The sequence below is a fragment of the Salvelinus namaycush genome, chromosome 40 (assembly GCF_016432855.1).
Source record: "Salvelinus namaycush isolate Seneca chromosome 40, SaNama_1.0, whole genome shotgun sequence".
Classification (NCBI taxonomy): Eukaryota; Metazoa; Chordata; class Actinopteri; order Salmoniformes; family Salmonidae; genus Salvelinus; species Salvelinus namaycush.
Window position 1 is genome coordinate 14,260,422 of NC_052346.1, and position 110,000 is coordinate 14,370,421.

The following is a 110,000-nucleotide window of genomic DNA, read 5'->3' on the forward strand; positions in this document are numbered from 1 at the left end:
CATGATGCTGCCACCCCCGTGCTTCAGGGTTGGGATGGTGTTCTTCGGCTTGCAAGCATCCCCCTTTTTCCTCCAAACATAACGATGGTCATTATGGCCAAACAGTTCTATTTTTGTTTCATCAGACCAGAGGACATTTCTCCAAAAAGTACGATCTTTGTCCCCATGTGCAGTTGCAAACCGTAGTCTGGATTTTTAATGGCGGTTTTGGAGCAGTGGCTTCTTTCTTGCTGAGCGGCCTTTCGGGTTATGTCGATATAGGACTCGTTTTACTGTGGATATAGATTATTTTGTACCTGTTTCCTTCAGCATCTTGACAATGTCCTTTGCTGTTGTTCTGGGATTGATTTGCACTTTTCGCACCAAAGTACGTTCAGCTCTAGGAGATAGAACGCATCTCCATCCTGAGCGGAATGACGGCTGCGTGGTCCCATGGTGTTTGTACTTCCGTACTATTGTTTGTACAGATGAACGTGGTACCTTCAGGCGTTTGGAAATTGCTCCCAAGGATGAACCAGACTTGTGGAGGTCTACAAAAAAAATTCTGAGGTCTTGGCTGATTTCTTTTGATTTTCCCATGATGTCAAGCAAAGAGGCGCTGAGTTTGAAGGTAGGCCTTAATATACATCGACAGGTACACCTCCAGTTGACTCAAATGATGTCAATTAGCCTATCAGAAGCTTCTAAAGCCATGACATCATTTTCTGGAATTTTCCAAGCTGTTAAAAGGTACAGTCAACTTAGTGTATGTAAACTTCTGACCCACTGGAATTGTGATACAGTGAATTATAAGTGAAATAATCTGTCTGTAAACAATTATTGGAAAAATTACTTGTGTCATGCACAAAGTAGATGTCCTAACCAACTTGCCAAAACAATAGTTTGTTAAAAATTTGTAGAGTGGTTGAAAAACAAGTTTTTATGACTCCAACCTATGTGTATGTAAACTTCTGACTTGAACTGTATGTTAACATTGCCAAAGCAAGTGAAATAGATAATAAACAAAAGTGAAATAAAGAATAACAAATGTACAGTAAACATTACACTCACAAAAGTTCCAAAAGAATAAAGACATTTCAAATGTCATATTAAGTCTATGTACAGTGTTGTAACGATGTGCAAATAGTTAAAGTACACAAGGGAAAATATATCAACATAAATATAGGTTGTATTTACAATGGTGTTTGTTCTTCACTGGTTGCCCTTTTCTTGTGTCACAAGGTCACAAATCTTGCTGCTGTGATGGCACACCGTGGTATTTCACCCAGTAGATATGGGAGTTTATCAAAATTGGATTTGTTTTCGAATTCTTTGTGGATCTGTGTACTCTGAGGGAAATATGTGTCTCTAATATGGTCATACATTTGGCAGGAGGTTACAAAGTGCAGCTCAGTTTCCACCTCATTTTGTGGGCAGTGTGCAGATAGCCTGTCTTCTCTTGAGAGACAGGTCTGCCTACGGCGGCCTTTCTCAATAGCAAGGCTATGCTCACTGAGTCTGTACATAGTCAAAGCTTTCCTTAAGTTTGGGTCAGTCACAGTGGTCAGGTATTCTCTCTCTGCACATCTTCTGCCACTGCTGGATGAATGCCTGATGAAGGATAGTGTGGCAGTGTGTGTGTGTGTGTGTGTGTGTGTGTGTGTGTGTGTGTGTGTGTGTGTGTGTGTGTGTGTGTGTGTGTGTGTGTGTGTGTGTGTGTGTGTGTGTGTGTGTGTGTGTGTGTGTGTGTGTGTGTGTGTGTGTGTGTGTACTGGACAGACGGACAAAGAGAGCCAGTGTATGTGAGAAAATTGGCCACTGAGGACAGCTATTAACTCAACACACACACACACACACACACACACACACACACACACACACACACACACACACACACACACACACACACACACACACACACACACACACACACACACACACACACACACACACACACACACACACACACACACACACATTCCAGAGACCACAGATCCCAGTGCTGTCACAGCGACAATGAGGCCAGTCAATGAGCAGCTGAAGTATTATGGGAGATCTGTGAATCAAAGTTACCAACTCTTAACCCACCCCAAACTATCTCTCTCTCTCTCTCAATTCAATTCAATTCAATTCAATTGACTTTATTGACATGGTAAGTTCATTATTACTTACATTGTCAAAGTATACATATCGAAAAATGTAAATAAAATATATATGTATATATATACACAATATATATATATATTTATATATAAATAAATGGTGGGACTAACAGCAATAATAATAGTAGTAGTGGACATGGGATTACCATTAATAACAGCTACAACAACAATATTAATCAGAACAACAATACATTAAAGCAACAGTAGTAGACCAGTCTCAACATGACTGAGAAGACACATGATCTGGTACGAAAGACAAAACAAAACTAAGCTAAATGGGAAATATTATCAACATTATTTTGCATTTTTCACTGGCTGTCCCTCAGGTTGTGGCAGGAGGACACATATTTGGCTGCCAAAACTGCACATTTTGGCTTTTCACCCAATAAATATTTGATTTTTTCTTCATCTTTTATAGTTTCAAATTCTTTGTATTGAATTATAATTTTGGGAAAGAAATATGCTCTTAGGTCTGAGTATTTGTCACAGTGTAGTAGGAAATGCACTTCTGTCTCTACCTCTCCCCTGGAGCAGAGTGAGCACAGCCTGTCCTCTCTGGGCAGCCAGGTTTGTCTGTGACGACCGGTCTCTATAGCCAGACTGTGCTCACTGAGTCTGTACCTAGTCAATGTTTTCCTCAGTTTTCTATCAGTCACAGTGGTCAGATAGTCTGCCACCATGTACTGTCTGTTTAGAGCGAAATAGCATTGAAGTTTACATTGATTTTTTGTGGTGTCTTTCCAATAGGTGATATATTTTTGTTTTTGTTTTGTGATGATTTGGTTGGGCCAGATTTTCTGAGTGCTGTCCCGAGGCTCTATGGGGTTGGTTTGGGTTGGTGAACTGAGCCTCAGAACCAGCTGGCTGAGGGGACTCTTCTCTGGTTTCATCTCTTGACATTGTAGAGCTGTGTGATGGAATGTTTTAGGGTCACTTGTTTTTAGATGGTTGTAAAATTTGATGGCTCTTTTTTCTATTCGAATGAGGAGGGGGTATTGGCCCAATTCTGCCCTACATGCGTTATTTGGAGTTTTTCTTTGTACTTGCAATACAGTCTTGCAAAACTCTGCATGCAATATTTCAATTGGATGTTTGTCCCATTTAGTAAATTCATTATTAGAGAGTGGACCCCATACTTCACTGCCATATAGAGCAATTGGTTCTATAACTGATTGAAAAATTTTGAGCCAGATTCTAATTGGAATTTCAATTTTGATGTTCCTTTTAATGGCATAGAATGCTCTTCTTGCTTTGTCTCTCAGTTCATTCACAGCCATGTGAAAGCTACCTGTGTTGCTGATATTTATTCCTAGATATGTGTAGTTTTTGGTGTGTTCTAATAGAACTGTGTCCAAATAGAATTCATATTTGTCATCCTTATTTCCAGACCTTTTTTGGAATATCATAATATTAGTTTTTTTTAGGTTAACGGTCAGAGCCCAGGTCTGACAGAACCTGTGAAGACGATCTAGGTGTTGCTGTAACCCCTCTTTAGTGGGAGACAGCAGCACCAGGTCATCTGCGTACAGCAGACACTTGATTTCAGTGTTGTGTAGGGTGATACCAGGTGCTGCCGATTCTTCTAATGTTTTTGCCAATTCATTAATGTAGATGTTAAATAATGTTGGACTTATTGGGCAGCCCTGTTTCACTCCCCGCCCCTGAGAGAAGAAGTCTGTTTGCTTGTTGCCAATTTTAACCGCACATTTGTTTTTAGTGTACATTGATTTAATAAAATCATATGTTTTCCCTCCAATACCACTTTCTATTAGTTTATAAAAAAGACCTTCGTGCCAAATTGAATCAAATGCTTTCTTGAAATCTACAAAACACGAGTAGATTTTGCCTTTGTTTTGGTTAACTTGTTTATCAATTAGAGTGTGGAGGGTGTAAATGTGGTCTGTTGTATGATCATTTTTTAGAAATCCAATCTGGCTTCTGCTCAGGACGTTGTGTTCGTCAAGGAAATTATGTAGTCTGCTATTTATAATACTGCAGAGAATTTTCCCCAAGTTGCTGTTAACGCAAATTCCTCTGTAATTATTTGGGTCAAATTTGTCTCCATTTTTATAGATTGGTGTGATCAATCCCTGGTTCCAAATATCGGGGAAAATACCTGCAGTGAGGATAATGTTGAAGAGTTTGAGTATAGCCAATTTGAATTTGTGGTCTGTATATTTGATCATTTCATTTAAAATCCCATCAGCACCACAGGCCTTTTTGGGTTGGAGAGTGCATATTTTTTCCAATAATTCTTCTTCTGTAATTGGGGTATCCACAGGATTCTGATAGTCTTTGACTGCTAATTCAAGGATTTGTAATTTTTCTTGTATATCTTTTTGTTCTGGGCTCTTTGTTATATTGCTGTAGAGGTTTGCAAAGTGATTTCTCCACATATCCCCATTTTGGATAGCCAACTCCTCATGATGAGGTTTGTTTAATTTATTCCAATTCTCCCAGAAGTGGTTTGATTCTATGGATTCCTCAATTCCAACCAGCTGATTTCTAATGTGCTGTTCCTTTTTTGTTCTTAGGGTGCGTTTGTATTGCTTCAGTGTTTCCCCATATTGAAGGCGTATATTTTTGTTGTCTGGTTCTCTGTGTTTTTGATTAGATATATTTCTCAATGACTTTCTTAGATTTTTGCAATCATTATCAAACCATTTTTCATTATCTGTTATTTTTGGTTTGCTCTTATGCTTCTTTAGATTAGCCAAGGAGGCTAATTTGTCAAATATAAAGTTTATGTTCCTAACGGCCAAATTTACACCTTCATTGCTGAAGGAGAATGTTAAGGCTAAAAAGTTGTCCAGGAGAGATTGTATTTTTTGGCTACTAATTGCTTTTTGGTAGATGTCTGTACTGGTTGCAGTTTAGTACCATGTAATTTATTGGGCCATGATGCTTCATGGTTGGGTTCTGCTCTTCTCAGATACACTGTGATTTTACTGTGGTCTGAGAGAGGTGTTAGTGGGCTGACTGTGAAGGCTCTGAGAGACTCTGGGTTTAGGTCGGTGAGGAAGTAGTCTACAGCGCTGCTGCCAAGGGATGAGCTGTAGGTGTACCTACCAAAAGAGTCTCCTCTCAGCCTCCCATTTACGTGTCGTTGTCTGGTTGCTGTTTGCTCACGCTCTCCCTGAGCAGGACCACCTCCCCCTCCAGTTTGGTGAACTCATCCCTCATGGCAGCCATGGGGGTGAGGAGGGCCTGAGCCTGCTCTGCACTGAGGGGGTCGCTCTCCTCCTGGGGCGTGTCCTCCACTATGGTGGGAAGAGAGGTGCTAGATGTGCCTTGTTGGGTGGGGATAGTAGGGGTGAGGGTGGTGCTGGTGGAGCTTGTCTTGTGGGAGGGCATGTCACTGGTGGTGTCCTTCTCTCTCTCCGCTCTCTCCTTAATGGTCTGAAAGTCTGTTTCAAACAGCCTGATGTTACCTTGCACCATGACAGTCCCAGTCTTGTAGAGGTTGATTGTTATCATGGTGCTGTCAGGGTCGTCTGTCTCTTTGATTTTCAGCTTCCACCCATTACAGATTCCCTCTTTCCTCTTTCTTTATGGATGGGTAGTGAGAGCAGACTGCTGAGCGCCAAGCATTTGGCTGGTCAGTGAGGAAGATGAGGTTACTCACGTCACCGTTTTTGTAGAGGTCTGCAAAAAGGGTTTCTGGCCTCTCCTCTAGTAGTTTCTGTTTAAAAGCTTTCCTCCTTGTGTCATTTTTGGCCTTTTTGGGGTAGAGAATGGATTCTGCGCTGAGGGGGAGTGGGGACATGGTGTCTGTGCGCTCTGCTACTACCGCTGCTGCTGCGCTGTTCTGCTGCCCCGTTGCCATGGCAACCGATTTGTTCGTCTGCTGTTCGCGCTACTTTAGTTCAAAAAACAGGAAAAAGAGTGAAAAATCCTCACACAAAAAACTGAAGATATGTTTACAGTTAGTCCGTGCTCCTTTTTGGTTTACTCACTCAGTTTGGTCGTTTGATGTAGTTGTATTAACTGACCTTGCTAGGTTTGTTCTAGCTCGTTTCTTCTGGCTAGCTTGTTAGTCTGCTGGCTAGGTTTTTGTTGTGTAGCTAGCTAGCTAGAGTCAAAACTTCTTAACTTGAGGCGCAAAGTTACTTTTCTATTCTGAATGAATAGAGTTGTTGTTCATCACTTCTTGTCTGGATTTCTTCTTCTATTAGAGTGTTTATCTCATTCTAAAAACAAAAAAAATAAAATATATCAGGAGCATGACTGAGCATGACTCTCTCTCTCTCTCTCTCTCTCTCTCACAGCCTTTCCACTTGGTGTGTGGTCATTGTAACCCATATCAAGGTACGTACACCACAACACTCAGGTCATGTGAGTGTGTTCAGGGTCATAGGCCAGTGTGTATGTGAGTGTGTTCAGGGGCGTAGGCCAGAGTGTGTGTGAGTGTGTTCATGGGCGTAGGCCAGTGTGAGTGTGTTCAGGGTCATAGGCCAGTGTGTATGTGAGTGTGTTCAGGGTCATAGGCCAGAGTGTGTGTGAGTGTTCAGGGTCATAGGCCAGTGTGTATGTGAGTGTGTTCAGGGGCGTAGGCCAGAGTGTGTGTGAGTGTTCAGGGTCATAGGCCAGTGTGTATGTGAGTGTGTTCAGGGTCATAGGCCAGAGTGTGTGTGAGTGTTCAGGGTCATAGGCCAGAGTGTATGTGAGTGTGTTCAGGGGCGTAGGCCAGAGTGTGTGTGAGTGTGTTCAGGGTCATAGGCCAGAGTGTGAGTGTGTTCAGGGGCGTAGACCAGAGTGTGTGTGAGTGTGTTCAGGGGCGTAGGCCAGAGTGTGTGTGAGTGTGTTCAGGGGCGTAGGCCGGTGTGTATATGAGTGTGTTCAGGGGCGTAGGCCAGAGTGTGTGTGAGTGTGTTCAGGGGCGTAGGCCAGAGTGTGTGTGTGAGTGTGTTCAGGGGCGTAGGCCAGAGTGTGTGTGAGTGTGTTCAGGGGCGTAGGCCGGTGTGTATATGAGTGTGTTCAGGGGCATAGGCCAGAGTGTGTGTGAGTGTGTTCAGGGGCGTAGGCCAGAGTGTGTGTGAGTGTGTTCAGGGGCGTAGGCCAGTCCAGAACCACAGGTTGATTGCAGGGGAATGTCCAGACAGGAGTACTCTTATCACAGGTAGTCTCTCTCTCTCTCACACACACACCCCGACACACACACACACACACCCTGACACACACACACACACACCCCGACACACACACACCCCGACACACACACACACACACACACACACACACACACACACACACACACACACACACACACACACACACACACACACACACACACACACACACACACACAGAGAAGGACTGAACTCCTCAGAGCTGCCCTGACTTGAACTGAAGGGTGTGTGTCCACGTTCCCTTGTTCTCTCACCATTTACATCTCACACACACCCTAACACAACGTTTGACCTGCTCAATCTATGAATCACGCATGAGTGTGTGTGTTTGTGTCTCAGCAATATGGAAACAGTCTGGCTATCCTCCTTCACCTACGGCTGAAATGGACACTCTCCAACTCAAACACACACACAGACACACACACAGACACACAATACACACAGACACACCCACAGACACACAATGCACACAGACACACAGACAAACACAGACACACACAGACACACACAAACACACACACAGACACACACAAACACACAACGCACACAGTCACACACACAGACACACACACAGACACACATAGACACACATAGACACACACAGACACACATAGACACACATAGACACACACAGACACACATAGACACACACACAGACACACAGACACACATAGACACACACAGACACACACACACAGACACACATAGACACACACAGACACACACAGACACACATAGACACACACAGACACACACAGACACACATAGACACACACAGACACACACACAGACACACATAGACACACATAGACACACACAGACACACATAGACACACACAGACACACATAGACACACACACAGACACACAGACACACATAGACACACACAGACACACACACAGACACACACACAGACACACATAGACACACATAGACACACATAGATACACATAGACACACATAGATACACATAGATACACATAGATACACATAGATACACACTGCCCAGAGCAACAACTGTCTGTGAAAAGACACACGTATATAAAGGACTGTGAGAAATCTGGACCCTAACAAGTACATTTCCAAAACACACACACACTCTCTCACCAACAGAACACACTCTCTCACCAACAGAACACACTCTCTCACCAACAGAACACACTCTCTCACCAACAGAACACACTCTCTCACCAACATAACACACTCTCTCACCAACAGAACACACTCTCTCACCAACATAACACACTCTCTCACCAACAGAACACACTCTCTCACCAACATAACACACTCTCTCACCAACAGAACACACTCTCTCACCAACAGAACACACTCTCTCACCAACATAACACACTCTCTCACCAACAGAACACACTCTCTCACCAACAGAACACACTCTCTCACCAACAGAACACACTCTCTCACCAACAGCACACACTCTCTCACCAACAGAACACACTCTCTCACCAACAGAACACACTCTCTCACCAACATAACACACTCTCTCACCAACAGAACACACTCTCTCACCAACAGAACACACTCTCTCACCAACATAACACACTCTCTCACCAACAGAACACACTCTCTCACCAACATAACACACTCTCTCACCAACAGAACACACTCTCTCACCAACAGCACACACTCTCTAATACACCATAAGGCCATAGTGGGATAAGGGTGGACAATATAGTCTGAATGTTACATCACATCATAACTCTTATAGTACTGGTATAAAACAGGATTTTTATTTCAGATTATCTGAATAGCCATTCCCCCACAGCAATACATCCCCAGTCTCCTCCCCTGCCTCTGTGGTCTGCCTGACTGCGTGTGTGTGTGTGTTTGAGTTGCACACACACCACAGCCCTGCCAGAGTGGTCTCTGTGGCTGTCCAAGCGTCAGTCTGTCCAGCCAGGGTCGAGTTACGGCTTTACCAGATCTCTGCTTCACACACACACACACACACACACACACACACACACACACACAAACACACACACACACACACACACACACACACACACACACACACACACACACACACACACACACACACACACGTACACACACACACACACACACACACAAACACCCCAAAGCCACGTCCATTCACCGAACTATACAGCAAAATCTAGATAGCACAAAATTAGCATTATGGGAGTGTGTGTGTGTTCAAGGTCTATTCTGGGAGAATTCCAAAGGGGAGACCCTGTGACTGACTCCACCCCCTAGGAACTAACAGGATATATCACAGGGTGACAGAGCAGCACCTCCATTACATAAGGCATGATGTCAGATCTATTCATTACATTTCTATCTGGTACATTCTGTCTAAGTAGGAAGCCTTGTCCGAGCCGGAACAGCATCTCCTATTCTGTAGGCAGGCAGCTTGATCTACACCCCCTGGACAGGACGCCACTTTATCGCTTGTCTACCCCTAAACCACAGAAAGAGGCTTCTAACTAGACAGGGTTTTGGAAGGCTGGCCACGCGAGACTAGTTCAACCCCCAATCCATCTCCTTGGTTCATCCTGACTGCCAAGCAAAGAGGCATTGGGTCCCATTTTTTGAGTCTTTGGTATGACTCGACAGGGAATCGAACCCCCAACCCTCCAATCTCAGGGCGGACACTTGGGAGTCCACTCACCTGGTGTCCAAGGTCTGAATCCCTGATTATGAGCGCGGGATGAAACCCCCCAGGTCTGTGTTGAGAAAGGGCCTCTAGGGAAAGATGGGAGGAATATTCTCTGTCTGTCGCACATTATTTGAAGGCTACCTACAAATACATAACACATGTATAACCCATAACACATTCATAAGCAGTGTCAATGTCAACAAACTTGTTATTAAATTATTATGCAGTGCTTATGTATGGTTATCCAGGTGTTATGGAATCCTTATGTAGGTGGCTAGGTGTCCTACCAACTGTGTTACAAAATAGTCTAACATGGCAAAATACAAGCAACAGCTCAGATATTCAACTTCTCCCTGTATTTTCAGGATATTCAACTTCTGCCTGGATATTCAGGATATTCAACTTCTGCCTGTATATTCAGGATATTCAATGTATGCCATTATATTCAGGATATTCAACTTCTGCCTGTATATTCAGGGGCATCAAATGGGCACTTTGCTACGTTCAGTAGAGCACTAGATATAGTCTAGTGTCATGCAGATCGGAATAGAAACTAACGTGCGTGTCATTATTGGACAAGTTCAGGTAGAAATCCGTTTCAAAACGTTTTAGTTTAGTAGAGGTTATCCCTCCGCCAATCCCAACGCAAACCAACGACCCAGCACTATCAAGGTACTCTCACACCAACTCCAGTGGCTTTTCATGAGTAGCCTCTATAGCCAATGGAAGTAGCCTAGCCTACAACCAACACAGCGACTCGACTATCAACAAAAACTTCCAAAACACACACATTGGAATAGCCTCTCGCGGTTCTCACACATTTCGATCAGTAAAACTCGGCTCGTACCGAAAAGATCGCAAATCAGATATAACGCACACGTATCCTACCTTTTCTTTTCTCCCTTTCGCTCTTTTTTTGTATTTCCCCTCGCGTCCTCCGTCACGACCGGTCGTTCAGCTCCAGATATCACAGGCGAGAGATAGAATCCTAAAGGGTTTTCGCTCTCCGGTTCTGCCAGAGAAGAACAGACCGTGACTTGGTGTTGTCGGTGGAGCGAGAGAAGAACAGAACGTGACTCGGTGTTGTTGGTGGAGCGAGAGAAGAACAGAACGTGACTCGGTGTTGTCGGTGGAGCGAGCAGAGCGTCAGCAGCGTCTCCACTGGGGCTCGAGCTACTTGGTGTGTGTGTGTGTGTGTGTGTGTGTGTGTGTGGTATTGTGTGTCAGTTTGAGAGAGAGAGACAGGGTGACAGCTCCTGGAGAGAATGAGCAGCGTGCGGGGGTTCCCGTGAGCAAACTAGGGTGGGAATTTATTACAATATTTATTTTTTATTTAAAAAATAGTTCACCTTTATATAACCAGGTAGGCCAATTCAGAACAAGTTCTCATCTACAACTGACCAAGATAAAGCAAATCAGTGCACAAAAACAACAACAGAGTTACACATGGGATAAACAAACGTACAGTCAATAACACAATAGAAAGTCTATATATAGTGTGTCCAAATGTCGTAAGGTTAGGGAGGTGAGGCAATAAATAGGCCATAGTGGCGAAATAATTACAATTTAGCATTAACACTGGAGTGATAGATGTGCAGATGATGATGTGCAAGTAGAGATACTGGGGTGCAAAAGAGCAAAAAAAATTATAAATAACAATATGGGGATGAGGTAGTTGGTGTGCTATTTACAGATGGGATATGTACAGGTACAGTGATCGGTAAGCTGCTCTGACAACTGATGCTTAAAGTTAGTGAGGGAGATATAAGTCTCCAGCTTCAGTGATTTTTGCAATTCGTTCCAGTCATTGGCAGCAGAGAACTGGAAGGAAAGGCAGCCAAGGGAGGTGTTGGCTTTTGGGATGACCAGTGAAATATACCTGCTGGAACACGTGCTACGGGTGGGTGTTGCATTGGTGACCAGTGAGCAGAGATAAGGCGAGGCTTTACCTAGCAAAGACTTATAGATGACCTGGAGCGGGTGGGTTTGGCGACGAATATGTAGCGAGGGCCAGCCAACGAGAGCATACAGGTCGCGGTGGTGGGTAGTATATGGGTCTTTGGTGACAAAACAGATGGCACTGTGATAGACTACATCCAATCTGCTGAGTAGAGTGTTGGAGGCTATTTTGTAAATGACATGGCTAAAGTCAAGGATCGTTAGGATAGTCAGTTTTACAAGGGTATGTTTGGCAGCATGAGTGAAGGAGGCCTTGTTGCGAAATAGGAAGCCGATTCTCGATTTAAACACTCGAAGGAGAGTTTACAGTCTAACCAGACACCTAGGTATTTGTAGTTGTCCACATATTCTAAGTCAGAACCGTCCAGAGTAGTGATGCTAGGCGGGCGGGTGTGGGCAGCAATTGGTTGAAGAGCATGCATTTAGTTTTACAAGCATTTAAGAGCAGTTGGAGGCCACGGAAGGAGTGTTGTATGGCATTGAAGCTATATAACATATGGAGTGACATGCACGCACGCATGCACATATACACACACATTAGCACATGTATTATACATATCAGTGAGTACCACTGAGTCAACGCTCAGAGAATAGGGCAGACTATATTACACACATACACACACATTAGCGCATGTATTATACATATCAGTGAGTACCACTGAGTCAACGCTCAGATATTAGGGCAGACTATATTCTTGTCGCAGTAGGCCAGCCTAAATGTGTTTTTGTGTGTAAATGCTTACTTCTAGGCTGTGTGTGATGTGCTTTTGTGTTGTGTTATTGTATTATTGAACTGTGTGTGGGTGGGGCTATACATGAGCTATCATACAGCAGCATTCTCTTTCTATTTAAATCTCCTTATCACCTCAAACCTATATTGGAATCTTATTATCCGCCTGAAGTTAACACTTTTAACACATGACAGGCTCACAATGTCTGTTGCTATGGGAACCAGTGAGGTATACACCTCTGTTACTATAGAAACCAGGGACCTCAAAGTTATATTCATATATAAGCCAACAACTATATATCAACACACATCTCTGATACACACGCACACATCTAATACACACACACACACACACACACACACTCACACACACACACATACACCTTAGATCCTTCTCCAAATCCCTACTGGAATGTGGCTCCTATAACCACATCAGTGGTCACAAGGCGCATCACATCACATAAAGGGTGTGTGTATGTCAGCATGTGTGTGTGTGTGATGTTAATGCGTGTGTATGGACAGTAACATGGTCTTCCCACGCTGCAGTAAAAATAAACATGTGTGTGTGTGATGTTACTGTCCATACACACACATGTTTATTTTTACTGCAGCGTGGGAAGACCATGTTACTGTCCATACACACGTATTAACATCACACACACACACATGTTTATTTTTACTGCAGCGTGGGAAGACCATGTTACTGTCCATACACACGCATTAACATCACACACACACACACACTGACATACACACACCCTTTATGTGATGTGATGCGCCTTGTGACCACTGATGTGGTTATAGGAGCCACATTCCAGTAGGGATTTGGAGAAGGATCTAAGGTGTGTGTGTGTGTGTGTGTGTGTGTGTGTGTGTGTGTGTGTGTGTGTGTGTGTGTGTGTGTGTGTGTGTGTGTGTGTGTGTGTGTGTGTGTGTGTGTGTGTGTGTGTGTGTGTGTGTGTGGGTGTGTGGACAGTAACATGGTCTTCACACTGCAGTACAAATAAACATGTGGGTGTGTGGACAGTAACATGGTCTTCACACTGCAGTACAAATAAACATGTGGGTGTGTGGACAGTAACATGGTCTTCACACTGCAGTACAAATAAACTTTGACGCTCAATTGGGGAAGCCAGTCTGACTTCAGAAGACTAGAGGAGATTTCAACACAAGTAACAGAAGTGGTTCAGTGAGCGATGGTTGCGTGATAACCTTGCCTGACACCTGAGGACTTGTGTAAGCTCCTGCTGAAAGCAACAGATGCCAGAAATACAGCGTCACTCACACAAACATGCAGATGGGCAAGGACATCCAGGTCACACACACACACATCTCGTTCTCTCTCTCCATCCTTTTTCTCTCACTCTATCTATCTATCTGTCTCCCTAATTAGTTTGTTAGTTAATTTGTGATTTAGTTTGTTACATTAGTTCACTGCTTATCCTTATTGACTGACTTAGGTAACATTGCTGTACCTGAACATTTATACCAATAAAGTTGAGTTGAATTGAACTGAGGATATTTCTGCTTCCTTAGCCCCAACAACAGCTGCCTCTCACCAGCTAACAGCTGGGGGGGAGGGGAATGAGCGTGAGGGAGAGGGAGAGAGAGAGAGAGAGAGAGGGTGTGAAACTAGATATAACAGCCTACCTGTGGGCTTTGGTTTGTGGGGTGCTTAACTGCAGGGGTATCGTTTGTATTTGTTTACAAAAGTAGTGCACTGGGCCTTTAATAGTACTAGTGGACGAATATAGACATCTGTAGCTTGGGCCACAACAAAAAAAATCAGCATCTCTGCTTTAGCAAAAAAGGTAGTTGTATAATTAAGAACAGTATCTTATAGGTTTTAATAGTTGGAATTGTAAGAGTTGTTGCCCTGTCCCTGTCCCTGTCCCTGTCCCTGTCCCTGTCCCTTACTCTGTGATTGTTATTCTAATGGGATCCAGAAAGAACCAACATTTACATCAAAAGGTGCAAAGTTATGGGCAAAGACACAAAACATCCACATCAAATTAAATATTTTTCTTGATCAAATAACACAACCACTTTTTGCGCTTAAAAATGTACCATCCTTACAAAGCACTTAAAGTAAACGTACTTTACATCTAGGTTTTATACTTGTACCTTCAAATTTAACAAGGCAAGTCAGTTAAGATCAAATTCTTATTTACAACAACAGCCTACTGGGAAACAATGGGTTAACTGCCTTGTTCACGAGCAGAAAAACTGATTTTAACTTTGTCAGCTCAGGGATTTGATCCAGCAACCTTTTGGTTACAGGCCCAGTGCTCTAACCACTAGGCTACCTGCCACCCCAAAGAAAGACTATGAAGAAGTTTGTCCCGTGTGGCTCAGTTGGTAGAGCATGGCGCTTGCAACGCCAGGGTTGTGGGTTCGTTTCCCACGGGGGGCCAGTACAAAAAAGTATGAATGTATGTACTTGTAAGTCGCTCTGGATAAGAGCGTCTGCTAAATGACTTAAATGTAAATGTAAGAAAAACACTGCAGAATACAGTAATTGAGTACATTGAGACATCAAGTGGTTTGTGACGATGTGATTATGTGGCTCAGTTGGTAGTGCGTGGTGCTTGCCAATGCTAGGGTTATGGGTTTGATTCCCATGGGGGACCAGTATGAAAATATATGCACTCCCTACTGGAAATTGCTCTGGATAAGAGCGTCTACTGGAAAGTCATTAATAGCTAGACCATTTCAGTTTTCATAAATAAATTGCATTTGCAAAGTATACTGAACAAAAATATCGACGCCACATGTAAAGTGTTGGTTTCATGAGAAGAAATAGAAGATCCCAGAAATGTTCCATCTGCACTATAAGCCTGTTTTGCTCAAATTCCGTCCACAAATTTGTTTACATCCCTGTTAGTTATCATTTCTCTTTTGCCAAGATAATCCATCCCCCTGACAGGTGTGGCATATCAATAAGCTGGGGACAATAAAAGGCAACACTAAAGTGTCCGGTTTTGTCACACAACGCAATGCCACAGATATCTGAAGTTTTGAGGGAGCGTGCAATTGGCATGCTGACTGCAGGAATGTCCACCAGAGCTGTTGCCAGAGAATGTAATGTAAATATCTCTACCATAAGCCGCCTCACACGTCATTTTAGAGAATTTGACAGTACGTCCAACCGGCCTCACCACAGCAGACCACATGTAACCACACCAGCCCAGGACCTCCACATCCGGCTTCTTCACATGCGGGATCGTCTGAGACCATTTCTGTCTGTATTAAAGCCCTTTTGTGGGGAAAAACACATTTTGATTTGCCTGGGCCAGGTCCACCCATGGCTACACCCCTGCCCAGTCATGTGAAATCCATAGATTAGGGGCTAATTTATTTATTTCAATTGACTGATTCCTTTATATGAACTGTAACTCAGTAAAATCGTTGAAATTGTTGCATGTTGCATTTATATATATTTTCTGTATATTTCAAGAAACATACTGTACCAGTCAAATGTTTGGCCACACCTACTGTGGCTGCTTTGCGTGATGTATTGTTGTCTCTACCTTCTTGCCCTTTTTGCTGTTGTCTGTGCCCAATAATGTTTGTACAATGTTTTGTGCTGCTACCATGTTGTTGTCATGTTGTGTTGCTACCATGCTGTGTTGTCATGTGTTGCTGCCTTGCTATGTTGTTGTCTTTGGTCTCTCTTCATGTAGTGTTGTGTTGTCTCTCTTGTCGTGATGTGTGTTTTGTCCTATATTTATTTGTTATTTTATTTTCATTTTTATTTTTTAATCCCAGCCCCTGTCCCCGCAGGAGGTCTTTTGCCTTTTGGTAGGCCGTCATTGTAAATAAGAATTTGTTCTTAACTGACTTGCCTAGTTAAATAAAAATTTAAATAAATACTAATTCCAGGTTTTTTCTTTCTTTATACTATTTTCTACATTGTAGAATAACAGTGAAGACATCAAAACCATGAAATAACACATATGGAATAATGTAGTAACCAAAAAAGTGTTAAACAAATCAAAATGTATTTATATTTGAGATTTTTCAAAGTAGCCACCCTTTGCCTTGATGACAGCTTTGCACGCTCTTGGCATTCTCTCAACCAGCTTCATGAGGTAGTCACCTGGAATGCATTTCAATTAACAGGTGTGCCTTGTTAAAAGTTCATTTGTGGAATTTCTTTCCTTCTTAATGCGTTTGAGCCAATCAGTTGTGTTGTGACAAGGTAGGGTTGGTATACAGAAGATTGCCCTATTTGGTAAAAGACCAAGTCCATATTATGGCAAGAACATCTCAAATAAGCAAAGAGAAATGACAGTCCATCATTACTTTAAGACATGAAGGTCAGTCAAAACGGAAAATGTCAAGAAACGTTTCTTCAAGTGTAGTCGCAAAAACCATCAAGCGCTATGATGCAACTGTCTCTCATGAGGACCATCACAGGAAAGGAAGACCCAGAGTTACCTCTGCTGCAGAGGATACGTTCATTAGAGTTACCAGCGTCAGAAATTGCAGCCCAAATAAATACTTCACAGAGTTCAAGTAACAGACACATCTCAACATCAACTGTCCCAGAGGAGACTGCGTGAATCAGGCCTTCATAGTCGAATTGCTGCAAAGAAACCACGACTAAAAGACACCAATAATAAGAAGAGACTTGCTTGGGCCAAGAAACACGAGCAATGGACATTAGACCGGTGGAAATCTGTCCTTTGGTCTGATGAGTCCATATTTGAGATATTTGGTGCCAACCGCCGTGTCTTTGTGAGACGCAGAGTATGTGAATGGATGAGCTCCGCATCTGTGGTTCTCACCGTGAAGCATGAAGGAGGAGGTGTGATGGTGTGGGGGTGCTTTACTGGTGATGCTGTCAGTGATTTATTTAGAATTCAAGGCACACTTAACCAGCATGGCTACCACATAATTCTGCAGCGATACGCCATCCCATCTGGTTTGCGCTTAGTGGGACATATCATTTGTTTTTCAAAAGGTCAATGACCACCTCCGGGTTGTATAAGGGCTATTTGACCAAGAAGGAGAGAGATGGAGTGCTGCATCAGATGACCTGGCCTCCACAATCACCTGACCTCAACCCAATTGAGATGGTTTGGGATGAGTTGGACATCAGAGTGAAGGAAAAGCAGCCAACAAGTGCTCAGCATGTGTGGGAACTTCTTCAAGACTGTTGTAAAAGCATTCCAGGTGAAGCTGGTTAGGAGAATGCCAAGAGTGTGCAAATCTGTCATCAAGGCAAAGGGTGGCTACTTTGAAGAATCTCAAATATATAATATATTTTGATTTGTTTAACACTTTATTGGTTACTACATGATTCCATGTGTGTTATGTCATAGTTTTGATGTCTTCACTATTAATCTACAATGTAGAAAATAGTATAAATAAAGAAAAACCCTTGAATGAGTAGGTTTGTCCAAACTTTTGACTAGTACTGTATATCAAGAGTTATTAGATTAACTGTTTTGTACAGATAATTATCAGACTCAAGTTAGAAATGCTGGTAAACACTCAAATACATAATTTTTTTTTGATTCCACAAAAGTAGTGCTCTGGCCCTTTACTAGTCCTGTATTAGCAGACCGATTCAGCACGGGCAGAAAATAAAATCGCAGCACCCCCACCCCCAAACGACTTCCCACAGCTATGGGGGGAACGAGGGAACAGAACATAAGGATCACATCAATGAGCAGAGAGGCTCATGGGAGAAAAATGGGGCGTCGGCTATGGTGAGAAGAAGTGAGAAGTCAAGACAGACAAAAGAAGATGTGTGTGTGTGTGTGAGTTTGTGTGTGTGTGTGTGTGTGTGTGTGTGTGTGTGTGTGTGTGTGTGTGTGTGTGTGTGTGTGTGTGTGTGTGTGTGTGTGTGTGTGTGTGTGTGTGTGTGTTTGTGTGACCACCAATAGAACAGTAGAAGACAGCCCTCTTTGTGTTCCAAAGTTCAGGGCTAAGATTCTGACTCATAGAAAGCAGTTCTCTGACCTCTGACCCTTGACGGCTAACCCAAACCTCTCTCTTCCAGCCTGATTTCTATCCTAATAGCCTGCCCTATTCCCTCCCTACCCCTTCCCTCTGGCCCTAACCCTCTTATGTTTGAAAGTCTGTAAATGTGGAAGAAATATAATGGAAGCCTTACATTATCACTACACTGTTTGGAAGTTTGAGTAGATTTTTTTTCAATGTTTGAATGTTGACTCAGATTTGCCAACAGGTGTGTGGATGAGCGTGGCTTTCTCCTTCTGCCCCAAGCACATTATTACACGATCATTACAGAGTTATACTGTAGTAATCAGTGTGTGTGTGTGTGTGTGTGTGTGTGTGTGTGTGTGTGTGTGTGTGTGTGTGTGTGTGTGTGTGTGTGTGTGTGTGTGTGTGTGTGTGTGTGTGTGTGTGTGTGTGTGTAGACGGTGATGTCACCCATGTCTTCCAGATGGCTGTCGAGACTCGAGACACACACATTTTCTCCCCTGGACAAATTTAGCAAATCCACTCAATTCCCTCTCCCCATTTTCCCTTCCTCCCCTTCTTTCATTCCCTCCTCCCTCTCTTGTTCTGTCGTGTCTTGGTATTGGGTGGGTGTGTGTGAGGCACTGGGGGCATACTGACTGCCTCTGGCTGACTGGAATTACAGTAAATAAGTTAACATGAGTAAATTACACGTTTTTCCATTTTAGCATTTCTCTCTGTCACACACACACACTGAGGTGGTGGATACAGTAATCTAGCAGGAATAAATGCATGAGACAGAAATGCGTTTCCATTCCAGTCAGCCTCTGGCTCACAACTCAACACTTTGGTCCGCCACAGAAGACAGAGAAGCTAGCCTCCGGGTTGGGAACAAGACACACACACACACACACACACACACACACACACACACACACACACACACACACACACACACACACACACACACACACACACACACACACACACACACACACACACACACACACACACACACACACACACACACACACACACAGAATACTGAGAAGCTAGTTTCCAGTGGTTGAGGAAGAGACACATACATAAACACACACGAGGGGGAGTGAGCAAGTTCACACTCCTGGGAGAGAAAGAAAACACACCCATCTTCCATAATCTGACACGGTCTAGTGCTGCTGGTCTACACACACACACACACACACACACACACACACACACACACACACACACACACACACACACACACACACACACACACACACACACACACACACACACACACACACACACACAGTTGTGTTTTGGATAATGAGGGGGAGAGTTCTGATCTAAAATTCTAATTTTGCTGTTTGTTTACGTTTCCAGGAGAGTGTCCAGGGGATGAGATACAGCGTGGGAAGAGAGAGAGAGAGAGAGAGAGAGAGAGAGAGAGAGAGAGAGAGAGAAAGAAAGGAGGGAGGGAGGGATAGAATTGCGGGACAGAGACCATTAAAATACTACTAGGGAGGGTATAGTTCTGGTCGAATGAAATCAAAGTTTATTGGTCGCATACACAGATTTGCAGGTGTTATAGCAGGTGCAGTGAAATCCTTATGTTTCTATCTCCAACAGGGCAGTAGAAAGTTTCACAAATACAATACAAATATACAAATAATAAATACATTGAAACAAGAAATCAAGAAATGACAGAATGGGTCCAATCAGCAACCCAGAATAGATATATTACAGTGAGCATGTGTGAGAATCCATAATATAAATATGTGGTGTGTATAGACAGTATATCATTTGTAAAGACAATGGTATGTACGGTAGGAGGTATATTAGGCTAGGTATATTACAGTAGATACATACACGGTGAGTAAACAACAGTATATAAACAGAATATGAGGGGGACAGCGTTCAATGACTCTATCTATATACATGAGGCATTAGTCTCAAGGTGCAGGGCAGAGCACCAGGCAGGTAGCCGGCTAGAGACAGTGTCTAAGGTGCAGGCCAGGGTACCTGCTAGTGATGTCTGTTCAGCAGTCTGATGACCTGGAGATATAAGCTTTTTTTCATCTGGTCAGGACTCAGGACTCATGGTCAGGAAAACCCCAAGCTGTAGCTGTCTTGTGGTTCAGTGGCTGAACATTCTTCTGGCCACTGACGACCCTTGCTGTCCTAATATGAAACCTAAATGTGTCAGTACAGACCACACCATGTTTTAATTCTGAGACCAATAGCGCCACCTACTGGTCATGCTAGTCAACTGCAGTCGCGACCGAAAAACTAAGTTTCCCATCCTTTAATTCGCTGTAGGCTCTCACACACTGGGGTAGTTAATTAAGGGATTTGGGAGTGAGGTGTTGTTAGCTTTATGATTCAGACTTTTCCAGCATTACAGTACCAGTCAAAAATTTGGACACACCTACTCATTCAAGGGGTTTTCTTTATTTGTACTATTTTATACATTGTAGAATAATAGTGAAGACATCAAAACTATGAAATAACACATGTGGAATCATGTAGTAACCAAAAAAGTGTTAAACAAATCAAAATGTATTTTATATTTGAGATTCTTCAATGTAGCCACCCTTTGCCTTGATGACAGCTTTGCACACTCTTGGCATTCTCTCAACCAGCTTCATGAGGAAGTCAACCTGGAATAAATTTAAATTAACAGGTGTGCCTTGTTAAGAGTTTATTTGTGGAATTTCTTTCCTTCTTTGAGACAAGCAGTTGTGTTGTGAAAAGGTAGGGTTTGTATACAGAAGATAGCCCTATTTGGTAAAAGACCAAGTCCATACTATGGTAAGAACAGCTCAAATAAGCAAAGAGAAATGGCAGTCCATCATTACTTTAAGACATGAATGTCAGTCAAAACGGAAAATTTCAAGAAACGTTTCTTCAAGTGTAGTCTCAAAAACCATCAAGCGCTATGATGAAACTGGCTCTCATGAGGACCGCCACAGGAAAGGAAGACCCAGAGTTACCTCTGCTGCAGAGAGGTAGTTCATCAGAGTTAACTGCACCTCAGATTGCAGCCCAAATAAATGCTTCACAGAGTTCAAGTAACAGACACATCTCAACATCAACTGTTCAGAGAAGACTGCATGAATCAGGCCTTCATGGTTGAATTGCTGCAAAGAAACCACCACTAAAGGACACCAATAAGAAGAAGACACTTGCTTGGGCCAAGAATCATGAGCAATGGACATTAGACTGTTGAAAATCTGTCCTTTGGTCTGATGAGTCCATATTTGCGATTTTTGGTTCCAACCACCGTGTCTTTGTGATACACTGAGTAGGTGAACGGATGATCTATGCATGTGTGGTTCTCACTATGAAGCACGGAGGAGGAGGTGTGATGGCGTGGGGGTGCTTTGCTGGTGACTGTCTGTGATTTACTTAGAATTCACAGGCACACTTAACCAGCATGGCTACCACAGAATTCTGCAGCGATACGCCATCCCATCTGGTTTGCGCTTAGTGGGACATCATTTGTTTTTCAACAGGACAATGACCCAAAACACACATCCAGGCTGTGTAACGGCTATTTGACCAAGAAGGACAGAGATGGTGCTGCAACAGATGACCTGGCCTCCACAATCACCCGACCTTAACCTAATTGAGATGGTTTGGGATGAGTTGTACCGCAGAGTGAAGGAAAAGCAGCCAACAAGTGCTCAGCATATGTGGGAACTCCTTCAAGACTGTTGGAAAAGCATTCCTCATGAAGCTGGTTGAGAGAATGCCAAGAGTGTGCAAAGCTGTCATCAAGGGAAAGGGTGGCTACTTTGAAGAATCTAAAATGTAAAATATGTTTTGGTTTGTTCATCCCTTTTTTGGTACATGATTCCATAAGTGTTTTTTCATAGTTTATACAAATAAATACAAATAAAAGTAACAAATAATTAAAGAGCAGCAGTAAAATAACAATAGCAAGACTATAAACAGGGGGTACCGGTTCAGAGTCAATGTGCGGGGGCACCGGTTAGTCAAGGTAAATGAGGTAGTATGTACATGTAGGTAGAGTTATTAAAATTACTATGCATAGATAATAAACAGAGAGTAGCGGCAGCGTAAAAGAGAGACGGGGGGGGGGGGCAATGCAAATAATCTGGGTAGCCAATTGATTAGATGTTCAGGAGTATTGTGGCTTGGGGGTAGAAGCTGTTTAGAAGCCTCTTGTACCTAAACTTGGCGCTCTGGTACCACCCGCCTTGCAGTAGTGTAGAGAACAGTCTATGACTAGGGTGGCTGGAGTCTTTGACCATTTTTAGGGCCTTCTTCTGACACCGCCTGGTATAGAGGTCCTGGATGGCAGGAAGCTTGGCCCCAGTGATGTACTGGGCCATACGCACTACCCTCTGTAGTGCCTTGTGGTGGAGGCCGAGCAGTTGCCATAGCGGGCAGTGATACAACCAGTCAGGATGCTCTTGATGGTGCAGCTGTAGAACCTTTTGAGGATCTGAGGACCCATGCCAAATCTTTTCAGTCTCTCTTCACGACTGTCTTGGTGTGCTTGGACCATGTTAGTTCGTTGGTGATGTGGACACCAAAGAACTTGAAGCTCTCAACCCGCTCCGCTACAGCCCCGTCAATGACAATGGAGGCGTGCTCGGTCCACCTTTTCCTGTAGTCCACAATCATCTCCTTTGTCTTGATCACGTTGAGGGAGAGATTGTTGTCCTTGTACCACACAGTCAGGTCTCTGACCTTCTCCCTATAGGCTGTCTCATCGTTGTCGGTGAACAGGCCTACCACTGTTGTGTCATCAGCAAACTTAATAATGGTGTTGGAGTCGTGCCTCGCCGTGCAGTCATGAGTGAACAGGGAGTACAGGAGGGAACTGAGCACGCACCCCTGAGGGGCCCCTGTGATGAGGATCAGCATGGCAGATGTGTTGTTACCTACCCTTACCACCTGGGGGCGGCCCATCAGGAAGTCCAGGATCCAGTTGCAGAGGGAGGTGTTTAGCCCCAGGGTCCTTAGCTTAGTGATGAGCTTTGAGGGCACTATGGTGTTGAACACTGAGCTGTAGTCAATGAATAGCATTTTCACATAGTAGTTCCTTTTGTCCAGGTGTGAAAGGGCAGTGTGGAGTGCAATAGAGATTGCATCATCTGTGAATCTGTTGGTGCGGTATGCAAATTGGAGTGGGACTAGGCTTTCTGGGATAATGGTGTTGATGTGAGCCATGACCAGCCTTTCAAAGCATTTAGTGTTCTTGGGCACAGGGACTATGGTGGTCTGCTTGAAACATGTTGGTATTACAGACTCAGACAGGGAGAGGTTGAAAATGTCAGTGAAGGCACTTGCCAGTTGGTCAGCGCATGCTCAGAGTACACGTTCTGGTAATCCGTCTGGCTTTGTGGCCTTGTGGATGTCGACCTGTTTAAAGGTCTTACTCACATAGGCTGCTCCAGAGAGCATGATCACACAGTCGTCCAGAACAGCTGATGCTCTCGTGCATGTTTCAGTGTTACTTGCCTCGAAGTGAGCATAGCACTTATTTAGCTTGTCTGGTAGGCTCGTGTCACTGGGCAGGTCTCCGCTGTGCTTCCCTTTGTATTCTGTAATCGTTTGCAAACCCTGCCACATCGACGAGCGTCTGGGGGGAGTGTAGTACGATTCAACGCTTTGCCTGTTTGATGGTTCTTCGGCGGGTATAGCGAGATTTCCCTGAACTAATAACAGTTGGTTTTATTTATGAAAGTCCTTAGCGGTGGAAACTATTTACCTTTTAATCAAGTCATTTTTTCACACATAATAATATGAAATCATAGAAAATAGCCCAAGTTCAAAAACAGAAAAGGAATGAGGTCCCTGAACCAATCAAAGTTGGTTGAATTCATGCAAGTGATTTGGTGTGGAAGCTACTGAAGTTTTAAACAAGTATAGTCATAGATTGGACGGGCGATGTCCCTGAACCAGTTGTTTTTCTTCATCCTATTTATTCAGTCCTATGGGGTGGAAGTATTTACGTTTTTTGGAAGTATTTACCTGTAAAGTGAATGAAAATGAATTGATAAAGTAAAAAAAAAGCTCAGGAAATTGCAGTGGATTCGAGAGCGATGTCAGGTTATTTGGAAACTATTGACACGTTTCATTACCATGCAAAAGTAGGCGTAGCAGTTTTAAGACGTTACCGCTAAGCGGAGGGGAGTAACGTTTTAGCTTAGAAAATACGACACCGAATATGCAAAAATAAGGGGTGTAACTTTTTCGATATCGTCAACTGGTTCAGAATATGTAATTTATATAATTCTTACACGTTCCGTTTAAGAGGTATTAACGAGAGAAGTCGGAATCTTTAATATAAAGCTAACTACGTCTCATGTTAGGGAGATAGCTAACATTAGTAATACTGGTGTTTAAAGATGAAGTTGTCTTCTGTTGTCGTAACATTGATATTAACGGTGGGTGTTTCTTATTACATCTATACACCGTTACCTGCTGCCATCGAGGAGCCTTTGAAACTGATGCTGCTGGACACCTTATTCCGTGCTATGGTGCAAGTGGTAAGAAACAAGAAGAATAGCTATAAGCGAAACCATACTTTACATTGCATTAGCTTGACAGTTCTTTATATTAACGAGTAGTAGGCAATGCTTTCTCTATCCCTCGACCTATGTATCGCATTCAGGTGTAGCAGGTTTAGGCCTATTGGTTTAAGACACTGAGTTTGGAGGCTATACTAGCTAGATAGCTTATAATGCAGCTAACAAGTAGAACATGTGAACTGATTTGGTGATCTAAGTAAAACAATGCTTTACTGTGCTTTCTCCAGCCCTTGTGTGAAATCATATGTGGATAATTGATTTGAACCAGCTAAATACAGCACAAGCTCTTTTACAGTGTTTGTGTGTGTGTGTGTGTGTGTGTGTGTGTGTGTGTGTGTGTGTGTGTGTGTGTGGCCCTTCACCTAGATTTCACACAGTCGTGGTGTAAGTAGATTGCTAAAAGTGTCCTCTGGGAGCCCTATCCTGGTCAAGGATCTGTGCTGTCTTGCCAACTCTTATGGTGGTCATTGCCAAGGGTGTGACATTGACCATAGGAGTTGGTAGGACAGAACAAACACTCACTCTCAAGTCAAAGCCCTAGCCCCTAGAACAGGGTTAGCATACTAAACTACCAGGGATACTCCAGCTCTCTGACCTCATTCAAATGCCTCTCTCTCACTCTCTCTCTCTCTTGCCCTCTCTATTTCTCCCCCTATCTCTCTGTCCTTCTCTCCCCCTCTCCCCCAGGGTGACCTGTGCCAGTGTCTGGGTCTCAGTCACCACATCACAGTGATTCGGGGGGCCATATCGGGGCTGGAGTCCTTGGGGGAGATGGCGGGAGGGCAGGGAGGCGGGGTGAGGGTAAGTGACGTGGACTTTGACAGAGTCCCGGTGCGCGTGTACGAGCCCCCTGCCGCGGGGGGAGGAGAGGGGGGTCTGAGGAGGGCTGTGATGTTCTACCATGGAGGAGGATGGGCCCTGGGGGCCACCAGTAAGTGTGTGTGTTTACCAGCATAAACATATCTAGTTCATGATGTAACACTAATGTAACAACCTTCTCACTGTCTTCCTTCTCTCCTTCTCTACTCCCCCCACCTCTCTCCTTCTCTACTCCCCCCACCTCTCTCCTTCTCTACTCCCCCCACCTCTCTCCTTCTCTACTCCCCCCACCTCTCTCCTTCTCTACTCCCCCCACCTCTCTCCTTCTCTACTCCCCCCACCTCTCTCCTTCTCTCCTCCCCCACCTCTCTCCTTCTCTACTCCCCCCACCTCTCTCCTTCTCTACTCCCCCCACCTCTCTCCTTCTCTACTCCCCCCACCTCTCTCTCTTTCTTTCCTTCTCTACTCCCCCCACCTCTCTCCTTCTCTACTCCCCCCACCTCTCTCCTTCTCTACTCCCCCCACCTCTCTCCTTCTCTACTCCCCCCACCTCTCTCTCTTTCTTTCCTTCTCTACTCCCCCCACCTCTCTCCTTCTCTCCTCCCCCCACCTCTCTCCTTTTCTACTCCCCCCACCTCTCTCTTTCTCTCCTTCTCTACTCCCCCCACCTCTCTCCTTTTCTACTCCCCCCACCTCTCTCTTTCTCTCCTTCTCTACTCACCCCACCTCTCTCTCTTTCTCTCCTTCTCTACTCCCCCCACCTCTCTCTCTTTCTCTCCTTCTCTACTCACCCCACCTCTCTCTCTTTCTCTCCTTCTCTACTCCCCCCACCTCTCTCTCTTTCTCTCCTTCTCTGCTCCCCCACCTCTCTCTTCCCCCTCTCCCTGTCTTCCTCTCAGAGATGGGGAGCTATGATGTCTTGTGTAGGCAGATGTCTGATGAGCTGAATGCAGTGGTTGTGTCTGTTGAGTAAGTGTGTCTCCTCTTTTCACACTGTATTAGCTTCAGTTCCACACACACACAGACACACACACACAGACACACACACACACACACACACACACACACACACACACACACACACACACACACACACACACACACACACACACACACACACACACACACACACACACACTCAATATGAAAGTCTTGGGTTATTATAACGCCATAGTAACAAGTTAAGGTTTGGACAAAATTGTTATAAGGATAAAAAAGTGGTTTTCGTAACTTTTACCGTGTGTGTAGGTATCGTCTGGCTCCAGAAGTGCATTTCCCTGTGCAGTATGAGGACTGTCTGGCTGCGGCCAAGCACTTCCTGGAGCCGGGCATTCTGGGAAAGTTGTCTGTGGATCCACAGCGTGTTGCCGTGTCAGGCGACAGCGCTGGAGGAAACCTGGCTGCAGCCGTCGCACAGCAGGTACACACAAACACACACACACACACACACACGTCTACACAGACACACTAACACACTCTCCCTGTCTTCACAGATCTCGGTAGATGACAGTGTGAGTGTGAAGTTCAGTGTTCAGGCATTAATCTACCCAGTCCTCCAGGGTCTAGACCTCAACACTCCATCCCACCAACAGAACCACAACATACCCATCCTACACCGCTTTATAATGGCCAGGTACACACACGTACATGTTCACACACACTGGTGCACATCTGCATACACACACACACACAGTCACACACACACCTGTGTTAGTAACCCTCCTCTCTCTTTGTCTGTAGATTCTGGCTGCTCTACCTGGGGGTTGATACCTCTCTCTATCCCCTCCTCTTGTCCCCCTCCTTCCTCCATCATCCCTCCATCCCTCCCTCCGTCCGCTCCCATCTCAACTGGACCACCCTTCTGCCGGCCAAACACATTAAGCATTACAAGCCTGTTGGCATGGAGATGGGGTCACAGGAGGTCACGGGGCAGGAGGGCAATCTTCTCCCGGGGTTGCTGGATGTCCGAGCGGCGCCGCTGCTGGCGGAGCAGGGGGTTCTGGGTAGAACGCCGCGAGCTTACATTCTAACGTGTGAGTACGATGTGCTCAGAGACGATGGGTTGATGTACACCAGGAAGCTACAGGACGCAGGCGTCACGGTTTCCAGCCATCACTATGACGACGGTTTCCACGGCGCCTTGAGTTTTGCACACTGGCCATTTTTCTTTGATGTGGGGAAAAGAATGATCAGAGGATACATGGACTGGCTGCAGGAAAACCTCTAGTGTGTGTGTGTGTGTGTGTGTGTGTGTGTGTGTGTGTGTGTGTGTGTGTGTGTGTGTGTGTGTGTGTGTGTGTGTGTGTGTGTGTGTGTGTCTATGAAACTGCAAACCCAAAGCCATCTGTCAGTCAGAATTTCAGACCAATGTTCAGGATAGACAAGCAGATGTTTTAAGGCTTTTAAACTGGGTTCAACCTGATTGTTGACCTGGGATAGAATGTCTCTCTTACTGGGTTAAACTGGAACAAACTGGGTTGGACTGGTGTTTGAAACTGTTTTAGAATGTAAGAATATAACAGAGACACCGTTCCCTGATTTGTAGCTGTTTGCACTCTGGGGTGTGTGTGTGTGTGTGTGTGTAGCAATATGTTTGGTTCCGTTAAACACACACACGTCATCCTATCCCAGCTCTGCTCACCTGACCTGAACAATAGACATGCTATGTTTTAAACGTGCAGTCTGTTATCTCTGTCATAGAGATCACTAATACACTAAAATAAACATCCCATCTAAGCCAATCAATGCGCAGTGTTAGAATGTAGTAATCTGGGTAATCTGATAACAGTCCTAGTTTTAGACTAGATTAGGTTAAATTATGTTATGTGCACAACTGGTTTATACATCAATGCAATCTATAAAGAATTGTGCCTCGATGGAAAAACAATGAAGACTCAAAAGGTAGGGTCATACAACAGGATCCCCTGGTGCTGTAAAAAGCAATAACAAAACTTGATAAATAAGTATGTTCTTTAGACAAGGTATTGAGTGAGGACTTCATCTACAACCTGAATGTATTTACACACTTTTCATCTGACAACGCTGTGAGAGCTTGATTTTTTCCCACTGAACAGAATGATCTCTGTTGTCCCCAGTAACTGCTGCTGGGTGTCAGTACTTTATGTACAATTATGATTGTAATGGTTGATTGATGTTTAACCCTCCAATAAATATGAATCAGTTTGAGTGTTTCTCTTGTTTTATACTGTAGGCCTACAGTGTTACACACACACACAGCCATATTGATCAGTTTGAGTGTTTCTCTTGTTTTATACTGTAGGCCTACAGTGTTACACACACACACAGCCATATTGATCAGTTTGAGTGTTTCTCTTGTTTTATACTGTAGGCCTACAGTGTTACACACACACACAGCCAGGACAATATAGACTCTGAGTTTCAAAACGATTTCAACATATAGATGAGTGCTGCATGTATAATGCATGATACATTTAGTATGTTGCTTTTTCTACCAATCCAATGATGTTAGCTCTACAACAGTGCTTAGGAAAGGAGCTGTGGCTAGGAGGGAAGGGGCAAAGGGCGTCTGTCACACCGACCAATCACAGAGATGCCAAACCAATTTTCTGGGGAGTGTAGTTTGTATTTCCATGACATTCGGACCAAACATGAAGCTACAACCCCTCAAGGTTGACCTATCATACACGGTTCTAAATATGTTGACAAGTCAAGTCAATCCCCCTCCAGATCTACCTCGTTTTTGACTGGCCATTCAAAAAAAGAACGTCTGGTGATTGGCTCAATCGCGCGTCACTTTCCTACAGTGCCCACCCACCCTGGCACGTCACTCAGACAGCAATGGCGGCCTTCGCTGTAGCACGGAGCAGCTGTGGGCTGCTTTCCAGACTAAAAGCTTATTTTAAAACATTCGGGCAGGTAAAACATGGCGTGGCTTCGGCAGCGGTTGTACAGTCCCAGCTGCAGCAGCAGGCGCGGCGGTGGTATTCGGTTAGTCATCTCTCTGTTCAGGAGAGGATAGACAGAAAGAGGAATGCTGCTCTGATCGGAGGAGGTCAGAAGAGAATTGACGCGCAACACAAAAGGGTAAATAATCTGTGCATGCGCAAATATCTGTCAGTTTGGTGTATTTAATCTGTTTGCCTGTCTGTCGGTCCGTTTAACGTTTTGTCTGTGTAATGATCTTCTCCTCGGGGGAAGCTGACAGCCAGAGAGAGAGTTGAGCTCCTGTTGGATAAAGACTCGTTTGTAGAGTATGACATGTTTGTGGAACATCGCTGCTCTGACTTCGGCATGGAAGAGGACCACAACAAGGTAACACGTCACAACAGAGGTTCCTACATTTTATCCAGCCTATGGACAAAATGGAATAAACTGATTCATTTTTAAAATGTTGATCCAGTCATCAATATGGTTTCAGTTTCCCTCTCCCTCTAGTTCGCAGGGGACAGTGTGGTGACTGGACAGGGGAGGATCAACGGAAGGCTGGTGTATGTCTTCAGTCAGGTACACACACACACACACACACACACACACACACACACACACACACACACACACACACACACACACACACACACACACACACACACACATCAAAGTAGTTACCATTTATTTTCACAATAAATGTCTCTTGCTCTCTCTTAGGACTTCACAGTATTTGGAGGCAGTCTGTCTGGGGCTCACGCACAGAAGATCTGTAAAGGTAGGAGGACGGGCTCACTCTCCAGGGCCTGGTGGCTTCTCATTCATTACTTCTAGTCACATCCCTGTATGTCTGTAGATCATGGACCAGGCTATGATGGTGGGTGCTCCAGTCATTGGTCCGAACGACTCTGGCGAAGCCAGGATCCAGGAGGGGGTGGAGTCACTGGCTGGATATGCCGACATCTTCCTGGTAAGGGGGCGGGGCTTGATTAGACTGGTTACTGGGATGAGGATGACAACCAAGAAATGACATCGCTTCTAAAATGTACTCTCTCTCCCGGTCTCTTTGTCTCTGTAGAGGAATGTGATGGCGTCAGGTGTGGTTCCTCAGATCTCTCTGATCATGGGTCCCTGTGCTGGAGGAGCTGTCTACTCTCCTGCCCTGACCGACTTCACCTTTATGGTCAAGGTAAGACACACACGGTATAGGAGAACCACAGGACCCTTCCTGCATAGATGCACTGTACAATTAATACAACTAACATGGGTTACATCCAGATATTTGTGTGTGTGTGTGTGTGTGTGTGTGTGTGTGTGTGTGTGTGTGTGTGTGTGTGTGTGTGTGTGTGTGTGGGACACCTCATACCTGTTCATCACAGGTCCTGACGTAGTGAAGTCTGTCACCAATGAAGACGTCACTCAGGAGGAACTGGGAGGAGCTAAAACACACACGCTCACCGTGTGTTTGACAACGACATCGATGCTCTGCTCAACCTCCGAAACTTCAACTTCCTTCCCCTTAGCAACCAGGACCCCGCCCCCGTTACCGAGTGCCACGACCCCAGGTACCCAACCACAGAACTCGTCTGACGGACTAGCCAATCACAGAACTGAACATGACATTTGGGATTTTCCTGAAATGTAATCCATAGGATGGGCCTTTGGAGGATGTTTGATCTCATCCCTCTCCTCCTACAGTGATAGACTGGTTCCTGGTCTGGACACCATCGTTCCCTTTGAGACCACTAAAGCCTACGACATGCTGGACATCATCCAGGGGGTACGACACACACACACACAGCCTGCTGTCTATTGATCTGTGGTTTTAACTTCAGATTGTGGACGAGAGGGAGTTCTTTGAGATCATGCCTAACTACGCTAAAAACATCGTAGTGGGATTTGCTCGCATGAACGGACGAACTGTTGGAATTGTAGGGAATCAACCTAAAGTAGCGTCTGGTGAGTAGAAGAGTCGGAGGGATTAGTGATGATGATGATGGTTATGACGATGATGACGGTAGTGATGATGCTTCTCCTGTGTGTGTGCAGGTTGTCTGGACATTAACTCATCAGTGGAGGGAGCTCGCTTCGTTCGTTTCTGCGACGCTTTCAACATCCCCATCCTCACCTTCGTGGACGTGCCCGGCTTCCTGCCAGGTAGTACGCAAGTCTGACTTTCCTCATGAGCAATTGGCACGTCAACAAGTAAATGTCTCACTTGACAGCTTTCACATAAATTGTGAAACCGTCTTACTGCGATCAACTGTCATTTTTTTAATCAAAACAAGTTAAGATTTTTTCAAACCAGAGAATTCCACCTTCCTCGCCGTTTCTCTCAGGTACGTCTCAGGAGTATGGCGGTATCATCCGACACGGGGCCAAGCTACTGTTTGCCTTTGCTGAGGCCACCGTCCCCAAGATCACCATCATCACTTGGAAGGCCTACGGAGGAGCGTATGACGTCATGAGTTCCAAGCACCTGAGAGGAGATGTGAACTACGCCTGGCCGTCTGCAGAGGTGGCCGTGATGGGAGCCAAGGTAACACAACACACACACCTTCTACACAAGACCAAGGTAACGCACACACATCCTTATAGCCATGGCAACATTCACAATGTCAAAATGAAAAAGTCAGTGCTCACTTTAAAACATTCCCAACATGTCTGCCTCTCTAACATGTGTTCCCAGGGTCCTGTACAGATCATCTTCAGAGGGAAATCCAACCAGGCAGAGCAGGAGGCTGAATACGTAGAGAAGTTCGCCAACCCTTTCCCTGCTGCTGTCAGAGGTACACACACACACCATCCATTCCAACAAACCTTACACCCACTCCCCCATCGTAACCGTGTGTGTTTCAGGGTTCGTGAATGACATCATCGTGCCGTCGACCACCCGGAAGAGGATCTGTAGGGATCTGTAGGTTCTGGCCTCCAAGAAACAGACCAACCCCTGGAAGAAACACGCCAACATCCCACTCTAACACACAAACACCTTCGACCACGCGACCTGTCTGTCTCCAAGCCCATCACTCCAACCCTGTTCCTGGAGAGATACCGTCCTGTAGGTTAACTCCAACCCTGTTCCTGGAGAGATACCGTCCTGTAGGGTAACTCCAACCCTGTTCCTGGAGAGATACCATCCTGTAGGTTAACTCCAACCCTGTTCCTGGAGAGATACCGTCCTGTAGGGTAACTCCAACCCTGTTCCTGGAGAGATACCGTCCTGTAGGTTAACTCCAACCCTGTTCCTGGAGAGATACCGTCCTGTAGGTTAACTCCAACCCTGTTCCTGGAGAGATACCATCCTGTAGGTTAACTCCAACCCTGTTCCTGGAGAGATACCGCCCTGTAGGTTTTCGCTCAAACCCCAATCTAGCCACCTGATTCTAGTAATTAGCTGGTTGATAAACAATCAGGTTAGTTACAACTGGGGTTGGATCAAAAACCTACAGGACGGTATCTCTCCAGGAACAGGGTTGGAGAGCCCTGGATTAGATCCACTTATCTGTCCCTAACCCTGTGGGACTTGTTAGGAAGAATCAGCTGTTTTATATCTCCTTAAATTAACACACCTGCCGTGAATCTATAGACTAGTTTGTTAAATAAAATGGTAAAGACAAATGTCTTTGTCCGTGTGTGAGACAGAACTTTATATCCTAATGACAGTTTGAACATGTGTGTGTGATAAAGGGTTTGTGTAATAATCAGCCAAGCACCCTCACTCATCCTAGTCACCAATGCTGGAAAAAGTACCCAAATGTCATACTTGACTAAAAGTAAAGATGCCTCAATAGAAAATGACTCAAGTAAAAGTGAAATTCACCCAGTAAATGTCTAAAAGTATGTAATTGCTAAAATATACTTAAGTATCAAAAGTAAAAGTCTAACTTGCAAACTAGATGTTACCATTTTGTTTTTTCATATACGGGTATCCAGGGGCACACCAACTCTGACATTTACAAACGAAGCATGTGTTTAGTGAGTCTTCCAGATCAGAGGCAGTAGGGATGACCAGGGATGTTCTCTTGACAAGTTTGAGAATTGGACAATTTTCCTGTCTTGCTAAGCATCGGAAATGTAATGAGTACTTTGGGTGTCAGGGAAAAGTACATTATTTTCTTTAGGAATGTAGAAAGTGATATATAAAAGAGTAAAGTACAGATACTCTGTTGCTCGGTCTTCCCCCTCTGGAGTCAAATAGAATGGAGTCTTTTATATAATACACACAGTGCGTTTGGAAAGTGTTCAGACCCCTTGACTTCCACATTGTTAAGTTACTGTCTTGGAGCTCTACGGATAAGTCCTTTGAACTCACGGCTTGATTTTTGCTCTGACATACTGTGGGACCTTATATAGACAGGTGTGTGCCTTTCCAAATCATGTCCAATCAATTGAATTTAGCACAGGTGGACTCCAAGTTGTGGAAAAATCTCAAGGATGATCAATGGAAACAGGATGCACCGGAGCTCAATTTGAGAGTATCATAGCAAAGAGTCTGAATACTTATGTAAATTATATGTATTTTTATATAAGTGCAAAAATGTCAACCTGTTTTCACTTTGTCATTATGGGGTATTGAGAGAAACATTTAATGAAGTTTAGAATAAGGCTGTAAAGTAACAAAATGTGGGAAAAGTCAAGGGGTCTGAATACTTTCCGTAGGCACTGTATGGAGTCTATTCTTAGAACCGGTCCAATCCAGCAAAACACACAATCCAGAATTAGATTACAGATTTTATTTATTTAAAAAAAGATAAGATCAACAAGTTCACAGGAAGAAAAAAAACAGTAATTTAGAAGGTTAAAGGGCAGGTGATGCCATCGCTACAGAAAGAACCAATCATCTCTGATATTTACAGAAGGGCAGCTTAACCAGCCAGCAAAACAATAGGGGTGGGTCAAAGTGATAAGTCAACCAATCAACTGTTATGTGTAACTACAGCCACATCATAAGACTAGAGGGGTATTCTCTGCTGGTCTCCACCTTCATATGCACTGATCTGAAAAGAGGACAGCTGAAATGAATATGGTAGAAGGCTACTGGATATTAGAGGTTACCTGTCCAGGTCTTCCTCATCAGTGCAGATGGAGAGGAAGTCACTTTAGACTATTGAGCCTGCACAACATCTACGGTCGCACTGGACACACCCTTATATGGCGCTTAACAGGCTGGGTATCCATGGCAACAGCCTGAGCAGTAGGGACTAATCAGATATAAGCATTTAGGCAACCGTTTGGCAACAAACAAGATACTTTTTCAGAAAGATAACTGTACAAATATCGGACCAAAAAACTTAAAACTCACTTGATTTAAAACTTTGTACTAAAGCTACTGAAATTCAAAATATATTTATTTTTAAAACGTTTTTAAAAAGCCGTGATTCCACCGTGGGTGTGTGTCTGGAGCTGAGGGGGAGGGGCTTGGGATTTGGCTATGACGTCACAGCCTCGTATGGCCAATGAGAACTCTTCTAGTTCTGTCCCATTGGTTGCTGTTTGGTGCATTTGCCAATAAAACTAAATACAGGATATTCTCAACACTATCAAAGGGGAAGAGAGAATAAAGAGGAACGAGACAGGAGTGAGAGAGTAAAGATAAGAAATAAAAGATTAAAGAATTATCACATTTAATATCAAGTTCCATCTGGGGGGGTGGGAGGACTATACATGATGTCGGAAGTGGAACAAAACAACCATACAACTGTGTGGCATGGGGGACTGTATAGCCGGGCGCACAGGGCCATGAGTACCACAGAGCTAGCGGAGAGATTAGCCAGAACGCTAACAATAACAGGAAGTTAAAACAAGTCAGTGGGAACAAACAAGGGCCGAAAGTTTACAATATTTTTAAAGAAATGTTGAACAATGTTTTGTCCGATATTCTGTCCGGTTTGTAGCCAACACACCCACACGTCCACTGAACAATATAAGATCTTCTCTATGTACGATAGATACTCTGTACGATATTTTGTCCTCAGGGTTGAGCGGGATCCTTCGGCCGGCCAGTGAGTGGTTCTCTGGAAGCGAGCCACATCCTCCACTGGGATCCACACACACACAAAGCCGTCAACTGGCTGATCAGAGTTCGTCTGGGTGTTCGAGTGTGTGTGATAAAAGTTCTGACAGACAGTCTGATGTTTGATTGACAGCTCATCCTGTAGAAGGCCCCTCCCCCTTCCAGGAAGGACTGGGAACACTGGATCAGAACATGGGTATGGTGAAACCCTGGGATAATGGACAAAAGAGACGTATTTAAATGACAGATATCATCATGGATCATGTTTTAGATGTCTTTGGGTCACACTGGTTTACCACTGCAAGGCTGTGTGTGTGTTCTGCTTACCGACTCGTCCTCGATCATGGCTGCTGAGTCGAAGAAGTCTGGTCTGAGCTCCGCCCTCTCACGCCTGTTCCTGGAGGGAGGCTGGAACGATAGAACGCGAGAATCAACGAATGAAGCGATACACACTGGACGAATTACACAACAGAATCAAACATGACAGACAGGAAGTGATGTCACAGCGACAGGAAGTGACGTCACTGACCAGGTCGATGACCATGGTGTCTTCGAACTCCTCGTTCATGTCCTCCAGTTGACCTCGCGATGACATCATGACGTCTTCAAAGATTGGCTCTGCGTCATCCTCCATCAGACCACGACTAGAGAGAGAGGGGTTGGGGGGGTCAGTACATACACACACACTAGACACACACACTAGACACACACACAAACACGTACACAGTTTGTCTGACAGTCTGGTTGCGGGCCTTCATGTAGTTCATGGCTGTTCTATCCTTCCTGCTGTCCTCCATCTTCTGTTGGCCTAGCCAAGACATCTGCATCTGGGGACTGCAGAGGAGAGGGTTACACACACTTACACACACACACACACAAAATGCACATGCGTACACACACACTTACTTGTGTACATAGTCGTTCTCTGAGCCAGGTTCAGAGTCGTGGTCAGGTAGGTGTGTGTCCGCCGCCTGCCGTGGGTTTTCTCTGAGGACGGTGGAGGTGAGCTGAGGGGTGGTTAGCGCCCCCGGTGTCTGGAGGCTGTCATTACCACGCAGCCAGGAGGCCTCCACACTACTCTCCTCTAGTGGGCCGACAGAGAGAGAGAGACAGATAAAAACACACATTTTAGCAACATCTGTAAGTACTTGTATTTATACAGTGAGTGTACAAAACATTAGGAACACCTGCTCTTTCCATGACAGACTGACCTGGTGAATCCAGGTGAAAGCTATGATCCCTTATTGATGTCACTTGTTAAATGGACTTCAATCAGTGTAGATGAAGGGGAGGAGACAGGTTAACTTCACTAAGGTAGGGGGCAGCATTCGGAATTTTGGATGAAAAGCGTGCCCAAATTAAACTGCCTGCTACTCAGGCCCAGAAGCTAGGATATGTATATTTGGATAGAAAACACTAAAGTTTCCAAAACTGTTAAAATAATGTCTGTGAATATAACAGACCTGATATGGCAGGCGAAAACCTGAGGAAAATCCATCCAGTAAGTGGGAAATCTGAGGTTTGTAGTTTTTCAAGTGATTGCCTATCCAATATACTCTGTCTATGGGGTCAGATTGCACTTCCTAAGGCCTCCACTATATGTCAACAGTCTTTAGAACGTTGTTTTAGGCTTCTACTGTGAAGGGGGAGCGAATAAGAGCTGTTTGAACCAGTGGTCTGGCTGAAAGCCTTTAGTTTAGTCACGTGCATGGCCGTGAGCACGAGCTCCGTTCCCTTTCATTTCTAAAGACAAAGGAATTGTCCGGTTGGAATATTATTGAAGATGTATGATAAAAACATCCTAAAGATTGATTCTAAACATCGTTTGACATGTTTCTACAAACTGTAATGGAACTTTTTTGAGTTTTCGTCTGGACCTAGTGCCTGTGCATTTGGATTACTGGACTAAACGCGCAAACAAAAAGGAGGTATTTGGACATAAAGATGAACTTTATCGAACAAAACAAACATTTGTTGTCTAACATGGAGACCTGGGAGTGCCATCAGATGAAGATCATCAAAGTTAAGTGATTAATTAACGCTATTTCTGACTTTTGTGACACCTAAAGCCTTTTTGAAAAATGAAAACTGTGGTTGGATTTACAAGACGTTTATCTTTAAAATGGTGTATAATACTTGTATGTTTGAGGAATTTTAATTATGGGATTTCTGATGTTTTGAATTTGGCGCCGTGCAATTTCACTGGCTGTTGTCGAGGTGGGACGCTACCGTCCCACTTGTACCAGAGAGGTTAAAGAAGGACATGGATTGTGTACATGTGCCATTCAGAGGGTGAATGGGCAAGACAAAATATTTAAGTGCCTTTGAACAGGGTATGGTAGTAGGTGCCAGGCGCACCGGTTTGTGTCAAGAACTGCAACGCTGCTGGGTTTTTCACGCTCAACAGTTTCCCGTGTGGATCAAGAATGGTTCACCACCCAGAGGACATCCAGCCAACTTGACACAACTGTGGGAAGCAACATGAAGGCCAAAATGGGCCAGCATCCCTGTGGAATGCTTTCCACACCTTGTAGAGTCCATGCCCCAACGAATTGAGGCTGTTGAAAGGGAAAAAGGGAGTGCAACTGAATATTAGGAAGGTGTTCCTAATGTTTTGTACCCTCAGTGTATGTCTGTGTTTGTGAGAAATAGACCCACCCTCGATGCGTTTACTCTTGTGTATTGGCGTCCGTCCCTTCTTGCTGCGGATGGAGCTGGTCTTGCTGCTGGCGCCTGATGTTACCGACATCCGATCCCCATCCTCTCCTCCTGTTAGCAGACTGTTCCGGTAGGAGATTAACGGCAGCCACACGTCCTCACGACGCTCCGACATCGACTCCGACATGAACTTCTCCAGATACGAGTGACTGGGAGGAGAGAGACGGGTTACACACAGTCTGCTTATTGTGCCATAATAATATGACACACACACACACACACACAGGTACTTACACAGTCTTCTTGTCCTGTCGCAGCAGTTTGGAGGAGAACTCTGAGAGGACCTCTAGGAAGGCCAGGTTAGGAGGAGGGAACTCTGCACCATGGGGGTTCTGGTACTTAAAGGCAAACTCTATACCATCCCTGTCGAGGGGTGAGGGGGGGAGAGCGGAAGAGAGACGAGGGGGGAGACAGACGAGGGGTGAGGGGAGGGGGGAGAGCGGAAGAGAGACGAGGGGGGAGACAGACAGAGACAGACGAGGGGGGGGGGGGGGGGGAGGAAGAGAGAGACACAATCAGCTCAAGAATAAAACCAGCTTCCTAACAATCTGTGTCTGTGTGTGTTGGGTGTGTGTGTGTGTCTGTGTGTGTGTGTTGGGTCTGTGTGTGTGTCTGTGTGTGTGTGTTGTGTGTTGGGTCTGTGTGTGTGTTGGGTCTGTGTGTGTGTGTGTTGGGTCTGTGTGTGTGTGTGTGTTGGGTCTGTGTGTGTGTGTGTGTTGGGTCTGTGTGTGTGTGTGTGTGTTGGGTCTGTGTGTGTGTGTGTGTTGGGTCTGTGTGTGTGTGTGTTGGGTCTGTGTGTGTGTGTGTGTGTGTGTTGGGTCTGTGTGTGTGTGTTGGGTCTGTGTGTGTGTGTTGGGTCTGTGTGTTGGGTCTGTGTGTGTGTGTGTGTGTTGGGTCTGTGTGTGTGTGTTGGGTCTGTGTGTGTGTGTTGGGTCTGTGTGTTGGGTCTGTGTGTGTTGGGTCTGTGTGTGTGTGTGTGTGTGTGTGTGTGTGTGTATGTTGGGTCTGTGTGTGTGTGTGTGTGTGTGTGTTGGGTGTGTGTGTGTGTGTGTGTGTGTGTTGGGTCTGTGTGTGTGTGTGTGTGTGTTGGGTCTGTGTGTGTGTGTATGTGTGTTGGGTCTGTGTGTGTGTGTTGGGTCTGTGTGTGTGTGTGTGTGTGTGTGTGTGTGTGTGTGTGTGTTGGGTCTGTGTGTGTGTGTGTGTGTGTGTGTGTGTGTGTTGGGTCTGTGTGTGTGTGTTGGGTCTGTGTGTGTGTGTTGGGTCTGTGTGTGTGTGTTGGGTCTGTGTGTGTGTGTGTGTGTGTTGGGTCTGTGTGTGTGTGTGTGTTGGGTCTGTGTGTGTGTGTGTGTGTGTGTGTGTGTGTTGGGTCTGTGTGTGTGTGTGTGTGTGTGTTGGATCTGTGTGTGTGTGTGTGTGTGTGTGTGTGTGTTGGGTCTGTGTGTGTGTGTGTGTGTGTGTTGGGTCTGTGTGTGTGTGTTGGTCTTACTTGTGCAGTGTAGCGACAGCCTCTCTGGTTTTGATCTGGTCCAGGCCGAAGGTGAGTGCGAAGCGCCGGGCCAACTCCTTGATGCCGCTGACGTGAGACGACGTTCTGTCCAGAGTAGGACCCTGGTCCTGAAGAAGCTCGTTGAACAGCTACAACACACACAGTGAACAGTGAGTGTGTGTGTCAGTGTGTGTGGTGCGGGTGTGTCAGTGTGTGTCTGTATAAAAATAAAAATAAATGATTTGGTGTGTGGTGCGGGTGTATCAGTGTGTGTGTGTGGTGCGGGTGTGTGTGTGGTGCGAGTGTGTGTGTGGTGCGGGTGTTTCAGTACCTGTTGCAGACTGAGGATGAGGGTCTTGGCACAGAGGATCTTATCACTCTGTCTGGTCTTACTGAGAGTCTCCTTGATGATATCACCATAGTCATTATAATACTGGAGACAGGAGAGACAGACAGGAGAGAGAGACAGAGAGAGAGAGAGAGACAGACAGATAGAGACAGACAGAGAGAGAAATCAGTCAGATCTTTGGTTGAGGACGCAGGAGGCTAGCATGACAATGTGACTATCAGACATGAAATGAAAGCATACAGGGATCAGGGACAGAAACAACCATTGTGATGTTTCATTGAACTGTCAGATAGACAGATGACACCAGGTCAGCACCTTCATGTAGTGTTTGAAGATGTCTGCTGCAGCGGGCATGTCCACGATGTCATAGATGATGAGTTTGCTGAAGGCTGCTAGCAGGTTTCTCCTCTTGTGAAGAGCTTCTATCTTATTGGCTTCATCCTCCTCATCGCCTTCTGGACACAGAACATACATACTTAGTGGTCTGTGTGTGTCTGCGTGCGTAGAATGTGTGTGTGTGTAATAATAATAATAATGTGGGTGCTTACAATTCCAATGTTTGAAATGGAAATGTGTTTTTGCATATCCCACTCCCCCTGAGACACCCTCAGAGAGCGGGGTCACGGCCAGGGATCAGACATTATTGACGGCGACCCTGGAGCAATGAGGGTTAAGTGCCTCGCTCAAGGCATTGGCTGATTTTTCACCTAGTCGGCTCGGGATCTGAACCAGCGACGTTTCGGTTACTGGCCCAACGCTCCTAACCGCTAGGCCACCTGCTGTGTGTCTCTCTCTCTGTGTCTGTGTCTGTGTCTGTGTGTGTGTGTGTGTGTGTGTGTGTGTGTGTGTGTGTGTGTGTGTGTGTGTGTGTGTGTGTCTAACCCATGCTCTGGTTCTCATCGTCCTGGTCTATAAAGACGTGGTCCAGGATGAAGGTGAGCAGCTCGTTCTGTAAGGTGCTGTCTGGGTTGAACACCAGGGCCTCCAGGCCTTCTCTGCCCCCAGAGACCAACTGGTGACTGAAGACCATCAGCAGGTCACACAACAACATGAAGGCCTGTTGTACAGGGAGGGAACACATCATCATTAACACCCTTCTTCATCATCACCACCATCATCAGTTTAAACTGGAGTGAGTCTAGTTGAAGTGGTTTAAACTGGTTTGAGACTGGTTTACTGAACTTGAAAAAGACTGGTTGAACAGGTGTAAACTGGTTTGAGACTGGTGTATCAGGGAGAGGACACACACTGCCCTCATCATCAGTTTAAACTGGAGTGAGACTGGTCCAACTGGAGTGAGACTGGTCCAACTGGAGTGAGACTGGTCCAACTGGAGTGAGACTGGTCCAACAGGTCTAACTGGAGTGAGACTGGTCCAACAGGTCTAACTGGAGTGAGACTGGTCCAACAGGTCTAACTGGAGTGAGACTGGTCCAACAGGTCTAACTGGAGTGAGACTGGTCCAACTGGTCTAACTGGAGTGAGACTGGTCCAACTGGAGTGAGACTAGTCTAACTGGAGTGAGACTAGTCTAACTGGAGTGAGACTAGTCTAACTGGAGTGAGACTAGTCTAACTGGAGTGAGACTAGTCTAACTGGAGTGAGACTAGTCTAACTGGAGTGAGACTAGTCTAACTGGAGTGAGACTAGTCTAACTGGAGTGAGACTGGTCCAACAGGTCTAACTGGAGTGAGACTAGTCCAACAGGTCTAACTGGAGTGAGACTGGTCCAACAGGTCTAACTGGAGTGAGACTGGTCCAACAGGTCTAACTGGAGTGAGACTGGTCCAACAGGTCTAACTGGAGTGAGACTAGTCTAACAGGTCTAACTGGAGTGAGACTAGTCTAACAGGTCTAACTTGAGTGAGACTAGTCTAACAGGTCTAACTTGAGTGAGACTGGTCCAACAGGTCTAACTGGAGTGAGACTAGTCTAACAGGTCTAACTGGAGTGAGACTGGTCCAACAGGTCTAACTGGAGTGAGACTGGTCCAACAGGTCTAACTGGAGTGAGACTGGTCCAACAGGTCTAACTGGAGTGAGACTGGTCCAACAGGTCTAACTGGAGTGAGACTGGTCCAACAGGTCTAACTGGAGTGAGACTAGTCTAACAGGTCTAACTGGAGTGAGACTAGTCTAACAGGTCTAACTGGAGTGAGACTGGTCCAACAGGTCTAACTGGAGTGAGACTGGTCCAACAGGTGTAACTGGAGTGAGACTAGTCTAACAGGTCTAACTGGAGTGAGACTAGTCTAACAGGTCTAACTGGAGTGAGACTGGTCCAACAGGTCTAACTGGAGTGAGACTGGTCCAACAGGTCTAACTGGAGTGAGACTGGTCCAACAGGTCTAACTGGAGTGAGACTGGTCCAACAGGTCTAACTGGAGTGAGACTGGTCCAACAGGTCTAACTGGAGTGAGACTGGTCCAACAGGTCTAACTGGAGTGAGACTGGTCCAACAGGTCTAACTGGAGTGAGACTAGTCTAACAGGTCTAACTGGAGTGAGACTAGTCTAACAGATCTAACTGGAGTGAGACTGGTCCAACAGGTCTAACTGGAGTGAGACTAGTCTAACAGGTCTAACTGGAGTGAGACTGGTCCAACAGGTCTAACTGGAGTGAGACTGGTCTAACAGGTCTAACTGGAGTGAGACTAGTCTAACAGGTCTAACTGGAGTGAGACTGGTCCAACAGGTCTAACTGGAGTGAGACTGGTCTAACAGGTCTAACTGGAGTGAGACTGGTCCAACAGGTCTAACTGGAGTGAGACTGGTCCAACAGGTCTAACTGGAGTGAGACTAGTCCAACAGGTCTAACTGGAGTGAGACTAGTCTAACTGGAGTGAGACTGGTCCAGCAGGTGCAAACTGGCCCGTACCTGTTCTTTGACAGGTGTGTTGACATTGGACAGACACTGCTGACAGACAGCCAGGAAGGACTTCACCACTCTCCTCAGAGCCACCAGGTCCTCCTTACTAGGAGTTCCCTCTGTGATCTTCACCAGCTGCCACAGTATGGAGTAGTGGGAACATTGCAGGGCCTGGACAGCGATCTGCTCTGGCATGGCCCCCTGCTCAATACCAGCCTTCAACAACCTGTAGCAGCTACCAAACAGGTCCCACCGCGTCAGGTCATGAGCACTGGGAACACACACACACACACACACACACACACTTGTCAGAGTCCTGGGAGGACCTTTATATTCATGACTTACTGAGAGGGACGGAGAGAAGGAGCGAGGGTCCTACTTGAAATGAGACAGAGGAAGGACGGTCTTACTTGTGGAAGGCCGTGAGTCTCTTTAGGGTCGACAGAACGTTGTAGATGTCGTCGTCGTCGGCCTCCTCGGCCTCTTGCAGCAGGTCTTCTACGGAGTGTGTGAAGCGGTCCGTCATCTCGTCGATGAGTTGCGAGCGGGCGATGTCCACTCTGTTCATGATGGTGTACTCTTCAGAACACAGGATACTGTAGGTCTTACTGCAGGCCTCCAGCACGTCTGTCTCAATGTGTTTCTCTACCACCAGGCGGATCTGCTTCAGTAAGGCATCTAGGTGCTGGGAGAAGGAGGGAGGGAGAGAGAGAGGTCAGTAACTACAGTCACCCATAAAGAAAACGTCACACACGAAAACGTTAACTAGGCCTCTCACACACACAAACCGAGCATGCACACACACACACACACACTCCTACCTTCTCCATACGCCCAGCGCTGTACACGTCCAGGTCAAAGAACATGGGGATCTGTAGCAGGTTAGCCACCTTCTCAGAGTCGGCCTGGTACTTGGACAGGAGCATGGGCAGGGCCATGATGAAGTGTTCTGTCAGTTTGTTCTTGTCGTCGATCTGAGTCTTCCTCTCCTTCGCCGTGAGAACACGTTTCCCAGTGCCCCTGCCGACGGGTGGGTGAGCCTCTGCTGCCTGCCGGATGGTGCACACCATCAACTCTATCAGGGAACTCTCCTGTCTGTCTGACAGCACTGTGATGAGAAGGAGATGACAAGGAGGAGAGAGATCACCGTCTGACCGTCAATCAACTCTTTAAAAACAGATATTGCGAGATAAACAGACTAGAGGTCGACCGATTAATTAGGGCCGATTTTAAGTTTTCATAACAATCGGTAATCGGCATTTTTGGACACCGATCATGGCGATTACATTGCACTCCACGAGGAGACTGCGTGGCAGGCTGACTACCTGTTATGCGAGTGCAGCAAGGAGCCAAGGTAAGGTGCGAGCTAGCATTAAACATATCTTATAAAAAAACAATCAATCTCACATAATCACTAGTTAACTACACATGGTTAATGATATTACTAGTTTATCTAGCCTACTTTGCCAAACGGTGATGATTTAACAAGCACATTCGCGAAAAAAGCACTGTTGTTGCACTAATGTACCTAACCATAAACATCAATGCCTTTCTTAAAATCAATACACAAGTATATATTTTTAAACCTGCATATTTAGTTAATATTGCCTGCTACCATGAATTTCTTTTAACTAGGGAAATTGTGTCACTTCTCTTGCGTTCTGTGCAACAGAGTCAGGGTATATGCAGCAGTTTGGGCCGCCTGGCTCGTTGTGAACTGTGTGAAGACCATTTCTTCCTAACAAAGACAGCCAATTTCGCCAAACGGGATGATTTAACAAAAGCGCATTTGCGAAAAAAGCACAATCGTTGCACGAATGTACCTAACCATAAACATCAATGCCTTTCTTAAAATCAATACACAGAAGTATACTTTATTAAACCTGCATATTTAGTTAAGAAATTCATGTTAGCGGGCAATATTAAACTAGGGAAATTGTGTCACTTCTCTTGCGTTCATTGCAACAGAGTCAGGGTATATGCAACAGTTTGGGCCGCCTGACTCCTTGCGAACAGATTTGCCAGAATTTTACGTAATTATGACATAACATTGAAGGTTGTACAATGTAACAGGAATATTTAGACTTAGGGATGCCACCCGTTAGATAAAATACGGAACGGTTCCGTATTTCACTGAAAGAATAAACGTTTTGTTTTCGAAATGATAGTTTCCAGATTTGACCATATTAATGACCTAAGGCTCGTATTTCTGTGTGTTACTATGTTATAATTAAGTCTATGATTTGATATTTGATAGAGCAGTCTGACTGAGCGGTGGCAGGCAGCAGCAAGCTCGTAAGCATTCATTCAAACAGCACTTTCGTGCGTTTGCCAGCAGCTCTTCGCTGTGCTTCAAGCATTGAGCTGTTTATGACTTCAAGCCTATCAACTCCCGAGATTAGGCTGGTGTAACCGATGTGAAATGGCTAGCTAGTTAGCGGGGTGCGCGCTAATAGCGTTTCAATCGGTGACGTCACTCGCTCTGAGACCTTGAAGTAGTTGTTCCCCTTGCTCTGCAAGGGCCGCGGCTTTTGTGGAGCGATGGGTAACGATGCTTCGAGGGTGGCTGTTGTCGATGTGTTCCTGGTTCGAGCCCAGGTAGAAGCTATACTGTTACACTGGCAATACTAAAGTGCCTATAAGAACATCCAATAGTCAAAAGGTATATGAAATACAAATGGTATAGAGAGAAATAGTCCTATAATAACTACAAGCTAAAACTTCTTACCTGGGAATATTTAAGACTCATGTTAAAAGGAACCACCAGCTTTCATATGTTCTCATGTTCTGAGCAAGGAACTGAAACGTTAGCTTTTTTACATGGCACATATTGCACTTTTACTTTCTTCTCCAACACTTTGTTTTTGCATTATTTAAACCAAATTGAACATGTTTCATTATTTATTTGAGGCTAAATTGATTTTATTGATGTATTATATTAAGTTAAACTTAATTAATTAAAAAAATATATATATATCTATATATATATATTTTTTTAATTTAAATCGGCCGATTAATCGGTATCGCCTTTTTTTGGTCCTCCAATAATCGGTATCGGCGTTGAAAAATCATAATCGGTCGACCTCTAAAACAGACATTGCGAGAAACAGATACTGCGATTATAAACAGATACCATGATTATAAACAGATACCGCGATTATAAACAATTAACCAGTGAGTTATGGTAAAGATCTAGAGACGTGTGGTCCTCACCCTCCTCTCCTTGTACAGGCTCCTCCAGCAGTAATTCAGTCATACACTCCCAGTCCTTCAGCAGCTCCTGAGAACTCTCCCACAGAGAGTCCACCAGATAGGCTGCATGTTCATGAAGCTCACTCTCCAAGAAGAACAGCACCAGCATGCGGAGGAGGTTGCCGTTGGGGCTGCTCCTCCCTCTCCTCTTAGCCAACTCCTCCTCTGCCTGGGGGTCATGTCTGCTGAACAACCTGCACACAAAGTGGAATGTTGCTGGAAAAGGTCAATAATCGGCCAATAATAATCGCTGAATGGATTTATTGGTTGGATTCCAACACTCAGACAGGCAGGCGGACTCACTTCCTGTGCAGGAACTCTCCTGCTGCCACGGCGACAGGTCTGTGGGCGGAGTAAACCAGGTGGTAGACATTCTCGCAGTCCTCATTGGACAACGCATCCTCACTGCCCCTAGAACAACCAATCACAACTAGTGACATTAAAACGCCGCAGCCAATCCCAAACCATTACAATATGCACACAGGGTTCCATATGTAAACGCGTGTGTTGATATGTAAACGCGTGTGTTGATATGTAAACGCGTGTGTTGATATGTAAACGCGTGTGTTGATATGTAAACGCGTGTGTTGATATGTAAACGCGTGTGTTGATATGTAAACGCGTGTGTTGATATGTAAACGCGTGTGTTGATATGTAAACGCGTGTGTTGATATGTAAACGCGTGTGTTGATATGTAAACGCGTGTGTTGATATGTAAACGCGTGTGTTGATATGTAAACGCGTGTGTTGATATGTAAACGCGTGTGTTGATATGTAAACGCGTGTGTTGATATGTAAACGCGTGTGTTGGTATGTAAACGCGTGTGTTGGTATGTAAACGCGTGTGTTGGTATGTAAACGCGTGTGGGTATGTAAACGCGTGTGGGTATGTAAACGCGTGTGTTGGTATGTAAACGCGTGTGTTGGTATGTAAACGCGTGTGTTGGTATGTAAACGCGTGTGTTGGTATGTAAACGTGTGTGTTGGTATGTAAACGTGTGTGTTGGTATGTAAACGTGTGTGTTGGTATGTAAACGTGTGTGTTGGTATGTAAACGTGTGTGTTGGTATGTAAACGTGTGTGTTGGTATGTAAACGTGTGTGTTGGTATGTAAACGTGTGTGTTGGTATGTAAACGTGTGTGTTGGTATGTAAACGTGTGTGTTGGTATGTAAACGCGTGTTGGTATGTAAACGCGTGTTGATATGTAAACGCGTGTTGATATGTAAACGCGTGTTGATATGTAAACGCGTGTTGATATGTAAACGCGCGTGTTGATATGTAAACGCGCGTGTTGATATGTAAACGCGCGTGTTGATATGTAAACGCGCGTGTTGATATGTAAACGCGCGTGTTGATATGTAAACGCGCGTGTTGATATGTAAACGCGCGTGTTGATATGTAAACGCGCGTGTTGATATGTAAACGCGCGTGTTGATATGTAAACGCGCGTGTTGATATGTAAACGCGCGTGTTGATATGTAAACGCGCGTGTTGATATGTAAACGCGTGTTGATATGTAAACGCGTGTTGATATGTAAACGCGTGTGTTGATATGTAAACGCGTGTGTTGATATGTAAACGCGTGTGTTGATATGTAAACGCGTGTGTTGATATGTAAACGCGTGTGTTGATATGTAAACGCGTGTGTTGATATGTAAACGCGTGTGTTGATATGTAAACGTGTGTTGATATGTAAACGCGTGTGTTGATATGTAAACGTGTGTTGATATGTAAACGTGTGTTGATATGTAAACGTGTGTGTTGATATGTAAACGTGTGTGTTGATATGTAAACGTGTGTGTTGATATGTAAACGTGTGTGTTGATATGTAAACGTGTGTGTTGATATGTAAACGTGTGTGTTGATATGTAAACGTGTGTGTTGATATGTAAACGTGTGTGTTGGTATGTAAACGCGTGTTGGTATGTAAACGCGTGTTGGTATGTAAACGCGTGTTGGTATGTAAACGCGTGTTGGTATGTAAACGCGTGTTGGTATGTAAACGCGTGTTGGTATGTAAACGCGTGTGTTGGTATGTAAACGCGTGTGTTGGTATGTAAACGCGTGTGTTGGTATGTAAACGCGTGTGTTGGTATGTAAACGCGTGTGTTGGTATGTAAACGCGTGTTGATATGTAAACGCGTGTTGATATGTAAACGCGTGTTGATATGTAAACGCGTGTTGATATGTAAACGCGTGTTGATATGTAAACGCGTGTTGATATGTAAACGCGTGTGTTGATATGTAAACGTGTGTTGATATGTAAACGCGTGTGTTGATATGTAAACGTGTGTTGATATGTAAACGTGTGTTGATATGTAAACGTGTGTTGATATGTAAACGTGTGTGTTGATATGTAAACGTGTGTGTTGATATGTAAACGTGTGTGTTGATATGTAAACGCGTGTGTTGGTATGTAAACGCGTGTGTTGGTATGTAAACGCGTGTTGGTATGTAAACGCGTGTTGGTATGTAAACGCGTGTTGGTATGTAAACGCGTGTTGGTATGTAAACGCGTGTTGGTATGTAAACGCGTGTGTTGGTATGTAAACGCGTGTGTTGGTATGTAAACGCGTGTGTTGGTATGTAAACGCGTGTGTTGGTATGTAAACGCGTGTGTTGGTATGTAAACGCGTGTGTTGGTATGTAAACGCGTGTGTTGGTATGTAAACGCGTGTGTTGGTATGTAAACGCGTGTTGATATGTAAACGCGTGTTGATATGTAAACTCGTGTTGATATGTAAACGCGTGTTGATATGTAAACGCGTGTTGATATGTAAACGCGTGTTGATATGTAAACGCGTGTGTTGATATGTAAACGCGTGTTGATATGTAAAGCAGCCGTGTGTACTGTTCATGTGAACGGGGAATGTTGAATCCCAACGAATCAATCCTGGATGCTCGCGTTGCAGAAAGCAAAGAAGAAAGAGCAGTGACAGACATGACTAGCGGAGGAGCTGAAGAACTGCAAAAGCCTCCCGCTTCATTTAAGTCTCATGTTTTGGAGCATTTTGTCTTCCCTGTCAGATATGATGACGGAAGAAGGGTGGTGGACAACACCATTACGGTGTGTAGGCATTGTGCCTCAAGAAAGCCGTATGATCATGGAAATACATGGAGCATGGCCACACATTTAAATCGTCATCACCCTGGTGTGTCAGTGACGGGAGCCAACTCAGCCAAGAGACAACAACTTCTCACCGCGGCATTTAAGCCCTTTGCTGCAGAATCAGACCGGACTAAAGCCATCACCAAATCTATTGGGATGTTTATCACTGCAGACATGAGGCCATACTCTGTTGTGGAAAACAAAGGGTTTAAACATATGGTGAAAGAGCTTGAGCCACGCTAGGAAATCCCCTCGCGCCCCACTTCAGTATGGAGATCATGCCAGATCTTTATGATCAAATATCGAAATTGTCAACGAATTATCCAATGCATCCTCTGTTGCCCTCACCACAGACGGGTGGACCTCCAGGGTAACAGAAAGCTACGTGACTGTGACTGCTCACTACACCACAGACGGGTGGACCTCCAGGGTAACAGAAAGCTACGTGACTGTGACTGCTCACTACACCACAGACGGGTGGACCTCCAGGGTAACAGAAAGCTACGTGACTGTGACTGCTCACTACACCACAGACGGGTGGACCTCCAGGGTAACAGAAAGCTACGTGACTGCGACTGCTCACTACACCAGAGGAGTGAACCTCCAGGGTAACAGAAAGCTACGTGACTGCGACTGCTCACTACACCAGAGGAGTGAACCTCCAGGGTAACAGAAAGCTACGTGACTGTGACTGCTCACTACACCACAGAGGAGTGGACCTCCAGGGTAACAGAAAGCTACGTGACTGTGCCTCACACTTCAGTTCCTAGCGAGGGTGTTCTCCACGGCAGGGGACATAGTGACTGTAAAGAGGTCTCCCCTCTCCCCAGACATCCTCATCTTTTAGAAAAACAATGTGAAGTTAGAAACTCAGGTCTGCTTTGCTTTCTTTACTGTTGTTTGATGACGTGGACACGGACGATTTTTACATTCACTATTGTTCAAAGGAAGAAGCTATCATGCATCATACTGCACATTCATTTAACAAATGACTATTGAATATTTTATTTAAAGATTTTATTTAAACATTGAAAAGTTCCTTGCTTTAAGTAATAAATGGAAAGTTATTTTTACCGTTTTTTGTTGCTGATCCGAAAAATGATCCGATCCGTGACTCAAAACCGCGATCCGATCCGTGAGTTTTGTGATCCGTTGCACCACTAGTTGATACGTAAACGTGTGTGTGTTGATACGTACTGCAGGATGAGCGTGATCAGTCTAATAGCCTCCACAGCCACGTCATACTCCTTATCCAGAGTCATGGACACGATGCGGTCCTTGAAGCGGTTGGTGAACAGCTCCAGTTTGGGAAACAGCTCTCTGTTGGTGTACAGGTTCTGGAGGGCCTTCAAACACTTCAGACGTACCTCGCCTTGCTACGCACAGAGAGACAGACAGAGGAGACACAGAGAGAGAGAGAGACAGACAGAGGAGACACAGAGAGAGAGAGAGACAGACAGAGGAGAGACAGAGGAGACACAGAGAGAGAGAGACAGAGGAGACACAGAGAGAGAGAGAGACAGAGGAGAGACAGAGAGAGAGAGAGACAGAGGAGAGAGAGAGACAGAGAGAGAGAGAGACAGAGGAGACAGAGAGAGAGGGACAGAGGAGACACAGAGAGAGAGAGAGAGACAGAGGAGACACAGAGAGAGAGAGACAGAAAGAGTGTAAGTGTCTATGTGTGTGTGTGTGTGTGTGTGTGTGTGTGTGTGTGTGCGCGCGCTCCTACCCGGTCGTGTAAGGTCCATCCTACATATTTCAGGTAGCTGTCGTTGAGGAAGGCGTCAGAGTACATCTTCATCCACACCCCAATCTCCTCAATACAGATAGCTCTGATCTCAGCTATAGCATCCCTGAAACACACCCCAACCTCATCATCACTGCTTCCATTACTGTGTGTGTGTGTGTGTGTGTGTGTGTGTGTGTGTGTGTACCTGTAGCGGTGGACAAAGATTCCTTTGAAGATAGAATTCATCATGTTCTCAATCTCATCCTGGTTCTCCTGGAGCTGTGGAGGAACGACAGTCAGAGTGTGTGTGGTCTGTTTCAGAGGAATGACAGTCAGAGTGTGTGTGGTCTGTTTCAGAGGAACGACAGTCAGGGTGTGTGTGTGTGTAATCTGTTTCAGAGGAACGACAGTCAGGGTGTGTGTGGTCTGTTTCAGAGGAACGACAGTCAGAGTGTGTGTGGTCTGTTTCAGAGGAACGACAGTCAGAGTGTGTGTGTGTAATCTGTTTCAGAGGAACGACAGTCAGAGTGTGTGTGGTCTGTTTCAGAGGAACGACAGTCAGAGTGTGTGTGGTCTGTTTCAGAGGAACGACAGTCAGAGTGTGTGTGGTCTGTTTCAGAGGAACGACAGTCAGAGTGTGTGTGGTCTGTTTCAGAGGAACGACAGTCAGGGTGTGTGTGTGGTCTGTTTCAGAGGAACGACAGTCAGGGTGTGTGTGTGGTCTGTTTCAGAGGAACGACAGTCAGAGTGTGTGTGTGGTCTGTTTCAGAGGAACGACAGTCAGAGTGTGTGTGTGGTCTGTTTCAGAGGAACGACAGTCAGAGTGTGTGTGGTCTGTTTCAGAGGAACGACAGTCAGAGTGTGTGTGGTCTGTTTCAGAGGAACGACAGTCAGAGTGTGTGTGGTCTGTTTCAGAGGAACGACAGTCAGAGTGTGTGTGGTCTGTTTCAGAGGAACGACAGTCAGGAGGTCAGAGTGTGTGTGGTCTGTTTCAGAGGAACGACAGTCAGAGTGTGTGTGTGGTCTGTTTCAGAGGAACGACAGTCAGTGTGTGTGTGGTCTGTTTCAGAGGAACGACAGTCAGGAGGTCAGAGTGTGTGTGGTCTGTTTCAAAGGAACGACAGTCAGGGGGTCAGAGTGTGTGTGGTCTGTTTCAAAGGAACGACAGTCAGGGGGTCAGAGTGTGTGTGGTCTGTTTCAAAGGAACGACAGTCAGGGGGTCAGAGTGTGTGTGGTCTGTTTCAAAGGAACGACAGTCAGGGGGTCAGAGTGTGTGTGGTCTGTTTCAAAGGAACGACAGTCAGGGGGTCAGAGTGTGTGTGGTCTGTTTCAGAGGAATGACAGTCAGGGTGTGTGTGTAGTCTGTTTCAGAGGAATGACAGTCAGGGTGTGTGTGTGGTCTGTTTCAGAGGAATGACAGGTGTTGGATCCTAGCCCCTCCTCCAACCACCAGCAGACCAATCACGTACCTCCTTCCTCTTCTGCAGCAGCAGCTCTAGCTTCTCATTGGCTCGTTTTCCGGCCATCTTGTTCCTCTCAGCCTCATACTGTCTCTGGGTGTTGTCCTGGTGGATACTGAGGTTCAACGCTACGTTCACCAACGCTGTCATCAACTTCATCGCTGGAGGGAGAGGACAGACCGGGCCACAATACAACTGATCTTCACGAACCACAAATATATATTACAGAGACTTATAGATAGATCTTGTAATCTACACCGAGCAATGACACCGGTCTCCAGTTCTACTACCCTCTCACCATGAGAGAGAGAGAAAGAGAGAAAGAGAGAGAAAGAGAAAAAGAGAAAGAGAGAAAAAGCGAAAGAGAGAGAAAGAGAGAGAGAAAGAGAGAGAAAGAGAGAGAAAGAGAGAGAGAGAAAGAGCACAAGAAAGGGAGTCTCTTACCTGCCAGTGTGCTGGTGTGTCTGAAAGCTCTGACCTGTGAGTCAGACAGTCCCGTGAGGAGGGATATGACCGTGTCCATGAGGTACTCATCGTAGATGATGCTGTACTGGCACTGACGTATCAATACGCAGATGAACTCACAGAAGTTGTAGCGGAACTTCTTCCACAGCGGCCCGGGCATGGTGAGAGGGTAGTCCCCACTGTCCTGCAGACCACAGATAAACATGATCAATATGTTGATCTATTACCGGGGTGAGGACATGGTGAGAGGGTAGTCCCCACTGTCCTGCAGACCACAGATAAACATGATCAATATGTTGATCTATTACCGGGGTGAGGACATGGTGAGAGGGTAGTCCCCACTGTCCTGCAGACCACAGATAAACATGATCAATATGTTGATCTATTACCGGGGTGAGGACATGGTGAGAGGGTAGTCCCCACTGTCCTGCAGACCACAGATAAACATGATCAATATGTTGATCTATTACTGGGGTGAGGACATGGTGAGAGGGTAGTCCCCACTGTCCTGCAGACCACAGATAAACATGATCAATATGTTGATCTATTACCGGGGTGAGGACATGGTGAGAGGGTAGTCCCCACTGTCCTGCAGACCACAGATAAACATGATCAATATGTTGATCTATTACCGGGGTGAGGACATGGTGAGAGGGTAGTCAATCAATTAAGATGTATTTATGAAGCCCTTTTTATAATCATCAGTTGTCACACTGTCCTTGACGTACATCAATACGTTAATACACACGTCAGTCTATATCCACCTGCCCCCCCCCCCCCCCCCATCCGACCAATGACAGCTTTGATGCATTACCTCGTCAAACTCCTCTGTCATCTTCCTGATGATCTCAGCGTTCTGCATGTTCCGGAACATCTCGATGCGCACGGTGCCTGAGGGTTACGCACAACCACAATACAACCTTTAACAACCACAATACAACCAACCTGGAAATGAGGCCTATATAATCAGAATATTGTCTGGTGTGTAGGTAGCAGTAGACTATGACAGTAATACCTTTGCAGCCAGAACACTGGATAAAGAAGTTGATGAGGTCCAGTAAGGCGATGTCTCTGTCCTGCTTGTACGACTCGATCCAGTCATCAACCACAGACTGCATGGCACTCTTTCCCATTCTGACCACCTCAAACAGAGTGACGGGGTCTCCTCCCTCACCGTTGGTCTGAGGGACCCCATTGGCCTTCCTCCCTTTAGCCCCGCCTGTAGCCTTCTCCGCTGGGGACTTCCGAGGCTTCTTATTGGCTGCCTAAAAAGGGGCGGGGCAAAGGGTTCAGATATACAGGAAGAGACTATGCAGAGAGAAGGAACCTGGTAGAAAGGGGTTCTTACTGGTGGTCTGCCAGGCCTCCCTCTCTTCTTCTTGCCTTTAGTGTCTGTCGGGTCCTCCAGCTCACTCACACTCACACTCAGACTCACTGTGTCTGCCGCTCCGCTCTCATTGGACGAGTCCCTGCAACACACACACAATATAGTTATACTGAGAGGGATACACATACAGAATTCTACCCACACTCAGCAGTCACAACATACATGACACACACACACACCTACGTTCGACTAATTACCGCATCAGGGGTGTGTTGTGATCTCTTAATGAGGCTTTGGTTGACGATGCAACAGGGAAAGACTCACTGTAGGACAGGCAGCTCAGAGGTGATCATCCTGACTGCTGCAGGGGAGGGGTGTGTGCCCTCAGGAAAGGGTCCGCTGCAGGGGAGGGGTGTGGGTCAGCCGTGCGCGTGTGTGGTGGGGGTTACAGAGGGGTGACCAAATTCACTCAACACTGGAGACACAGCTCTCACAACACACCAGCCCCTAGAGAGAGAGAGGGAGACACAGTTTAGCCATTTGTCACAAATGTCTGGTGATTTAGTTTGGAATATTCTCAACATTTACGCAACTTGAAAAAGAGAACGAAAAAAGGAATGATAGGAGAAAGAATGAGTATCAGAGGAGATAGAAGGTAGGGAGGAGAGAGAGAAAGCAGGCAGAGAAGAGGAGAAAGAGTGGAAAGGGAGACACCAACTGGCCACTTTAGGAAGTGCAACAGTAAAGTCTAGAGGGGGCGTGTCGAGAGTGTGGTTTCAAACAGAAAGAGGTCTAATCATGTCAACAACCCTTCTAAACAATTCAATTAGATTTAAATCATTTCAACCACAACATTAGAAATTCTAATCATTTCAAACAGCGTGACTTCAACTTTTATTGTGAAGAAAAAGTATTGCGGAAAAAATCTTCACAACAAATCCCATAACTTTTTGCTGTCAAATCTGATCCTTTATGACAAGGGGAAATCATTTAACTGGTTAGACCCCAGAGTTGTTCACGGTTGCAAGGTCAGGAAAACTCTAGGGCTCCTTCTATAGGCTATACGTTAGATCTAACGTTTGTCCTATCAATTTGCTTGCCTGGATAAGAATAAACTCCTGGCCCTATTTATAGAAATAACAGTCATTACTACATATTAGGCCTAGTGTAGTAAATATCGACGAGTGGGTGCAGTACCCTGCTTCGGCCACCAATGGCAGTATGATCCACAAAGTCCTCTCACCTCCGTCTAAATAAACACACTTTATACGGCTTTAACAAGGTTTTAATCAGTTGAAAATGTATTTAACCTCTCAATAAGTTAAATGGGAGTTTATGTGGTGTTTTGTCTCATAGTTGAGTGTGTCTAGGGAGTGTTATGGAGGGTGAGTGTGTGTGTGAGTGTGTGTGTGTGGCTGAGACTGGGCTTAAACAACAGTAGGGGGCAGGCTAGGAGAGACTGTATTTAAATGTTCTCACACACAGAGAAACTGGCGAGAGCTTGAGCACGCCAGCCGAGTGAGTCTGTTACCAACACATGCACATTGTACACACACACCCCTCTGTCTGTCTGCCACACACAACACGGCACACAGAGAGAAGTAATGAGGGAAGAGATGGTGGACTCTCAGCTTTATCAACTCTTGTTTATTGATGTTTGTGAAAATAACTAAATATAGCTAGTTTGTACCTGTCTATAATATACACATATGATAGTTTATTGATTTATTTATCAATTCAAGTAAATTGTTGATTGGACTTGTAAGTAGGAAATGTCAGTATATGTTTTACCTAATAATATTGGGCACCATATAGGTTAACTAATAAAAGGTGGTAGGATGTGAAGAGCTGTAAAAACAGGGGGAAATCCTGAATGCTAACCACCAGCTACTGTCATTATGCAGTACAACCCCCCTACCACCACCACTTCTAGTAGCATCTCTCCAGGGATCACTACGGTCCCACTGTTGGCTGAAATGTGTGCTCTCCATCTGTCCCTCTCTTCTCTTCCTTCCCTCCCCAATTCTATATTCTCTCCGGACAAAAGAAGGCTAAAGCAACAGGGGAAATCTGTGTGACTGGGTTCAGATAGTATTTGAAAGCTGTGCGTCACCTTGGCAGAAGGCCAGAGATGGGTGTCTGCCAGAGTTGTTATTGACTATCGACTGAAGACTACTGCTACTAATACTCCTTAATTAACATCCATCTCGCTCTCACACAGAAGCCTGGAGGGAGTGTCTGTTCACTGTTAAAAAGAGAGCAGCCAACACACACACACACACCTGTGGTCTCTGTATTCCAGTTACTGGACTCTGACAGCTTTGGGAGCTGCCCGGGTGAGAGGTGTGTGTGTGTGTGTGTCCCTTTCTCACGGAGCAGAGCAGCTCCACAAGGAGAGACAGAGAGAGTGGAATTGTGTGATTTCACTGCTTGGAGCGCTCTGAAGGACTCACCCTGACATTCCAGGTGGTGCTGTGGCATCAGGAATGTGTGTGTGTGTCATACCACACAGAATAACCAGAGCTTCCTCTGCTATAATAGACTAATCCTGCTTAGAATCAATGTGAGAGATCACACCCCCCCCCCCCCCCCCCCCCCCCCCCCGCCAGAGGCAGGCAGCGAGGGCTTGTATAACACGTTACAGAGAGTTATGCAGGGCTCATATTTTATCATCTGTGGTCTGACCGAACACATAACTCTGTGTGTGTGTGTGTGTGTGTGTGTGTGTGTGTGTAAGCCACTTAACATGTATGACATGTACTCCGGGAGGCAGGCAGGCATTGCCATGGCAACCCGTGTGGGTCATAAGCCCCCCTCCCCCCTCCCCTGATTGGCTGATCAGTGAGAAGGGACTGGGTGGGGACTGGGTGGGGAGGAGAGAGCGTGATGGAAGGGGGAGATTGGGGAAAGAGGAGGAGGAGAGGGACAGGGGGTAAGAAGGCACAAAAGAGATGAAGAGATCCATTGTGATCTCTGGGGATTCCTTAGAAGTCCCTTTCACTGCTGTTAAGAATCTCCACTGTTTTCAACTATGACGACCTGGCAGATAATAACACATTATCACCTACCCACATTATACAATCCTATTTCACCTGAATAAAGTCGCCCACAAGAATGCTGTCATAATGGGAACAAGGACAGAGAGTACTGCCACTAGGCAGCCTCTGTCCAACAAAGCTGTGGGAACAAACAGCACTGAAGATGAGGAGAACACGTCTCTTGGGAGGAGGACAGTAGTCAACTGTAAAATATCCTATCATTTGGCAGAGCACGACGCCTCACTCACAGACAGCTCCATGTGGAAGTGAGAGAAAAGGTGTTGCCTACATCAATTATGCATTTTAACAGGCACTCTGATTCTTAGAGATCACACACACACACACACACACACACACACAATGCAAAACTCTCAGTTGCTCCCTTGCTGCTGCTATGTGCACACACACACACACACACTATTCAAGCTTCTGCACTCCAAAGAGCATCACTCATAAGAAAAATGATCCTGTCCGAACTCTGAACTGCCGAGATGTTTCAAACAGCAGCTAGACAGGGGAAAGAGGGAAACAGCATATAACAGACAGCTCTACCAGACTGCTGCCTGCAATTACTGGGCCATTCAATCTGGAACAAGACATATAGGCCAACTAGTAATAAAAAGGGACATGATATAGTCTCTGAAATGTCACACAGTTTTCTGAAACATAAAACCATGTCATTTGGATGAAGACTTTTGGGCATGCTATTGTCCTCTGATCTGAAACAGTTGTAGACTGCAGACAAATGAGGGCAGAGAGATCAGAGGAGTCAGTCATGGTCCTAAAGCCACACTACTCTAGCTAGGACAGACAGACAGACAGATGGAGAGAGACATAAAAAGACAGACAGACTGGGAGAGAGACAGAAAAAGACAGACAGAGGGAGAGAGACAGACAGGGAGAGGAGGATGATCAAATGATATAGATCAAGAGAGAGTCTGAGAAGAGTGAGAATAAGTAAACAAGAGATAGGAAAAGAAGGGGACCAGTATTATCCCCATGCAGGTCAATGAGAGAGATGGAACTCTCCTAACCCAGTCATGACCCCAGTCATACAAGGAAGGAGAAGCAGACAGACACCTCGGGCCCCCAATTACATTCAGCCGCGGGCCGAGTTTTCCTTGAGCGGATGGTCGGAACATAGTTATAAGTCATTTAACTGCAAGAATCCCAAACAGATACAGTGCCTTCAGAAAGCAGTCATGCCCCTTGACTTATTCCACATGTTGTGTTAGTCTGAATTCAAAATGGATTCACGTTTGTTTTTCTTCTCACCCATCTACAGTCAATAACGACAACCCCATAATGACAAAGTGGAAACATGATTAGACATTTTTGCAAATGTATTGAAAGATGTAAATGAGATATTTCTGTATTTCATAAGTATTCACACCCCTGAGTCAATACATGTTAGAATCAACTTTGGCATGGATTATAGCGGGGCGGCAGGGTAGCCTAGTGGTTAGAGCAGACATGGTAAACTTCTGTCGTTATAACCCTGAACAAGGCAGTTAACCAACTGTTCCTAGGCCGTCATTGAAAATAAGAATTTGTTCTTAACTGACTTGCCTAGATAAATAAAGGTAAAATAAATAGCAGAGTCTTTCTGGGTAAGTCTCTAAGAGCTTTCCACACCTGGATTGTACAACATTTGCCAATTATTCTTTTCAAAATTCTTCAAGCTCTGTCAAATTGGTTGTTGATCATTGCTAGACAACCATTTTCAGTTTGACATATATTTTCAAGTAGATTTAAGTCAAGACAGTAACTCGGCCACTCAGGAACATTCACTGTCTTCTTGGTAAGCTACTCCAGTGTATATTTAGCCTTCTGTGTTAGGTTATAGTCCTGCTGAAAGGAGAATTAATCTCCAAGTGTCTGGTAGAAAGCAGACTCAACCAGGTTTTTCTCTGGGATTTTGTCTGTGCTTAGCTCCATTCCATGTATTATTTATCCTGAAAAACCAGTCCTTATCAATAACAAGCACACCCATAACATGACACAGCCACCACTATGCTTGAAAATATGGAGAGTGGTACTCAGTAATGTGTTGTATTTGTCCCAAACATAACGCTTTGTATTCAGGACAAAAACTGAATTGCTTTGCCACATTTTTGACGGCAGTGCCTTGTTGCAAATAGGATGCATGTTTTGGAATATGTTTATTCTGTACAGGATGTATTCTTTTCAAAATGTAATTCAGGTAAGTATTGTGGAATAACTACAAGGTTGTTGACCCATCCTTAGTCTTCTCCTATCACAGCCATTCAAATCTGTAACTGTTATAAAGTAACCATTGGCCTCATGGTGAAATCCCTGAGCTGTTTCCTTCCTCTCCGGCAACTGAGTTAGTAAGGCCACCTGTATCTTTGTTGTGTATTGAAACACCATCCAAAGTGTAATTAATAACTTCACCATGCTCAAAGGGTTAAGCAAATGTTCCCTCCAAAATTTATTTAGACTTGGCATAACAAAGGGGTTGAATCCTTACTGACATTTCAGCTTTTCATTTTTAATGAATTAGTAAACATTTCTAAAAACACAATTCTCCTTTGACATTATGGGGTATTGTGTGTAGACCAGTGACAAAACATTTCATCCATTTTAAATTCAGGTTGTAACAAAATGTGGAAAAAGTCAAGGGGTGTGAATACTCTGAAGGCACTCTGTGTGTGTGTGTGTGTGTGTGTGTGTGTGTGTGTGTGTGTGTGTGTGTGTGTGTGGTGTGTGTACGTATACACACACACACACTTCAGCTATTTGACTGACCAAGAAAGGAGAGTGATGGAGCGCTGCAACAGATGACCTGGCCTGCACAAATCACCCGACATCAACCCAATTATTATTATTATATATATTTTTAACCTTCATTCAACTAGGCAAGTCAGTTAAGAATATAATTCTTATTTACAATGACGGCCTACCAAAAGGCAAAAGACTTTCTGCAGGGACGGGGGCTGGGATTAAAAATATATTTTTAAGTAACATAAATATAGGACAAAACACACATCACGACGAGACAACACTACATAAAGAAAGACCTAAGACAACAAATGTCTTAAATTGTCTTAAAGCCTCAATTGAGATGGTTTGGGATGAGTTGGACCGTAGAGTGAAGGAAAAGCAGCCAACAAGTGCTCAGCATATGTGGGAACTCCTTCAAGACTGTTGGAAAAGCATTCCAGGGGAAGCTGGTTGAGAGAATGCCAAGAGTGTGCAAACCTGTCATCAAGGTAAAGGGTGGCGACTTTGAAGAATCACAAATAAAAATATATTATTATTTGTTTAACACTTTTTTGGTTACTATATGATTCCATGTGTGTTATTTCATAGTTTTGATGTCTTCACTATTATTCTACATTGTAGAAAATAGTAAAAAGAAAAGAAGACCCTGGAATGAGTAGGTGTGTCCAAACTTTTGACTGGTACTGTATATATATTTATTTAAAATAAAATCACCGGTGAGCCGCCTATTGGAGAACCCTGTTCTGAAGTGTAATGACATGACGGGATGAAGTGTCTCTCACACAACCGCTCTCTTTCACTCAATCCCCAATCGTCCATCTTCTCCATCTCTTTCTCTCTGCCAATCCCACATGGAATGAGTCTTTAAGCAACAGCGTAGTAGATATTGTAGTGAAATGTGTGTGTCGGGGGAACAAATCTGTCAATGTGCCCTTGAGCAAGGCACTTAACCCTAATTGCTCTTGTAAGACACTCTGGATAGGAGGGTCTGCTAAATGACTCAAATGTCAAATGTAATAAGGGAATAACATGTGTCCTCACTGTGTCCAGCGCATTGGCCATGAAAAAAATACCTTTCTAATTTCCATTCTCTGGTCCCTTGAATCATGCCAATAAACTCAAGCCCCCTTGACAAATGAGTGGAGCTCCCCTGGTCTGCTCTAAGGTATCTGTAGTGGGGTGTTCACTTAATAATGCAGCATCATGGTCTCTATATTACAGAGAGCCTCTACAGTAATAAAATGTCTTTACAGAGCTCTAGTGTAGGCTTTGGGCTATAGCCTCTACAGTACCTTTACAGAGCTCTAGAGTAGGCTTTGGGCTGTAGCCTCTACAGTATCTTTACAGAGCTCTAGAGTAGGCTTTGGGCTGTAGCCTCCACAGTACCTTTACAGAGCTCTAGTGCAGGCTTTGGGTTGTAGCCTCTACAGTACCTTTACAGAGCTCTAGTGTAGGCTTTGGGCTGCAGGCTCTACAGTAATACAGTGGTTTTACAGAGCTCTAGTGCAGGCTTTGGGTTGCAGGCTCTACAGTACCTTTACAGAGCTCTAGTGTAGGCTTTGGGCTGCAGGCTCTACAGTAATACAGTGGTTTTACAGAGCTCTAGTGCAGGCTTTGGGTTGCAGGCTCTACAGTACCTTTACAGAGCTCTAGTGTAGGCTTTGGGCTGCAGCCTCTACATAAAAAACCAAAAGGTTTCTAAAGAAATATATATATTCTTGCCGGTAGGCAAGAAAAAAAGAACGAGAAAGGAAAAAGGAAAATAAAGAGGATTCTCTCTGCAATGGCCGCCTGGCTCACTGCAGCTATCGCAAAATGGAGACGCAGGGAGAGCGAGTGAAATGGAGGAGAGAACGAGAGCACAGAGGGAGATCAGCGGGAGCAGAGGAGGAAGAGAGAGGGGAGGAGGGCTGGGGGGAGCTGGGAGAGAGAGACTCATTAGTTTGTCTCATCTTTCTGCCTCTTTCACCTTGACCCACATTCACTGTCTGTTGCTATTCACCCCCCCCCCCCCCCCCCCCACACACACACACAATTTGATTTCTCCAGCTGAGGCTATTATACCCTAATGACATAAGAGGCTCCAGAATGTTATCATTTCACTACAGAGAACCCATTACTGTGACTAGCAGAATCAGTGTGTGTGTGTGATAAAGACTGTGGGTTCAAGAGCACTGCATATCCAGGGCTGAACCTCCTGCAGTCTGATCATGAAGTGAGCCTATGAAGTCAGATCTTTGTTTGGCCAAAGGTGTTTGGTTTACCTCGAGATGCTACTGGGGGAAAGTGACATTCCCAGGTTGTCAATGTGCTAGTGTGACTGTCCAGACATAGAACCTAGGGCATGACCTCTCATCATCTCAACTCTAGACTGCATTAGCCCATTGAGCTAAAGCCTAAACATCCAAACATTAGTCTTCAGGTCCCTGACAGGCAATGTTCATCATCCATGAGGGTAGTTTACCAGACCACTGCTGATACAATGGTAATGGGGTAATCTGGTAATCTGGTGGTTAGAAGGGGTAGTTTAATCTACTGTGCTACAGGGAAACCCTTAATCCCACATGAGACTATAAAGGCAGATGAAGTGAACAACACACACAGCCTTAATCTGAGTGTGAGCCGGCTTTCTCCGCCAGAAAATCTCAGGAGCATGAGATATATATATATATGCAGACAATGATGTAAAATGTGTATGTGTGTGTGTATGTTAGTGTGTGTGTGTGTAACTGTACTTTATTGATCCCCTGAGGGTAGGCCCACATTAAATGTGTCACCAGCAGTAGTAGTGTTGGAGAATAATGTGCTAGAAAACCAAACCAGACAAGCATCGGCTGGAGAGATTTTAGCAGCATCATCATGTTAGCTTTAGATGCAACGCTACCGTGCTGAAACATACTTGACTGTGTGCTTTCAATGCCTTTAGATACATACTATTTAATGTTACACTAGTATAACCAACTGGGTGTTGAACCAAGTAGCCAACAAGTACACCAGTCTGCTAGGTCTCAGGTGATGTGAAACAACCACGCGCAGCGCTGGACAGGAATGCTTCAGAGCATTTTCAGCCCCACATTCTCTCTCTCCATCTGATGCTACAGGTCAGCTAGCCAACCCGCTAAACATCCGCTAGCCAACCCGCTAAACATCCGCTAGCCAACCCGCTAAACATCCGCTAGCCAACCCGCTAAACATCCGCTAGCCAACCCGCTAAACATCCGCTAGCCAACCCGCTAAACATCCGCTAGCCAACCCGCTAAACATCCGCTAGCCAACCCGCTAAACATCCGCTAGCCAACCCGCTAAACATCCGCTAGCTGATTACAACACAAACTGCTAGCTAAACTAGGCCTACACCACAGCCAACTACACCATAACCAGCTAGCAAAATACACCACAGCTTACTATGCAACACAATGGCTAAAGGTCAATCATATTTGTGAACATGGTCCCTAGCTGTGTGTTGCCGCTTTCCATGTCTGTAACTTGTGAGGTGTGGAAACACTTTGTTGCTTTTATGAATTTTGTCTTGCTGCTTTTTGTTCTATGTTGCTCTGTCTGTATGCTACGTCTTGCTTGTCCTATGTTGCTATGTCTGTATGCTATGTCTTGTTCTATGTTGCTATTGTCTATATTGTAATTGTTTTTAATAACCTGCCCAGGGACTGCGGTTGAAAATTAGCCGGCTGGCTAAAACCGGCACTTTTACTGAAACGTTGATTAATGTGCACTGTCCCTGTAAAAATAAACTCAAACTCAAACAACCAGATAGTTAGCTATCAGATTTTTCTAATGCCAATTGAAGCTATAAAGTTGTTATTTCACTGCGAGTGGTCCTGACAGCTTCCCTGTATACATACCATTTGCTTTAGACAGCTTCAATATCTTCTCATTACTCTAAAGAGACGTAGGGCGTATTCTTTCAGCAAACACGCTTGATAATGGTCACTTCCTAAAACTGAAATAATACCTTCTTCACACACACTTTCACAAACACAGTCCTAAATCTGGATTCAGCTTGGATTCAATAACTATGTCTAAACTGAGTCTGCTGAAGTCAAGGAGGACACTCTGGAGCTGTGTAATGGCAACATGGTACAGTATAATTTATGGTGTAAATTGGCCTGATCATAAAATACTAATTCAGTTACAAATCAAAACTGGTTCAGTCACACAAATCAACTAGCTATTACAAATTAATAACTTACTATAAATATACCAGTCATTACACAGGCCCACACCCCCAAAGTTTTTAGTAATATATATATATATATATATATATATATATATATATATATATATATATATATATAAACTAGGCAATTAAGGTCACAGTTGTGAAAATGTAGGACACTAAAGAGGCTTTTCTACTGACTCTGAAAAACACCAAAAGAAAGATGCCCAGGGTCCCTGCTCATCTGCGTGAACATGCCTTAGGCATGCTGCAAGGAGGCATGAGGACTGCAAATGTGGCCAGGGATGTTGCAATGTCCGTACTGCGAGACGCCTAAGACAGCGCTACAGGCAGACCACGTGTAACAACATCTGCAGAGGATCAGTACATCCGAACATCACACCTGCGGGACAGGTACAGCATGGCAACAACAACTGCCCGAGTTACACCAGGAATGCACTATCCCTCCATCAGTGCTCAGACTGTCCGCAATACGCTGAGAGAGGCTGGACTGAGGGCTTGAAGGCCTGTTGTAAGGCAGGTCCTCACCAGACATCACCGGAAACAACGTCGCCTATGGGCACAAACCCACCGTCGCTGGACCAGACAGGACTGGCAAAAAGTGCTCTTCACTGACGAGTCGCGGTTTTGTCTCACCGGATTCGCGTTTATTGTCGGAGGAATGAGCGAGGCCGAGGCCTGTACTCAGGAGCAGGATCGATTTGGAGGTGGAGGGTCCGTCATGGTCTGGGGCAGTTTGTCACAGCATGATCGGACTGAGAGTGTCATTGCAGGCAATCTCAACGCTGTGCGTTACAAGGAAGACATCCTCCTCCCTCATGTGGTACCCTTCCTGCAGGCTTATCCTGACATGACCCTCCAGCATGACAATGCCACCAGCCATACTGCTCGTTTTGTGCGTGATTTCCTGCAAGACAGGAATGTCAGTGTTCTGCCATGACCAGTGAAGAGCTCGGATCTCAATCCCATTGAGCACATCTGGGACCTGTTGGATCGGAGGGTGAGGGCTAGGGCCATTCCCCCCAGAAATGTCCGGGAACTTGCAGGTGCCTTGGTGGAAGAGTGGGGTAACATCTCACAGCAAGAACTGGCAAATCTGGTGCAGTCCATGAGAAGGAGATGTACTGCGGTACTTAATGCAGCTGGTGGCCACACCAGATACTGACTGTTACTTTTGATTTTTGACCCCCCCTTTGTTTAGGGACTCATTATTCAATTTCTGTTAGTCACATGTCTGTGACATGTTCATACAAATATTTACACATGTTAAGTTTGATGAAATAAACTCAGTTGACAGCGAGAGGACGTTTCTTTTCCCCCTGAGTTAATATATATAATCATTTAGGATTTCCGTTTGGGTCAAAAAAGACTCAAATCATAAGAAAAAAAGAAGTCTCGTGTCTCAATGAAATCAAGATATGAAATTACAACCACTTTTTGGGCTTAGTCGGTCAATTTGCAGTGTACAAATGATTATAATCATGTTCCGGTCCCTCGACCATCGGCTCTGATAAAAACCGGCCTGTGGTTGAATCTAGTTGCCAACCTCTGCTTTAATGTAGACTCCACCTGACCTACTGCTGCATTCATATACTGTCTGCTACAGAACAGTCTCATCTGGATTACTGGACTGGGCCCACGGCAGGATGACCAGATGTCATTGTTTTCAATGAGAGAGCGACGGTAACTTCCGCCAATTTCCACTGACGTTCCTTACAGAACAGCCACTCCAGTGTTTCCCCTGCCTTTGAATAGGTAGAGAGGGCTCCCCACCTAGCTCTTCCCCTGGTCTAAACAAATTAAATGTTTTGTTCCAGGTCCTACATGTGGCCTAGCCTAATGCCACAATTACACCAGGCACTACCTCTAACGGTCAAACTACCAGAGACCATCCAGTTTCAATGGGTGCTGCAAACAAGGACACATTCTGCAACGTAATGGTCGGCGACTATGAGCTTGGCGACCACGTTTATGCAAATTAGCAGCTACTATTAGTAGTTGTAAAGGAATAAAAATATGAAAAACTACTTAATGCTGTTTGAAGCGGTATCGTTGCCCTTTAATCCACGACTAGCGCCTCCGGTTAACTTGTGTAAACAGCAGCTTGCTAGTGGTTTCATGTTTGGTTCATGTTCATTGAAAACATTATTAGCCTACGACTCTAGCCTATTCCCAACAGATGTTTTTGGATAATATTGTTAAGCTATTAGGAAATCTATTTCAGTGAATTTCTACTCCATGTTCTTCAAAAACCATGAAAAAGAAATCTAAATTACGCTACATTACATTTGAGTAATTTAGCAGTCTTTTTCACATAACCAGGGCTTGACATCAACCTTTTTTTTGATGAAAATGTATGACACAATCTGTGCATTCAACTAGAGTACGTAAAACAACGACGTCATGAGCTGAATCAGTGCTGGTGAAAGTGATGGCAATTACAAGTCCAACAGGTAAGAAGGGTGGCAAGGTGGTAGAGGAGGACAGGTGCTGTCTGAAGAGACAGACTGTTGCAGATGGGCAGCATCTGTGCTGTAGAACTATTGCTAAAATGTTAGGTTTGTATACTTGTATCCCAGCCCCCGACTCAAAGTCAATAGGCTAGGCTGCTCAGAAGTACTGTACACCCCATTGCATTGAAACGTTTCCCATTTCAAGTTTATTTGCCATATGTAACAGGTTAGTCATACACTGGAAATCTTACAAAGTCACACTAACACATGAACTGTCAACAACAGCCGTGCCAAGTGAAGATCATATCCTGGCCTGCGGTGTGTGGTGTTTTATGGCTGTGTACTAAATATTGCCAGTCTATGTTGTACGTTCTATGCAAAAGGAGACGAGGAACATAACAATGTGGGACAATAAAGTTTTATTGTATCTCTAGCACCAGTGGTAGTTTACAGTCAGTTGGTCTTCCAGGATGCATAGCCTACAGGATGCATAGCCTACAGTAGACCGCTAGTTCAGTCTGCTGGTGGAAAGTCACATGGCTCAGCTTGTTGCATAACCACTTTGTTGACAATCAGTGAATGATCACTAGGACACAAGTATAATCCTTTACCCTAAACATCAGACTCTATACAAAGAGCAGTGACGCTGGGTGTGTAACACAATCTTCAAAGAGTTAGGCTTAAATTAGCCAGCTAGCTAACTTGACCAAATAGTCTCAAACTCCATAATAAAGAAAGATGTATGTGGATATGAAACGGTATAAGTGAACCGATATCCTCATTAACCCATAAGTGACTTCTGCCAGAAGAATGGATCCTTGGGAGAGTGAGGTCTGGAGTGGGGAGCATGGAGACCAACAGCGTTGGACTGTACCCAGGGTTGGATTTGGAACCCATCCCCCTCACACACTTCCCCGCTAAATTTCTTTAAGCAGAGAAAGGGGCGGAGTGGGTTAGCAAACTAGCTAGCTGCACTTTTAAAAAATGATCTACTAGTCAAAATATTGCAATTTGTCAAGAATCCCAACGTTAAACTTCGGTACAATAAGTAACATGTCAAAACAATAGGTGGGAAAACTGGAAACAATGTTCCTAACGTTACTGGTGACATTTCTGCAGAATCGCCATGAATGGCGTGATAGATTGGCAAGGTTGGATGTCAAATAGCACTGGTGACAGCAACCCGACTAACACTAACGTTACCTTGCTCCCAAATATATCATCCGAAACCCCGAGACATATGCAATGAATTAGGGTTAGCTAGCAACAATAGCAATGTCTGGCTGGCTGGTTAGCTAGGTCGCGCAGGCGGCACTGTAACGTTACAATAAGAGAGTCTGCATACAACATTCTGTTAACGCGTTGAATCTGTCCGTCTATCAAGAGCAATAAAAACACGTCACACCCGTTGACTTAGTAACGGGAAAACTAAGGGCGAGTGATTAAAAGTGATTCTGGCAAAACACAGCGGTCAAGTCTCTCGTGCGTTCCTGCAATCTGACATGTTGAGACATTCCTGCTAATGGCCCTCGATCAATGTAGCTAGCTAGCCGAAGAGAGAAAGCACATCCAGCTCTCTCCGCTAGCTTGCGGAGCAGCACCCATCCCCCTCCTCTCTCTCCCCATCCCTCTCTCGCTCTCTGAATCCACCATCTTGATTCTGAGACCCGTCTCCCCTTTCCCACAAGCCAAAAACACAACCAAAATACCAACAAACTCACCTTTACAGGCCATCGACCAATCGATTACTGTCTTCCGAAATAAAAAATCGATATATCTGATAAAAGTGTGTAGATTTTAATATTGTAAATATGTCGTGAGAAGCGGGAACCGCGCCTTGGAGCAGAAAGGAACAATCCTAAACTGCCATCTGGTGGAGCCTTCCTCGCTGTAATGCTGTTCTGGTGGCGCAGCCTCTCACTGCAACCTTACTGCCTCCTGGCGGACACAGACGAGATTACAGCAACGGGTGCGCGCCGCGGGGGCGAGGAGAGGGGAGGCACTGCAGGACCCCGCGAAAAGAAGGAAACTGTGGGGGGCGCGCTCAGATCCACGGGCACGCGTAGAAGGGGAGGGCGAGTTTAGCTGGCAGTGTTTTGGTCGGCGGTTTGATGGTAAATAGGCCATCAAAGATTACCCCTCAAAACACAATTTACCAGGCTACAATACACACATGTCACAGTGTTAGTGCAGTATCTTGCCTGAGACCTGAAGACTCATGTTAGCTCCAAGTTGTAATGCCTAGGCTTTAGCTGTGGCATAGATGATCTGGGTTCAATATCTGGTCTGTCAAAAATCTCACTCTCTGGTTTAATTTTGCTTGTCTACATTGGTTGGTCCTTTTGAGGTGAGACTCTCTCAATATCTGCGACATACAGTGCCTTCAGAAAGTATTCACACCCCTTGACTTTCTCCACATGTTGTTGTGTTACAGCCTGAATTTAAAATGTATTAAATGTAGATGTTTATGTCACTGGCCTACACACAATACCCCATAATGTCAAAGTGGAATTATGTTTTTCGAAATGTTTACAAAAAAAACAACAACAAAAAAAATTGAAATGTTTTGAGTCGATAAGTGTTCAACCCCATTGTTATGGGAAGCGTAAATATGATCAGGAGTAGACATGTACTTAACAAGTCACATAACAAGTCACCCTTAACAAGTCACCCTTCTTACCTTGCTTGGACTCTGTGTGCAATAATAACATGATTTTTGAATGACAACCTCATCTCTGTACCCCACCACAGGAGGCTGGTGGTACCTTAATTGGGGAGGACAGGCTCGTTGTAATGGCTGGAGCAGAATGAGTGAAACGGTATCAAATACATGTTTTCCATGTGCTTGATGCCATTCCATTCGCTCCGTCCCAGCCATTATTATGAGTTGTCCTCCCCTCAGCAGCCTCCACTGTACCCCACACATACAATTATCTGTAAGGTCCCTCAGTCGAGCAGTGAATTTCAAACAGATTCAACCACAAAGACCAGGGAGGTTTTCCAATGCCTCGCGAAGAAGAGCACCTATTGGTAGATGGGTAAAAATAAAAAAAAACACACATTAAATATCCCTTTGAGCATGGTGAAGTTATTTTTATTTTTTTATTTAACCTTTATTTAACTAGGCAAGTCAGTTAAGAACAAATTCTTATTTACAATGAGGGTCTACCAAAGGCAAAAGGCCTCCTGCGGGGACCAGAGCTGGGATTAAAGATACAAAAATAAATCAAATATAAATATAAGACAAAACACACATCACGACAAGAGAGACAACACAACACTACATGAAGAGAGACCTAAGACAACAACATAACAAGGCAGCAACACATGACAACACAGCATGGTAGCAACACAACATTACAACAACATGGTAACAACACAACATGGTAGCAGCACCAAACATGGTACAAATATTATTGGGCACAGACAACAGCACAAAGGGCAAGAAGGTAGAGACAACAATACATCACGCAAAGCAGCCACAACTGTCAGTAAGAGTGTCGATGATTGAGTCTTTGAATGAAGATATTGAGATGAAACTGTCCAGTTTGAGTGTTTGTTGCAGCTCGTTCCAGTCGCTAGCTGCAGCGAACTGAAAAGAGGAGCAACCCAGGGATGTGTGTGCTTTGGGGACCTTTAACAGAATGTGACTGGCAGAACGGGTGTTGTATGTAGAGGAGCTGCAGTAGATATCTCAGATAGGGGGGAGTGAGGCCTAAGAGGGTTTTATAAATAAGCATCAACCAGTGGCTCTTGCAACGGGTATACAGAGATGAGCAGTTTACAGAAGAGTATAGAGTGCAGTGATGTGTCCTATAAGTAGCAAATCTGATGGCCGAATGGTAAAGAACATCTAGCCGCTCGAGAGCACCCTTACCTGCTGATCTATAAATTACGTCTCCATAATCTAGCATGGGTAGGATGGTCATCTGAATCAGGGTTAGTTTGGCAGCTGGGGTGAAAGAGGAGCGATTACGATAGAGGAAACCAAGTCTAGATTTAACTTTAGCCTGCAGCTTTGATATGTGCTGAGAGAAGGACAGTGTACTGTCTAGCCATACTCTCAAGTACTTGTATGAAGTGACTACCTCAAGCTCTAAACCCTCAGAGGTAGTAATCGCACCTGTGGGAAGAGGGGCATTCTTCTTACCAAACCACATGACCTTTGTTTTGGAGGTGTTCAGAACAATGTTAAGGGCAGAGAAAGCTTGTTGGACACTAAGAAAGCTTTGTTGTAGAGCATTTAACACAAAATCTGGGGAGGGCCAGCTGAGTATAAGACTATCATCTGCATATAAATGGATGAGAGAGCTTCCTACTGCCTGAGCTATGTTGTTGATGTAAATTGAAAAGGGGTACACCCTTGGTGACAGACAGTGGCTGACACAGCAGATTTTCTGACTTCACTGCACTCTTTGAGAGAGGTAGTTAGCAAACCAGGCCAAAGACCCCTTAGAGACACCAATACTCCTTAGCCGACCCAGAAGAATGGAATGATCTACCGTATCAAAAGCTTTGGCCAAGTCAATAAAAATAGCAGCACAACATTGCTTAGAATCAAGGGCATTGGTGACATCAGTGAGGACCTTTAAGGTTGCAGTGACACATCCATAACCTGAGCGGAAACCAGATTGCACACCAGAGAGAATACTATAGACATCAAGATGCTGCATCAATACACCCAGTCACTACAAAGATACAGGCGTCCTTCCTAACTCAGTTGACGGCGAGGAAGGAACCCGCTCAGGGATTTTACCATGAGGCCAATGGTTACTTTAAAACAGTTACAGAGTTTAATGGCTGTGATAGGAGGAAACTGAGGATGGATCAACAACATTGTAGTTACTCCACAATACTAACCTAAATGACAGAGGGAAAAGAAGGAAGCCTGTACAGAATATGGGCTCCCGAGTGACACAGCGGTCTGAGGCACTACAGAACCTGTTTCAATCCCAGGCTGTATCATAACTGGCCTTGATCAGAAGTCCCAAAGGGCGGCGCACAATTGGCCAAGCGTCGTCCAGGTTAGGGGAATGTTTGGCTGGGGTAGGTCCTCATTGTAAATAAGAATTTGTTCTTAATGTTCTTAACTGACTAGCCTAGTTAAATAAAGGTAAAATTCAAATATTCCAAAACATGCATCCTGTTTGCAACAAGGCACTAAAGTAATTCTGCAAAAAATGTAGCAAAGCAATTCACTTTTTGTCCTGAATACAAAGCGTTATGTTTGGGTGGCGAATCCAATACAACACATTACAGAGTAACACTCTCCATATTTTCAAGCATAGTGGTGGCTGCATCATGTTATGGGTATGCTTGTAATTGTTAAGGACTCGGGAGTTTTCAGGGTAAAAAATAAACGGAATGGAGCTAAGCACAAAATCCTAGACACTGGGAGATGAATTCACCTTTCAGCAGGACAATAACCTAAAACGCAAGGCCAAATCTACACTGGAGTTGTTTACCAAGACGGTATTGAATGTTCCTGAGTGGCCTAGTTACAGTTATGGCTTAAATCAGTTTGAAAATCTATGGCCAGACCTGAAAAGGCTGTCTAGCAATGATCAACAACCCAATTTGACAGAGCTGAAATAATTTTGAAAAGAATAATGGGCAAATGTAATCGCTGCCAAAGGTGCTTCTACAAATATGATTAGATATTTCTATATTTCATTTTCAATAAATTTGCAAACATTTCTAAAAACTTTATCACTTTGTCATTATGGGGTATTCTGGGTAGACGGGTGAGATAAAATCTATTAAATCCATTTTGAATTCTGGCTCCAACAAAACAAAATGTGCAATTAGTCAAGTCAGGTATTGATACTCTCTGCAGGCACACACTCTCTCTCTTAGTCTGTGTGTGAGAGAGAGAGTGTGTGTGTGACTGTGCCATACTTTTTTTGTAGGCAACTTCAAATCTAATTACACTGAATCTCTATCTCTCCTCTCTCTCTCTGTGTGTGTGTGTGTGTTCTCAAGCCCAAACAGAGACCCTGTGTCTCCATGGTAACAGAACTTCCCTGTGGACACTTTAACATGATGTTTACATAAATAGTACTACAGGGCTTGAGAAGTAACAGCCAGAGCAGGACTTGAACCAGTAACCCTGTGGTTACGGGACATGTCCTCTGCCACTTGTGTGCCACTTGTGTGCCACTTGTGTGCCACTTGTGTGCCACTTGTGTGCCACTTGTGTGCCACTTGTGTGCCACTTGTGTGCCACTTGTGTGCCACTTGTGTGCCACTTGTGTGCCACTTGTGTGCCACTTGTGTGCCACTTGTGTGCCACTTGTGTGCCACTTGTGTGCCACTTGTGTGCCACTTGTGTGCCACTTGTGCGCCACTTGTGTCATAAAAACCTGGGCCTCTTGGCAGAGGCAGTAGTACACACACTTATAGAAACCTTGCAGAAACAGCCACTTTGTGTGTGAGTGAGTCTGTATTGCTCAATTTTTAATTCCCTCCAAACTATCAGGCCATTTTTATTATCTCCTCTCTCTCTCTCCAATCTCTCTCCTCTCTCTCTCTCTCTGTCTCTCTCCAATCTCTCTCCTCTCTCTCTCCAATCTCTCTCTCTCTCTCTCTAACAATCATCATCATAAATATACATGAAATATGATTGGGTTAGCCCTCTTTCTGTCTCTTTTTCTTTTTTGTCTCTCTCTCGCTGCTGTGATGGCACACTGTGGTATTTCACCCAATAGATATGGGAGTTTATCAAAATTGGATTTGTTTTCGAATTCTTTGTGGATCTGTGTAATCTGAGGGAGATATATGTCTCTAATATGGTCATACATTTGGCAGGAGGTTGGGAAGTGCAGCTCAGTTTCCACCTCATTTTGTGGGCAGTGTGCATATAGCCTGTCTTCTCTTGAGAGCCAGGTCTTCCTTAGGTTGCCTTTCTCAATAGCAAAGCTATGCTCACTGAGTCTGTACATAGTCAAAGATTTCCTTAATTTTGGGTCAGTCACAGTGATCAGGTATTCTGCCACTGTGTACTTTCTGTTTAGGTCGCTCTCTCTTTCTCTCTCTCTTACCCTCTCCCTTTTATCTCTCTCTCTTTCTCTCTCTCTTACCCTCTCCCTTTTATCTCTCTCTCTTTCTCTCTCTCTTACCCTCTCCCTTTTATCTCTCTCTCGTCGTAGGACAAGTGTTCATGGTCTATAAACCGTCATCATTCCCAGCTCTGTGCAGGATGAATACTGATTCTCTGAGAGACAAATAGAGAAATAAAGAGACAGAAAGAAAGAGAGAGAGACAGAGAGGGAGAGACAGCGAGAGAGAGAGAAACAGAGAGAGAGAAATAAAGAGAGACAGAGAGGGAGAGACAGCGAGAGAGAGAGAGAGAAACAGAGAGAGAGAGAGAGAGAAACAGAGAGAGAGAGAGAGACAGCGAAACAGAGAGAGAGAGACAGTGAGAGAGAGAGAGAGAGAAACAGAGAGAGAGAAAGAGAGACAGAGAGGGAGAGACAGCGAGAGAGAGAGAGAAACACACAGAGAGAGAGAGAGAGAGAGAGAGAGAGAGAGAGAGAGAGAGAGAGAGAGAGAGAGAGAAAGAGAGGGAGATAGGGAGAGAGGGAGAGAGGGAGAGACAGCGAGAGAGGGAGAGAGAAACAGAGAGAGAGAGAAAGAAAGAGAGACAGACAGACGGATGGACGGACGGACAGACAGAGAGAATAATGTACTACTGAACAACCTAGGGCTCTGGTCAAAGGTACTTCACTACATAGGGAGTGTGTTGTCATTTCATTGGCTTTGGATAAACAAGTGTGAAGTGTTTGAAGCTCTCCATTCCTCCCTCTTCTTTATAATTCATTCTCTCTGCTCTCAAATCGTATTTTTGCAGAATTCTGCATGCAGAGTCTCAATTTTGTGTTTGTCCTATTTTGTGAATTCTTGGTTGGTAAGCAGACCCCAGACCTCACAACCATAAAGGGCAATGGGTTCTATAACTGATTCAAGTATTTTTAGCCAGATCCTAATTGGTATGTCAAATTCTATGTTCCTTTTGATGGCATAGAAGGCACTTCTTGCCTTGTCTCTCTCTATCTCTATCTCTATTTCTCTCTCTCTCTCTCTCTCTCTCTCTCTCTCTCTCTCTCTCTCTCTCTCTCTCGCTCTGTTGGTAAACTTCTCCACAATATAGTTATTGAATAGTCCCATAAAACGCTTATAGCGGTCTCCTCTTCACAGTTGCCATAGAAACAGAGCATATTTCCTCCCGAGAAACAACCTAACACACACTGTCTGTTAAGCGGACGGACAGACGGACAGACAGGCAGGCAGACAGGATGGCAGACAGACACACACACAGGCAGAGAGACTGATTATATTACGGCTGTTGGACTGAATAGAGCCATAGCACCTCTCTCCTCCAACCCAGAGCCCTTCCCTGCCGAGCCTTCCTGTCTGTCTGCCTTCCTGTCTGTCCGCTTAACTGACAAACAGGAAGATAATACGCTACTCATTAGTGTAGAGAAAGTGCGGTGTTAGTGGGTTACATGACTGTCTCACCCATATGGCTGGTCTGGTCTCACTAATCAGACTGCTCCTCCATCTGCTTCCTGTCTCCATGTCTGTCTGTCAACCAGCCTCAGGCACAAACGACAGACTGCAGGCAGCTAAAGGAAGTGGTATGGGGTACAAGCCATTACATTTACGTCATTTAGCAGACGCTCTTATCCAGAGCAACTTACATTTAACCTTTTTATTATTTTATTTAACTAGGCAAGTCAGTTAAGAACAAACTCTTATTTTTCAATGACGGCCTAGGAACAGTGGGTTAACTGCCTTGTTCAGGGGCAGAACGACAGATTTGTACCTTGTCAGCTCGGGGATTTGAACTTGCAACCTTTCGGTTACTAGCCCAACGCTCTAACCACTAGGCTACCCTGCAGCCATGACACAAACACATGCTTGCATGCACGCAGGCACACACACATACACACACAATGGCAAATCAGGAGAGAGGACATCAGAGAGAGAGAGCGAAAGAGAGACTATGATCATTCCCTACAGCAGAGGAGCATGTGATGAATGTGATGAAATATAGATGTGGGATAGAGAAGGACCATTAGTTCCCCGCTGGGAGCAGTTCTCTGTGTGTGCACGAGTTTGTGCGTGCATGCGTAAACGTGCAAACACACACACAAAGGTGACTGGCAGTGGTCAGTGTTTATGATTATGATTTTTTTGGTCGCTATGCATGCTTAAGCATAATGCCATCGTTCCCTCTTCTCTCTCTCTCTCTCTCTCTCTCTTCACGGTCGGGCAGGCTGAGAAGCGCAGCAGCTGTGTGTGAGTGAGGGAGGGAGGGAGGGAGGGATCGGGAGACAGAGGAGGAAGGATTTTTTTATCACCGACACTCTCTACCCCTGTGGTCGACAACAGTGCTCTACCGGCGGTTGGAGGAGCCAGCTAGACCCGTCGGGCGACTGGTAACCTTGGAGGCACGCCAAACCACCCAGGAGGAGGGAAGAGGGGTGGAAGGATGGCTGTCTCCCTGATTTGACAGAAGACATTTGTTCGGTGAATGAGCGGAGGGCACCGTATTGACGCAATACCGCAGGTGAGTTTCTGGCAGTCGTTACAAATATCAGTTGATTTAGCAATCAATTTACGCGCGAGCAGGGAATATTTACGGTGGAATAGTCGGGTAACTGACACGGTATCGACCATACCGCTGTGAGGCCATTTTCTGTTTATTTTGTGGTTTCTATAATTGTGGTGATTATTTGTCCTGCCACGTACAGCATCATTACTTCCTGTGCGCGGGTACGCGCCTCGTTCCAATCATAAATCCAGCACGGACCGTGTGTGTAACCTTGACAAGACACACACTCATCCTCTCTCTCGCCCAGTGACAAGATGACACGTGCGCCCACCCCACCACACAGAATCTTGGCATCTTTTTAGTCAGCATCCAGCCAGCATTCTGTCCTTATTAGAACAGTCAGTGATTGAGTCACCATGAGTAACCTGAGACCTGAGAACCTGCAGAAGCTCTTTCTATACATAGCTCAATGGTTAATACAGTCCTGGGGGCCACACTCAGACGACCTGCGCTCAAACCCTGTCTGTCTCATAAAACAGACTGTAGATTTACTTAGGTGTGTGTCTACTGTCTGTGTATATTGTAGAAGGTGTGTGTCTACTGTCTGTGTATATTGTAGAAGGTGTGTGTCTACTGTCTGTGTATATTGTAGAAGGTGTGTGTCTACTGTCTGTGTATATTGTAGAAGGTGTGTGTCTACTGTCTGTGTATATTGTAGAAGGTGTGTGTCTACTGTCTGTGTATATTGTAGAAGATGTGTTTACTGTCTGTGTATATTGTAGAAGGTGTGTGTCTACTGTCTGTGTATTTTGTAGAAGGTGTGTGTCTACTGTCTGTGTATATTGTAGAAGGTGTGTGTCTACTGTCTGTGTATATTGTAGAAGGTGTGTGTCTACTGTCTGTGTATATTGTAGAAGGTGTGTGTCTACTGTCTGTGTATATTGTAGAAGGTGTGTGTCTACTGTCTGTGTATATTGTAGAAGGTGTGTTTACTGTCTGTGTATTTTGTAGAAGGTGTGTGTCTACTGTCTGTGTATATTGTAGAAGATGTGTGTCTACTGTCTGTGTACATTGTAGAAGGTGTGTTTACTGTCTGTGTATTTTGTAGAAGGTGTGTGTCTACTGTCTGTGTATATTGTAGAAGGTGTGTGTCTACTGTCTGTGTATATTGTAGAAGGTGTGTGTCTACTGTCTGTGTATATTGTAGAAGGTGTGTGTGTACTGTCTGTGTATATTGTAGAAGATGTGTGTCTACTGTCTGTGTATATTGTAGAAGGTGTGTGTCTACTGTCTGTGTATATTGTAGAAGGTGTGTGTCTACTGTCTGTGTATATTGTAGAAGATGTGTGTCTACTGTCTGTGTATATTGTAGAAGGTGTGTGTCTACTGTCTGTGTATATTGTAGAAGGTGTGTGTCTACTGTCTGTGTATATTGTAGAAGGTGTGTGTCTACTGTCTGTGTATTTTGTAGAAGGTGTGTGTCTACTGTCTGTGTATATTGTAGAAGATGTGTGTCTACTGTCTGTGTATATTGTAGAAGGTGTGTGTCTACTGTCTGTGTATATTGTAGAAGATGTGTGTCTACTGTCTGTGTATATTGTAGAAGGTGTGTGTCTACTGTCTGTGTATATTGTAGAAGGTGTGTGTCTACTGTCTGTGTATATTGTAGAAGGTGTGTGTCTACTGTCTGTGTATATTGTAGAAGATGTGTTTACTGTCTGTGTATATTGTAGAAGATGTGTGTCTACTGTCTGTGTATATTGTAGAAGGTGTGTGTCTACTGTCTGTGTATATTGTAGAAGGTGTGTGTCTACTGTCTGTGTATATTGTAGAAGATGTGTGTCTACTGTCTGTGTATATTGTAGAAGGTGTGTGTCTACTGTCTGTGTATATTGTAGAAGGTGTGTGTCTACTGTCTGTGTATATTGTAGAAGATGTGTGTCTACTGTCTGTGTATATTGTAGAAGATGTGTTTACTGTCTGTGTATATTGTAGAAGGTGTGTGTCTACTGTCTGTGTATTTTGTAGAAGGTGTGTGTCTACTGTCTGTGTATATTGTAGAAGATGTGTTTACTGTCTGTGTATATTGTAGAAGGTGTGTGTCTACTGTCTGTGTATATTGTAGAAGGTGTGTGTCTACTGTCTGTGTATATTGTAGAAGATGTGTGTCTACTGTCTGTGTATATTGTAGAAGATGTGTGTCTACTGTCTGTGTATATTGTAGAAGGTGTGTGTCTACTGTCTGTGTATATTGTAGAAGGTGTGTGTCTACTGTCTGTGTATATTGTAGAAGGTGTGTGTCTACTGTCTGTGTATATTGTAGAAGATGTGTTTACTGTCTGTGTATATTGTAGAAGATGTGTTTACTGTCTGTGTATATTGTAGAAGATGTGTTTACTGTCTGTGTATATTGTAGAAGGTGTGTGTCTACTGTCTGTGTATTTTGTAGAAGGTGTGTGTCTACTGTCTGTGTATATTGTAGAAGGTGTGTGTCTACTGTCTGTGTATATTGTAGAAGGTGTGTGTCTACTGTCTGTGTATATTGTAGAAGATGTGTTTACTGTCTGTGTATATTGTAGAAGGTGTGTGTCTACTGTCTGTGTATTTTGTAGAAGGTGTGTGTCTACTGTCTGTGTATATTGTAGAAGGTGTGTGTCTACTGTCTGTGTATATTGTAGAAGATGTGTGTCTACTGTCTGTGTATATTGTAGAAGGTGTGTGTCTACTGTCTGTGTATTTTGTAGAAGGTGTGTGTCTACTGTCTGTGTATATTGTAGAAGGTGTGTGTCTACTGTCTGTGTATATTGTAGAAGATGTGTGTCTACTGTCTGTGTATATTGTAGAAGGTGTGTGTCTACTGTCTGTGTATATTGTAGAAGGTGTGTGTCTACTGTCTGTGTATATTGTAGAAGATGTGTTTACTGTCTGTGTATATTGTAGAAGGTGTGTGTCTACTGTCTGTGTATATTGTAGAAGGTGTGTGTCTACTGTCTGTGTATTTTGTAGAAGGTGTGTGTCTACTGTCTGTGTATATTGTAGAAGATGTGTGTCTACTGTCTGTGTATATTGTAGAAGGTGTGTGTCTACTGTCAGTGTATTTTGTAGAAGGTGTGTGTCTACTGTCTGTGTATATTGTAGAAGATGTGTGTCTACTGTCTGTGTATATTGTAGAAGGTGTGTGTCTACTGTCTGTGTATATTGTAGAAGGTGTGTGTCTACTGTCTGTGTATATTGTAGAAGGTGTGTGTCTACTGTCTGTGTATATTGTAGAAGGTGTGTGTCTACTGTCTGTGTATATTGTAGAAGGTGTGTGTCTACTGTCTGTGTATATTGTAGAAGATGTGTGTCTACTGTCTGTGTATATTGTAGAAGGTGTGTGTCTACTGTCTGTGTATATTGTAGAAGGTGTGTGTCTACTGTCTGTGTATATTGTAGAAGATGTGTGTCTACTGTCTGTGTATATTGTAGAAGGTGTGTGTCTACTGTCTGTGTATATTGTAGAAGGTGTGTGTCTACTGTCTGTGTATATTGTAGAAGGTGTGTGTGTACTGTCTGTGTATATTGTAGAAGATGTGTGTCTACTGTCTGTGTATATTGTAGAAGGTGTGTGTCTACTGTCTGTGTATATTGTAGAAGGTGTGTGTCTACTGTCTGTGTATATTGTAGAAGATGTGTGTCTACTGTCTGTGTATATTGTAGAAGGTGTGTGTCTACTGTCTGTGTATATTGTAGAAGGTGTGTGTCTACTGTCTGTGTATTTTGTAGAAGGTGTGTGTCTACTGTCTGTGTATATTGTAGAAGGTGTGTGTCTACTGTCTGTGTATATTGTAGAAGGTGTGTGTCTACTGTCTGTGTATATTGTAGAAGGTGTGTGTCTACTGTCTGTGTATATTGTAGAAGGAGTGTCTACTGTCTGTGTATATTGTAGAAGGTGTGTGTCTACTGTCTGTGTATATTGTAGAAGGTGTGTGTCTACTGTCTGTGTATATTGTAGAAGGTGTGTGTCTACTGTCTGTGTATATTGTAGAAGGAGTGTCTACTGTCTGTGTATATTGTAGAAGGTGTGTGTCTACTGTCTGTGTATATTGTAGAAGGTGTGTGTCTACTGTCTGTGTATATTGTAGAAGGTGTGTGTCTACTGTCTGTGTATATTGTAGAAGGTGTGTGTCTACTGTCTGTGTATATTGTAGAAGATGTGTGTCTACTGTCTGTGTATATTGTAGAAGGTGTGTGTCTACTATCTGTGTATTTTGTAGAAGGTGTGTGTATACTGTTTGTGTATATTGTAGAAGGTGTGTGTCTACTGTCTGTGTATTTTGTAGAAGGTGTGTGTCTACTGTCTGTGTATTTTGTAGAAGGTGTGTGTCTACTGTCTGTGTATTTTGTAGAAGGTGTGTGTCTACTGTCAGTGTATTTTGTAGAAGGTGTGTGTCTACTGTCAGTGTATTTTGTAGAAGGTGTGTGTCTACTGTCTGTGTATTTTGTAGAAGGTGTGTGTCTACTGTCAGTGTATTTTGTAGAAGGTGTGTGTCTACTGTCAGTGTATTTTGTAGAAGGTGTGTGTCTACTGTCTGTGTATTTTGTAGAAGGTGTGTGTCTACTGTCAGTGTATTTTGTAGAAGGTGTGTGTCTACTGTCTGTGTATTTTGTAGAAGATGTGTGTCTACTGTCTACTGCAGCAGCATCCTCTGCGTCAGAACAGTGAATTACAACCACTGACTGAGTTACCTGGCAGACACAGAAGAGGGCCATTTGGCCATTGTCTTACGTCAGATAGCGCGACGACTCCTTCTGCACTCATAGATAGTTCATGGCAATGCGGTCGGAAGACAATGCCATTAGGTTAAACACCTCTGTTTCTGTCTGAGGGGTGTGTGTCGGTGCCTAACTTTTGCCCTCACCTCTCCTCCCTACAGGTGAGTAACCATGGAATCCACTCACCTCCTGGACGGCTCCAAGAAACGGGTGAAGATCCACCCTCACACCGTCACCGCCAAGTACGCCCCACACACACCCCACACACACACACACTTCCCCCAGCCCGGAGACGAGGGCTACGATGACGCTCCCTCCTTCGAGGACTTCGGCTCCTTCCTGGAGGAGACCTCGGACAAGAAACAGCTGACAGGAACCCGGAAGTGGACAGGAAAGGCTGGCACTCTGTTTGGAGGGAAGGACAAAAATAAAGACACACCCCCTAGACCTCCCATGGGGGGAGGCGAGGGGGGGGTGGAGGGAGGAGGGAAGGGTGCAGGAGGGGGAGTAGGGGAGCAGCTAGCGAGTTTCAGTGAGGCGTCTGTCTCTGCGTCTCGGCTCACGTGGGCCAGTGTGGTCTTGGCGGGGCTGGCTCACGGCTGTGTGTGTGTTCTGACGCGCCTGGCCGCCTCACGCTTTAACCTCCCACCCTTAACTCTCCTCTTGGTACGATCCATCCTCCAGCTGCTCTATGGGACTGTACCAATGAAACGGGCGGAGACGGCCTTTGGCTCAAAGGGCTATCGGCGGAAGCTGCTCCTGTACGGTCTGACTCACTCCTTCTCCCTCTGCTGCGCTTACTCGTCCTTATCCTTCGTCTCCCTCGGGGACGACGAGGCCGTGTTGACAACCTGGCGCCTGGCGACCACCATCCTGTCAGCCACTCTGGCGTTGTTGCTCCTGGACGAGCGGCTGGGATTGGTGGACCTGGTCACCGTAGCGACAGGCGTGTTAGGACTGGGTCTGGCGCTAGTTCCTAACCCAACAGGGCTGGATGAGAACAACAACGGGACCGGGTCAGGGATACCCAATGGGATTATTCCCAATGGTGCGACACCGGCACAACAGTCGGCCCAGTTCTGGCGGGAAGCGTTTGGTTGGTCCCTGTCTGTTCTAGCAGGACTATGGATGTCTCTGGCTCTAGTAATGTACCGCTCTCTGAAGGAACGGGTCAGTGTCGGCACCGCTCTGTTCACTGTCAGTTGGACCGGCTGTCTGAGCACCGCAGTCTCCATGCTTCTCCTCCAACAGGGGCCAGTGTGGCCGGCCAGTCTCCAGGCTTGGTGCGTCGTCCTGGGGGTAGCTGTGTGCTCTGCTGGGGGGTTCGTGGGGGTGACCCATGGCCTCACCCGACTTCACCCAGCTTTGGTGTCTGGAACACAGGGTCTGGAAGTACCGGTCGCTATGATGCTGGAGATTGCTGTTGTGCCATTGGTTCCCTCAGTGTGTGAGGTCATAGGGGGTGTGGTGGTGGTGGTGAGCGTGGGTTGGCTTGTTACAGTGAAGCTCCTCCCCTCTCGAGGAAGTGGGAGGAAACAGAGAGAAGAGTACGAAGAGATCCTGGACTCGCCAATTAAATAACACGCACACACACACACACACACACACACACACAAAAGCACATGCAAGGAGAAATGCACGCACAAAAATTCTGGACTTGCCAATCAAATAGACCACTCCCCGTCTATCTATGTTTCTGTCTCTCTCTCTCTCTGTCTCTCTCTCGCTCTCTCTCTCTGAGGTCAGTATGTATATAAGAGGACTCTATGGTGAATGTTAATGCTTGAGCTAAAATAGCTGTCTTTAACCACAGATCTAGAATCAGATACACCAACTCCAATCCTTACCTTAACCATTAGGAGGTGTCAAAATATCTGACCCTGTATCAGTGGTTAGGGAAAACATCTACCTACTCCAATGTGAATAGTAAATATATCTATTTTGTGTTGTTGTTGTAAAGTTCCAATACTGTGTTTTCTTACTGGCTGTTGTGATAGTGTGATGTCATATTAAAACCTCAGTGTGTTACTGTGATTTGCTCTCTCCTACTGACTGTGTGTGTGTGTGTGTGTGTGTGTGTGTGTGTGTGTGTGTGTGTGTGTGTGTGTGTGTGTGTGTGTGTGTGTGTGTGTGTGTGTGTGTGTGTGTGTGTGTGTGTGTGCGTGTGTGTGTGTGTGTGTGTGTGTGTTGGCTGAGTTTCGCATGGTAAAGTGTCAGTGACTATGCTAGCCAGCCAGCAAGGTGGTCAATGCCAACTATAGAAACAGACAGACAGACAGAGGGGGGGGGGGGGGGGGGGGCAGCCATCCAGCCAGGGTGAGGGTGAGAAAAAGAAGGGTGCAAGAGGAGAATGATGGGAGAGAGGAGGATGGAAGAGAGCAGGATGGGAGAGAGCAGGGTGGGAGAGAGGATGATGGGAGAGAGGAGGTTGGGAGAGAGCAGGATGGGAGAGAGGATGATGGGAGAGAGGAGGATGGGAGAGAGCAGGATGGGAGAGAGCAGGGTGGGAGAGAGGATGATGGGAGAGAGGAGGTTGGGAGAGAGCAGGATGGGAGAGAGCAGGGTGGGAGAGAGGATGATGGGAGAGAGGAGGTTGGGAGAGAGCAGGATGGGAGAGAGGATGATGGGAGAGAGGAGGATGGGAGAGAGCAGGATGGGAGAGAGCAGGGTGGGAGAGAGGATGATGGGAGAGAGGAGGAGGGGAGAGAGCAGGATGGGAGAGAGGATGATGGGAGAGAGGAGGATGGGAGAGAGCAGGATGGGAGAGAGGATGATGGGAGAGAGCAGGGTGGGAGAGAGGATGATGGGAGAGAGGAGGTTGGGAGAGAGCAGGATGGGAGAGAGCAGGGTGGGAGAGAGGATGATGGGAGAGAGGAGGTTGGGAGAGAGCAGGATGGGAGAGAGGATGATGGGAGAGAGGAGGATGGGAGAGAGCAGGATGGGAGAGAGCAGGGTGGGAGAGAGGATGATGGGAGAGAGGATGATGGGAGAGAGCAGGGTGGGAGAGAGGATGATGGGAGAGAGGAGGTTGGGAGAGAGCAGGATGGGAGAGAGGATGATGGGAGAGAGGAGGATGGGAGAGAGCAGGATGGGAGAGAGGATGATGGGAGAGAGCAGGGTGGGAGAGAGGATGATGGGAGAGAGGAGGTTGGGAGAGAGCAGGATGGGAGAGAGGATGATGGGAGAGAGGAGGAGGGGAGAGAGCAGGGTGGGAGAGAGGAGGATGGGAGAGAGGAGGATGGGAGAGAGCAGGATGGGAGAGAGGAGGATGGGAGAGAGGAGGATGGGAGAGAGCAGGGTGGGAGAGAGGAGGATGGGAGAGAGACGGGTGGGAGAGAGGAGGATGGGAGAGAGACGGGTGGGAGAGAGGAAGAGGGGGAGTGTATCTATCCATCTGATAGCAGCTGTATGTGAGTGGAAGCTGTGATTAAGACTAATAACAACCTCCCCTCTCCTCTCGTCTCCTCTCGTCATCTCTCCTCGTCTCCTCTCGTCATCTCTCCTCTCCTCTCGTCATCTCTCGTCTCCTCTCCTCTCGTCATCTCTCCTCTCCTCTCGTCTCGTCTATCATTGTGTCAGGTCACAATGCATGTAAACCAGGATGGTGGGATTCACATACCTTGAACCCTGTGACATTTTGAAACTAGTTCTTGAAGAAAAGAGAGAAAAGCTGACAGTGTCCAAACACACCCTCCTCCTACTAGCCTCCCCTCCAGCTGGCTGCTATTTTATATGGAAAACTCTCTTCATGTCACCCACACACACACCAGCACGCACCGACACACACACACACACACACACACACACACACACACACACACACACACACACACACACACACACACACACACACACACACACACACACACACACACACACACACACTGATGAATGAAGTTCTGTGGCAGCAGGAGAAATCGCAGTTTCTGTGTTATAAGTCTGGCAAAACTTCAAAAATCCTAAACAGTTTATTAAAAGTGTATAAACTGAGTAATGACAAACAGGACTGTGTCTGATTATAGCTGAGATGTCAACAGTATCTGAGACACTCCTGTTATTGTCCACAATGTCCATGATCACAAGTTTTTCCCTGCTAAAGATGGTGGGTGTATAACTTAAGACAGGAGGAACCCTTTCCACCAATTAAAAAGTTTAACAAATCTTTATTTCACTTAGACAATTAGAGTCACAGAGCATTTCCTTTAATTATACAGAATTAAAAAGAATACTAAACATATTTCAAGGCGATTGTTTTGCTTTACTAATGTATAAAAAGGTGATATGTTAGTGTGCAAAATTTCAATAAGTTTATATTTTAGTTTTAATTCAGTCCCTTTAATTTCTCCTCGTCTTTTTTATCCTTCGTTCCCTACAGAGGATATTAGGCCCAGCTGGGTCGGCACCTTCTGCTTTTCCATCGCTATAGCAACCAGAGGCCGCTCAATCTTTCCCGGGTCCGATGATGGCGATGATGTCACTTCCTGTTTCTTTGTGCTTAACGAGAACAGCTTCATGCCCAAACCAAGTCCGAGACCCGCCTCTATAGTGCCAGGCTTCGTCCCTATTGGTCCACCTCTCCCACTAAGCCCCTCCCCTAAACCCAACCCATTCTCTTTATGCCCTGTCCTGATTGGCTCTGCTTCTCTATGCCCGGCTCCTATTGATCCAGCCCCTTCTGTCACCTCCCCTCTCAGCTTACTCTCCTCCAATCGATGTAGTCTATGGTTCTGCTCTTTGCTGTTCTGAAGGAGATGATGTAACACAGCCATCATCCTCCCATAACTTTCTGCTTCCTCCTGTCTGATCTGCTGTAGTGAAGAATTCATCCTCCCCTCTCGTTCTGTTACCTCCTCCTTCAGCTCCACTAGGCCTCGATGGAGCCTGGGGCTCGCCTGCTCCCGGCAAACTGCCTCGATGGCGGGCAGGCACTGCTGGCAGACTCCCGGGGCTCCACAGCGTTGCTCCAGGGCTTCCATCAGCATCATCTCCCTCTGGTGGGAGTCCTCCAGAGCCACGAAGAGTTTGTTCCAGCGAGAGAGCTCTGTAGCCTGGCAGGTAGTCACAGGGGAGTCCCCTGGAGGGAGAGAGAACCAGACACCACACTGTCAATCCACAGTCAGCCATACAGGCCACCTCTAGAATGTAGGTCTCAGGTGAACAAGTGAAACAGAGAGCGAAAAGGGGGAGCAGGTCAAGGAGAGAAACCAAGAGACAAAAGAACAAGGGAAGAAATGAAGGAGTGAAAGAGAGAGACGTACCGTCCTGTTGGTCCTGTGTAATCTCGTTTTCGTAGTTGTCTGCGTAGTTCACTTCATATTCCTCTGTGTTCACACACACCGACACACACACACAGCAGAGCACACACACCACATGCCAGACCCTGTTCACCAACATGCTGTCGCTTCGAGTCTGTGTGTGTGGAAGAAAGTGTGAATGTGAGTGTGTATGTATGTAAATGTGAGTGTGTATGTATGTAAATGTGAGTGTGTATGTATGTAAAAGCAAACTGTTCCAGAAAAAAACGTCCCGTTGCCAGTGGTACTCCAGAGGTCTTGTGCTGTATTCTCTCTCTAGTTGACTAGACTGAGCCCACAATTGTCTGGGCTGACTGTTATACACCAGGAGAAGGGGAGGAGAGAGGGAGGAGAGAAAAGGGGGATACAGTGGGGGAGGGCGTGTGAGTAATGCTTCTGTGGAGGGTGCATGTTACACCACCATGCTACCACCTGTACTGTGAGGGAGGGGCCATCTGCAGGGTGGAGTGGTGCCACTGGTGGCACTTTTACAGCAGGACACACCTGCACAGAGAGGAAAAGAGAAAGAGAGAGGAAGAGAGAGAGCGACAGTGAGAGAGAGACAGAGAGACAGAGAGACAGAGAGAGAGAGAGAGAGAGAGAGAGAGAGAGAGAGAGAGAGAGAGAGAGAGAGAGAAGAAGAGAGAGAGGGAGAGACAGATAGAGAGAAGAAGAGAGAGAGGGAGAGAGAGAGAGATAGAGAGAGGGAGAGATAGAGAGAGAGAGAGAGAAGAGAGAGAGGGAGAGACAGATAGGGAGAGAGAGAAGAAGAGAGAGAGGGAGAGACAGATAGAGAGAGAGAGAGAGAAGAAGAGAGAGAGGGAGAGACAGATAGAGAGAGAGAGAGAGAAGAAGAGAGAGAGGGAGAGACAGAGAGAGAGAGAGAGAGAGAAGAAGAGAGAGAGGGAGAGACAGAGAGAGAGAGAGAGAGAGAGAAGAAGAGAGAGAGGGAGAGACAGATAGAGGGAGAGAGATATAGAAAGGGAGAGAGAGAGGGAGAGAGAGAGAGATAGAGAGAGATAGAGAGAGAGAGAGAGAGAGAGAGAGAGAGAGAGAGAGAGAGAGAGGGAGAGAGATAGAGAGAGGGAGAGAGAGAGAGAGAGAGAGAGAGAGAGAGAGAGGGAGAGAGATAGAGAGAGGGAGAGAGAGACAGAGAGACAGAGAGAGGGATAGAGAGAGAGAGAGAGAGACAGAGAGAGAGAGAGAGAGAGAGAGAGAGAGAGAGGGAGAGAGATAGAGAGAGGGAGAGAGAGAGACAGAGAGACAGAGAGAGGGAGAGAGAGAGAGAGAGAGAGACAGAGAGACAGATAGAGGGATGCTGAGAAAGAGAAACAAATATGTTACACCTGCTGATCCCAGAAGGGACTTTAACAGCCACAAACCACAAAGTTAAATATGTCAGTGTCTACCTCCTCCCTTGGCCTGCAGGTCATCACATTGCTAACAGGGGAAACACATTTACCAGCAGATGTGTGTTAACACCCTGCTGACCACACCATGTCTGTCTGGGGAGGAACATGTCTGTCTGGGGTGGAACATGTCTGTCCTCTAACAAGGGGGTGGAACATGTCTGTCCTCTAACAAGGGGGTGGAACATGTCTGTCCTCTAACAAAGGGGTGGAACATGTCTGTCCTCTAACAAGGGGGTGGAACATGTCTGTCCTCTAACAAGGGGGTGGAACATGTCTGTCTGGGGTGGAACATGTCTGTCCTCTAACAGGGGGGTGGAACATGTCTGTCTGGGGTGGAACATGTCTGTCCTCTAACAGGGGGGTGGAACATGTCTGTCCTCTAACAGGGGGGTGGAACATGTCTGTCCTCTAACAGGGGGGTGGAACATGTCTGTCTGGGGTGGAACATGTCTGTCCTCTAACAGGGGGGTGGAACATGTCTGTCTGGGGTGGAACATGTCTGTCCTCTAACAGGGGGGTGGAACATGTCTGTCTGGGGTGGAACATGTCTGTCCTCTAACAGGGGGGTGGAACATGTCTGTCCTCTAACAAGGGGGTGGAACATGTCTGTCCTCTAACAGGGGGGTGGAACATGTCTGTCCTCTAACAGGGGGGTGGAACATGTCTGTCCTCTAACAGGGGGGTGGAACATGTCTGGCCTCTAACAGGGGGGAGGAACATGTCTGTCCTCTAACAAAGGGGGTGGAACATGTCTGTCCTCTAACAAAGGGGTGGAACATGTCTGTCCTCTAACAGGGGGGTGGAACATGTCTGTCCTCTAACAAGGGGGTGGAACATGTCTGTCCTCTAACAGGGGGGAGGAACACGTCTATCCTCTAACAGGGGGGAGGAACACGTCTATCCTCTAACAGGGGGGGAGGAACATGTCTATCCTCTAACAGGGGGGAGGAACATGTCTATCCTCTAACAGGCGGGTGGAACATGTCTGTCCTCTAACAGGGGGGTGGAACATGTCTGTCCTCTAACAGGGGGGTGGAACATGTCTGTCCTCTAACAGGGGGGTGGAACATGTCTGTCCTCTAACAGGGGGGTGGAACATGTCTGTCCTCTAACAGGGGGGTGGAACATGTCTGTCCTCTAACAGGGGGGTGGAACATGTCTGTCCTCTAACAGGGGGGTGGAACATGTCTGTCCTCTAACAGGGGGGTGGAACATGTCTGTCCTCTAACAGGGGGGTGGAACATGTCTGGCCTCTAACAGGGGGGAGGAACATGTCTGTCCTCTAACAGGGGGGTGGAACACCTCTGGCCTCTAACAGGGGAGAGGAACATGTCTATCCTCTAACAGGGGGGAGGAACATATCTATCCTCGAACAGGGGGGAGGAACATGTCTGGCCTCTAACAGGGGGGAGGAACATGTCTATTCTCTAACAGGGGGGAGGAACATGTCTGGCCTCTAACAGGGGAGAGGAACATGTCTATCCTCTAACAGGGGGGAGGAACACGTCTATCCTCTAACAGGGGGGAGGAACACGTCTGTCCTCTAACAGGGGGGTGGAACATGTCTGTCCTCTAACAGGGGGGTGGAACATGTCTGTCCTCTAACAAGGGGGTGGAACATGTCTGTCCTCTAACAGGGGGGAGGGCATCCTAACATCCACTACTAAGAATTGGAGAGTGAGAGAGAGAAAGAGAGACAGAGGGAGAGAGAAACAGAGGGAGAGAGAAACAGAGGGAGATAGAAACAGAGGGAGAGAGAAACAGAGGGAGAGAGAAAGAGAGGGAGAGAAACAGAGGGAGAGAGGGAGACACCCGGTTGGATAGACCAGAGGAAGGGAGACGCTAAGAATATGACTTAAAACAATAACAACAGTCATATAAAACGACACAACTTAATGAGTGAGTAAAACCGTGCTATTAATAGCCCAGTGACCTCAGGCATTGTTAACATATAAATGAGTTGTTCAACGTTGTGATTTGGGCCTTTGCCTTTGGTCTTTAACGCTGAGGGATGGAGAGAGGGAGCAGTGTACAGCTCAGTATAGTGTATGATTTAGCATTGTTTCTGGTGTATTGTCACTTAGTAAATCTGGCTCATAATGATAACCCTTAGATCTTTAGATCTGTGCTTTACAAAGGATGTGTGATTCTTCTCCCCTTTTCAAGATGTGTTTATTGATCGTAAGAGGAGCCTTTGTGGCTCCACGAGGCCCTGACATACAAACTCTTCTTCACATGAGACCATTACAGTATTTCTGATGTTCTCACACAGTGAAAAGCAGGAAGCCACTGAAGATGTTTTGATTATATGTGTTATCATAGAGCCGGAAGCTCGCAGGGAGACGCATGTACACCACGTCTCCCTCCTCCAGCTCCAGAATGACTCCATTAGATAAATGGACCCAGTATCCGTGGCTATTGTAATGATAGTTAGACATGATCGCCTGCCCATTCTTTAACATGGATATACCCATGTAATCTGAACCACGCCCATGTTGAGCAGCGGTGAATCGGATGTAGTAGACTCCTCTCACTGGTGCTGTGAAGGCACCTGCAGCAGAGGACAAGAAGAGAAGGGTCAACTCTTTACTTTTCTCCACTTCAATTCTGGCACACGGAACAACACCTCTGGACAGAAATAGGTATCTTACCTGTAATCGGGTCGTAGGCCTTGCCGATGTTAGTGATGACTCTGGTGTAGACCAGGTTGTTGTCAGTATTGAAGGGACCTATGGGTCGTTTACCGTTCAAACCAGCAGCAGAGAAAGCCACTTTTGGTCTGAATTCAGGAGAGAAAACACACAGTCCCATTTAGAGAGCGTCCACTCTGTTCTGTCCCCACGGTGATGGTTCAGTGGAATGCTCCGTGACTGAAACAACAACAGGGAGATACGTTCTGTTCTGTCCCCACGGTGACGGTTCAGTGGAATGCTCCGTGACTGAAACAACAACAGGGAGATACGTTAGATGTGGGCCATGTGAGCTGTAGTTCTTCTCTCAACGGCCGGGTCTGGATCTTTCATTACCTGTGTTCTGTCTCTTCAGTTCCTCAACATCATTCTTCGTGATGGTCAGCTCTCTCTCGCTAGCTCTCAGTCTGGCCTCCAGGGCTGAAGAAGATCAAAGACACACCAATATTCCACCAGCAAAATATGAAATATGTTTTGTGGTTTAGTAAAGATATTGATTCAACTAATATATACAGAACAAAAATATAAACATGCAACATGTAAAGTGTTGGTCCCATGTTTCATGAGCTGAAATAAAAGATCCCAGAAATGTTCCATACGCACAAAAAGCTTATTTCTCCCAAATGTTGTCCACAAATCTGTTAACATCCCTGTTAGTGAGCATTTCTCCTTTACCAAGATAATCCATCCACCTGACAGGTGTGGCATATATAAACTCCCTTTTTCAGGACCCTGTTTTTCAAAGATAATTAGTTAAAATCCAAATAACTTCACAGATCTTCATTGTAAAGGGTTTAATCACTGTTTCCCATGCTTGTTCAATGAACCATAAACAATTAATGAACATGCACCTGTGGAACGGTCGTTAAGACACTAACAGCTTACAGACGGTAGGCAATTAAGGTCACAGTTATGAAAACTTAGGATACTAAAGAGGCCTTTCTACTGACTCTGAAAAACACCAAAAGAAAGATGCCCAGGGTCCCTGCTCATCTGCGTGAACATGCCTTAGGCATGCTGCAAGGAGGCATGAGGACTGCAAATGTGGCCAGGGCAATAAATTGCAATGTCCGTACTGCGAGACGCCCAAGACAGCGCTACAGGGAGACAGGACGGACAGCTGATCGTCCTCGCAGTGGCATACCACGTGTAACAACACCTGCACAGGATCGGTACATCCGAACATCACACTGCGGGACAGGTACAGGATGGCAACAACAACTGCAAGAGTTACACCAGGAACACACAATCCCTCCATCAGTGCTCAGACTGTCCGCAATAGGCTGAGAGAGGCTGGACTGAGGGCTTGTAGGCCTGTTGTAAGGCAGGTCCTCACCAGACATCCCCGGCAACAACGTCGCCTATGGGCACAAACCCATCGTCTCTGGACCAAACAGGACTGGCAAAAAGTGCTCTTCACTGACGAGTCGCGGTTCTGTCTCACCAGGGGTGATGATCGGATTCGCGCTTATCGTCGATGGAATGAGCGTTACACCGAGGCCTGTACTCTGGAGCGGGATTGATTTGGAGGTGGAGGGTCCGTCATGGTCTGGGGTGGTGTGTCACAGCATCATCGGACTGAGTTTGTTGTCATTGCAGGCAATGTCAATGCTGTGCGTTACAGGGAAGACATCCTCCTCCCTCATGTGGTACCCTTCCTGCAGGCTCATCCTGACATGATCCTCCAGCATGACAATACCACCAGCCATACTGCTCATTCTGTGCGTGATTTCCTGCAAGACAGGAATGTCAGTGTTCTGCCATGGCCAGCTCTCTGCCAAGAGCCCAGATCTCAATCCCATTGAGCACGTCTGGGACCTGTTGGATCCGAGGGAGAGGGCTAGGGCTATTCCTCCCAGAAATGTCCAGGAACTTGCAGGTGCCTTGGTGGAAGAGTAGGGTAACATCTCACAGCAAGAACTGGCAAATCTGGTGCAGTCCATGAGGAGGAGATGCACTGCAGTACTTAATGCAGCTGGTGGCCACACCAGATACTGACTGTTACTTTTGATTTTGACTCCCCCTTTCAATTTCTGTTAGTCACATGTCTGCGGAACTTGTTCAGTTTATGTCTCAGTTGTTGAATCTTGTTATGTTCATACAAATATTTACAAATGTTAAGTTTGCTGAAAATAAACGCAGTTGACAGTGAGAGGACATATCTTTTTTTGCTGAGTTTAGAAGCTGATTAAACAGCATGATCATTACACAGGTGCACCTTGTGCTGGGGACAATAAAAGGCCACTCTAAAATGTGCAGTTTTGGCAAATAACACAATGCCACAGATGTCTCAAGTTTTGATGCTGACTGCAGGAATGTCCACCAGAGCTGTTGCAAGAGAATTGAATGTTAATTTCTCTACCATGAGCCACCTCCAATGTCGTTTTAGAGAATTTGGCAGCACGTCCAACCGGTCTCACATCGAACATGTGTAACAACGCCTGCCCATGACCTCCACATCCGGCTTCTTCTTCATCTGCGGGATCGTCTGAGACCAGCCACCCGGACAGCTGATGAAACTGAGAAGTATTTCGATCTGTAATAAAGCCCTTTTGTGCGGAAAAAAACAAATTCTGATTGGCTGGGCCTGGATTCCCAGTGGGCTGGCTCCCAAGTGGGTGGGCCTATGCTTTCCCAGGCCCATTGGGAAAATCCATAGATTAGGGCCTAATGAATGTATTTAAATTGACTGATATCCTTATATGAACTGCAACTCAGTAGAATTGTTGAAATTGTTGTATTTATATTTCTGTTCAGTATATATAGACCAATGTTACCTGCATTCTCTTCCTCCAGTTCCGCCACTTTGGCCTTAGTGACCATCAGCTGGATTCTTAGGTCCACCACTGTGTTTCTGTTTCTCTACCTCACCCTCACAGGCTGTCCCTCTGCCCTCGATCGTCCTCAGCTTCTCTCTCTGCTCCACCACGATGGTTCCCAGGTTGTGCACCATGTCTCTCAGCGCCTTCATCTCAGTCCAGATGTCAGGGGTGGTCGTCTGTTCGTTGGTCATCTCTCCATCTGAACCTCACTCTCCTGCTCTCTCTCACTGCACTGTGTCCCTGTTGAGTGATGTCACTCTCTCTGACCCCTCCACGCTCCTCCTGAGCCCATGCCCCAGACAGACAGAACCAGCAGAGCAACAGTACCCCTCATTCTGAAACGATACCTGTTCAGATATGATGCACTTTATGAGGCTCAGACCCCCTCCTTACATACACCTCAGTTAAGCAGTACGTGTACAAGAGACACGTCATGAAAAAGTCAAGGTTAAAACAAGAACAACTGATAAGTTTCATTTTTGGGCTGGTCCGTTTTATTGATTTTGTAGAATAAATCAATAAATGTGGCTCAGCTGGTAGCGCATGGCGCTTGCAACGCCAGGGTTGTCGGTTCAATTCCCACAGGGGACCAGTACATAAAGACTATTAAATATATGCACTCACTACTGTAAGTCACTCTGTTTGCTAAATGACTTTACTATATACCTTGAGACGTCTGCACCTGTTGTTTGGTGAAGGAGCCCCTGATGTCAGCTGTGGTCACCTACCTGCTGCTAGCGGGTTAGACCACAGTGTGCTCAGTCAGACATAGAAATGATTCACCGGCTATTTTAGATGGGAATGTTTTGGTGACGTAATGTTGTCGGTCTTCCTGCACGGTCCAATAAGCATGTGTGTGTGTGTGTGTGTGTGTGTGTGTGTGTGTACATACCTGACTGTGTCCCCCTTCCTCAACAGTACATGTACAAAAGACAGGTCCCTCAGTGGAGATGTGGAAACTATGACCAGGACTTCCAGACAAGGTTCACCTCGCCACAGGTCGGCTCATGTTGTAGAAGACCGTGAGAAGTATGCAACTGTTGTTTAGTAAATGATCTCCGATACCGAACCAGAATTCTCACCTACATATAGCTTAATAAAAGTATTTACAATTGACTAACTGTACAAAATGCTATTCATAATTTAAAAAAAGTTAGCATACTATAAAATGTAATATCCCCAAACAGCGTACTAAGTAAAGCTTTGTGTGTGAGTGTGTGAGTGTGTGAGTGTGTGTGTGTGCAGATCTGGAGGTCATATTTCCTCAGCCACACAGGATACGGCTCGTCCATAAAACCTCTCACCAGGAGACCTCTCTCTGACGGGTCGGTGCTGACGGACAGGTGAAGCATTCCATAGTCACAGGAAACAGTTGTTATGAAAACCAGGAATACCGACAGCCATGGACGGATTTAAGAGTCCGACTTCTCATTTGGCTCTGATACAGGCTGAGAGAGGGCGGGTGTGCACACACAAACACAGACACACATCATAGTCTGAACAGGGTCCAGACCGGGAACACCGCAGCCATAGATTCAGAGCTCTGATAAACATCACACTGCACCAGAGCCTCATTATCAGTTTAATAATTCATTCTAAATAATGCCAGACGATCTAATATGATCAGAGTTAATAATTAAACACCATTATAATGTCACTGAAACAACCCTGCCAGGTTCAGAGACATGGAAGTCAAACCTCAATAGTTAATGTGTGTGTGTTCTGTGTCCCAGTAACCCAGAGTAACCATGTAGACCTCAGCACCAGCAGATCGAGGCGGAGCTGTCGTGTGTGTGTGTGTGTGTGTGTGTTCTGTGTCCCAGTAACCATGTAGACCTCAGCACCAGCAGATCGAGGCGGAGCTGTCGTGTGTGTGTGTGTGTGTGTTCTGTGTCCCAGTAACCCAGAGTAACCATGTAGACCTCAGCACCAGCAGATCGAGGCGGAGCTGTCGTGTGTGTGTGTGTGTGTGTTCTGTGTCCCAGTAACCCAGAGTAACCATGTAGACCTCAGCACCAGCAGATCGAGGCGGAGCTGTCGTGTGTGTGTGTGTGCGTGTGTGTTCTGTGTCCCAGTAACCCAGAGTAACCATGTAGACCTCAGCACCAGCAGATCGAGGCGGAGCTGTCGTGTGTGTGTGTGTGTGTTCTGTGTCCCAGTAACCCAGAGTAACCATGTAGACCTCAGCACCAGCAGATCGAGGCGGAGCTGTCGTGTGTGTGTGTGTGTGCGTGTGTGTTCTGTGTCCCAGTAACCCAGAGTAACCATGTAGACCTTAGCACCAGCAGATCGAGGCGGAGCTGTCGTGTGTGTGTGTGCGTGTGTGTTCTGTGTCCCAGTAACCCAGAGTAACCATGTAGACCTTAGCACCAGCAGATCGAGGCGGAGCTGTCGTGTGTGTGTGTGCGTGTGTGTTCTGTGTCCCAGTAACCCAGAGTAACCATGTAGACCATAGCACCAGCAGATCGAGGCGGAGCTGTCGTGTGTGTGTGTGCGTGTGTGTTCTGTGTCCCAGTAACCCAGAGTAACCATGTAGACCTTAGCACCAGCAGATCGAGGCGGAGCTGTCGTGTGTGTGTGTGTGTGTGTGTTCTGTGTCCCAGTAACCCAGAGTAACCATGTAGACCTCAGCACCAGCAGATCGAGGCGGAGCTGTCGTGTGTGTGTGTGTGTGTGTTCTGTGTCCCAGTAACCCAGAGTAACCATGTAGACCTCAGCACCAGCAGATCGAGGCGGAGCTGTCGTGTGTGTGTGTGTGTGTGTGTGTTCTGTGTCCCAGTAACCATGTAGACCTCAGCACCAGCAGATCGAGGCGGAGCTGTCGTGTGTGTGTGTGTGTGTGTTCTGTGTCCCAGTAACCCAGAGTAATCATGTAGACCTCAGCACCAGCAGATCGAGGCGGAGCTGTCGTGTGTGTGTGTGTGTGTATAGCTGTCCTCTCAGGCAGGGTCAATTGAAAACATCTGTAGATGGAAACATTTACACGGTTTAGCCTGGTGGGACTATATTGAAGGCCGTAAGTGTGTGTGTATGTTTAATACTATGGAATAAGCACGACATGTTGCCGTATGGAAAATGACCTCACCCTATAGAGGTGAAGGGTCACACACACACACACACATGTATTACATATGCAACAAAATGTCACCTCTCTTGATCACACAAACTGTTTTCAGATGACACAATACATCATGTAAACACAGCTGTCAGTGTTCCTCCATTTCTAAGTCTCCAAATAGACAGTCTATACCAACCATATAGATCTATACCACCATATACAGTAACCTACATGCATATACATCTAGATAACCTCCACATAGATCACCACCATGTACATACATTTAGGCTTGGATACATAACTCACTTAAAGAGTACATGGATGCTCCAATAGATACTGTTGAAGTTGGAAGTTTACATACACATTTAGTTTACATACACAGCCAAATACTTTTAAACTCAGTTTTTCACAATTCCTGACATTTAATCCAAGTAAAAAATCCCTGTTTTAGGTCAGTTAGGATCACCACTTATTTTAAGAATGTCAAATGTCAGAATAATAGTAGAGAGAATGATTTATTTCAGCTTTTATTTCTGTCATCACATTTCCAGTGGGTCAGAAGTTTACATACACTCAATTAGTATTTTGTAGCATTGCCTTTAAATTGTTTAACTTGGGTGAAACGTTTCGGGTAGCCTTCCAGAAGCTTCCCACAATAAGTTGGGTGAATTTTGGCCCATTCCTCCTGACAGAGCTGGTGTAACTGAGTCAGGTTTGTAGGCCTCCATGTTCGCACATGCTTTTTCAGTTCTCCCCACAAATTCTATAGGATTGAGGTCAGGGCTTTGTGATGGCCACTCCAATACCTTGACTTTGTTGTCCTTAAGCCATTTTGCCACAACTTTGGAAGTATGCTTGGGGTCATTGTCCATTTGGAAGACCCATTTGCGACCAAGCTTTAACTTCCTGACTGATGTCTTGAGATGTTGCTTCAATATATCCACCTAATTTTCCTCCCTCATGATGCCATCTATTTTGTGAAGTACACCAGTCCCTCCTGCAGCAAAGCACCCCCACAGCATGATGCTGCCACCCCGCGCTTCACGGTTGGGATGGTGTTCTTAGGCTTGCAAGCCTCCCCCTTTTTCCTCCAAACATAACAATGGTCATTATGGCCAAACAGTTTTTGTTTCATCAGACCAGAGGACATTTCTCCAAAAAGTACGATCTTTGTCCCCATGTGCAGTTGCAAACCGTAGTCTGGCTTTTTATGGCATTTTGGAGCAGTGGCTTCTTCCTTGCTGAGTGGCCTTTCAGGTTATGTCGATTTAGGACTCGTTTTACTGTGGATATAGATACTTTTGTACCCGTTTCCTCCAGAATCTTCACAAGGTCCTTTGCTGTTGTTCTGGGATTGATTTGCACTTTTCGCACCAAAGTACGTTCATCTCTAGGAGACAGAACGCGTCTCCTTCCTAAGCGGTATGATGGCTGCGTGGTCCCATGGTGTTCATACTTGCGTACTATTGTTTGTACAGATGAACGTGGTACCTTCAGGCGTTTGGAAATTGCTCCCAAGGATGAACCAGACTTGTGGAGGTCTACAATTTTTTTTCTGAGGTCTTGTTTTATTTCTTTTGATTTTCCCATGATGTCAAGCAGAGGCACTGAGTTTGAAGGTAGGCCTTGAAATACATCCACAAGTACACCTCCAATTGACTCAAATGACGTCAATTAGCCTATCAGAAGTTCTAAAGCCATGACATAATTTTCTGGAAATTTCCAAGCTGTTTAAAGGCACAGTCAACTTAGTGTATGTAAACTTCTGACTCACTGGAATTGTGATACAGTGAATTATAAGTTAAATAATCTGCCTGTAAACAATTGTTGGAAAAATGACTTGTGTCATGCACAAAGTAGATGTCCTAACCAACTTGCCAAAACTATAGTTTGTTAACAAGAAATTTGTGGAGTGGTTGAAAAACTAGTTTTAATGACTCCAACCTAAGTGTATGTAAACTTCCGACTTCAACTGTACATACAGGTTATGACAGGACAGTAGATATCAACATCTAAGACATCCCTACCACTGATGACTGCATAGTAGCACGTCCTCTTACTCTTCCTGGATTAGCGTGTACGCTTGTGTCCTGCTGGGTCCAACAACAACACTGGTGAATGGTCAATACAAGCCTGCTACAGTTCATAGACGGCCCCTATAGCTGTGTTGCCCTTCACCACTACGACTGAGACATTGGACCAATCTGAAGTGACACACTATTTTCCCTAGTGCACTACTTAGGTCAGAGCCTTCATTTAGAACCTAGCCATGGTAGCTGATGTTTTGGCAGAGAGGAGCTGTTCACAACTCAAACACACAATATAAACGCCCGCTATTCATACAAACAGTTCCACAGTCAGACTGTTCCTTCAGCTACAGGACCACCTGCAGGCTGACCGCTTGTCCGGCTGGTTTCTAAGGGCTGGTTGGTTGTCGACAGTTGGTTGTTTGTCGAGTTCTCGTTGGTTGTCGAGGACTCGTTGATTGTTGAGCAATCATTGGCTGCTAAGGGTTTGATGGTTTCCTGGATGCTCAAGCAAGGGTTGTCTGTTGCCTGGTTGGTTTGTAAGGGTTGGTTGGTTACCGGGTTGGTGGTTGACGACTCATTGGTTGCTAAGGGTTCGATGAGTTCCTGGTTGCTTTTCAAGGGTTGGTTTGTTGCCTGGTTGGTTGATGAGGACACATTGGTTGTTGGGGACTCATTGGTTGCCTGGTTGATTTGTAGGGGTTGGCTGGTTGCCTGGTTGTTTGTCGAGTTCTCGTTGTTTGTTGACGACTCATTGGTTGCTAAGGGCTGGCTGTTTGTCCGGTAGGTTGCTAGAGATTGGTTGGTTACCTGATTGGTTGTCGAGGGCTGGTTAGTTACCTGGTTGGTGGTCGAGGACTCATTAGTTGTTGAGAACACATTGGTTGTTGGGGACTCATTGGTTGCCTGGATGGTTTGTAGGGATTGGCTGGTTGCCTGGTTGGTTTGTAGAGGTTGGCTGGTTGCCTGGTTGGTTTGTAGGGGTTGGCTGGTGGTTTGTAGGGTTGGCTGGTTGCCTGGTTGGTTCCAAGAGGTTGGCTGGTTGCCTGGTTGGTTTGTAGGGGTTGACTGGTTGGTTTATAGAGGTTGGCTGGCGCCTCCTAGAGGTTGGCTGGTGGCCGGGTTGGTTTGTAGGGGTTGGCTGGTTGCCTGGTTGGTTTGTAGGGGTTGGCTGGTTGCCTGGTTGGTTTGTAGGGGTTGGCTGGTTGCCTGGTTGGTTTGTAGGGGTTGTCTGGTTGCCTGGTGGTTTGTAGGGGTTGGCTGGTGCCTGGTTGGTTTGTAGAGGTTGGCTGGTTGCCTGGTTGGCTTTTAGGGGTTGGCTGGTTGCCTGGTTGGTTTTTAGGGGTTGGCTGGTTGTCTGGTTGGTTTGTAGGGGTTGGCTGGTTGCCTGGTTGTTTTGCAGGGGTTGGCTGGTTGCCTGGTTGGTTTGTAGGGGTTGGCTGGTTGCCTGGTTGGTTTGTAGGGTTGGCTGGTTGCCTGGTTGGTTTGTAGAGGTTGTCCGGTGCCTGGTTGGTTTGTAGAGGTTGGCTGGTTGCCTGGTTGGTTCCTAGAGGTTGGCTGGTTGCCTGGTTGGTTTGTAGGGGTTGGCTGGTTGGTTTGTAGGGGTTGGCTGGTTGGTTTGTAGAGGTTGGCTGGTTGCCTCCTAGAGGTTGGCTGGTTGCTGGGTTGGTTTGTAGGGGTTGGCTGGTTGCCTGGTTGGTTTGTAGGGGTTGGCTGGTGGCCTGGTTGGTTTGTAGAGGTTGTCTTGTTGATTGGTTGCTTTTTAGGGGTTGGCTGGTTGCCTGGTTGCTTTTTAGGGGTTGGCTGTTTGCCTGGTTGGTTTGCAGAGGTTGGCTGGTGCCTGGTTGGTTTGTAGGGCTTGGCTGGTTGCCTGGTTGGTTCATAGGGCTTGGCTGTTTGCCTGGTTGGTTCCTAGGGGTTGGCTGGTTGCCTGGTTGGTTTGTAGGGCTTGGCTGTTTGCCTGGATGATTGAAAAGCCTAGCAGACCAAAATGGAAATAAGTTTTTGACCTTGATATGTGATTTATGTCTAATAAACTAATCTAAACTAGTTGGTTACCTGGTTGGTTATAGAGTATCCAGTGGTTGCTAAGAGTTGGCTGCTTGTTTGTCAAGGACTAGTTGGTTTTTGAGGACTCATTGGCTGCCTGGTTGGTTGCTAAGGGTTGGCTGTTTGCCTGGTTGGTTGATAGGGGTTGGCTAGTTGCCTGGTTGGCTGCCCCCGGGTTGGCTAGTTGCCTGGATGGTTGTTGAAGACTCACATGTTGCTAAGGGCTGGGTGGTTGTTAAGGGTTGGCTGTTTGCCTGGTTTGTTGCTAAGGGTTGGCTAGTTGCCTGGTTGGTTGTTGAAGAGTCACAGGTTGCTAGGGGCTGAATGGTTGCTAAGGGCAGGTTACCTGTGGAGGGTTGGTTAGTTTCTAAGTGCCAGTTGTTATTGTAGCAGATCAGAGGGGGAGCGCTACAATGAGAGAAAACAAAAAGCAGTTAACACACACACACACACACACACACACACACACACACACACACACACACACACACACACACACACACACACACACACACACACACACACACACACACACACACACACACACACACACACAGAGATACACACCTGGCCAGTTGGGTGTGTAGGTCCTGTGTGAGCTGGTAACACTGAGCGTAGTAGCTACCCTGGGCTTCTACAAAGTCATACAGACTTCTCAAATGGGCAGCCTGCAACAGACAGGGTAGAACGAGAGAGTGAGCAGGTGTCTGTGTTAATGCCAGTCTATGTTAACGTGTGTGTGTGCGTGTGTGTGTGTATGTGTGTGTGCGTGTGTGTGCGTGTGTGTGTGTGTGTGTGTGTGTGTGTGTGTTTGTGTGTGTGTGTGTGCGTGTTGGTACATACATGTGTAGTGTTGATTCCCTCCAGCAGTAGTCTGGTGATCTCTGACTGTCGGTCAAACACACACTGAGAGATCCTCAGCTCCATCTCTGCCTGAGAGACTTCCTGGGCCCACATCTGACAGCATTGGATAGAGATACATAGGCCCAACCAATGAGAAAACAGACAGAACAGGACCAACCAATGTGAAAACAGAGAGGAACAGGACCAACCAATGAGAAAACTGCTGGTCCATTTTCATCATATCGTCCAGTCTTACTGTGTTCTGCTAGCTGATGTTAAAACAAGTGTGTGGGAGTGTATATGTGAGGACTGACCTTCAGCCATCTGACTCGTAGGAAGCTGAACATGTAGGAGACATGAGCTACATACTCCTCTCCTAATGGGTTAGCATTTGGACCCTGAGAGAGAGAAAGGGAGAGAGAGAGAGAGAGAATGAGAGAGATAGATAGAGGAGAGATGAGACTTGACTTTTGATGCTGTGCATTGTTGACACTCTTGGAAACCTAAGGCACACCTCCTCTCCTGACCCAACTACGCATAAATCTTTCAAGCAACCATTGACCCTTCGTTAAAGTCTGAGTAGGTCCAATGGATAGCAACTGTCATCCAGTCTGACACATAGGACAAGCTCACGTTTAAATCGTATGAAAGCCAGTAGGGCTACGGCAAAAACAGAGTTTAAAAAAAAAAGAAATAACAAAAATGTAATGGAAAAATAATTTAACAGCGCACCAGGGGTACTTGCTACTGTGATTCCTGAAATGCAGAGCCTTTTGGAGTATTTTGAGATTCCAAAAATATAATTTGTTACATTGTTTGCTAGGTCAGCAGTAGGAGGTCAGCAGTGTGAGGTCACACAGAGGAGCTAAGAATATCCACCATATCAGCTCGCGTTGTTTGAATGAATGACAGCGGAATCTGTTTACATCTCCAGCAGCTCGTTTCTCTATTCGCGGCTTTAGGGGATGTTTTGGTGACGCCAATGGCCTGCTGCAAAGGACAATTGTCGCGCTATGACGCGAAGATTAGGTATCCCGCAAAATGTAAAACTCCCTCTGTCATGTGTGAGTGAATGCTTCATGTACAGTGCCTTGCAAAAGTATTTACCCCCTTGGCGTTTTTACTATTTTGTTGCATTACAACCTGTAATTTAAATGGATTTTAATTTGGATTTCATGTAATGGACATACACAAAATAGTCCAAATTGGTGAAGTGAAATTACTTGTTTCCCCCCAAAATAAATAATAAAACACGGAAAAGTGGTGCGTGCATATGTATTCACCCCCTTTGCTATGAAGCCCTTTGAACATCCCAGGAGCACCATTAAATCCATTATAAAAAAATTGAAAGAATATGGCACCACAACAAACCTGCCAAAAGAGGGCCGCCCACCAAAACTCACAGACCAGGCAAGGAGGGCATTAATCAGAGAGGCAACAAAGAGACCAAAGATAACCCCGAAGGAGCTGCAAAGCTCCACAGCAGAGATTGGAGTATCTGTCCATAGGACCACTTTAAGCCATACACTCCACAGAGCTGGGCTTTATGGAAGAGTGGCCAGAAAAAAGCCATTGCTTAAAGAAAAAAATAAGCAAACACATTTGGTGTTCGCCAAAAGGCATGTGGGAGACTCCCCAAACATATGGAAGAAGGTACTCTGGTCAGATGAGACTAAAATGAAGCTTTTTGGCCATCAAGGAAAATGCTATGTCTGGCACAAACCCAACACCTCGCATCACCCCAAGAACACCATCCCCACAGTGAAGCATGGTGGTGGCAGCATCATGCTGTGGGGATGTTTTTCCATTGGCAGGGACTGGGAAACTGGTCCGAATTGAAGGAATGATGTATGGCGCTAAATACAGTGAAATTCTTGATGGAAACTTGTTTCAGTCTTCCAGAGATTTGAGATTGGGACGGAGGTTCACCTTCCAGCAGGACAATGACCCTAAGCATACTGCTAAAGCAACACTCGAGTGGTTTAAGGGGAAACATTTAAATGTCTTGGAATGGACTAGTCAAAGCCCAGACCTCAATCCAATTGACAATCTATGGTAGGATTTATAGATTGCTGTATGCCAGCAGGAACCCATCCAAGGAGCCGGAGAAGTTTTGCCTTGAAGAATGGGCCAAAATCCCAGCGGCTTGATGTGCCAAGCTTATAGAGACATACCCCTAGAGACTTGCAGCTGTAATGAGATTACACACACACACCCACACACACACCCCAGCATTTCAGAAGATACAACTTTTTTATTTTATTATGGTAAAATATGCAACTGCCCCATGAAAAACATAACAATTACTCCAGATTTACAAAAACATGAAAAAGGAAAAGAACTTCATGGATAACAGAACAAGTAAAATATTGAATTTGTAAACAGTTTCTCAGAGAAGTGTGTATCACAGGTAAGGTCCCCAGCCCAGGTACATCTGACACAGTAGTTTGTCATCAGTAGCCTCTTGTATGAGGTAGTGGACGTGTCCCTCTATAGACAGAGGCAGACCCAACACCTTGTTACGACTCTTTATTACGCCCTGCAAACGCTGATCCATCTCACACACGTGGGTCTTGGCCTGGGAGGGGAGAAAGGATGTGTTAGTTAAACATTTTATATTTATTTAGAGAGTGTGTTTTATATAAACATGTCTTTATAGAGAGAGAGTGTGTTTTATATAAACATGTCTTTATAGAGAGAGTGTTTTATATAAACATGTCTTTATAGAGAGAGTGTGTTTTATATAAACATGTCTTTATAGAGAGAGTGTGTTTTATATAAACATGTCTTTATAGAGAGAGTGTGTTTTATATAAACATGTCTTTATAGAGAGAGTGTTTTATATAAACATGTCTTTATAGAGAGTGTGTTTTATATAAACATGTCTTTATAGAGAGAGTGTTTTATATAAACATGTCTTTATAGAGAGAGTGTGTTTTATATAAACATGTCTTTATAGAGAGTGTGTTTTATATAAACATGTCTTTATAGAGAGAGTGTGTTTTATATAAACATGTCTTTATAGAGAGAGTGTGTTTTATATAAACATGTCTTTATAGAGAGAGTGTGTTTTATATAAACATGTCTTTATAGAGAGAGAGTGTGTTTTATATAAACATGTCTTTATAGAGAGAGTGTGTTTTATATAAACATGTCTTCATAGAGAGAGTGTTTTATATAAACATGTCTTTATAGAGAGAGTGTGTTTTATATAAACATGTCTTTAGAGAGAGAGTGTTTTATATAAACATGTCTTTATAGAGAGTGTTTTATATAAACATGTCTTTATAGAGAGAGAGTGTTTTATATAAACATGTCTTTATAGAGAGAGTGTGTTTTATATAAACATGTCTTTATAGAGAGTGTGTTTTATATAAACATGTCTTTATAGAGAGAGTGTGTTTTATATAAACATATCTTTATAGAGAGAGTGTGTTTTATATAAACATGTCTTTATAGAGAGAGTGTTTTATATAAACATGTCTTTATAGAGAGTGTGTTTTATATAAACATGTCTTTATAGAGAGTGTGTTTTATATAAACATGTCTTTATAGAGAGAGTGTGTTTTATATAAACATGTCTTTATAGAGAGTGTGTTTTATATAAACATGTCTTTATAGAGAGTGTGTTTTATATAAACATGTCTTTATAGAGAGTGTGTTTTATATAAACATGTCTTTATAGAGAGTGTTTTATATAAACATGTCTTTATAGAGAGTGTGTTTTATATAAACATGTCTTTATAGAGAGAGTGTGTTTTATATAAACATGTCTTTATAGAGAGTGTGTTTTATATAAACATGTCTTTATAGAGAGTGTGTTTTATATAAACATGTCTTTATAGAGAGAGTGTGTTTTATATAAACATGTCTTTATAGAGAGTGTGTTTTATATAAACATGTCTTTATAGAGAGTGTGTTTTATATAAACATGTCTTTATAGAGTGTGTTTTATATAAACATGTCTTTATAGAGAGTGTGTTTTATATAAACATGTCTTTATAGAGTGTGTTTTATATAAACATGTCTTTATAGAGAGTGTGTTTTATATAAACATGTCTTTATAGAGAGTGTGTATTATATAAACATGTCTTTATAGAGAGAGTGTGTTTCATATAAACATGTCTTTATAGAGAGTGTGTTTTATATAAACATGTCTTTATAGAGAGAGTGTGTTTTATATAAACATGTCTTTATAGAGAGAGAGTGTTTTATATAAACATGTCTTTATAGAGAGAGTGTGTTTTATATAAACATGTCTTTATAGAGAGAGTGTGTTTTATATAAACATGTCTTTATAGAGAGAGTGTTTTATATAAACATGTCTTTATAGAGAGAGTGTGTTTTATATAAACATGTCTTTATAGAGAGAGTGTGTTTTATATAAACATGTCTTTATAGAGAGTGTGTTTTATATAAACATGTCTTTATAGAGAGAGTGTTTTATATAAACATTTCTTTATAGAGAGAGTGTTTTATATAAACATGTCTTTATAGAGAGAGTGTTTTATATAAACATGTCTTTATAGAGAGAGTGTGTTTTATATAAACATGTCTTTAGAGAGAGAGTGTTTTATATAAACATGTCTTTATAGAGAGTGTGTTTTATATAAACATGTCTTTATAGAGAGAGTGTGTGTTTTATATAAACATGTCTTTATAGAGAGAGTGTTTTATATAAACATGTCTTTATAGAGAGAGTGTTTTATATAAACATGTCTTTATAGAGAGAGAGTGTTTTATATAAACATGTCTTTATAGAGAGAGAGTGTTTTATATAAACATGTCTTTAGAGAGAGTGTGTTTTATATAAACATGTCTTTATAGAGAGAGTGTGTTTTATATAAACATGTCTTTAGAGAGAGTGTGTTTTATATAAACATGTCTTTATAGAGAGAGTGTTTTATATAAACATGTCTTTATAGAGAGAGTGTGTTTTATATAAACATGTCTTTATAGAGAGTGTGTTTTATATAAACATGTCTTTATAGAGAGAGAGTGTTTTATATAAACATGTCTTTATAGAGAGAGTGTGTTTTATATAAACATGTCTTTATAGAGAGAGTGTTTTATATAAACATGTCTTTATAGAGAGAGAGTGTGTTTTATATAAACATGTCTTTATAGAGAGTGTGTTTTATATAAACATGTCTTTATAGAGAGAGAGTGTGTTTTATATAAACATGTCTTTATAGATAGAGAGTGTGTTTTATATAAACATGTCTTTATAGAGAGAGTGTGTTTTATATAAACATGTCTTTATAGAGAGAGAGTGTGTTTTATATAAACATGTCTTTAGAGAGAGAGTGTTTTATATAAACATGTCTTTAGAGAGAGAGTGTTTTATATAAACATGTCTTTATAGAGAGTGTGTTTTATATAAACATGTCTTTATAGAGAGAGTGTGTTTTATATAAACATGTCTTTATAGAGAGAGAGTGTTTTATATAAACATGTCTTTATAGAGAGAGTGTGTTTTATATAAACATCAAATCAAAATCAAATCAAATTTTATTTGTCACATACACATGGTTAGCAGATGTTAATGCGAGTGTAGCGAAATGCTTGTGCTTCTAGTTCCGACAATGCAGTAATAACCAACAAGTAATCTAACCTAACAATTCCACAACTACTACCTTATACACACAAGTGTAAAGGGATAAAGAATATGTACATAAAGATATATGAATGAGTGATGGTACAGAATGGCATAGGCAAGATGCAGTAGATGGTATAGAGTACAGTATATACATATGAGATGAGTAATGTAGGGTATGTAAACATAAAGTGGCATAGTTTAAAGTGGCTAGTGATACATGTATTACATAAAGATGGCAAGATGCAGTAGATGATATAGAGTACAGTATATACATATACGATGAGTAATGTAGGGTATGTAAACATTATATTAAGTGGCATTGTTTAAAGTGGCTAGTGGTACATTTTTACATAATTTCCATCAATTCCCATTATTAAAGTGGCTGGAGTTGAGTCAGTATGTTGGCAGTGGCCACTAAATGTTAGTGGTGGCTGTTTAACAGTCTGATGGCCTTGAGATAGAAGCTGTTTTTCAGTCTCTCGGTCCCTGCTTTGATGCACCTGTACTGACCTCGCCTTCTGGATGATAGCGGGGTGAACAGGCAGTGGCTCGGGTGGTTGTTGTCCTTGATGATCTTTATGGCTTTCCTGTGACATCGGGTGGTGTAGGTGTCCTGGAGGGCAGGTAGTTTGCCCCCGGGGATGCGTTGTGCAGACCTCACTACCCTCTGGAGAGCCTTACGGTTGTGGGCGGAGCAGTTGCCGTACCAGGCGGTGATACAGCCCGACAGGATGCTCTCGATTGTGCATCTGTAGAAGTTTGTGAGTGCTTTTGGTGACAAGCCGAATTTCTTCAGCCTCCTGAGGTTGAAGAGGCGCTGCTGCGCCTTCTTCACAACGCTGTCTGTGTGGGTGGACCAATTCAGTTTGTCCGTGATGTGTACACCGAGGAACTTAAAACTTTCCACCTTCTCCACTACTGTCCCGTCGATGTGGATAGGGGGGTGCTCCCTCTGCTGTTTCCTGAAGTCCACAATCATCTCCTTTGTTTTGTTGACGTTGAGTGTGAGGTTGTTTTCCTGACACCACACTCCGAGGGCCCTCACCTCCTCCCTGTAGGCCGTCTCGTCGTTGTTGGTAATCAAGCCTACCACTGTAAGGTCGTCCGCAAACTTGATGATTGAGTTGGAGGCGTGCATGGCCACGCAGTCGTGGGTGAACAGGGAGTACAGGAGAGGGCTCAGAACGCACCCTTGTGGGGCCCCGGTGTTGAGGATTAGCGGGGTGGAGATGTTACCTACCCTCACCACCTGGGGGCGGCCCGTCAGGAAGTCCAGGACCCAGTTGCACAGGGCGGGGTCGAGACCCAGGGTCTCGAGCTTGATGACGAGTTTGGAGGGTACTATGGTGTTAAATGCTGAGCTGTAGTCGATGAACAGCATTCTCACATAGGTATTCCTCTTGTCCAGATGGGTTAGGGCAGTGTGCAGTGTGGTTGCGATTGCGTCGTCTGTGGACCTATTGGGTCGGTAAGCAAATTGGAGTGGGTCTAGGGTGTCAGGTAGGGTGGAGGTGATATGGTCCTTGACTAGTCTCTCAAAGCACTTCATGATGACGGAAGTGAGTGCTACGGGGCGGTAGTCGTTTAGCTCAGTTACCTTAGCTTTCTCTATAAACATGTCTTTATAGAGAGAGTGTGTTTTATATAAACATGTCTTTATAGAGAGAGTGTGTTTTATATAAACATGTCTTTATAGAGAAAGAGTGTTTTATATAAACATGTCTTTATAGAGAGAGTGTGTTTTATATAAACATGTCTTTATAGAGAGAGTGTTTTATATAAACATGTCTTTATAGAGAGTGTGTTTTATATAAACATGTCTTTATAGAGAGAGTGTGTTTTATATAAACATGTCTTTATAGAGAGAGTGTTTTATATAAACATGTCTTTATAGAGAGAGAGTGTTTTATATAAACATGTCTTTATAGAGAGAGTGTGTTTTATATAAACATGTCTTTATAGAGAGAGTGTTTTATATAAACATGTCTTTATAGAGAGAGAGTGTTTTATATAAACATGTCTTTATAGAGAGAGTGTTTTATATAAACATGTCTTTATAGAGAGAGTGTTTTATATAAACATGTCTTTATAGAGAGAGAGTGTTTTATATAAACATGTCTTTATAGAGAGTGTGTGTTTTATATAAACATGTCTTTATAGAGAGAGAGTGTTTTATATAAACATGTCTTTATAGAGAGAGTGTTTTATATAAACATGTCTTTATAGAGAGAGAGTGTGTTTTATATAAACATGTCTTTATAGAGAGAGTGTGTTTTATATAAACATGTCTTTATAGAGAGAGAGTGTTTTATATAAACATGTCTTTATAGAGAGAGTGTTTTATATAAACATGTCTTTATAGAGAGAGAGTGTGTTTTATATAAACATGTCTTTATAGAGAGAGAGAGTGTTTTATATAAACATGTCTTTATAGAGAGAGTGTGTTTTATATAAACATGTCTTTATAGAGAGTGTTTTATATAAACATGTCTTTATAGAGAGAGTGTGTTTTATATAAACATGTCTTTATAGAGAGAGAGTGTGTTTTATATAAACATGTCTTTATAGAGAGAGTGTGTTTTATATAAACATGTCTTTATAGAGAGTGTTTTATATAAACATGTCTTTATAGAGAGAGTGTTTTATATAAACATGTCTTTATAGAGAGAGAGTGTGTTTTATATAAACATGTCTTTATAGAGAGTGTTTTATATAAACATGTCTTTATAGAGAGTGTGTTTTATATAAACATGTCTTTATAGAGAGAGTGTTTTATATAAACATGTCTTTATAGAGAGAGAGTGTTTTATATAAACATGTCTTTATAGAGAGAGAGTGTGTTTTATATAAACATGTCTTTATAGAGTGTGTTTTATA

At 44.8% G+C, this 110,000-nt stretch overlaps 4 protein-coding genes and 1 pseudogene across 4 annotated transcripts; 3 read left to right on the forward strand and 2 right to left on the reverse strand.

Annotated features, from left to right (window-relative positions):
• Positions 1-24,670: 24,670 nt before the first annotated feature.
• Positions 24,671-29,087, forward strand: LOC120033573 (neutral cholesterol ester hydrolase 1-like). The gene is made up of 6 exons (XM_038979978.1): positions 24,671-25,040; positions 25,770-26,013; positions 26,801-26,870; positions 27,150-27,321; positions 27,395-27,534; positions 27,642-29,087. Exons 1-6 carry the CDS (start codon positions 24,900-24,902, stop codon positions 28,126-28,128), a joined length of 1,254 nt encoding a protein of 417 aa, XP_038835906.1. The 5' UTR covers positions 24,671-24,899; the 3' UTR covers positions 28,129-29,087.
• Positions 29,088-29,726: 639 nt separating this feature from the next.
• Positions 29,727-32,932, forward strand: LOC120033364 (annotated as a pseudogene).
• Positions 32,933-34,528: 1,596 nt separating this feature from the next.
• LOC120033439 (cohesin subunit SA-1) lies at positions 34,529-68,886 on the reverse strand. The gene is made up of 26 exons (XM_038979798.1): positions 68,740-68,886; positions 54,912-55,094; positions 54,609-54,729; positions 54,276-54,525; positions 54,075-54,151; positions 53,240-53,444; positions 52,805-52,956; positions 51,541-51,614; positions 51,336-51,459; positions 50,804-50,982; positions 46,799-46,906; positions 46,457-46,689; positions 44,065-44,351; positions 43,654-43,928; positions 43,253-43,514; positions 41,259-41,433; positions 40,692-40,831; positions 40,359-40,460; positions 40,028-40,176; positions 38,776-38,904; positions 38,482-38,690; positions 36,730-36,907; positions 36,547-36,657; positions 36,353-36,467; positions 36,151-36,231; positions 34,529-36,032 (listed from the first exon to the last, which is right to left on the reverse strand). The coding sequence occupies exons 2-26, from the start codon at positions 54,938-54,940 to the stop codon at positions 36,009-36,011; spliced, it is 3,789 nt and encodes a 1,262-aa protein (XP_038835726.1). The 5' UTR covers positions 54,941-55,094; positions 68,740-68,886; the 3' UTR covers positions 34,529-36,008.
• Positions 68,887-81,500: 12,614 nt separating this feature from the next.
• Positions 81,501-83,260, forward strand: slc35g2a (solute carrier family 35 member G2a). The gene is made up of 3 exons (XM_038979463.1): positions 81,501-81,803; positions 81,846-82,323; positions 82,393-83,260. Exons 1-3 carry the CDS (start codon positions 81,501-81,503, stop codon positions 82,908-82,910), a joined length of 1,299 nt encoding a protein of 432 aa, XP_038835391.1. The 3' UTR covers positions 82,911-83,260.
• A 6,930-nt stretch (positions 83,261-90,190) lies between these two features.
• Positions 90,191-93,738, reverse strand: LOC120033249 (complement C1q-like protein 2). Its single transcript, XM_038979525.1, has 5 exons — positions 93,597-93,738; positions 91,062-91,145; positions 90,947-90,974; positions 90,687-90,814; positions 90,191-90,586 (listed from the first exon to the last, which is right to left on the reverse strand). The coding sequence occupies exons 1-5, from the start codon at positions 93,736-93,738 to the stop codon at positions 90,300-90,302; spliced, it is 669 nt and encodes a 222-aa protein (XP_038835453.1). The 3' UTR covers positions 90,191-90,299.
• Between the last annotated feature and the right edge of the window lie 16,262 nt (positions 93,739-110,000).

Coding starts and splice junctions, on each gene's coding strand:
- LOC120033573 (XM_038979978.1), top strand. CDS start 24,900: ATGAAGTTGTCTTCTGTTGTCGTAACATTGATATTAACGGTGGGTGTT. Junction 25,041..25,769: donor TCCGTGCTATGGTGCAAGTG/GTAAGAAACAAG, acceptor CCTCTCCCCCAG/GGTGACCTGTGCCAGTGTCT. Junction 26,014..26,800: donor ATGGGCCCTGGGGGCCACCA/GTAAGTGTGTGT, acceptor TCTTCCTCTCAG/AGATGGGGAGCTATGATGTC.
- LOC120033439 (XM_038979798.1), bottom strand. CDS start 54,940: ATGATCACCTCTGAGCTGCCTGTCCTACA. Junction 46,690..46,798: donor GGAGAGTTCCTGCACAGGAA/GTGAGTCCGCCT, acceptor CTTTGTGTGCAG/GTTGTTCAGCAGACATGACC. Junction 43,929..44,064: donor GCGCTGGGCGTATGGAGAAG/GTAGGAGTGTGT, acceptor TCCTTCTCCCAG/CACCTAGATGCCTTACTGAA.
- slc35g2a (XM_038979463.1), top strand. CDS start 81,501: ATGGAATCCACTCACCTCCTGGACGGCTCCAAGAAACGGGTGAAGATC. Junction 81,804..81,845: donor TGGGGGGAGGCGAGGGGGGG/GTGGAGGGAGGA, acceptor GGAGTAGGGGAG/CAGCTAGCGAGTTTCAGTGA. Junction 82,324..82,392: donor TCCTAACCCAACAGGGCTGG/ATGAGAACAACA, acceptor CGACACCGGCAC/AACAGTCGGCCCAGTTCTGG.
- LOC120033249 (XM_038979525.1), bottom strand. CDS start 93,738: ATGACCAACGAACAGACGACCACCCCTGACATCTGGACTGAGATGAAG. Junction 91,146..93,596: donor CAGAGGGACAGCCTGTGAGG/GTGAGGTAGAGA, acceptor GATCTTCTTCAG/CCCTGGAGGCCAGACTGAGA. Junction 90,815..90,946: donor CATTCCACTGAACCGTCACC/GTGGGGACAGAA, acceptor TCCTGAATTCAG/ACCAAAAGTGGCTTTCTCTG.